This window comes from Biomphalaria glabrata, chromosome 2 (assembly GCF_947242115.1).
Source record: "Biomphalaria glabrata chromosome 2, xgBioGlab47.1, whole genome shotgun sequence".
In the NCBI taxonomy this organism is placed as follows: Eukaryota; Metazoa; Mollusca; class Gastropoda; family Planorbidae; genus Biomphalaria; species Biomphalaria glabrata.
In genome coordinates this window covers 54,196,594-54,334,111 of record NC_074712.1, presented here as the reverse complement: position 1 = coordinate 54,334,111, position 137,518 = coordinate 54,196,594, and the positions used below count along the sequence as shown (strand labels likewise).

Here is a 137,518-nt window from a genome sequence, read left to right as displayed (position 1 = left end):
ACTTTTTTGTTTAGTATCCTTCAATTGATCTAGCCCTCAGCACACAATTTTTTGTTTAGTATCCTTCAATTGATCTAGCCCTCAGCAAACACTTTTTTGTTTAGTATCCTTCAATTGATCTAGCCCCCAGACACACACTTTTTGTTTAGTATCCTTTAATTGATCTAGCCCTCAGCACACACTTTTTTGTTTAGTATCTTTCAATTGATCTAGCCCTCAGCAAACACTTTTTGTTTAGTATCCTTCAATTGATCTAGCCCTCAGCACACACTTTTTGTTTAGTATCCTTCAATTGATCTAGCCCTCAGCAAACACTTTTTGTTTAGTATCCTTCAATTGATCTAGCTCTCAGCACACACTTTTTGTTTAGTATCCTTCAATTGATCTAGCCCTCAGCACACACTTTTTTGTTTAGTATCCTTCAATTGATCTAGCCCTCAGCACACACTTTTTTGTTTAGTATCCTTCAATTGATCTAGCCCCCAGACACACACTTTTTGTTTAGTATCCTCCAATTGATCTAGCCCTCAGCACACACTTTATGTTTAGTATCCTTCAATTGATCTAGCCCTCAGCACACACTTTTTTGTTTAGTATCCTTCAATTGATCTAGCCCTCAGCACACTCTTTTTTGTTTAGTATCCTTCAATTGATCTAGCCCCCAGACACACACTTTTTGTTTAGTATCCTTCAATTGATCTAGCCCTCAGCACACACTTTTTGTTTAGTATCCTTCAATTGATCTAGCCCTCAGCACACACTTTTTTGTTTAGTATCCTTCAATTGATCTAGCCCTCAGCAAACACTTTTTGTTTAGTATCCTTCAATTGATCTAGCCCTCAGCACACACTTTTTGTTTAGTATCCTTCAATTGATCTAGCCCTCAGCAAACACTTTTTGTTTAGTATCCTTCAATTGATCTAGCTCTCAGCACACACTTTTTGTTTAGTATCCTTCAATTGATCTAGCCCTCAGCACACACTTTTTTGTTTAGATCCTTCAATTGATCTAGCCCTCAGCACACACTTTTTTGTTTAGTATCCTCCAATTGATCTAGCCCTCAGCACACACTTTTTGTTTAGTTTCCTTCAATTGATCTAGCCCCCAGACACACACTTTTTGTTTAGTATCCTTCAATTGATCTAGCCCTCAGCATACACTTTTCAGCTTTTGAATTTTAGATTTGACGAAATCTAAAGGCTGTGCTGGCCGCATGACACCCCATGGGCGTAGCCAGGAGGGGTTGGGGTTCACCCCTCCCCGAAATGAAATCCCCCCCGCAGGGGTGATCGGAATTTAGTGACTAATTTTCTTGCTTTGATTCTGTTTATTTTATAAACAAAACCAAAAAAAAAAAAGAATGCAAACGACTATCCCAAAAGCCTAGCTAAAGAAGACTTTTTATTTTAAAACCCCCTCCGAAATTAACGATGAAACCCCCTCTTCAATATAAGATTCTATGAACGTAACCCAAAATGGTTTTGTGTTTAAAACCCCCCTCCAATGGGGTTTAGAGCTAAAAACCACCTCTTCAATATAAAAAAAAAAGCAAATTACACACTCAAATTGCTATGATCGTCGCCCCCCCCCCCTTCATCGGGGTTTGAAGCTAAAAAATATCTCTTCAAAATAAAAAAAAGCAAATTACAAAGTCAAAATGCTAAGTAACCGCGGTCGTTTCTAAGGACTCTATCATGACATTTTCATTTCAAACGTACAGCTCTTGATGTATCCATGATCGATAATGAAGGTGGGGAAAAAGCCGAAAGTCTCGGGAAGGAATCATTACGTCAGCAAATGTTGGTTTTTATTTGATAGTTCTCAGAAAGTTGCTACACCATCACCCCAATGCTCTAAATATCTGAACTAACTGGTCTAAGTTTCTGAACTAACTGGTCTAAGTTTCTAAACTAACTGGTCTAAGTTTCTGAACTAACTGGTCTAAGATTCTGAACTAACTGGTCTAAGTTTCTGAACTAACTGGTCTAAGTTTCTTGTTACGTCTTCATATTGGATGAGACTCTTTAGACATGAAAACGACAAATCACAGTTTATAAATACTTTAATCTTTATTAATACTGAAAACACTTTCTTGTTCATATTCCTCCATTTTGATTCTTCTCCCCTTTCAACACGCAATCGCACCATTTCACATTCACACTAAGATGCGCACGTAACACCCCCCCTGTTTAACAAGTTCGATGCACATCGAACGTCCAAAATACAAATCACTGAATATATTATCAGACTATTCCAAGTTTAAAAAATCGGTAACATATAAAACCATAATGTAATAACTAAACAAAATCAAACACAATGTCATGTTAATACCAATACAATCCAAACATGAAATAACAATTATATTCATCACAATAATAACTGTTATTATGAGCAATTGAAACCACTTCTGTTAACATTTATCTATAAGTAATCATATTTCTATCAATACAACTCCCCACTCATAATTGTATGCCTGTACAAAACACCATCATTCCAGTCGTAATCAAATAGTTAACAAACAAAGTCTATCTTGCTCCATGCATATTGTAACAACAATATTCAATTCATTACACATATATTTATTCATTGTAGAATAGAACAATAAATAATGTCCATCATTCCTACCTTTTCTAATCATATCTATATAATTCTAACATTATTGACATGCCATCCTTTCCGCTTCTCTCCTTTGCAATGATGTCCCATTGTGATTCTACTACCGAATGATCTAGCTGTACTGTTTTCTAGGCTGCTAATATCCCTCTCTTTTCTCGTATACGCCTCTTCACTATTGTACCTTGAATCCTTAATTCTAATTAACTGTTGACACTGTCTTCTAATATGCCCCCTTCTCCCACAATTAAAGCATAAAATGTATGGATTTGTACGTCTGTATGTGGGCTTATATCGCTTTCCCTGTACCAATGATTGCCTTACTTTACTTTGATTTGGACCCATTCCTATTGCATTGCTTTCTACCTTATCTGTTAATTCTTTCTTCTCGTGCTCTCTGCTACCCATGTCATCTGATGTATGAGATCTTATGTCTTCTTCCACATCCCCATTTCTACCTCGCGTAGACTTTATCCCATAATATTTCTTCCAATTCTCAATCTCCCTTACTGAACATATTTTCACCCCATGAATATTCCCAATAATTAAATCTATCTCACCCTGATCTACAACACAAGCTTCCACTGTCCCCTTAACATACGGTGTGTCTATACTAACTTTAGCAATCGGTAATTGTACAATATTCCCATTAAACATAACACACTTCCTAGATTCGCCTGTATATTCATGGTCTTCCACTAAATTCTTATTCACTCCAATAATAGTGCTCCCAGTATCCCTGATGGTCTTGGCTGCCTTGTTCCCTACGAATGTCTGAAAAATCTCCAATGTTCCAGTATCAGATGACAATGATAAACCTTGCTCTATTCTACCTTTCTCCCAGTCCTTTCTTTCCTGTCTGTTTCCTTGATATCTTCCGTTGCGGCTATCATTTTGTCTTTCATATGTACCACTTCTATACTGTCTATCATGTGTCTCCCTTGTTCTGTGAGAGTTATTCTGTGTCTCACATGTTCTGTTAAAGGCAACTATTTCTTCTATATCACTGCCTCTAGATAATTTCTTCTCGGGATGTGCCACTTTATAAGCCCTTATCAGTCTTACTATGTCTTCTATGGATTTCGGTTTCCTCTCCAACAGAAATATTTTTAATTCCTCCTGACACTCGTACATCACTTTGTCCAGCATGAGAAATGTCTTAAGACTGTCAAAAGTTTTTTCTACCTCAGCGGTTTCTATCCAGTTATCGAAATGGCTGCTCATTTTGTCCAAGAAGGTCTGCGGGTCATCCTGTGGTTCTATCTCACAATTAACAAACTGTTGGCGATAGAAAGCTTCTGTTTTCCCGAAAGTTCTAAGTAGTTGTTCTTTCACAATGCTGTAGTTACCCTGGTTCATACATATTTTTGAAGGCACCTCCGCTGTAAATGATCTCGACAATAAGAATGTCCATTTGTCTTCAGGGTACTCCAGTTCTCTCATTTCTATCTCGAACTTCTTCAAAAAAATGTCTATGTCCATTTTGTCTTCGTTGAATATCAAACCTTTATATTTTGCCAGTTTATTCCCTGTAGAGTCACTCTTTCTTTTATCATTCTCTTTTCCTTGGTCTCTTTCCATCGCTAATCTCTCCTTTTCTTTTTCCCTTTCTCTTTTGTCCTCCTTATCTAATCTCTCCTTTTCTTTGTCTCTTTCCATCGCTAATCTCTCCCTCTCCATTAACCTTTCTTGTACGTATTTTCTTAGTTCTGCCCCTTCAAGCTCCAACAACCTTCCCTCTTCCTTCAACGCTGCTACCTCAGCCTTGTCCGCCATAGTTGATTACTAATAATATCGAATCGAATGTTCTCCTGTCTCTAGATCTAGACTATACTATCTCTACTGTCTGCTGACAGGAGATCCCCTGTGAATAGAGGGATACGTGGGTTACCTTTGCGTTGGGCGCCACTTGTTACGTCTTCATATTGGATGAGACTCTTTAGACATGAAAACGACAAATCACAGTTTATAAATACTTTAATCTTTATTAATACTGAAAACACTTTCTTGTTCATATTCCTCCATTTTGATTCTTCATTCCTTTCAACACGCAATCGCACCATTTCACATTCACACTAAGATGCGCACGTAACATTTCTGAACTAACTGGTCTAAGTTTCTGAACTAACTGGTCTAAGTTTCTGAACTAACTGGTCTAAGTTTCTGAACTTATTGGTCTAAGTTTCTAACTAACTGGTCTAAGTTTCTGAACTAACTGGTCTAAGTTTCTGAACTAACTGGTCTAAGTTTCTGAACTAACTGTTCTAAGTTTCTGAACTAACTGACTGGTCTAAGTTTCTGAGCTAACTGACTGGTCTAAGTTTCTGAACTAACTGGTCTAAGTTTCTGAACTAACTGGTCTAAGTTTCTGAACTAACTAACTAGTCTAAGTTTCTGAACTAACTGGTCTAAGTTTCTGAACTAACTGGTCTAAGTTTCTGAACTAACTGGTCTAAGTTTCTGAACTAACTGGTCTAAGTTTCTGAACTAACTGGTCTAAGTTTCTGAACTAACTGACTGGTCTAAGTTTCTGAACTAACTGGTCTAAGTTTCTGAACTAACTAACTGGTCTAAGTTTCTGAACTAACTGACTGGTCTAAGTTTCTGAGCTAACTGGTCTAAGTTTCTGAACTAACTAACTGGTCTAAGTTTCTGAACTAACTGGTCTAAGTTTCTGAACTAACTGGTCTAAGTTTCTGAACTAACTGGTCTAAGTTTCTGAACTTATTGGTCTAAGTTTCTGAACTAACTGGTCTAAGTTTCTGAACTAACTGGTCTAACTTTCTGAACTAACTGGTCTAAGTTTCTGAACTTATTGGTCTAAGTTTCTGAACTAACTGGTCTAAGTTTCTGAACTAACTGGTCTAAGTTTCTGAACTAACTGGTCTAAGTTTCTGAACTAACTGACTGGTCTAAGTTTCTGAACTAACTGGTCTAAGTTTCTGAACTAACTAACTGGTCTAAGTTTCTGAACTAACTGACTGGTCTAAGTTTCTGAACTAACTGGTCTAAGTTTCTGAACTAACTAACTGGTCTAAGTTTCTGAACTAACTGGTCTAAGTTTCTGAACTAACTGGTCTAAGTTTCTGAACTAACTGGTCTAAGTTTCTGAACTTATTGGTCTAAGTTTCTGAACTAACTGGTCTAAGTTTCTGAACTAATTGGTCTAAGTTTCTGAACTAACTGACTGGTCTAAGTTTCTGAACTAACTGGTCTAAGTTTCTGAACTAACTGGTCTAAGTTTCTGAACTAACTGGTCTAAGTTTCTGAACTAACTGGTCAAAGTTTCTGAACTAACTGGTCAAAGTTTCTGAACTAACTGGTCTAAGTTTCTGAACTAACTGGTCTAAGTTTCTGAACTAACTGGTCTAAGTTTCTGAACTAACTGGTCTAAGTTTCTGAACTAACTGGTCTAAGTTTCTGAACTAACTGGTCTAAGTTTCTGAACTAACTGTTCTAAGTTTCTGAACTAACTGGTCTAAGTTTCTGAACTAACTGGTCTAAGTTTCTGAACTAACTGACTGGTCTAAGTTTCTGAACTAACTGGTCTAAGTTTCTGAACTAACTAACTGGTCTAAGTTTCTGAACTAACTGACTGGTCTAAGTTTCTGAACTAACTGGTCTAAGTTTCTGAACTAACTAACTGGTCTAAGTTTCTGAACTAACTGGTCTAAGTTTCTGAACTAACTGGTCTAAGTTTCTGAACTAACTGGTCTAAGTTTCTGAACTTATTGGTCTAAGTTTCTGAACTAACTGGTCTAAGTTTCTGAACTAATTGGTCTAAGTTTCTGAACTAACTGACTGGTCTAAGTTTCTGAACTAACTGGTCTAAGTTTCTGAACTAACTGGTCTAAGTTTCTGAACTAACTGGTCTAAGTTTCTGAACTAACTGGTCAAAGTTTCTGAACTAACTGGTCAAAGTTTCTGAACTAACTGGTCTAAGTTTCTGAACTAACTGGTCTAAGTTTCTGAACTAACTGGTCTAAGTTTCTGAACTAACTGGTCTAAGTTTCTGAACTAACTGGTCTAAGTTTCTGAACTAACTGGTCTAAGTTTCTGAACTAACTGTTCTAAGTTTCTGAACTAACTGGTCTAAGTTTCTGAACTAACTGGTCTAAGTTTCTGAACTAACTGTTCTAAGTTTCTGAACTAACTGGTCTAAGTTTCTGAACTAACTAATTGGTCTGAGTTTCTGAATGAACTGATATAAGCGACTGACTAAACTGTCTAACTGGTATAAATGACTGAACTAACTGGTATAAGTCACTGGTCTAGATTACTGAAGTGACTGCATTGAAACGCGTGCGCCTTTTTCTTATATTAGGGGTCGACAACAAATGATTTACATGCGGCCCGCTAAGCCTCGAAATAAAATAAAGTATCACAGCGCCTTTGTCAAAGAACTTTATCAAAAAGAATAACTTTTTAATTGTTATTAAGTATTCTACCTAATAAAAGAAAACGTCAATAATAATATACGTCTTATATTCTTGATTGAAAACAAATGCACTACTGTCTAAATGACAATGTCCCAATGGGGAAAATTAACCGCAGGCTGTTACGATCATGAAAAGTGTTTCGATGTTCTAAGCACAGGTACAATTTTCGTTGGGTTTGTTTTGTTGTCCAGCCCAGGTGGGAGAACTAGTGTTAAGTATATATTGATTTTATTTATACATATATAATCATATATTACTCTCGGCCCGTGGGTCTTAATTTGTGTATCACAGATATTGTCACTGATATGGTGTATTAGAAACAATTAAAGAAAATAATTGTTATAAATAATAATGTTATGTCCTGCTCATGCGTGACCCTTCGGTAGTGTCAAATAGATTTGTCCTATGACATATCGGTTTTTCTCTCGCTGTGTTCTAAGTACGAAGTATGAGTTTGGCTTATTTAGAGGCATGTTGTGCTGTTTTTTTTTTCCAGATATTCAGTCATATTTTAAAAACAGGCTACAGCATCAATCAGTATTTATTAGACTTATGAATAAGTATTGAACCACACGTCAGAAATGCATTTATAGTTATCTCGAATTATGTTAGTCCAAGTGGGTGGTTCGTCATCTTCAGGTTTCAATGAATAGTCTCAATACTATTTCATTATCAGCCCCTCCTTATTTTACTAAACCTCTTGACGCGCTATCAGAGTTATTAATCAACTTTTAATAGATTAGTTGTTTCGGTTCTTCTTATTTGTAACTTTTAATTATCTTACCCTGACTTATTCCCTCAGTTGATATATCGAACTGAATTGATTAATATGCATGACTGGGTTGACCACAAAACACGCGTAGGACGTAATCATCTTCTTTTTTGTGAATTTCATAAGATAAGATAAGAATAATAAAACACAGCTATTAGAAAGTGCTTTATTCACCGCCATGTCAAATATATAGAGATATAAACAGTCGTATCCGGATAATCGAATTACTATGGGACATGAACGTTTTCAGCCTAATAACCGGGTTGACCAGTGAACAGGATTGGACAGTATTTAAAAGTAATGTAGGACAATTATTGGTGATTAAGTTAACCAGTTCTGGATGAATCATTGATTTTAAAGAAATTGTTACAATGGTACTAACAAATCTGCCCGACTTTGACCACAGCACCTGAATGCCCTGCGCTCTTTAGAAATAGGTTCAACCCACTACAAGAGCAAGCCATAAGTTCTACCCTGCGTGAAATCTTAATTAACAGGCACATTTTTTTTAATCCATAATTATTCATATTTATTGTGTGAACCTCTCACGTTTAGACAAATGACTTTGGGGCGTGCCGGCATGCGTGCAGACGTCCTGAGGTACATCCAGACGGCCGACTATGCTGACACCCACACTGTCAGTTCCTGCTCAGCCACCCTCGCATACAAGTCGCGTGTGGTTGGACAAAATAGGAATGTAGTCATCATAAGCTGCAGGAAACTCACGGCACCATTAGGAACTGAGTCTGTTGATCTAGATATAACAACTTCATTGTTAAAGTTAGTTGTTGTTTTTTTAGCTTTTTTAAAATCTGTATATATTAGTGCTAATAGTACAATCAAGAAGAGTTTCCGAAACTAACTTTAGTGTATAGAACTAGAAAGTTTAACTTATCTTGTTTATAGAAAGTTTAACTTATCTTGTTTATAGAAAGTTTAACTTATCTTGTTTATAGAAAGTTTAACTTATCTTGTTTATAGAAAGTTTAACTTATCTTGTTTATAGAAATTAAAAAAAAGGGAAAAGGCTTTTTGGATTTGTAAACGTTTACAATCGTAAAGTATTTACAAAGTGCCAGGAAAAAAATAGCCTCCTTGCTTTTAATCTCATCTCTATGTACGAACTTTATTTTAATACATTAAGAAAGGAACTTTTAATACATTAAGAAACGAACTTTTAATACAGTAAGAAATGAACTTTTAATACATTAAGAAAGGAACATATTTACTGTTAGTTCAACATTGTTATAATCATTAATTATAAACAGCATTGGCTTTATTTTTCGCCCTGTCATTGTTAATTGTTCTCACATCTCTGTAGATTTACACAGTGACCTTGTCCAGCAGAAGCCACTCAAACACTTGGACTAGGGAACGCTGGGTAAGTGTTGTTTTCATTGACTTTGTTATAGTCAGTAGTTCATCTGTATCCCCAGACTGTGTACACTGTGTCCATCTGTATCCCCAGACTGTGTACACTGTGTCCATCTGTATCCCCAGGCTGTGTACACTGTGTCCATCTGTACACTGTGTCCATCTGTATCCCCAGGCTGTGTACACTGTGTCCATCTGTATCCCCAGGCTGTGTACACTGTGTCCATCTGTATCCCCAGGCTGTGTACACTGTGTCCATCTGTATCCCCAGGCTGTGTACACTGTGTCCATCTGTACCCTGTGTCCATCTGTATCCCCAGGCTGTGTACACTGTGTCCATCTGTATCCCCAGGCTGTGTACACTGTGTCCATCTGTATCCCCAGGCTGTGTACACTGTGTCCATCTGTATCCCCAGGCTGTGTACACTGTGTCCATCTGTACCCTGTGTCCATCTGTATCCCCAGGCTGTGTACGCTGTGTCCATCTGTATCCCCAGGCTGTGTACACTGTGTCCATCTGTATCCCCTGGCTGTGTACACTGTGTCCATCTGTATCCCCAGGCTGTGTGCACTGTGTCCATCTGTATCCCCAGACTGTGTACACTGTGTCTCTCTTGGAACTACGAGATGTACGTGCCGTCTTGACGCGCTCAGCCAATACAAGCTGTTCCTAGTCGAGTTTCAAACTCGACCTTGGTGTGTACACAAGCCACCATAATATAAACAAGCAGAATATAATAAAAATCCTTTTTAAAAAAACACACACACACAGTTTATGTAAGGGAAAGAGCCGCATATTTACAGCTATATTCTCGATACTGTAAGATTTATTTCCCGATTTCTATATCAAACATTAATTAATTACCATTAATGGATAAAATAATTGGTCAATTTTTTTTTGCTCTTATACGCTTGCGAATTTCGGGCGCTGACTGCAGATCCCGAGAATAGGATCCTAGCAATGGAACTAAGATACTACAGAAAGATCCTAGGTGTAGTATTTGTTAGGGGCAATGAATAATTGTGCAAAGTTTCAATTTGATCCGAGAATGGGAAGTGGGAGAAATAACGTGTGCAAAATTTGTACCAGACTTAGAGACAGACCGACATATTGAGTTGATCTAAGCTTCGTAAAGAGAAGTTAATGTCAGATCTATAAAAGTTCATTACAGAGCCGCCTGTTGTTTCGGCGCACCGCTAGGATCCCGACTCTACGAATGCATGGATTAGGTTTTCGGAAATGACACTGTCATGTAGTTATTAATTATTAAAATGATAATGTGAATACTAGAAATTGGCAATCGGGTGTAGTCAAGTGCTGATGTCTAAATCAACGCAAAGGTAATGGCACAACTAGATACACACACACATTGGCACATTTTCAGACAGTGGCATAGCAAGGGTATAGGATGACCAGTGCGGCAGCTTTTCATGATGCCCTACAACCCACTTAAAGGAAATAAAGCAGCGAAAAGAATTTTTTTTGTACAAAATTGCAGGGCCTGTCTTAGGCCACTGCAACCTATGCGGTCGCAGTGGGCCCCGCGCTTTCATAGGCCCCGCGATTATTCTATATGTAACTATTAAATTGCAAATTATATACGAAAAATTCCTGGAAATGTCCTGCATTTATTAAAATCTCCTAAAAACTCATAAAGATCTCATTAAAAATAGACAAAGTTGTCATTTATGAGTGTCATTTATTGCGAAAACGCCAATCCTACTTGCGATAAGAAGAAGGCAATGTCAGCTTTCATGTAATAAAATGTAATAAATCAGGGACTTTAATTTACGCCGAAAGTTCCAACACCTTATTTACTGTTATAGTTACTGGCATATAACTATGCCTTAGGTTTCAAGGTTCGCAATTTTATACATAGTAAAAAATGAATAAAATACAAAGTCGAATTTTTTTTTAATACAAAATCTTAATTTTCACTTGTTATCCTTATTCCGACCAAGACTAGCCCCCGCGCAAACAGTTTCGCATAGGGCTCCGCAATTGTTAGGACCGGCCCTGCAAAATTGTGTCTTCCTTGTTTAAACTATACTAATACTCAAAAATCAATTTGACAAAACATGTCAAATATAAACAAAAACATTTCAAACACCTTTTTAAAAAGACTACTGTATACAACTTATAGAGCGATTGTTGTTCTCTCAATAACTAATGAATGATCGAAGGAAACACTCAAAGAACTAATCAATTAAGACATTAGGACGCTAATGAATTTTTTATATATATATATATATATATATATATATATATATATATATATATATATATATATATATAGATAGATAGATAGATAGATAGATAGATAGACAGAGAGAGAGAGAGAGAGAGAGAGAGAGAGAGAGAGAGAGATAGATAGATAGATAGATAGATAGATAGATAGATAGATAGATAGATAGATAGATAGATAGATAGATAGATAGATAGATAGATAGATAGATAGATAGATAGATAGATAGATAGATAGATAGATAGATAGATAGATAGATAGATAGATAGATAGATAGATAGATAGATAGATAGATAGATAGATAGATAGATAGATAGATAGATAGATAGATAGATAGATAGATAGATAGATAGATAGATAGATAGATAGATAGATAGGTAGATAGATAGATAGATAGATAGATCTAATCTACAGATTGTTGAAATGTATTATTTAAACACGAAAGAAAATCACGAATGCCAGAAAATAAATCCGTGACAACATGATGTCAGTTCGTTGTCACGAGAAGCTCATTTTCTTGCGTAAAGATCAGGAATAAATTAGATTTTTTATCAATATATATTATCAACTCATACATTTGTCATTGTTAGACATTTGAATCATTTATTTCGACAACTTTTCATTATCCTATGCAGCTGACATGTCGCAAATAAACTCATGTTGTATGATTTCAATAAAATTTCAGAAAGATCACTTCATTAATTATAGCATTAAATGAATATCAAAATTATACGTACAAAACACAACTTAAGTAGGCAATTAATGAAAGACGTAACTCTCTCTCAATATATCAATAGGTCGGCTAAACTGGTGAACCCATTTGCACACTGTACGTACATTTTCCTGGTCAAATTTTTTCTTTTAATCTGAAGGAAACATTCGCCATGTTTGACATAGATCTTAATCCAATCCACCAGATCAGTAATACCCAAACTAAAGCCCGCAGGCTTTATGCGGCTAGTATACTATATAGGTCTGGTTCCTCGAGGTTGTCATTGCCGGAAGTGGTAATGTATGTAAGCACTCCACTTCAAATCAAGCCTATAGCTTAGGCAGGCTTAGGGTTACCAGAAGTCTGACATAAGGAGGACATGTCCTACTTTTTGAGGTCACATCCTCCATCCTGCAGGCTTTGGCCTAAAGTGTAAAAATGTCCGGCTTTAACTGTGTTGTTTATTGCAATGGCTATCCAGCAATCGAATTCAAAACTTTATCTGGTTTAAAAAATTCAGAAATGAGGAATTTTCATGCATATAACACTATAGCCTTTACCCACTTCCTTAGAGAAATATGATACTTATTGACTTATTCTAGTAGTCGGGCAGCCTTTGATGTATTGAAGTAAGTTGTAAGACTAGTTTCAGAGTGTATTTTGCCTTTTTTCCCCTCCTTTTTAAGGTTTTATCTTCCCGTGCTCTCTTTTAGTACTAGCAGTTGTCCGGGGACCTTGGTGGGTGACCTTGGTGGGTGACCTTGGTGACCTTACTTTAGGAAATACTTTTTTATTGATTATCATGACAAATTTTATCTTATATCACTTTATTTTCTGAATTTTACACTCAATATCTAAACTAGTTCTAAAATTGGCTGAGTTTCTTTCTTTTAGTTTTAGTATTTGTGATGAAGGTGTAAATATGTCTGAGTGAACAAGTCTCTCTCTCTGGAGACAGTCATGATTGAATCACAGTCCGCAGTCCAGTTCCTCACAGAAGATATTCCCCAGACTCGGCTGCCCGTGGTCCGCACTCAATTCTAAAAGTCCGCAGTATCTGTTCTTGCCAAATCTCATTCATTTTCCTTCTAGATCTGGGTCAACGTGAGTGTGTGTGTGTGTTGAGAAATGTTGACTAAGTGATTTTACTTAGCAGACATGTCAATGGTCATTCGCATAATTTTAGAAAGACCTATGTCCATAATTTACAAATCCATGATGTAATATAAAAACATTCCTCCGTAAGTTATAAATACAAAGTGCTTCATACAAATCTGAAAGAACCATACACCCAAGAGATATGTCTTAGCTTACAAATACAGACAATACTTTATGACATCTCTCAATGACATTGATATAATATCTAAGTAATATATATAAGATAAGATAAGACGAGATATAAAATCAAGTTCTCTGCCATTAAGAGCTAGTTACTAAAACACTGTAAGTTTCGTCAAGCAGTTAAAAGATTGTCAAAACTAAAATAGAGAAATTCCATAACTTTACATAATGTGAATATGTTAATTATCTCTGATTAAAATAACTCAGAGTGACGCATCGATACGTATAAATAGGCTTCCATAATAATTCATACATAATCAAATCAATTGATTAGAAAAATATGTTATTGTTAATTGGCTCCTAGCTGGCTTGTTAAGATAATTTTAGTGGTCCAACAAATGGTAATTCAGTTTGACTACAATTGTCCGACTCAACATTATTACTGTAACAGTAACTATAACAGTAATTATAACAGTAACAGTAACTATAACAGTAACAGTAACTATAACAGTAACAGTAACTATAACAGCAACAGTAACTATAACAGTAACAGTAACTATAACAGTAACTATAACAGTAATTATAACAGTAACAGTAACTATAACAGTGACAGTGACTATAACAGTAACTATAACAGTAACTATAACAGTAACTATAACAGTAACAAACACAAACAACGTAAAGAACAAGCAAAACACAAAATATATTTCTAACAAGCAAAATGTTTTTTAAATCCTTTTTAAAAAAAACAAAGCCTATCTAAATGGGAAGAACTCCACCGTTAAAACTATAGCTATCAATAATGTACAACGTATTTCCCTTATGTGATATCGAACGAAACAATTAATTACCAATAATTAATTGACAAATTGGGTATTTCTTTATTGAGTCATGCTTTGTTAGGTACAATAAATAATTGATGAAAGTATCAACTTGATCGGAGAATGCATGGGTGAGAAATAAAACACTTTGGGGCAACAACAAATACATTTGTGCGATTAGAAATATTTTTACCAATAGTTTTTGTTTATCTCTGTTTCATGCCTTTAGTTTTCTCTGTACGCTATGATCATATCACTTGTTTGGACCAGTGTGGAAAAAAGGGCGGGAAGAGAAAGAAAGGGATATCTGGGTGAAATTTACAGTAATCGGTTTTCAAAAACATTTTTAAAATTAAAAAAAAGACGAAGGACCTGAATTTAATCTCAAGACTCACGCCTCCTCAAGCCGCCATACTTACCACTCAGCTAGTGAGGTGCTTATGACTAATTCAGCTTATACCACAACTTCAGTCAAGTATAATTTCTTTTCCTTCTTCGTGACGCCAAACAGAATAATTAATAGTTAATTAACTAATTTGTAAATTTTTTATTGATTCTTCTGTTGTCAGGTAAAAGAAATATGTGTTCGAAATTTCAGCTTTTGATAAGAGATTGGGTTTCGGAGAAATAACGTGTACAAATCTTTTACCAGACAGACAGAGTGAGTTGTAAGCTTTGTAAAAACATACGATCAAACACAGCCAGAGATTGATGAATTGTGCTCCTTCTCGGTGATAATGAATGGCCTTGACCTTATATAGTAAAATAATTTATTTAATATCAGCAAAACAACATACTATCTGTAACTATCTGGTAACTATCAGACTAAGCTCTACTTGACTTAATAAAGGGTGAACCACACCTAGGCACTCGGGATAGCATATCCTTTGGTAGTATTGCTTCTTCAATTTCAATCACTCAATTTTTGAATATAGATATTCTCTGGAGTTTTGGCTACAATTAAGCCTTATAATTAATTATTATTTCAAAAAAGCTTCTTCAAACATGAATAAAACAGAAATATATTTGCTTTTCAAATACATTCATCTCCCTCACTCTTTTCTCACTTTTCAGATTAGATCTAAAAATAGAACATTACCCTGGACTGAAATAGTTCCAGAATTTACTCTGCAAAGCTGAAAAACTGACCACAAGGAGTTCAGCCATCAGACATGTTACTGAGATTGTTTTTACAATCTTTGATTCTCGTGGCAATCATTGGTTCCATTCATTGTCTGCCCGGCTGGCACAGACGTTCAACAGAATTAATGTATGGTCATTATGGGCCTGGTAAGTAGACAGTTTGACGTCCGCCTTCTTCAAAGCTCTATAGAGATTTTTTTTCCTGATTCGATTATTTCCTGGTAATTTATTTTGATTCTTTTTTTTTCCAATCCATATTTCTTAGTAGCTAATTTTAAATTATTTTGACTTTCGGTGAATCTAACGTTTGGCTTTTTATGTTGGATTGTGACTGTGAAGTCAGGGCCGGCCTTAGGTATTTGCCTAGGTGAAGGTAATTAGGTGTCTCCAAATTAAAAAAAAAATACACTGATAAAAATAAAATTAGGCAGTTTATTTTAAACAAAACCTGCCTGTATCTATATCTAGACCAAAAAATAACTAAAATTCAATTTTCGTAGCGCTCAATCGGAGCATGCCGTAGGCTTCTTAAAACATATTTGTGCAGAGGTCGTACACTTTTATTTTATATCAACTTTTTATGCTTTGAAGGAAAGTTTCGAATAAATTGTTTGATACATAACACAAAGAGACAGTTCAGGAGTTCTTGTGTCGTTCTCTCAAATAGTTTTTGATTGATCTCAACCTCTTCCCCCCCCCCCCCCATAAACAAGTGATTTGATGAAAGACGAACAGCCTTAACGACATTTGAATCAAACTATGATCCTCAATAAAACGTCAAGTCTAAAGACGAAACAGTTCTAACAGAAGCTGGAAAGTTGGTTGAAATTCATTTGCAATTCATTGCATAAATCCTTTTGATCAATATCTCAACACTATTCCAATCCAAGTAATGGTTTATCGTATCGTTGGATTAGACTTCTGCTGCAATGTTTTTGTGTTCAAATTGTGCAGAAATCCAGAGACCAAAGACGAAAGTGACGTCTCAAGTGCACTCAAGATGCAGCCAACGACAAAACTGTTTGATCTCAAATAAAAACATAAAAAAAATTTTCTATTGGATTTTGTCGTCAGTGATTCATTCATCTTTCATCATTGAACTGTTAGCACTGTCTTCTCAAACTTGTTGCAACTGGAAATGTAGTTTCGTTTAGGTCCATTACTAATTTTTGAGCCAATTCTCTGGTTGAAATTGGAGCGTATTCAAATACATTTTCTTTTGTTTATTTCATCTACTTGGTTACACTTTTTATACATTCCAGTGCAATATTCAACTGCAAGTCTTTCCATTGCATCTATTTTCTGACGAAATTCAAGACAATAAAGTGTAACAGTTGGTTAATTAATCAAAAAATGGAAACTTTTGTATCTGTGTAGCCAATGAAGTTGCTTCTTTTCTTGCTTTTGGATCGATGGCATTTCACCCACTTCTACCTAAGCATCATACACTGCTGCTATTTGAAAACGAACAGATTTCACAGTATCTCTTCTTTATTTTTATGTAGTTTTGAAATAAACTTTACTTTCAGGTTTTTTTACACATTTTTTTCAAAATATGTCATCGCTCTGTGTTGAGGCGCATAAAGTGAATTTGATGCAAAACTCTAAAGAGTGCCGTTGCTAGATCCAAAGATTTCGTCATGTCTTTAAGAAATAAATTGCGACCGTGACATTCACAAGTCACAAAAATAATCTTGGACTGAGTTCTAGCAGACTTTGTTGTACATCACGACTATAGCGAGACCTGCTTCCTGTACATATTGAGCAATGCCCAAAGCCCTAACGTCACTTGGGAGAGGACGTAGCCTTTCATAGTCTCTCCGTTACCGTATCCTTGGCAAACATTCAGAACTTCAAGTTTTTTAAAGCATGCTTCCTCGAGACCAAAACCAGCGCTGTCGTAAGGAATCCTAAAAAACACTCTTTCATTGCTATTGGTGTACTCACAATGTTGCATATCTGCAATGTCATTGTCATTTGCTCTTGGTGACCAGCATCAGGTGTGCAGTCCAAATTGATGAAATAACATTTCCAATTTTCAACATTATTGTAAGTTTTTATGACGACATCAGTTTGATAAGATTAATTACCTCATTTTGAATTTTTTTGAACTACTAATGCTCGTGACTTGAATTTCTTCGTTTTTTTTATACTTTGTAAGTAATCTTCTAAGCATGAATCATACTTTCTTAATTAGACCAATCCCCAAAAATGTTTATTATTAGGTTCAAACGATTGATCCACAGTGCCATTCCGCAAGAGACTGCACGTTTTTAAAATTATTGTTCCAGGGCTGAGTCTTTTGGCACAATTTCTTTGTGTTTGATTTTCAATTGTCTTTCTTTCCTTCGGCTAGTTTTTCAGCTCAGTCCAAGCGCCAATTGCATGAAAATGTTTCATTGATGATTGATGATCAACCAGAACACTGGACATGTTTGTAGAACCACGAAAAGTCCTTTTGTCGAGCTTGTAAACAAGTTCTTTATCGCTTGTCGTAAGAGTGGATTTTTCCAATGTGCTAGCTGTCATCTGTTTTGTTTTAAACTGCATCCGTGACCGTGTCTATGCCCAGCCCTCGTGTAATGCTATAAGTAGGCCTTGATTCAGGTGCGCTTGTACAAAAAATACTAGAATAAAAATAATAATAATATGGTAATATGCCTTTTAAGTTATATTTTATTTACAAATTTATGTATTGTGTATTTCTTAGTTTGGTTGTGGATTCCCCCCCCCTTAACCGTGTGACTCTTGTTCGGCCCTTAAATTCGGCCCTGGGTATAGTAAAGGATAATGAAAAATCTGTTCCTATCCTTGCGATTTGTCTTTGTGATTCAATGTGTTTGTTTGGGGGTGGGGGGGGGGGGGGGGTAATATTATACGATATTTTAAAACTTTTATAATTTCATAATATTTGCTTGGATTAATTATAAATTTAAAAAAAAATCATTGCCAAATGGGGAATTGGACGAAATAAAAGGAATATCCCCAAGTTACATTGAGCAACGAATTCTAGATCTATCCGACTCTATGGTGGGCGATGTTAATGAAAAACTCAGCTGGGGGGAGAGAGAAAGTTAATAACTTCATAGAATTCTGTCTCCAGGCTCTCACTGTGAAGTCAACGGAGACCTGATAGCGCACAGCCATACCTTCGTTGACCCGACCATGTCCAAATGTCTGCAGTATCAATGTATTTTTGGGACCAGTTTCATCATCTCTGAAGGTGAGTTATGGACTAAACATAGTGTAGCCAGTGGGAATCCACTGAGAGTTGAGACTACGGTCTATGTGCGTCCTAATACTGCCATTAGCTTAGCCAGACATATTAGAAAAACACATTTTGTTCCCTCTAACACATTCTGAGAAAATGGTGAACTAAAACTGATCATCTCTTCTTTTCAATTACTTCATTGTATTTACAATATTTGTTCTCTGTTGGTTTCCCTTTTTGAGTTTCTTTTTGTTGTTATATTTTGTTGGTATGTTGCTGTTGCCTTCTTCTTGTTCATTAGTTTTTTCTTTATTGTTTTTATTTTGTTTGTAACTTTGCTTGGTTCGTTATTCTTATTGCTCGTCCTCTTATAGTCTTTAAACTCTTCCTGGAAACTGGATGGAACACAAAACACTGGATGGGTATTTCAAAAACGGCTCAAACAATTTGCCTACAAATTTGACAGTTTATGTATATCTATGGAAAAACAAAAACATAGCTAAGTGGGAAAACTCTGGTTCGACCGTTACAACTTTTCAAAATATAATCATCTTCAAATTAACATTGGCTTACTTTCTTTTTTTTTTTTTTTGAACACACATCAGTTGGAATTCCTGCGTGTATATAATAAAGACTTGATTAAATAAATAGAATTTGAGGAATATTTTGTGCATTTTCTTATGTAGAAATCATTAGCAGGACTTCTTGAATTAATTTGTGACAATACACATATGTATATACTAAGACTACATTATACAAGTTATTAATACAAAATGTGAATACTATATCTCCAACCAGATGCAATTTTCTTGTCTAGACCGCTGTCTAGTAATGTTTGCAAATCTGGATCTTTACCACCAAACTAGAATTTTCTATACTCTGAGTAAAATCATGATCTCTACCACCAAACTAGAATTTTCTATACTCTGAGTAAAATCTGGATCTCTACCACCAAACTAGAATTGTCTGTACTCTGAGTAGATTTATACATGGGCGTAGCCGGAATTTCTAGGTGGGGGGAAGGGTTGGGGCGTGGCATCCAAAAATCTTGAAACTGAATTTGGCTATTCTGAACAGGTTTTCAACCGGGTATTCCTTCGCACGACTCAAATGTTTGTTGTCGTTTTTTTTTTTTACATTCATCCAAGAGTTAAATAAATAAATAGACCTAACACTTTTCACACACTGTTAAAGAGTTAAATAAATAAATAGACCTAACACTTTTCACACACTGTTAAAGAGTTAAATAAATAAATAGACCTAACACTTTTCACACACTGTTAAAGAGTTAAATAAATAAATAGACCTAACACTTTTCACACACTGTTAAAGAGTTAAATAAATAAATAGACCTAACACTTTTCACACACTGTTAAAGAGTTAAATAAATAAATAGACCTAACACTTTTCACACACTGTTAAAGAGTTAAATAAATAAATAGACCTAACACTTTTCACACACTGTTAAAGAGTTAAATAAATAAATAGACCTAACACTTTTCACACACTTTTAAAGAGTTAAATAAATAAATAGACCTAACACTTTTCACACACTGTTAAGTGGAAATTCGCTGGACTGGAATAGAAGAAATGGATTGTGCAGGCTGACGTGAAAGATCCATTGCAATATTGAAGAATTAGAAGAAATCAATGGAATAAGAAAGTCCACACCTCCATTAGCGCTGTGGAAAGAGGGGGGGAGGGGGGATATTTTGACAAACTTTTTTATGCTACATGTTTTCTCTCTTCTAGCGTAGGTTTGTAGCACATACTTAGGACATAGATAGGTCAATGGAAGTAGCTCTTGAACTTGTTGTCCTGATTCGGGAACAAAAGTAGAAATGCACTTTTCACTGGAAAGTATCTTCAACTAGCAAGCCATTGTTTCTTTCGGGTTCAATCTCTATGTCTCTCTTTTTTTTTTCTCACTCTCTCTGTCTCTCACACTCACGTAAAAATATAGGCGCCGGTACTCAGTGATGGATTGCCTAACTTTTATCTACTAATAAATTAACAATAAACGTTAAAATACAAGTAATACTTTTTTCCCCACATTGAAAAAGGTTCCGGTACGCCATACAAGTGCGTACCGTCACAAAAAAAAAAAGCACTGTATACATATTTTTTTTTCTAAAAAAAAAGTTATTAATGAAAACCAATAATGAATGAGTCCATCTGATTTGTTTCAAGACTATTTTCTCTATTCTTGTTCTTATATTTGATTCCTTATTACTTCCATCTTATATCTAGTATTATTGTGACATTTATGTTGATATTCTATTTCCTGATCTATTTCATTCCTTGTAACTTTGTCTCGTTTTTTTTTTCCCTACGAATGTCATTGGATCATCTAACTAAGGGGAGAAAATCTGTTTCACTAATTTGATTCTTGACATTTGAAGTGATTCTCTTGACTGCTGTGTGACTAATTGATCCTCTACAGACCACGGTCCCGGAGGAGTTAATGTACCAGTTGAAATCGGACTAAATAGTAGTGGGGCGCCAGAGAGATCAGCATAGATACATAACTCTTTTATTTGAGCCTTAAATTCTTGAACGCGACATTTCAAATGAAATGATAACACCAAAATCAAGAGAATTCGCCCCTTTAAAGTCTTCTAAATGTCAAGAGAACAAAATCTACATTTGAATACAAGAAAAAAAAATTAAAAAAAAAATAATAATTACAAGTAAAAAGAGAAAAATAAGATACAGGATAAGAAACGATAATTGTATTGGTCTAAATGAATGTTTATATTTATGTGCAGTAGTTATAGTATACATTAATAATGTGTTGTTGTTTTTACGAAGCTTATATTAGCTCTGTCTGTCTGTCTGTCTGGTAAAAAGTTTGTACACGTTATTTATCCCACACCCAATCTCGGATCAAGTTGAAACTTTGCACAATTATTTATTAGCGTAGACAAGACATGAATCAATAAAAAAAAAATTACTGGCAATTAGTTTGATACCACCACAAGAAGTTAATCCTTCATTATTCACAGATATGGCTAAATATGTAGGGTTTGGCCCCCTTAAATAACTAACATTGCTGACTCCTCTAAAAGAGGCATGGCTAACTCCACTATAAGTGACATGGCTCACGGCATCAAATGTTTCTCCCCCTAGCTGATGTTCAATGTGACTATGTCAAGTCTTTACTTTCAGCGTGTGAGGATGGTAGCCATCAATGTCATGCTGTGGGAGATGAGTGGGAAGAGAAATGTGTAACTTACACCTGTACTAAAACTACCATCGATGGATACAACTACTTCCAACCAATCGTCAGAAATGCCAGTAAGTGGGAAACTAGCGCCACTTTAGGTTTTAAATCGAATGTGTCTGCATGTGCACTACTCTAATGACAGAACCTTTATAATGAAGAATTATTATTTAGCTAAGACATATAAGTATTACAAGCTGATATGAATTCGGGAACTTTTTCTTTCTCTATCTATCTATCTATCTATCTATCTATCTATCTATCTATCCATCTATCTATCTCTCCATATCTATATCTATCTATTGTTAGACACTTAGTATTATTAATTTATATCACACTATCTATATCTATCTAGCTATCTATATCTATCTATATGTCCATATCTATCTACCTATCCATATTTATATCTGTCTATTGTTAGACACCTAGTTAGTATTATTAATTAGTTTATATCATACTATCTATATCAAACTATATATCTCTATCTATCTATCTATCTATCTATCTATCTATTTCAATCTATCTATTTATCTATTTCATAATATCTATTTATATCTATCTATTTATATCTATATCTATCTATCTATCTATCTATCTATCTATATCTATCTATATCTATCTATCTATCTAACTATCTAGATTGTAGACAATATATATTATTACTGTTACACGTGAAACAAAATTTTGACCTTTAATTCTGGTCCATACTTTGTTTAGGTAAATGTGAAACAAACAAAAAATATAGATCCGTTTTAGGATGTATTTTACCCTTTCTACATAGCAGATTATTAAAAAGCCAATCCGAGAGACTTGAATGTGGACAATACCTTGTAACCCACAATCCATTTTCCTTGAGACTGTAGCTGTAGCTGTAAGAGTTCTTTGTAACTTTTCAAACAATCTAAATATCTCCCATTCCATGTAACCTTTTTTTGTTTGTTCAAAGGGACCTAAATCCCTTTACTTTTTAGCAGAAGTCTGAAGTTTGAACCCTATATAAAGATTTGTTAATAACAAATTGACGATCTTAGAATCTATTACTCTCTCATGTCATCAGAGTCAACTCCCTTTTTGTGAAGACATTAACCAGCAAGTCTGTTGGCAATTTTTTGTTTTCATGCTTAATTTTTTTTTTCTTCCTTACCAGAATGCCAAGGAGCGGAAGGATCATGCCACGAACCAGGTGACCTCTTCAGTTATCGTCTGCACGGTCGACTTCTGCACAACTGCAAGTGTAACATCACAGACAATAGCATTCTTTACCGTTGTATCTGACGTTGATCGTTCAGTCCACAGAGACAACAAACATTGCGTTTCTATCTTCCTTCAGTCTGCTTCTCTACTTTTCACACTGGGGGCTATTGAAACATATTTTCAATTAGTTAACAAAAAAAAGTATTACACAACAGTGGCGTCAATAGGGTGGGTGTCACCCGGTGCGGTCAACTCAGGGTGTCACCCCCCCCGCTCCCCCCCCCCCCCAATCAAAAAAAAATTGGTGTTTTTTTTTTGAGCCATTCTACAAACAATTTATTCTTCACTACATTGATTGATTGTTAAACACAACTATAAAATGTCAATCAAATTTTAAAATTCAGTTGTTACAATTTATCTATAGTTCAATTTTGCAACAATGCAACCTTAAGTAAATTACAATGTTTTTTTCTTTTCTGGATTTCAAACTTGAAAACTTATCAATAATCTACGAATCTCCATTTTAAATAAATTTGCCCGTTGTGAAAGTGTCGTCTGTTCCTTTGTCGAACGTATTATGCTTTTGACAAAGTTGTATTAGCCACCACTTTGTCAATAGTTTAAAGCTAGGACTACTCTTATGTAACTTTGGCTTTCTAGTGCACCTTCAACGCAAAAAAAAATATAAAAAAATAAAGATAGGTAAAATAAAAGACTTCTGGCAGTAGATCTTAAGCTGCGCCTCTAAAGACTATAATTTTAGAACGAAAATATTTTTGCCATTGTACCAAAAATTTTAGGCAAGAAGCATTTTCTGGAAAAGAATGTTGACCACACAGATTAAGTGAATATTATACACATCTATTAAATAGCTTTTCTGTTGGTTCTTAAAATCTTCTGTACTCCTCCATGGCTCCAGACATTGAAACTTTTTCATATTCCTGCGCTCGACATATCACAACTTCAAGCTAACACAAACCTAAACCCCTGTCTAGACATTTTAAGATATTAAGTTGATCTCATCAGCTTTGTTCTCCCTTAAAATCTTATAACTTATGAATCTGATCAGTGTGTACTATGTCAGGTGTGCTGTGAAACAAAATACAAAGATGCTTAGAGTAATTCTGACTCTTATATGTATATCTTTCACGTGGTTTTCTAAAACATTAAAAAACTTTTCAACATTATATATACACTTTCAGTTATGGGTTTTATCCACACATTTCCATCATCTTATGGGAATTCTATGTTCAATAAAGACTTGTCGTTAATATGGTCACGAAATGTCAAATGTTCTGATTTTATAGAAACAGTCCGTGCCATTTATCCTTCCATTGTTTTCTTCTTTACATCAATCATAGCAACGACTTTCTTCCCAATTGTATTTGTAGCCGGATGCCCTTGTTTTTCCATTTTCCAATCCTAATGACTATTCTTCATACGTCTTTTGATATTCCAATTTCAGACTTTATTTCAAACACTTATTTAATTAAGTTATTCATTTGAATTTAATTTCTATAAAATTAGTTGAAAAAAGTTGACAACAAAAACATACAATTTCTTGCTATTAAGTGGCTAATTAAATCATCCCAAATAGCATCAGAACCATTCTCTTAACAACTTGCGTAGTTTTCCTTTTGCTCTGGATAATTTTCTACGTAATTATGTGACATTGGCACACGGCAAGAAGAAACTAACCCTAAAATATTAAAGTCTATATCATTCCACTGATTCATTGTAACATTTCCTACATCTTGGCTAGAGTTTCTATCATATTCAAAATCTACAATTGCATCATCATCTTCAGAAATCTCAATTGACACTTATTAACAATTCTGCAAAATTTACATTAATTACATGTGAGATTTCAATATTTTATGTCTGAAGAATGTCGCCTTTTTTATACTTTGGTTGGCATATTACAATGATATTACAATGCTTGTAATTATTGCAATAAATTCGATAAAAACATTGCTAAAATTCAAGCCTGCAGCTAATATACAGCTGAAAGATATAAAGTATGATGTAACGTTTTGGACAATTTGTAGAGTTTCATTAAAAAATAAAAATATGTTTAGCCGAAATATTTTTTAAAATATTTATAGATTTGTTTATCAATTGTGAATAACATGTATCAATATTTAACCACTGACACTAACTTTTTTTTTAATTGTGTTATTCCAAAAGTGAAATATTTTTTTCACTTGGGTGTCACCCGGTGCGGGCCGCACCCCTCGCACCCCCCCCCCGCGTGACGCCACTGTTATACAATAAAATGTATCAATTGGAAAGTACTCTCGTTAGGCCTATATCGAAATGAAATAATTGTATGGAAATTTACTCCCTCAAATTTATGACACTGAAATCTTCTTTATCCAGTGTGTTTCATGATATATGACTATTCGGGCAGCCATATTAAATGTTAATCGCAGTGATCTCCTCTTTGTTTACATTTATATTTTATTTCCTGCTCCCCCATTCTAACGAAATATAGAAACAGAAGAAATGGAGAAATATGGAAAATCTTTTTAAAAAACAAACATTTACAAATAGAAAAAGTAAAGATGGGTAGAGAAATAAATAGATAAAATATGCAAAATCAATGACGCTAAGTTTAAAGCTGACTGCTGCCACCTAAATATCTCAAAGAGTTAATGTTGATCTTTATATGCACCTTCTTCATTACCGCTAGCTAGTTCATCAATTATTTTAAATACGTTTTGAAGTTTTTAGTTCCGCCATTATGTTCACATAAATTTCTAATAATTCCTCCGTACTGCTACTAACGGAAGAATGTACACAGTTCTTTCTACTGCACTTACAAAAGTGCACCAATAGTATCATCTAAATCTATCTTTTAAAAGACATGGCTTATCCTACCCTATACTATTTACACCGGAGACACTATAAAGTGAGCTATTTATAGTTATCCGCCATCTTTGAAAATAGCTAATGTCCCATACATTCTAGAATGTTTGATAGAGTAAGGGGGATGACACGATCGAAAATAAACACCTGACAGTTTGGGTGTTCAAGGTGCTGTGTTTTATTGACCCTTTTTTTGTTTGTTCGTTTGATTTGTAGATTTCTTTTTGGCAAGAAGATTTATGACAAATGAACTATACGATAACATGGGTAATATTACCAAACAAGTTCAAAATATAATATACCCTGATATTATTAAAACACAACACGATGAACTTCATATAATAGATTGACCTAAACCATAATAATGAGCTGTTCATTTTTTTTTAACTCAACAATGTAAATGTTTTAAAAAATCTAAAATTGATATTGAACTTTATGGATCAGTAAAGAAATAAAATATGAGTTCAATTTTAACTTTTAGCCAATCAGTTATTAAAAAGTACTGTTTACTTAGCTTTGATCAAGAAAAGGTGTTTACATTTTATTTTTCCTTATGGTGGGATGCAAGAACTTTGTCATGTGCCACAGGATCGTTTGAATGGAATGTCAGAACTAGCCAAGTAGACCAGTGGTGCAGAAGAGTTTAATCTCGATATTCCCAAGCCACTAATTAATATAAACACTTGCTTCCACACCTACACCAACACATGAATAACTTGAGTCTGAAACGTCAGTTAGTAGAAAATATAAAAGAATAGAGGGAGAAACAACAGACGTATTTAGAACTAGTTATTAAATGCTAGTAAAGTAAACCTTGCGCGCTCAAGGGCGAATGATGTAACGCTCGTCTGTTTCTCTGGCCGACGGATTTTGAATATTGACTGAGTGGTATAGACCGGAAATAAATGTTCAAAGAATTTCAAATGATTTCAACAAATCAGGTTCAGTGGTACAAACAAGTTTGTAGGACAGCTTCAAAGATGGCGGGCTTATTATTTCTAGCAGACAATTAGTCAAATTTGTGTTATTCTTTGTGCTAAATTTCAATTTTAATTTGTTCTGATTTCTACTGAGAGAAGAGATACATTTAATTTACAGATGATACAACGTTTTAGATGTTTACTTTATTATATTTGTTGAATTAATCACTTCACATGTGTGTGCGTGTTTGTGTTTTTTTCTATTCATTTGTTTATATTATTAAATGTTAATTGACTTCAAATCGAAGCCCCACTTTCCTGAAGATAAAATTATGAGCTAGTTGTTGGACATTATTACAAAAATTAATGATTCAGCATATGTGTGTCTGACAAAAAATAATTAAAATGACATTGCTGTCAATAACGCAATATTTATCTCCCTTATTCTATAAAACAAAATAAATTAATCATAAACCAGCCCTATTAGATCTTTGGGTTCTAACGGCGACCACAGACCAGCACTATTAGATCTTTGGGTTCTAACGGCGACCACAGACCAGCACTATTAGATCTTTGGGTTCTAACGGCGACCACAGACCAGCACTATTAGATCTTTGGGTTCTAACGGCGACCACAGACCAGCACTATTAGATCTTTGGGTTCTAACGGCGACCACAGACCAGCACTATAAGATCTTTGGGTTCTAACGGCGACCATAGACCAGCACTATTAGATCTTTGGGTTCTAACGGCGACCATAGACCAGCACTATTAGATCTTTGGGTTCTAACGGCGACCATAGACCAGCACTATTAGATCTTTGGGTTCTAACGGCGACCATAGACCAGCACTATTAGATCTTTGGGTTCTAACGGCGACCATAGACCAGCACTATTATATCTTTGGGTTCTAACGGCGACCATAGACCAGCACTATTAGATCTTTGGGTTCTAACGGCGACCATAGACCAGCGCTATTAGATCTTTGGGTTCTAACGGCGACCACAGACCAGCGCTATTAGATCTTTGGGTTCTAACGGCGACCACAGACCAGCGCTATTAGATCTTTTGGTTCTAACGGCGACCACAGACCAGCACTATTAGATCTTTGGGTTCTAACCGCGACCATAGACCAGCACTATTAGATCTTTGGGTTCTAACGGCGACAGCTCACAATCAAGGTTAGGATTTTGGGAAACAGAAACACAGAAATACAATCAGAAAAGGGAAAATTTATTTTAGTTCTAAAAGATAAATATTTCATGAATAGAATGTAAAAGGGAAGGGATAACAGTGGTGGTGGTTGGGGGGGGGGGGAATAAGAAAATCTTATGTATTTTAAATATGTATATAGGTAAGTGAGAGAATTTAAATCATCACATTAACTGCTTGGTACTTTGATATGCGTGCCCTATTTAACTTACTTCTAATGTTCCAGTGTCCAGTTGTTGCCTTCTTAGAGGCGGAACTTTCTGCCTCGGGTGCTTAAGGCTATTCAGTCATATTATCGTGAGTCTCAGCGTAGTTAGGTGTCAGCTCCAACTGTAATACATCCTTCAGGTTTGAGGAAGCAACGGTGGCGGGGTAAAATCGACTGTTGAAGAGGCAGACTTTGGATGCCCTATAGAGAAATAGTTATGGGAGCTGAAAATCGATTCCAGGTGTACAAATGGCACTTGTAGAGATTCCTTCCAATCACGGAGTTGAGAAGGGCTACCTCGCAATTAGTGATTGGGCTAGGACTCGAGTCAATAGTCTAGGATCAAGGCTTGATTTTAGTTGGCGTTTTTATCACTGCAACAACTGTCAGCTGAAGAACACCTGAAGATCCAGGGAAATAAGCACCACCAAGATCAGGCTCTTCACCATTGTTAAGGCAATTCTACTTTATGGAGCAAAGACTTGGAGAACCGCCGTCACTGCCATGAAAAAGAATTCGAGTATTTATCAATAGGCCTACCAGCCTCAGGAAGAGTCTTATGCCAGAATGCTGAACTGTGGCAAAGAACAAAGTAGCAGCCCATTGAAGTAGATATCCTTCAGAGATGCTGGAGATGGATAGGCCACACCTTTCACAACCCTGCATCCAACATTACAAGGCAATGCCTCGCCTGGAACTTCCAAAGAAACAGGGAACTTAAGCAGTTTGGAAGCAGAAGTGAAAGACGTGGGGACAGTTAGACTGTTAGAGACTCGCCCAGAACCGAGACGCCTGGAGAAGCTGGTTGGTGGTCTTTGCCACAGAAGGGACCACAGGCAGAGATGAGATGACATTTCAGTTTTAAACAAAATAGAAATGCAAACACAAAAGTGAGAGGAATTAAAATTTTAAACTAATAGATGTTTAGATTTAGGAGTTTTTTGTTTGTTTGTTTTTTATGGCTTTTGTGAGTGTGTGTTTTGTGGGGTTTTTTTTCATATACTTTATATAATAAAAAGTTTCCTATAGTAGCTAAAAACCTCGACGTGCGTGGAACTAGAGGGAGAATCAAACACCGGACTATCGTGAAGACATCGTGACCATCCAGCCGATGGAATCCCCATATTGATGAAACTATCAAAAAATCAAACAAAGTATTAGGATTTATTAAAAGAAAATTCTATAACTCAAATAAGAACATAAAACTAAAATGTTATTTAACATTGATTAGGGCAATAATAGAATATGCAACTTTCGTTTGGGAGCCCTCAACTCAAGAAACTGGAACAGACACAAAATAGAGCAGTGAAATTCATAACAAACGAATATTCACATTTGACTAGAGTAATACCTTTAGTAAAATCACTAAATTTAGAATTCAGGACAGAAGATTCAATAGTAAAGTAGCAATTATACATAAAACACTGAACCATAATCTTCAAATACAAAAACAAAAGCCCGTGGAGTCTGGGAGCGCATGAGGCGCCCTGACCGCACTTTCCCGTGGTGGAGGCTGTCCAGGCCTGAGCAAGCTATTATAGCACAGTGCAGGACAGGCCACTGTCCTGTTGGCTCATATTTCTCGCGGCTATGGCCAAATTTCGATTCACGGTGCCCTCGCTGCGGGGAAGAAGAGGAAACCGTGCCTCATATTCTGTTTGACTGCCCCAGACATGCTGATCTCCGTCTCGACAGGTCTGGTAAACCCAAAATTCTCTAACCCTAACCCCTAACCCTAACATTCATGCACTACGCAAGACAGCAGGATTTCTGTCCAGGGCTTTTGCAAGAGAGGATTTGAGCCTCTCAAGCCCTCACTCTAATGGAGTTTGATGATGATGATGATGAATACAAAAACAAAATCTAATAAAATACTCAGAAAGAAACAAAGATACAGGCACATTTCTAGTTCCATATGCTAGGACAAATTTGTACAAATGCTCTTTCTTCCCTAATGCTATTAAAGCATGGAATGGGTTGCCTGAGCTAGCCAGGAAAACCAGTGACTTGGCAGAATTTAGGTCATTGGTTAATATGCATGACTGAATTCATGACGCTTAGGATGTAATCATCTTCTTATTTGAAGTAACGTCTTTATTATATAAGATAAAAAGATAAGATCTAACCTTAAGAGAGCCTAAAGAGTTAACAAAATACCATATTCTGGTGAAATACAACGAACTTAATTCGCGTCCAGATTGACAGCACAACAAAAAAAGTGCATTGAATATTACATCATTAAATAATGGTATGTTTATATTCAATGCATGCAGACCTGTATAAAAAATGAAGTGTGTGAACTAAGCTTATATGTAGGCCTATTTAAACGGATTTAAATACTTTTTTTTTCAATTCGAAGCAAAAAAAAAACTCCAGGTGACATTAAGTATCTTAAAAATTGATTTGCCCTTTAAGTGAAAGTCTTTGCTAATTAAATCAGAGCGAACAGAAGGATGCCATGCCGTTTAAGAGGATTCTGACGTCACAAGATGGATGAGTCTGAACTGACAACTGTACGGGCATTTCCCTACAAAATGTGTTCTATAAATAGATCTAATTGTATCAGCTTTACTTGTTATAAATATGTTTGTTAATTCAATCTACGCGATTCCAATTAGAGCATAGGTCAACACATTGTTGATGTGTATGTGTAGCTCTACAAAGTTCAATCCAACAAGGAATGCTTTACTTTGGTCATTTAGAACAGGGATCATGAGAATGTATCTGTTAAATGACTGCGGCTTGTTACAGGTGATGTCACGGACTTGACAATGTTGTGGTTCAATGGAGACCGGTCATTCCGAGGGAGAAGAGAAATAAAAATCAAAATTACGAGAGAGGGGATTGGTTGGCGTGGAAGAGAAATGTCAGCCTGACATGCATTTTTGTTTAGCCTGACATGCCTTTTTGTTTTGTCTACGTTGACCTACATGTTTCTTTGACCAGGTCAGGAATGGAAGGTTTAGAAAATATCTCAATCAATCAGACTATGTAAAGGAGGAAATCCCTGACATGAAGTCTTTACTTTTTATTGTTCTGTTAAAAAAAAATTAAACAAAAACACAAGATTACAAAGGGAGTTTGTTAGAAACATAAACTCAGATGCGGCCCCGTAAAGATCCACCCATGGGTCATCTGTTTATTGAGCAATGCAGGTAAAAAAAAAAGCCTGGTCTCAATATTTTCAACAGTTATATCATATCATAAATATTATATTATATAATATAATATAATATAATATAATATAATATAATATAATATAATATAATATAATATAATATAATATAATATAATATAATATAATATAATATAATATAATATAATATAATATAATATAATATAATATAATATAAAATAATATAATATAATATAATACACGCTTAGCGATTTAAAAGCAGCATGTAAAGCCTATATTTCGTATCAAATTAATCAAAATATATAGAGTTCACTGTATGCATGTGTGCAGCCATCGATACATTAAAACTTAACATAATAACTTTGAAGATAGATAGGCATAAAATTGGATGTCCATCATATGATATACAATATATGAGCCGAATTTTATAGAAATTCCCGAACCGATTTTGAGACCCAGACCTCCCCTGACCACAATCTTACATTCTTTGCGGGGTGAAACTACTTCCAACGTGATTGTATTATGTGGCTGACATCCTTTATATTAGTATTACATTGTCAATAATTCTAAGTATTCAATGATCTGATTGTTTTGAACATGTGGTTCATCGCAATCCTGACATAACGGACGTGGCTGAACGATCCTCTGGTTGATGATTGATGTACAGACCAGGAGGTTGCTAAATCGCTAACATCTCACCTCTCAACCTCGTCTTTTTAAAAGGCCCTTCCCTTGAACTAACACGTACACGGGTGTGAGATTATTAGTAATCAACAACACAAAACACTTGTAATTAAATCTTGTTTTTTAATTGCCTAAAATTATGTGCATATAAAATGCTTTCTTTCATTTTTTAAATTGGTAAATTATGAATAAATGGTATAGTTGAAAACACATGAATTACAAATTAATATGTATATTTGGTAAATAACAAAGCCATATGCATCAATGCAATATAAATAACCGAAATAATAAATTCCATTGTATAATAAGATTATATATGTTTTCTTATTTAAGTATTGTAAGATTCACTTCGTGTCCAACAAAACTTCTTGTAGCGAGCCCGTTTTATTCATGCTTTAGATGATAACAGAAAGATACTGTGATATGACCTGCAAATCGTGAGAAAGACGGATAGATTTACATTGGTAGAGACGTATTGGAATTTCTTCTCATGATTCTAATGAATATTTTAAAGTCGATCTTGTTGCTGACGCCTCACGTGAAAACGTTATGAAATGGTGGGAAGCGACAGGCCAAGTGCGCTTGAACTTGGCTTGGCTTGGCTACCTAGAAGGGGGCTCGAGGTTCGACACCCGACTCGGGCTGAGTTGTGTTTACTGAGCGCCTAAAGGCAGCACGGAAAACCAACTCCTAGATACCCCCTCCCCCCACTGGTCCACAAATGAGATTGGACCAAAAGCGCTCTGAGCATGCTATAAGCATGAAAGTAGCGCTATATAAAAGCTATAATAATAAAAAAAAATAATAATAATGGTCTAATAATTAAATTAATTAATTATTTTCTATATTTATTAAATATAATTGATTCGTAATAAATTAGTTTTACATGATCAGTATTCAAGTATTTGACAACGCAGAAACAAAAGATTTGTTTCTCCTTTGTCAACACGTCCCAGGAGGGACGCACCAAAAAGTTTGAGAAACTCTACATTAGGATAAGCTGAACAGATATCTGACTAACGAGTCCTAAAGAGAATTAAGAATCCTAGTTAGATTTTATATAGAAAATAAGGTTGTGTTTTGATTAAGGAATTAAAAAAAAAAATTAAATTGTTTGTTTCGTTATTTTTGTTTTGTTTAGTTTTTGTTGTTGTGTTAGCCATTAATGTTTGAGGACCATTGATTCGTGATGTCACGGGAAATTCAGTACATGTGGAAATTAAGATTAACACAGACAAGACAAAAGTAGTCTTTGTAAGGACCACTGGCTCAAGGCATGCCAATAGTAGTCTTTGTAAGGACCACTGGCCAAGACATGCCAATAGTAGTCTGTCTAAGACCCACTGACACAAGACATGCCAATAGTAGTCTGTCTGAGACCCACTGACACAAGACATGCCAATAGAAGTCTGTCTGAGAACCATTGACACAAGACATGCCAAATGTAGCCTGTGTGAGAACCATTGACACAAGACATGCCAAATGTAGCCTGTGTGAGAACCATTGACACAAGACATGCCAAATGTAGCCTGTGTGAGAACCATTGACACAAGACATGCCAAATGTAGCCTGTGTGAGAACCATTGACACAAGACATGCCAAATGTAGCCTGTGTGAGAACCACTGACACAAGACATGCCAATTGTAGCCTGTGTGAGAACCACTGACACAAGACATGCCAATTGTAGCCTGTGTAAGGATCATTGATACAAGACAGGATGTAAAAAAAAAAAAGAACTAAAGACAGAACAAGACATTGACAACTTGTAGTACGGGATGTCTGAGTTGCTCATGCTTGTTTGTTGCTATAAATAGCACTAGTCAGTCAGTACATGTGAGACAATACGGCGCAGTCATTAAGTCAACACTGATTCTGCTTACTCCAGCTATTGAGAGAACTGGATTCAACGCGTATAGTTCCTTATCTTACAGGTTTTGAACATCTTGTAATGCATTTGTTTATTTTATTATTTATTGCATACAAATTTAAGTAATGATTAGTTATTTATAGGTATCAGAAGACTAAAAAAAACATATAGATCTATTACGTTACAAACTTTGTTGTTGGTATTCACTTTTGTATTTCTTTCTTTTTTTTTTTAATGTTTTAAATTTTGAGAGTTTATGTTTCAGTCATACGTCAGGATTGTGCTTTACAAATTAATTCATATTAGGATGAGCTTATATTATGGGAAGTTTTCGCAGGTCATTTCAACTGTTTTGTTCGCATTAGTGACGAATTGTGATGGTGAAATAGGTGAGATATAGTTATAGCCCATTGTTTTCATTTAATATCAATCGAATGTACCATTAGCTCAATAAAGTAAACAAGTATTAAGGCCATGAATGATGAAGTATTCTCCAAATGTTTAGCGACTTATTTTGTCACGTGACAGGAAGCTGTGCGAAGCATGGAGAACGCTACTACAAAAATGTCCAGACGGCATGTCTTCATGTTCAATGCATTCATGGAAGAGAAACGTTTCTTCAAGATCACAGTAAATATTTCGTTGCTTTAAACTACTTTAAAGGATATGCAGACTAGTTTTATTTGTGTATCTTATTTTATCTGATCATGTCTTGATCTCTGAGGCGAATGTAGACAATCAGGAATTTGCTTCCTTCTGACTTGTACAACTCTACTGTAGTAGGCTTACTGCTGTACTGGTATAGACATACTGCTGTACTGGTATAGACATACTGCTGTACTGGTATAGACATACTGCTCTACTGGTATAGACGTAATGCTCTACTGGTATAGACTTACTGCTCTACTGGCAAAGACTAACAGCTCTACTGGCATAGACATACTACTCTACTGGCATAGACATAGTGCTCTACTGGCATAGACATAATGCTCTACTGGCATAGACATAGTGCTCTACTGGCATAGACATAGTGCTGTACTGGTATAGACATACTGCTGTACTGGTATAGACATACTGCTGTACTGGTATAGACATACTGCTCTACTGGTATAGACTTACTGCTCTACTGGTATAGACGTAATGCTCTACTGGTATAGACTTACTGCTCTACTGGCAAAGACTAACTGCTCTACTGGCATAGACATACTACTCTACTGGCATAGACATAGTGCTCTACTGGCATAGACATAATGCTCTACTGGCATAGACATAGTGCTGTACTGGTATAGACATACTGCTGTACTGGTATAGACATACTGCTCTACTGGTATAGACTTACTGCTCTACTGGTATAGACGTAATGCTCTACTGGTATAGACTTACTGCTCTACTGGCAAAGACTAACTGCTCTACTGGCATAGACATACTACTCTACTGGCATAGACATACTACTCTACTGGCATAGACATAGTGCTCTACTGGCATAGACATAATGCTCTACTGGCATAGACATAGTGTTCTACTGGCATAGACATAGTGCTCTACTGGTATAGACATACTACTCTACTGGCATAGACATAGTGCTCTACTGGTATAGACATACTACTCTACTGGCATAGACATAGTGCTCTACTGGCATAGACATAGTGCTCTACTGGCATAGACATAATGCTCTACTGGCATAGACATAATGCTCTACTGGTATAGACATACTACTCTACTGGCATAGACATAGTGCTCTACTGGCATAGACATAATGCTCTACTGGCAAAGACATAATGCTCTACTGGTATAGACATAATGCTCTACTGGCATAGACATAATGCTCTACTGGTATAGACATACTGCTCTACTGGCATAGACTTACTGCTCTTCTGGTATAGACATACTGCTCTACTGCCGTCTACTGGTATAGAGTATAGACATACTGCTCTACTGGTATAGACATACTGGTATAGACTTCCATTCTCAGTGCGCTACGGTCCAATTGTTATGAAGTATGTGTGTGTGTGTGTTTCTATGGTGACGCTGGGAAGATGATAGCGATTGGTTCTGAATGATGCAAGATATATGGCAGGCATTGTCGTTGTTTGTCTTAGTTAGCCAGTTAGGAGGGACAACTCCAGAACGTGAGACAGAAAGCTTGTGTTATTGTAGGAGTTAGGTTTTGTTTAAAAATGTTATTGCTACAGTCTAGTACATTTATTTGATCTCATATCAACTTGATTTTGTCTATATTATAATAAAAGTTATATTTAGTGTTGTTCACAAGAAGTTACTAAAGTCATTTCAAATTTAGATATAGCCTAATACTCCTACAGCAGTTTAGTTGTCTACCAAAAATTTGGTGCTATAAGTCAACGACCGTCAAAAACACCACTCACCCTAGGCGATGCCTTGAACAAAATGTATATAAGCATCTTCTACTTTTAAACTAAATTACTTGACGGCCACCTACCTTTTGTCAGAGTTCCTAATAAATTATTCTTAGTTACCTCTAAGTTGATAAACCTCTTGGACAAGTTTTTAATTGTAATCAAATGTTCACTTACGTATGACGTCATCGTTTAGTGTGTCGAGATGAGTCTGGAACGTGCCACAAGCAAGGCCAGGTTCTCACACTGTCTCAGTGTATGACCAAGACATGTGTCTTGAAAAACAAGAAACTTTTCTACGAATTCTCTGCACACGGTGAGTATCTTGAGCTTTATCTTTGGCTTGTAATGACCTCTTAGTACGAGACTCCCACCTTACAGCTAAACTCTTGTTATTTTTACTAATGAAACACACTAGATGAACTGGCGAGATCAAATCCTCCATCAAAGGGTTACTTAAAATGGAGCAGATGGGCAGTAGGCCATACTAGTGGCGTTACAGGAGGGTGCAAACCGATCCAGGTGACACCAACCCTAGTAACGCCACTGGGCTCTATTTATGCTTTCAACTCCCAACTCGAGAATGAACATCTCCACATGGCTGACAGTCGATTTCCCAAACATACATAATCTTAAAGTGGAAAAGGTTCTGTTATAAAGTGTGTGTGTGTGTGTTTCTATGGTGACGGTGGGAAGAGTTTAACGATTGGTTGTGAATGATGCAACATTGATGGCATTGTCATTTGATCTTAAGGCAGACGAGTCCAGAACGTGAGACTGAGAGTTAGATTTTGTTAGAAATATTATTACCATGGATGCAAGCAACAGAACCCCGTTTTGCCTGCAAGGGGGGGTCGGCAATCCCAAAAAACCTGCAAGCATGATGCCTCTTATACTTCTCGACATAAAACATTTACTAAAGTCTTCAACATTTATTTCATTTTATCACAATTTGATTTTGTCTGTATTAGCCTATATTAAAAGTTAAAGTTAGTTTGGTTCACAAGGGGAAGTTATTCAAGTTATTTGAAGATTTATTAGTTAAGTTATATTACGCCTACAATGGTTTAGTTGTCTGCCAGCAGTTTAGTGCTACAAGTCAACGATGGTACAACAACAAATAGGTACAAAAAGTGAACTTCCAAAAGAGATAGGCCGACTGAAATAGATTTTCCTTAAAGAAAGTGTCATAAACAATTCAAGTTGTGGACAAAAAAATTACCAAGACCAAAAGCTATAACAATTCATCTTGATCCTTCTGACATGAAGCGGGCTGTTTGTGTTGTTCTGGATTTGAAACAAAGAGAATAGATACATCGCAAAAAAAAAAAAAGAGAATCTGTCTGCCCCGTGCTGTCTTAGACTTATCCATCGCCCAACTGTAATATAAACGACTTCTTAAAGTGTATATTGGAATCGACGGTCATCGAAATAGATTTGTTTCATCTATTCTTTTCGTTTATGCAGTAACCTCTTGAGTTTGTTTTGTCTGCGCGTTCTTTTTACACTTGCAGCTTGTGCAGTCGATGGACAATGCGTTGACCTGAACTCTACTCTAACCATTGGCTGTGTTACATACAAATGCTCACAGGTTGAAAACGGTCATAACAATGTTATCTTGAAGACCGGGGTAGTCGACGTGGGTAAGTATAAATAATGGCATAGAAACAATCTATCTATATATATAATTCTCTTCTTCCCTTAACAGTTTAAACGAGAAGTAAAAGAAAGATCACTCTCTTATTTCTGCGGATAGTCCACGAGAAAACAAGAGGGGGGGGGGAGAATATCATGGCCGGACCGCTGTAACCAAGAAATATAACTCTTTTTTTTTTATTTCTACCTCACGTTAAAAAAAAAAGGGGGGGGGTCAGTAATCTACTCTATAGTAACTATCGTGGCGACAGAGCACGCAAGAGTTTGGACACCATGGAAAGATCACTCTTTTATTTTTGCAACTCGGACGGAGGGAGATATCCTAGGTAATTTAGGAGGCGAAAAAAAAAAGGGGGGGGGGGCAGTGGTATTCATCCGTCACTAAATAGCAGAACCGGACTTAACCATTGTAGAGCCCTATGCGAAACGGATTTCGTGGGTCCAAGTTTGGGTAGGGATACGGACAATAAGTGAAAATTAAGAGTTTGTATTAGAAAATAAATTTGTCTTTGCATTTAGTCATTTTTTACTACGTACAGAATTACTTTACGAGCCTTGCGTGTAGCGAAGTCATACAGTAGGCCTACATCATAAAAATTCTATTTCCTACATTGATCACGCTCAATAGCAAGAATTAAGAAATGTTTCAATCTATCTACGAGAATTGTTGATCTCAAGTAATTCTTCATTAGTTTGAGGCGCGAAAAGCTTCATTCACTAGATTCCACAATTTCGGGTATTGCATAATGCCGTTTTCTTATTATCGCGCGTAGGATTGGCGTTTTCCATATTGAATGACACCCCAAAATGACAATTTCTGTCTATATATTTCAGGAGATTCGTAAGAGTTTTCAAAAGATTTTAATAATTTCCGGATATTTCCTGGACTTTTTCGTATATTTTGCAATTTCAGGAGATTTCCAGGACCTCCTGTTAAATCGGCAGGAGGCCGCGTTAAATCTGTTATAAGTTATAAAACGGTTTAATTTAATATTTATACACCTAAAATTAGCGCGGGGCTTATATTAGTGCGGGGACCACTGCGGTCGCATAGGTTGCAGTGGCCTAAGCTCGGCCCTCCCTGCAAAATAGCGGCGTATGCTACGCCGCCGGTCGACTAGTATAGTTTTAAACAAGAAAGTTGAATTCATATAGGCCTACGATGTGTGACGGTTAAAAACCAAGTATGCAATAGACTCTAGTCTAGACCTATTAAGAAAGTGACTTACCTGAACTCTGGTTTGACCGTGTTAACGATAGTTTGTTTATGTAAAAAATATCGATTTACCGATATATCTGTCAATGTCCCAGAGACCATTGTTTAATTATTAAACCTAATGGGGCTAATTGTTTTGCTGTTTACATTCTTTTAATGCATAAAAAAAGCCATTTGATCTGCTTCTAACACTTTGAACAGAAATTTTCTGTTCGTTAAACTCAACATCTGGGACAGTGACGGATGTTTCGGGATATTGATAGAGGTAACACTAATGAAAAATAATTCTTTTATTTCTACATCTACAAAAAAAGGTGTTTATTTCTCCTGTTAACTTTCATGTGTGCAGTGTATATATATTTTTTAATATTTCAATAATGTACATAATTTTACTTGACCTTGGCCTCTACACTATAACTAAACTCTATACTAAAATGTCACTTCGGAGTTTGAAATAATGGGCTTGCTAATGATGTTGGCTTTCTCAGCATTAGTCTAAAAGTTTTTAGCCATTTGAATGTAATGTATAAATGCCGCTTAATGATTAGGAACACTTGAACAGATGAAATATTTATTGTAGCCTTCATAAGGAGAGAGTGCAAGACAGCAGTCTCGGTAGTTTCAGTGTACGGCCTAGAACTAGAGAGACAAGCTCACAGATAGTGTTTCCTAGAAGTGTGCATTATTTATTGTAATCTATACGACCTGGGGTTCACATAATCCATGGTTCTCTATCTAAAGTATGCGTGGGTTTTTTTTTATTTAAAAAAAAAAAAGAATGCTTGTAAATGATTGATTGTAAATTACTTGTGAAAATGGGGGGAGGGTCGATGACGATGTTATGCAGTGATAAAATTTAGTTTGATTGTTTGTTGTTTTTTTTTTGGAAAGGAAAACTTTAGAAACTAGATGAAAAAAGAAACGTGTCTATACGTGTAATCTATTTTCAAGATCTAGTTTGTTGTGTATGTTGCAGTTCTTTATTGTTAATGGAAACGTCACGTCACTATTAAGAATACTAAGGGGAAAAAATGTCTCTGTATTTGCATGCAGTTCATTAAAAATTGCAATAGTTAGCCTAAATCGTATGGAAACTTGTCATACACATGGATAGCTAATTGTTTCAAAAATGGCGGAAAAACTAAAAATTGCTCGATTTTTTTTATCCGCTGTACAGAATATAGATCCAGTAAGTGTTGATACGCTCTGTTTTTTTTTTTTTTTTTTGGTTATTGGTTTGTTTCTTTTGTTGTTTTTTGATAACTTTTGTGCACTTTTTAGCTCTGCAGATTTTTTTTTTAATTTAGATCTACTTAGCAACATTGACTTTGTTTAGTTTATCGTGAAAATCTCCAATTCAAAAGTTTGGTTTCAGTAACAATCTCCAAGTCAGGTCTTCTCAAACTTTACAACTTTCTATTGTTATTGTTTCTTTCATTGATGTATTTGTTTTTTCTGTTCCATGAACCAGCATGCCAAGATTCCAATGGTGCATGTCATCCTGTTGGCGCCAAAATAAGTTTGGAGCAATGTGTGGAACACACGTGTAAGCTTTCGAAAAAAGGTGTTGGCTTTGAGCTCACTAAAGCTGGTAACACGATTATATCATTTGCTATCAACACAACTATTGTGAATGTATAATACGTGTTTTTAAATGTTTTATCATAGTCGAATTCTACTTAGCTGGAGTTTAAAGCTTTAGTGTGCTAAAATAAATGTATAACATATAACCATTGTGGCAGCACTTGAGTACCGGTACAATAGTTCTAGAGAAAAAAAAATCAAGAAAAGATAAACATAGACAAGCTCCGACGGGGACTCCTACCACGAACGACGACTTAGCAATATAGCCTATAGTAGCAAATAGAAAAAAAAACGCTTTTGAGGGTACCGTATTCACGCACTGAGGATTTAAAATCAAAGTATACATGTAATAAAAGGTGTGAAAAACTTAACGCTAAGGCTTGGGATTCATATTAATACATGTAACAAAATGTGTTAGTCACATTCCATAATGTTCAATTATACAGAATTTTACCTTGGCTACATTTCAACTTGTACCTTCTGGGGATATTTGACTTTTTCAGAGTGCTATGACCCTGATATGAACACGTGCAGGTCTGTAGGTGAGCAGTGGACAGCCTCCAACTGTCAAAGACTTGTTTGTGAAAAGTCTATGTCAGATCATGGCAGTGTGAATCTAAAATTAAAAACTAAGTCTTTAGGTGAGTTTTTAAACGTCTACATTTCTGGCTGCCAGTCTGCTTAAGTCATTAGTTTCTCTAGTTAGAGTTTTAAAGTGATTTCCTAAAAGAACATTTCTGTATCAGTTTAAATAAGTCAACTCTGTAGAGATCTCATTGTGGAGATACAATTCATCAATATTGACAATAGGTTTAGTTGTAATATTGTTCATAGATGATGGGGGACAGAATGTATCCAACTAAAGTCACATTTGGTATTCCATACGACAGGACAAATTCAAAAAAGTTCTTTTCCCCTAGTGCAGGTAGAACATGGAAAGGTTTGCTGAATCAGCAAGACAAATAAGTCAATGATTAACATGCATGGCTAGATTGACACATGAAATGCTGACGTAATATTTTCTTTAGTAACGTCTGTAATTTATAAGATAAGGAATATAATAGTTCTCATTTTCTGTTGACTTAACACTATCTGATACGGAGTGACTTTGGCCACTGTAGTTTCTCATAGTTAAAGTACACTTTCACTACTGTTATTATATAAACAGAATGGATACCTGTACTTTGATCAAAATCATTCCATCAAGTCAGTAAGGGAAAATACTTTCAAAAATGGACAAATGGGGTGTCTTATTGTTGTTTTTTCTTACTAAACATAATTGACAAATAAATAGAACAGAAACTCTTTCTTCTAAGATTAAGAAGGGGAAATACAAAGTATCACTAAATTGTAGCTGTTTAATGCATCCTTTCTTCCTTAAGTAAACAGTGGAGGTCACAAATATTGATCAACATAGTCTTTGTTCATTGCCTCGCATCTGTATTACAATTACTGCTGGAATATGACAGCTTCCATGTTAGTAGCATTATTTTCATCCACTTGGACTATAGCTAATGTTGGTTGGCTGTGAAGGATATTGCCTTCCTGCTCCAATTTTACCATTAAGTTAACCTAACCCCTTAAAGCATCCTACTTTGCTTAATAAATATGTCTCATTTTCTTTCCTCATCAAGGTTGCCCAAATGAAGCAGGAGAATGCTTTTCTCCTAATGATGGAAAAACATTTACGAAACGTATTAATAGTAGTTTACTACAATGCCAGTGCATCAGCAGTAATGATAGCCAGAATAGACCACAGTATAAATGTTACAGTTAAATCATGCCTACGTGACCTCATTAGATAAAAAGGTGGTTTGGTTTTGAAGTTAAATTATTATTTTAAAAAGATTGCTTAAGTCTACCTATCTAGTATGCATTAATTTTAAGTGATTTGTAAATTGATAGAAAAAAGTTTTATTGAATTGGTAATTCAAAACTCAATGGAAAGTATATTCGATGATTTCTTAACTACAGTCCGCAGGTTATATCCAGACCATGATACACTTGGAAATTTTAGTCCCATGCTGAAAATTACTAGTCTAAATTATTTTCAGATTTAAATTAAATTTATAAATGTAACCAAATAATTTTAACACAATACCATTTTTCATAAATGTACATGTTAAAATTAGGGTGTATATTATTTTGTGCAACATAAAATTTTAGTATCTCACAGAAAAAATGCACTGATCCAGATTTCAAACTACTTAGTTACTGGTGCCGGGTACATCATTATGTTTTGTATTTACATCTAAATTTATTTTTTCTTGTTAATAAATTCAATTGTTTAATACTCGATTTAACCAAAAACGGCCTTATTACTTTAAATGGATTTCTTGTCTATTACTTTGTTGTTATACAAATGTAACTACAGAACGTAAAGAAAAAACATGCACACACATTGCTATGCATAATGTTTTTATACACATGAAGTTTGACATACTAAATAATTGCAACAAGAGTGGGGGAAAAAAAAAGCAACATAAATATTCTGACATTTGGAACCTATAAAATGATATCAAATGAAATGAACATGACCTAGTGTCACAAAATATACTCATGGAAATACAATAATCAGGAACATTCAATTAGAGGTAATCACTGCTACACATTTCAATGTCCACAGGGTTTTTCAAGTTTAAAAAAAAAAAAAAAAAGCTCTTAAATTCTTCGGAAAAGAAGATTTTTTAAAATCCCATTAAGTTTTGTTAGTTTTAATGGTCATACTTTGACAGATATTTTTTGAATTCTTGAACTTAAAACTACTGTATTCATTCATTATTTGTTCCCAATACAGCAGAATCCTTAAAAACATTATGCAAATACAATTAAAATTCCCTCCTATGATATCGATCTGGATCATAATAAGATGTTACAACTACACGATTTGAGAATTTACGTCCTGTTAGGGCAGCTTGAGCCTTTTGACATTCTATAATTGAGTTGAACTCCACAAATATCTGCAATAAGACAAATCAAATCATCAAATATAGTTTACATACGTTTGTATTTTCTGCTCTTGTATTTTGTTGTTTTGTAATAACCTAATATAAAAAAAATTTTAAAAAATCAAGTTTCATTGGGAAGATAAAAGATTCCTCTAACCAAAACACCTATTGCATCCTACTATCTATATAATTTAACCCTTAAGCAGTCCTCAGGCACTCTCACCACCATCCCTAATATAAGGGATATAACTCGGTATCAATCAATATAAAAAATCAACTTTTTGACCAATTAACATAAAAAAAATTAAGATCACCATGTTTCAAGACTAGATCTATGGAGCTCCATAATGTTTATTTGCATTCCACTCTCCAGTTTGACTAGATCTAGCATTATCAATATTTAATCTAGCATCCATTTCTTCTTCACTATCCTGCTATAGGTCTCAAATGACAATTTTACAGCAGGGAATTAAGTATTCAGCATTCTTCCTATCAATTTTTATAAACCTTGAAACTCAACTATAAAAATTTAACAGTTAGTGCAGTAATTATCTGCTTCATTAGGCAATCCAAAACCAAGCCTTGCTTGCAGTGGAGGTATGAGAACTACTCCCACAGCAGCCTGTGGAATAGACTTCAATATTGAACCTCTTTAGTTAAGGTGCAACAGAGCATCATCAAAGCTATTGAGAGATACAGAAGGTTGGAGGACGATCATCCGAATAAACTACTAACACAGAGAAATAGGAAAAACAATAAAAAAAAAGTAAAGAACTCTGATCCAACTAGCCCTAAAATACCACCTACCCAATAACAGAGAAAAAATTACAAGATTTTCAAACATAACACCCAAACTCAACTACAAACAACCAACCATTAAAACACATTTGCTAAATAATACCCTAACAAAAGAATCAAATCCACTAGAGCTCAAAGTAGGCACGCTCGAAACAATTGAAAGCTATCCAAAAACACCCATCCATATATATATATCTACGGATCAACCTTCAAAGCCACCACTAATGCTGGTCTTGGTACCTTCCTGGTCTTCCCTAAAAATAAACACTTTGAAATAAGTGCACCCTGTGGCGATTACTGCTCAAACTTAAAAGCTAAAATTGAGGCAATTACCATAGCATTACAGACAGTGGAAAACAAATTATATGAAGGAGTACAATCACCATCAGATATTGTTGTTTCTACAGACTCCCAAACCTCTCTGTAAGCACTTAACAACAGCATCTCAAACAGCCCAAGAGAGTTGGCAACACTAATTGTGATAATCCATCAGATGATGACAAAATTAAATATCAATATCAAACTACAGTGGATCCCTGGATACATTAGCATCATGGGAAATGAAAAGGCAGATAAACTATCAAAGGCAAGAACATCTATGGAACAACCAGATAGACCTGTTAACTACCTCACTCTAAGATCAATGTTAGTCAAAAATCACAGAGTAGTGGCTCAACCAATGGGCATCAGGAAACACAGGCAGAGCCATGTACAAAGAAATGACTATGCCTAACAAATTGGACAGTATTAACTTCCTCCCCCGCAAAGAACAATCTACAATTTTCCAACTAAGAACAGGACACACACCTCTGTTAAACTACCATCTGAACAAAATAAATTCCACACAACTCCCCCTTTGTAGACACTGCACCCACCCTTATGAAACTGTAAACCATATCCTCTTTGAATGCCCCTTCCTAATCCACCTTAGGCAGACCCTACTTCCATAACAGTCCAACATAACCAACACCCTGTACGGCAGTGCTGAACAACTGAAGAAAACAGCACACTATTTTTCCTAGGCACAGTCTGCAAAAGAGCTCACAGCTTAGCAGCAATAAAGCTGGCTAAAAGAAGAAGAATCTGCTTCTTAACACTGAAATCTTTGTTATTTGCAACTTTACAAATATTTGGAGTCTAATTGTTCAACATTAAAGAATAGAAATACATGCAAATCAAGCTTGAAAACTATGCAGAATGCAAGTTGTGACAAATTTCTACAATTTTGTAAAAAAAATTGTAACAAAAATGTACCAAAAATAAAAATCAAAGCCTTCAAACTCAATTGAAAAAAAAAAAAAAAAAGACTTTCAAAACTCCTAATTGCAGGTTAAGCAACTTGGTCATTTCTTTTTTATGGTAGAAAAAGAGGAGAAAAAAATTAACTTTCTACAAAAATATAGACACTCTGGTAAATAAATGGGTTAGAACAATGGATGTCAACTTTGATGTCAATAAAATAGAATCTAGTTTTAAAAATTAATGAAAGAAATTGTTTTACCTTTCCAACCCCTGGTACTTCTACTCCTTTAATAGGTCTTGGAATTTCCAAACTCATAACAATGCCATATTTGCCACATTCTTCCTTCACATCTTCAACAATGTCTACATCCGAATGAAAACAATAGGTTAGACTTTGTCTCTTTTAAAATCATTAAAGGCTTCTAACAAATTTGAAAAAAGATATTCCTGATTATCTATTTGTTTGAAAAGTCTCTATTGATAAAATATTGAGAACTAAATAAAAAACCTGAAGTCGGTAGAAATAAGGAAATACCTTCATATTCCTCTTCATCAACTAACTCCTCTGGTGTAATCATATTCATCAAGCACAAAACTTCTGTGGCAGGACCAGCCCCTTGGTTCAAATTCAAACCAGGAACTTGAAGCTGTACTGGTGCTTGCTAATTAGGTTATAAACAAAAAATTCATTTAAAAATCAAGGATACATATGTTTGAGATTAAAATAAAAAATAATATTTTTAAGCCAAGTATCCGGGCTAAGTTTTGTTATTATCAAAATAAATATTTCGTGTCTCTAAATGAAACTTATTACCTGTTGTGCATTCTTAGCACCTACACTAGCCCTCTGTACAATAAGTTTTTTGTCACCTAACTGCATTCCATTAAGCCCTGCGCATGCCTGGAATAGAACAAGAATTGTATGTAGTTACTTTATGTTTACATGGGTACACACACACAAATAATGGCCTTCTTTCAGAGGCACAGCAACTATAGATCATCTCACAGAAATGAGACAAATGCCTGGTCATTAGCTATGTAATGAACAATGTCGCCCACACATCTTTTTCTTCCCTCTCCATGAAGCTGATGTTATGTATCCAAAGTAACAGCAAGTACCAATACAGTTTGAGATCAGAGTCATCACAGGCTCTGCCAGGTTTGTTGCACTGTGTGCTGCAAGCTGCCTAATGGTCAGATGATCCTGATTTTTCCTCAGGGTTGAGTCCTGAAGCTTTTCTCATGGTTGGGTATTTTGTAAATTATCTCATGTCATGATGTCTGATGTCAAAAGGCATGGGCCCATAAAGAGGTTAAGCCCCCCAACCCCTTAATCCCTAGCTATGCCACTGCCAATAATGGGAATAAAAAAACATCTTAATTACACAATTTTAAATAATATCATTAATACCACAAATCATAACTGAAGAATTAATCTATAATTCAAAAGTTTAGAAGGGAAAAAAAAAAAAAAGATTTTTTAAAGTGAAAAAATGTGTGCATTACATACAGCCGTGTTTTTTAAATTGTGGAGCCCCCTTCCTATATGTGCTTAGGGGGGAAGGGAGAGAGATCTTTATCTTATTTCTTCATGGGAGAAAAAATAATGAATTTAAATTGTAGTTATAAATTCATATTTGAATATAAAGCAAGTATTACTAATGTTTTAAAAATTTAAATTAATAAAGCAATATTTATGTACTACAAATGTACCAACCTTCAAATAATGGATGGTCTTACAATAAAGATATTAAATGGCACTAATGTCATGAATGTCTCACATTTAGTATGGGCCTATCCCCCCCTTTCTTTCATTTGACCTACGCTTTTCTTACTAAGTGCTGTGTTCAATGTCAAGAGAATGAATTTCTAAGGGTCCAAATGCAGGGAGATTCTTGGCTTTGCCCTAAACAATTGCTGAGCAGAATAAATAGGGGAAGGGGCACACAAATAATATTAAGTCTAGTAAAAGTTTGATAAACACATGATTTTCCACTTCACTTACCTGGTCTGTAACTGACACATCAGCATACTCGCAAAAAGCAAAGCCTTTAGTAAGACCTGTTGCACTATCTTTGACAAGATTAAATGCACTCAAAGGTCCAAAGGAAACAAGCAGTTCTTTGACCTAAACAAAAATATGAATCAACAAAATAAATTAATTAATATGCCCATTAACTCCAACAATTGTATTCATTTAAAAATGATAGTAGCTCATATACATGTTTATAACATTAGCTTTAAAGTACTTGCTACATAAAGACATTTGTAAAATTAACTGTTCATTTCCCACCCCAATCCTCTAAAAAAAAATTCAAATAAGATTTTTGTTGCTGAGCCATTCCTTTTCTTAGTCCTTTGACAACTTGCAAACGTGTAATAAAACTATAATGAAAGAAAATAAGCTCTCAATCAGGCTATAAATAAATATTATTTTTTTAGCTTTTAAGTTGCATTAAAGCTGATAAATGTTACAATTCTAATTAGGAATCAAAGAATGAATTGAGTAATTAATTTTTTTCTTTTCTTAAATTGAAAAAGACTGAACAAAACAGCCTAAATGTACTTACCCATGTGAACAAAGACTTTTGTACTAAACAATATGTGAAAACTGATCACATCCTTACCTTGGATGTTAGGGATTTTTCTTATCAAACCAGACTTAATTAACACTTTATTGAGAGACAAAATTCATTCTGAAAAGACTGCCCATATTATTTATATCCTATTCTTGTCAAGAAATTTATGAACTTCAGAAAGATGACTGAAGTATCTTTTATCCACGTCTTATGCGGATTTAGATAGGAGATAGCACTTGCCTGTGTCCTGGTTGGCCACACACAAAAGTAAGATTGTAGTGGTAATACAATGTAGTGGGTAAGTAAACGCACTTTCAACCTCTTCCCTAAGCTAGGGAATGAAAGGGGGAAGAAACAAGAAGAAAAACGTTTAGAGCCTGCATTGAAAAAAACATGTCACAATATGTGGCTTACTTGTTCGTTTTCAACACTGATGATCTACTAATGCCAAAAATAAATTATTTTAATTTTAATCTAAATTTTATAGCATTTATGTTTAATTTGTTTATGTAAGTTTTTTAATTACATTTTCAAGAGTTACCTTAATGTTTATGATGGACTAAAAAAAAAATATGAACAGTACACCTGTAACCTGCAAAATAAAAATACTTGTGACCTTGACAGAACTAAAACCTGAAACTTGAATTTCCGGAACAGGCAAAGCTGAAAACAAGTATCTGAAAATCTTTTCTGGACCTATTACACTACTGCTGAAAATAATTTGTTTATTTTTTTTAAAGTTCTTGCTGGCTATTTTTTCTGTACATTTGTTTACTTTTAATTGAAGAAAAAAAATGTTACCATTTAGTTTCTGAAATAATGACCTGAAACAAATTGAAACAAAATAGTTTTCTAGAATTTAGATTTATAAAACAAAATATGAGTTCCCCCCTTGGCCACTTTTGAGGGTACATTCTGTTTGAAATGCTGTTCTAAAAGGAGACCAAGAAAATGAAGTACACTGAATGTAGACTGCTGAAACAACAACTATCTCAGCTTTCACCAAAAGCTAATCATTCCCCATGACAGCTAAAGAGAACATTTTCTGAGATCAACACAACTCCACATTGGTACCAAAAGGTTGAAAAAGTCTAGAACTTGAACGGCAGCCTGATCCTGGAAAGTGTTGGCAAAACAAGCTTACCTGATCTTCATTTAAGTAACTGGGCAGGCCTCCAATAAAAATTTTGTGAGCTGAATCTTGAACAACAGTTGACACTACACCTGAAAAATATAAATAATAATAATGATGATGATGATGAAATAAAAATAAAAGATACAATAAATGGATAGTTGCAAAGAGAAGCCAATTGAAGGTTGTTTCATTTACACCATATTGAACATTTTAATTACTTGTTTTATCCATTTTACTATGACTTTATAGAGTGATATAAAGAGGTCTAATGGTGATGAAGATAAAATAAATGATAGAACTAATGGAACTAGAGAATTCAAAAACATCTGATTCAGTTTAAAACAATAAACTTCCTACAGCTATTCATGACCTGAAAATTGATGCTAATCAAGAAATGCATACATACTGTAATGGATGTGTATTCACTGAACTGGAAATTTGTATTTTGTGGGGCTAATGTGTATTATTTAAATATTTTAAAAAAATAGGAATGCAAGAAATCCATAGAATTCAAAGCATTTAAATCCCTTTTTTTTTGTACCCTACCCTAACATTAACATTATCTTGCTCTAAAATTACTCTTCAGAACTACATTCTTTTGAAAGATTAACCTAATGGCGTCTATTGTGATACAATGTGTTGGGAAGCTATAATTATTTTTTTTATAAAATTCCTTTAAAAAGAGATCTACATTATTATATATATTATAAGTATATAATATTTGAAACTATACATATATTTCTATATTTTAAAGTTGTTTATTGATTATTGATCAATATTATATTTTGCATTTTTTCAAATACAATTTTTTCCTTTTTTTCCCTCTCTCTTTTAAATTAAGAGTTACTTCCCTCTAGATAAGCAAATTCCAGATATTATTCTTTCAAAATGGACAAAGGCACCTTCAGGCTAAAGATATTTTCAAATGTAACAATGGATCTAGCACTGACTAGTGGTGTATCAGGATTCACTATCCTTATTACAAGAGGGAACAATTTTTCCATGCTGTTATTTGAAGAATGAGCCTGATTTCAATCTTGAATTAAGGTTTGATGAGTAATGTAATAACAAGACATGCTCAATGACAAGACATTGTGTTGAGTTCAACCAACATTTCAGCCAATACAACTTCTGCCTTGTCACTTTCAGTTTGAAGAAATTCTATAAACTCAATGCAGAATTTGGTTTTATACAAAAATTTGTGATAGTTTTACTAACAAAAGATTGGTTTTGAATGTGCCTAACACAGTGATGGGAACAGACTTTAAAAAAATTTTAGGAAATTTTGTACACCCCCGTTTTTTAACTGGCCTTTTTAATTATGTAGAATCATTTTATTTAATATTTTCTTTAATTAATGTTGTGTATTACATAATAATTACACTGCATAAGCTTTACTGCACACATGCACACAAAATGCATGCAAGGCACTATTGTTTGTACATATAGATGACAGGAGAAAGCTTTTTGCAGATGCTTTATATCTGGGTCCAGGCAGTATGAGCATTCTATAATAGATAACTGCTTTACTGGTATTGTAACAACTTCTCTCTCAAACAACTATTAAGAGTTAATGTGTTTAAAAATCAAAACATGCTTGAGTTTTGGAAATACTTGAAAAAGTATGAGCTACACGTCTGATAATTTGACTGATTATTAAATTTTGTACAGGAGAAACTGTTTATTAAACTTTGTACATGAAGTCCACCAAAAAAGCTAAGAAAAGCAATTGAGAGAAAGCTGCTGAATCTCTGCAAGACAAACAAGAACAACCAGATGAGGAGCAATACTTAGAGGAAGAGAATGTTAAGCAATAAAACTGCATATCGCAGCATATTGACGCTTCCTTATGCTGGGCTTTTAAAGCATAAGTAATGATTAGTTATTAGTTAGTTATAGAAAAAACTTCAATATATATTTCTCACTATAGATCTAGATCTATCTATAATCTAGATCTACTTAAATCTAATAACTATATAGTATTATTAGATCTATATTCTGTCAGACTCAGTAACTCATGTAAAGTAGCCTACATCTATATTAATTTAAGTATATATTGACTCTATATAAAGATGGTTGGTAGGTCTACTTAAGTCTACTAGATCTAGAAATAATCTAGATCTTATAATTCTTATAATAGATCTAGATGTGTAAATCTAATCCCATTTGAACTCATGGAAGTCAGCAGGCAGGGTTCAAATTAGAAAAAATCTAAGGGCCATCGTATCAACAGAGTAAAAATTACTACAGCATAATGCCTGGCATTATGATACTCTCAACTCTGATACTTTTCTGAGCTTTTCAAAAGCTGACAAGCAGCCATTGATGTCTAGGCGCTATAGATCTAGATAATCTAGATCAATTGTATTCAAATTAAAGAAACTAGATATATATCTTATCTAGAATATATCTATCTAGACTGATGACTGATTCAAACCACTCTAGTCTAGACCTAGACTTATATGACAATACGATAACACAAGATTTTTTTATAAATAAAACTTTAACCATGTCAAAAGAACGGATGTGCATGTTCAAAACAAATCAAATCTTATTTTGCATTCTTACGAAAATGGAAAAATAATAAAATTTGATTTTTTTATTTTTTTTTAAATGTCTGAGAAAATTTCAGAAAAATTCTCACCACTGCTAAGAGGCTAAGACCCTTTACGTGTCATTTACAATCATACTGTCCTAAATGTGAAATACTTCACCTAGACCTAGCTAAAGATGGACAATAAATTTTGAATAAAGCGAAATCTGCATTTTTAAAAATTCTATAAGGCATTATTATACTCTTTAAAAGTTGATAGAAACTTCTGCTTCTAAGTGGTAGTAGTACTAGACGTAGATCTAGAATATAGATTTAGTACTAGAACTAGATATCTAGATTGAGATAAATCCAGTTCTCAGGGGTGCCACCCATGAGACCAAGTAAACCCTGAAACCCGAATTTCCAAATTTTACAAACCCTGAAATCATAAACCCCAAACTTTACCAACCCTGAAACGTACCGGATATGCAATTTAAGCACCAAAATTTTTGATTTAGTACAATTTTATATTAACAATGTTTGTACCCCCCCCCCCCCCCACCAAACACACAGTTATTTTAAATGATGTTTCTCTCTTAACATTTTTTCCCTCATTATTCATTTGAAGCAGCCTACTTTAATCAACATTGATAAAACTGATTCCATCAATGTACATGCATGGACCTGTAAATCTATTGCAACAAGATAAAATTGATTTAGTCCAGATCTACTCCAAAATGAACATTTAGATTTAGTTTCTAATATTTAAATGTAGACCTAGATGGCTAGAATGTGCTGGACTGCTTATACATAATTATAATTTATTTGTATAAATCTATTGACCAATCGATCTATTTTTTCTAGCCTCTAAGTCTTCAGGCGAACACAAACTTACTCATTTAATTCTTCAATCATTGATTCTAGTTCTGATCTAAAAATGATGTAAATATCCTAAATCTAGATCCTACTTCTATAATACTCTAGACATAAGCTAAGGCTCTATGTCTATATGGAACCTATACAAATATTAAAATATAAAACACGGAAAGAAAAAAAATATATATATAATTTCTCACTCATGAATTTTTTTCTTTCTATTTCAAGATCTAGGACTAGCCGCTAGGTACGCGAGTAGATCTAAATCTAGACTATTCTAGACTATATCTATACTAAATTATAGTAAATACAAGACTTTACAGTCTAGATTGTTTCTAGATCAGATCTAGAAATTCTCTATAGATCTAGAATGTTTACACTTTTTTGACACTTAAAAAAAAAATACTGTACCGGTAAATAAGCTTAGTGCGCATGCAAAGTGAAAGTCTTGCGAGATATGAGACTGGTCGATTTTGTTTATAAAATAGCGGCTCGCGCGATCGGAACTAACAAACTAAAATTAACGGGGGGAAATGACCAGAAATTTCGAAAAAATCTAAATCAACTAAAACCCTGGATTTTAACAAAATTGTAGAAGGCAAACCCGGAGGGGGGAAAATCGGACCCCTCAAAACCCGGATTTCCGGGTTATTCCGGAAAAGTGGCACCCCTGCCAGTTCTTTTGTTTCAATTATTCCTGGTCAAGCTGATAACACAACAATTGAAACATTGTGACACAATGGAATTGAATGGAAGTTACTCTGTTTTATTTGGATCCAAGTGTAGAACTAAATCTATATCTAGATTTAAATTATGCTCTTAGCCAAAAAAGGAGACTATTTTGACTATTAAGTATGAATGTTCACTGCCGGTTACACAGTGATCTATAAATGTGACCAGCAAAAACTTGTGGGGTTTTAATGGGTGAGGGGGGATATCATATTTACACGTTTTAGTGTTCATTTTAAGACTAAATACCCAAGATGCATCTCTGCTAATCCCTAAAACAATTTTCTATTTACTAAACCCTGATGATTTGAAGTAATATTTTTGTAAAATGTAGGTTGCATATGTAAAAAATAGAGTTACCCCCCTTTTCTTGCAGATTTCAGCTAAGCGCTGTTAGTAAGAAAGGATTATATACCTGGAACGGCTAAAGTTGGATTTTCTGCCATGCCTGGTAGTGGTTTATAGTCACTTGGCCTTCGAATTTTCAATGGTTGCCCTTGAAAACTAATGCCATCAAATGCCAGAGCTTGTGTAGTTTCATCTACAGACCGGAACTTAAAACAACGAAGAACAAAAAATAATAAACAACAAATTTTTTAACTATTGCTTTTAAGAAGAAAAAAAAACTCTGATAGTTTCAATAATAACTAATACTTACTTCTAAAAAGGCAAAATTTTTATCCAAATTTATCTGTACAGCAATAACAGGATTGCCTTCTGCTTGAGCAAGCCCTGTTATACGCATTTGATGATTAAAGAAATCCATCATAGCTTCCTGAAAAAATACAGCATTTCAATAATAATATTAATAACATCATCTACAATAATGTGAAGAGACCAAAAAGCCTAAATGTGTCTTTATGTCATTATTTAACTAATTTTCAAAGATTTTTAATTAGCTTTTATTTGACATTTATTTCTGAAATAAACAAGTAATCTAAAATCGCTAAATAATTTTTTAAAAATGAACAGTGACTGTTTATCTATTGTTTCCCAAAGCAGCTGGACTATACTCACATCAGTCATCCCAAATGGAATACCGCCCACATATAATCTACGTGCTTGACGGCTGAGGGAGCTGCCAGCATAATTGAGACTGGCATCGGCACTAGTAGGCCCTACAGCAGGGGCAGTCAAAGGTTCTGCTGGGATCTGGCCAGAAGCTAGAGGGACACAAGAGAGATTTATAAAGAAACAACAAAATTTGCCCTAGATCTGAAAAATTATACATTATAATTTGTGCCATGTTTAAAGTGAAGCAAAATTACTTTAATATAGAGGGTATAAAATTATACCCAAACTATTATACTACACTTCAAACAAGCCACAATAATCATCAATCAATACAATACCTAACAAACTCACGTCAGTAACCCCAAAGGGAATATTTCCCACATAAAGACGCCGGGCTTGTCGGCTTAGCGAGCTCATACCGGGAACTTGTTATGTCTATTGTGGCCACAGAGGTGGGCATCTGAGCAACAGGTTCCTGTGGTATCTGGCCAACCGCAACAACAAGTAATAACAGCATTTGGCTATTCAAGCACACCAATACTTTACTTTTTCTTATAACAAAATAGTCCACATGGTTTCAATGATTTGTAATGAACTACAGTAAGTGATTAGTGATACTCATACAAAATATATTCTGTATAAGAGTATAAAAGTGTTACAAAACAAGTTTTAAGGCACATTTAAAAATGCAATACTGAAATAGACTGAATTAATTTTTTAAACTTTTAAGTATTTAAAAATCTAAAACTTATCTTCATAGTTTTCTTCAAATTTTCTTCTTAAACTACATACCTTGCATTGCTTTATACTGAGCTGGAGAAATGTGTTCATATCCAGGAGGAGGAATGTCCCAATATTTATAAGGTCTCTTCTTTCTTGTTTTCTTTGGTGAGCGACTGTAAAGATCAAATTAAAAGCTATTATAATTAATATAATGATAAATTATTTTAAAATACACCAGTTAACTTAAATATTTAGAATATTAAAACTTTATTCAAAGAAAATAATTTTAGAAACAAAAAAACTTAAACAATTAATTGTGGTGAAAACAAAAAAAAAACAACCTGCGAGATTTCTTAACTTTACGATCTCTTGAACGAGAACGTTTTCGGTCTCGTTCCCGGCTCCTTGATTTCCTACGCGGAGAACGAGATCTTTTTCTATCTTTGTCACGTTTTCTGTCAGAATGTGAACTCTCTTCTGAAAGTATTAAAAGCCTTTAGTTAACACAGAATAACAGGGTTAAAAAATGAAAGTAGAAACCAAGCAGATGGGCCAGATGTGGAGACAGTTGGAGAGACTTAGCCAGGATAGAGACACCTCAAATAGTGATTATAGTGTGTCCAGTTAAATGTGCGAGATCCCAGGATTTTTACACTATTAGTATTAGGGATAGAGAAAGGTATGGAGAAAAAGAAGATGAACAGGACAATGACTTTTGTTAGAGATGAGGCCCTTCAGAGGGTGAGAGCAAAGGCAATGAGTGATTTCAAGAGAGTTGTCTTGTAGATCAAATAACTTTTCAAATGGTTATGACTGAATTTGAAACATGCATGTGTTTTGTAATCATCAGCTTGTCTTCTGAGTTTGAACTTAGGCAAGTAACTAGATCTAGCCCTGGCACGTTGAAATGTTTAAAGGATAAGCTGAATTATTAGTCACTATTAATTAAAAATATATTAAAAATCAGTGTGTGAAACTGTGACTGTGTCACAGTCACATCAAAAAAACAGTCACTACACTACTACAGAGTACAGAACAGTGAGTGTGCTTAAAAATCTAAATTGCGTGTCCGCAAAACGAACAACACAAAAATAGAGAATCTACCTAATTTGACATCGCTCTGATCGTCACTCATTCTGAATTAGTTCATGTAGATAAAACCTAGTATAGAACGGAATATCTAGGCCCCTAAAACTAAACAATCTCCTAAAATCTAGATCCAATCTCCTATTTTTTATTCAAGACGATAAAGAAATGTCGTTAAATTCACAAAATGGCGTCCGGGTTTTTCTTGCCAGTTTGGCAAAATTGTCGAAATAGATATAGGTTTTAGTTTAGTTGTATTTGGTCCATTTCATACCTTTTGTTTATTTTTTTAACAATTTAATTTGTGTAGTAAAAAAAATATTTACTAGATCTAGAGTATTAGGTTTTTAAAAATACTTTTCTTTAGCATTTAAAAAAAAACAAACTTTGCAATGAACAAACTTTTACAAAGGCAAAGGGGAAGAATAAAAAAAAGCTTGTGATAATTATTAAGAAAATAATACATGGGTTTCTGTTTTGAAAATAGTTATAGATTCAAATCTAGATTTATGCCTTTATTTTTATTTGTATATAAGAGGCAGAAATAATAAAATAATGCAAAAAGTTGCTGCTGTTGTTGTTTTATTTCATGTAGACTAGATCTAGTACAACGTTTACTGCGATGGATGACCAAACGGACCACATCCGGCTTTACTATTTGGTCTGTCGAAAATCGGCATGTTAAATAACATAACATAACAGAGAGTATGGGGAATTATCTTTCCCTACGCTGGGAAGTATTTCAGTTTTCTTTAGAGGATTTCATTCTGTCGCATTCATAGAGTTATAGGCTAGCTTAGATCTATTTATGTCAATGATCTTATTGAAAAGAAACCCTATGTTTATGTTCCATGCGATAACTATTTTTGATAATAGTAGGCCGTAGGCCCTATTGGAAATTTCCTCTCCCTTTATTTTTATTTTTTGAGACGTAAGATGACAGTATTGACAGATCCTTGTGCGACGCAGACCACAACCTAGTGGGGAGCGAAAGCAGACGTCTTGCATTGGTTCAGTGAGAGCGAATTGGGTACAGACTTGAGTCAGACCCTCAGAATTGACTAGTCGCAAACGTCCATGGCAAGCTTATGCACTGTCCTGAACCAATCCATTGGGTTAATGTGCATTTCGGTCAACACCAATCACCGCGGGTGAAATCATAACAGACCTTCCGCCTCTGGAATGTAAACGGCTGGAGGTTGGCTGCCCGTCCAGGAGTCGGACCGTGCAGAAGTTGTCGGAAGAGATCAACCTTCCTCAGAACAGGGCTGTTCTTGTCTTTACTGGGGGCGCCTGAAAATTTGGAAGTAAACAACAAATGCACAAAATCTATTCTTAAGAGCACGGCTAAGAGAAACATTATTCTGTATGGCCTACAGGAGGAATGTATAACGGTTTACATGGACCGTTTATCTATGAAAACTTGACGACCTCCAGTTATGGCGTGGTGGTGCGATTCCCCAGCTCTGTAGAAAACGATGAAATCATAGGACCGTGTGTGGGAGCGAGCAAATACGTGACTGAAACGGTGGCCATTCAAAATGCAGTACATTGAGGAAAGAATCGAAGAAAGTCGGCGCAACCAGGACCAGTTGTGCTATTCACGGATTCCTTATCGCGCTTACAAGCCATAGAAAGCCTCGCCAACACATGGCTAGAACCACTGACAAAAACACTATCATGCGGGGACGCTTCAAAATCGCGACATCAGGTACGGACCGTATGGACGACACTGCAGAACATACCATCGCATGTATGAATTGGTGGAAACGAAAGGGCTGACATATTGGCGAAGCTCCGTTCAAAGATTGATGCCCTAGAAGAGCCACAAACGATGAGATGGCTCGAGCAATGATTTGCTAATGGACAAGAGCTGTGAAAGTTCTAACACAAGAAGGAAACTATGGGGAAAATATGAAAATCCCAAACAGATCGAATGACTGGCGGCAGTTAGATAGAAAAGAACAGGTCACAAATGCCTGATATCAGAATAGGCCATTGGCCGGTTGTGCCTATCTTGCCAGAATAAAGACAAACTTTGACTTCCGCTGTCGACACTGCCATCTGGACAAGGAAATCATAGAACCTCTGATGTATAAATGCACGGTAGGCTGCTACAAAGCAAAAGATTAGGAAATACTCGGGAACATTCGAGTTCGAATGGGGAGTTCTCTTTGTACATTGACAGGAGAACTCAGTTATCACAACCGCCTTCCTTGGCAGTGTAACAAGGGAAACGTTATCAATACGGTGCCTTTAAGTGAAGAGACTAGTCTCCATTTTGGATGTCTGCTTTTTTTTGGTATCAACGCAAGTGGATCACGTGCCGTGATGTTAAAGATTTGTGTGACAATTAACCTAAATGGGAGTGCCAAAGAAAACGAAACTTTCAACTAAAGTGGACAGATAGATAGTTTAGCAACATGAGATATGACATCAAGAAATTGCAGTATTGACGAAAATATTTATCAAGAAAAGACAAGAAAACATAGCGTCAGTAACGGCTTAAATTTTGAGCAAACAAAACAATTATTTTCCGACGACGAATGCGTAAAAATGTGCTTCCACTGACGGAGTAAAGGAGTCCTGAAAAGGAAAAGGCAGTTGAAGCCGTTAGCTTTTCTCGCTTGACAATAATAAAGCAAGTAGAAACTAAGGGACAAAGCAGCATCTTTAGAAATGCTTTTTTGGCACCGAGTCCGCCGACGTATCGATACCGCTAAAGTCTAAATCATATGTTAGTCTATGGTCTAAATATTATTTCGCAGTAAAGTTTCGAAATAATACTACCAATGGCAAGGAGCCAGAAGTTTAGACATAAAAAAAAGCAAAATAAAAAAAAAATACTTTAAAAACAAAGCTTATATTATTATAATTAGTTTGGTTCAGTCATGAAATTAAATTTGTAATAGATCTAGAATCTAGACTAACAATGGACTTAATAAATAAATATGTGTGATACGCTATGATCTAATCACATGTCTGGAAAGGGGTAGGGGGAGAAAAAAAAAGGAGTATCTGGGTGATCGCTTTTTAAATGTATTATTATAGAGCGACCTAGCTGACTTCGAACTCAAGGGCTAATGACTCCTCAGCTTCCTCAAGCCAATACGGTAACCACTGTGATTCTCTGCCACTACTTACGAAAATAGGTTTTGATAGTTATTTACTAACTTATCTTTCCGCAAACAATAAAGGGAACTAATTCAACATATACCACCTTATCAGTGAAGTACAATTTCTTTCCCGTGTTCGAGATTCAAAACAAAATAATTAATTACCAATAGTTAATTAACTAATTGTTTGTTTTTAAATTGATTCTTGTGTTGGGAAGCGTGGTCGAGAAACTAAGTAGGCCTACGCTTGAACTTGGCTACCTATGAAGAGGGCTCGAGATTCGACACCACTGGCGGATCCAGAACTTTGGAGTGGGGGGGGGTGATTTTTTTCCAAACCCTAACCCTAACGCCCAGTAAACCCTAACCCTATGCATAAACGTGCATACAGCATATATATATATATATATATATATATATATATATATATATATATATATTATATATATATATATATATATATATATATATATATATATATATATATATATATATATATATATATATATATATATATATATATATATATATATATATATATATATATATATATATATATATATTCGATACGTGAGAATAAAATAAGACTGTTTCTCAATCTTCAACGAAAAAAAAAACAGAAAAAAAAACCAGTCATGTTGAGGCCTTTCTCTTGCAAGCTTGGGAGCGCTGTAAGCTTCCTCAGTGGGTGTCGGGGCGAAGCCCCGACACCCAAAAGCGTCTTCTTGCATTTTTCACTGCAGAAACGCATTCTCCTGACATCTACAGCTCATTTATTTATCAGTGGGGTTCGGGCGAATCCCCGACGCCAAAAGCGTTTTCTTGCAATTTTCACGGCTGAAAAGCATTCTCCTGACATCTACAGCTCAATTCTTATTAGTGGGGTTCGTGGCGAAGCCCCGACTCCAAAAGCGTCTTCTTGCATTTTTCACTGCAGAAACGCATTCTCCTGACATCTACAGCTCATTTATTTATCAGTGGGGTTCGGGCGAATCCCCGACGCCAAAAGCGTTTTCTTGCAATTTTCACGGCTGAAAAGCATTCTCCTGACATCTACAGCTCAATTCTTATTAGTGGGGTTCGTGGCGAAGCCCCGACTCCAAAAGCGTCTTCTTGCATTTTTCACTGCAGAAACGCATTCTCCTGACATCTACAGCTCATTTATTTATCAGTGGGGTTCGGGCGAATCCCCGACGCCAAAAGCGTTTTCTTGCAATTTTCACGGCTGAAAAGCATTCTCCTGACATCTACAGCTCAATTCTTATTAGTGGGGTTCGTGGCGAAGCCCCGACTCCAAAAGCGTTTTCTTGCATTTTTCACGGCTGAAACGCATTCTCCTGACATCTATAGCTCATTATTTATCATTGGGGTTCTGGGCGAAGCCCCGACGCCAAAAGCGTTTTCTTGCATTTTTCACTGCAGAAACGCATTCTCCTGACATCTACAGCTTATTATTCATCAGTGAGGTTAGGGGCGTAGCCTCGACGCTAAAAGCGTTTTCTGGCATTCTTTACTGCAGTAACGCATTCTCCTGACCTACAGCTCATTATTCATTCTATTATAAAGGACCTTTTGAATAATGTGCAAACATATTCTAATACATTGCAAATACAACCGATTTGTTCTTTGAAAAGATAAGATACCCCACATATTTAAATAAAGGCTTTGAGGATCGCCGCCGAAAAAAAAATTCGATTAACTTAATAATATTCAATAAAATTTAAACATAAATTGTAAGTTATAGTCCTAAATTTATTTAACTAGAAAAATATGAGATAGAGTAAAGGTTGGAAAAAGTCGACAAGGAAAAGATTATCTGGCTTTTGAACTCATCTTAACCGTGACTGTTATATTGAAAAATTTCGTTTGAATTATAACTTTTCCAAAGCAAAGTCTTTCTTAAAATAGTTATGATAAATTCATGTGAAATTACACAAACTCTGTCTGGAAATGGGAAGGGCGGTAAAATGAAAACGATTAATACTCGCTCCTTTTTATAATTCCTGCTAATGATTGCATTTTGCATTAAAGAATAGGGGTTGGGCGACTCGATGTAAGAATTTACTTTATAGCATATATAAATTATATTAGTGACAGATTTTTTTAATTTTGTAATTTCTTACTATAATACAAAAAGAAAAAGTATTGGTTTGTCCGATAAGGGGAAGGTGATTGCATGTATCACACTTCCACCTGTTTATATTATATAGATATTCGACTAATTTTGTTCACATACTATGATTTCTCCATAAAAGTAGGACCGCCCCCCCCCCACACACAAAGGGTTTAGATGGGAAGGGCGGTAGAGGTATTCGCTCCTCCCCTTCCAATCGGCCAACAGGTGAACGACATAATATAAAGACCGGTTAAAATACCAATAACAAGTTTTAATCATATAGATATTTAATTGATTCTGTTAGTAAGCTGTGATTTCTACAAATAAATTGGACCGCCCCCCACACTCGAAAGTTTATGGTGGGGGGGGGGGGGGCGGATTGATGCCATCGCCCCTCCCAACCCTACCAAATCGGCCAAAATACTAGAAGGGGGGGGGGCGAAATAATCTAAAAATAGGTTGAAATATAAATAATTAGTATATATTATTAACATAAGTAATAAATTCGTATACAAATTGTGTGAATTCAATACTAAAATTCGTCCGCCCCCCCCCCTTCGGGGGGGGGGTCGGCCGAGTGGGGGGGGGGCGATCGCCCCTACCGCCGCCCCCCCCCTGGATCCGCCAGTGTAAATCGACACCCGACTCGAGCAGATTTGTTTACTGAGCGCTTAAAGGCAGCACGGAAAACCTTCTCCCAGATACCCCCCCCCTCCCCCACTGGTCCACAAATGAGATTGGACCATAGCGCTCTGAGCATGCTATAAGCATTAAAGTAGTGCTACATAAAAGCTAGATATATAATTTTTTGGGGGGGCATGTAAAAGAAATAAGTGTGAAAAATTTCATCTTCATCCGGTAATGGGCGTGGGAGAAATATCGTGTGCAAACTTTTTACCAGACAGACAGACATAGTGAGTCGATAAATGCCTTGTAAAAAGGTACCGCACAATAACATTTAATATTTTCTAATTATTGGACCCTTGCAGACCAGAACTACATACTGAATGTCAGATTGGTAAAGTGGGGTGGAATAGAGTAAATACAAATCTGAATACATATTTAGATAAACACTTCAACTAACAGCTTTACTATTTTGTTATAAATTGTGTAGGCCAGTGATGCTCAACCTTATTCGACCTGCGGGCCATTTTAACTTTCGAAACGCGTGTCGCGGGCCACATCAACAAAAAGGTACGAAAAATGAAATCAAAATTCACCTGAAACTATTGGATCTAGTACTTACATTAATTAATAGGATACTAAAAGTCTATCATCTTTTACGCGTCTTAAAATGGTTTCATTTCTCTACTGAAAATGTGAGCAACATTTTAGCTACCTTTACCACCATCTTATTTTCTTGTCTCTTTTCAGAAAATATTCTCATCGGTCCTCCAATCTCCAGGGCGTAGTTTAACCAATTCTTTAGACGCGGCTCAAACCAAGAAGGCCGCCATATTTGTTTTATAATGCCGCTGTATATGTTTTTTGTTTTGTTTGAAACATCCAGACTTTCTTATCTTATCTTTACAAAACAAACTATGTTGGCTTATTATCATGTCCCACAAAAAAAGATCTATTCACTTTTCCTGGTAGACTCTGCATTCAGAGTTCCATTTCATAAACTCGCAAACGCTCACTCGTTAAAGATCATGGTATCAATCCATCAAAGAAAAAGTGAGGGCCCTAACGAAGGTAAAGATACATTTACAACTTCTTTTAAGAGGGGAGGATTTTCTACTTTTTGTGCCGACGTTTCGGCGGGCCGGATGGAACCATATCGCGGGCCGTACTTTGGGCATCACTGGTGTAGGCCTATTGTGTTTCACACTGAAGGCAAATATCAGGAGGCTGTATTTTTGGGCTTACATTAGGAAACATTTGTTTCTTTCATGAGGTAAATGTTTGGCACCTTATCTCGCTGTTATGGCTTATCTAAGACTGTCTAAATTAATTTTTTAAAAATTATGTTGCATTTTGATGCAGCTGTAAAACTGCATGATCCTACGTTATTTAAGAAAGACGTATATTTGGAATAAGTCTTTAACCAAGATTTATACAGATCTAAGTATGTAGTTTAGTTTTTGTGATTACTCTATATGTACTTATCAACCTATTTCTTTGAATATTTGATCATGAAGTCAGTTATCATGAATGTCACAATGATGTCCTAAAAATAATTCACCTGCTTATGTAGTGAACAAATACACGAGGGTGTAATGCAGTCTGTAAGACCACCAACTGCTTTTCTAGACAAATAGAAATTACCATTGACTGTAGGTGGGCTTGGATAGTCATAAACATTGTGAATTAAAACAAGTTTTCACATGTATTTGAATTCCAAACCCCAGTCCAGAATGAAGCTCTATACCACAAATTTTTGTATCTAAAAAAAATCAGGGCACTTTTTTGGAGGGGCTGATTTGACAGCTCAGTGGACTTAGTTGCCTCAACTCAATGAACATTTTGTGTAATGCAAATGACTTCTGGCTAGTAAAAATATCTTAGGGTTAGCAGCTTCTTTAATTACTAAACTGGCTAACTAATATCAAAATATCCCAAGAAAATGCCCCCAAATAGCATGTAAATAAAATCAGTGCAAAAGCATGTTCAATAGAAAGACATTGTACCATTGATTAAGATATATTTTATTTCCTGTCCTGTACAACAGGTATTTGCAACTCATTCAATCAATGAACACTTCTAATCTCCACTCAGTACACAATACAATGCAACAAATTCAATCAATAGTTAAGGGTGAGGTATGATTCCATGCTGTAAGCAAGTTCATGAAGAATAAATACAGATTTCATAGCAAATTGCAGCATTACACTACTAAAATCAGTCTTCTATCTCAAGAAACAAAAAAACACACGCTTCCCTCAACATGAAACCTTTTAGTCAACACTACATCACAGATTGTATTTCTTAAAAGTGTAAACAGCGTCTCGTCTTATCAATAGGCATTAAAAAAAACTTCTGTGTCCAAAGAAAAATAAAAGATTCCGCAAACCACAAAATAATTTTTTTTTAAATATCTTATTAAAAATCTTAACAGAATCTGTTGTTTTTTTTATATCCCAACTGAAGATAATTATTCAAAGTTTAAATAGTTAAAGAAAAAACATTTTCATTCATTAAATGATTAAATGTTTTGCCATAAAGATTTTCTAGAAATCTTGAAATAACCTTATTTCATTAATAAAAAACCCACAATAATTGTACTCGACTACTGTAATAGGTAAATCAGATGGTGTAATAAAAAGTATGATAGTATTACAAAAAGATAAGTGCTTGTGGCTAGTAAAAATGTTACCAAACTTATTAAAAAAAAAACAGCAGAAGACACATGAGAATGGAAATGTATCATTTTGGAGTGTCCAAAAAAAAAAAAATGTTTCTTAATTCCATTTCCCACTCCATTCAAAAAAAAAAAATTTTTTATATTGGTGTCAACATAAGTGCTCCTAAAAATTTACTAATATTTAGCCTTTAAAAAATAATCTTTATGAAAGTTCTTAAGAGGCTACAATCTTGACAAGCTTGTTGTGCAGGCTGGAATTACGACAGTGTTAAACAAAATGCTACTGCTAAGTCATACAAGTCATAAATAACAAGTTCATTAATTCAATGAATAAATCATAGTACATATATTCAATGGTAACTGGAAGATTTGTGTAACTTAAACATACATATAATAATAACCTTTGTTAACAAATGTCTTTCTTAGAATTCAAAAGCAAACAACATATAAGCACAGAAAGAAATATACAAGATTCAACTTTTGAGCAACTATACAAAAGAACAATGTTGCATACAATTTGTTGTTTCAAAATGTTCATGAATTTAGTATTGATAAATATTTTCAGAAATGTAGCCTTTTATGTTGGACTGTGCAAAGAGAAATTGCTTTGAAACTATAGAGTCAAAATGAGAATTAGTACATACTCTATTTTCTCAGTAATGAAACGCCTATGAGCAATAAGCAATATGATGATTGAATTTTTGTTGATGAAACAGGAAAGCTCAGAATAAATAATAATAAATACTTTATTTTGTAAACAATAAATAAACATTACAGAAATAGTCATGATTCAGTACCTTCCCATTAAAAAAAAATTACACATGTGTTAGAATTAGTGGTTTGGAATCATATTTACTTGTCCTGAAATGGATTGGCTTAAATTAAGTCATGAAATAATTTGGCTTGTAACTAAATCTTTAAATTGTGAACAAGGTTTTACATTTTTATTTTACATGAGTTCATTAAAGACTTGGAGAAAAATAAGTATTTTGAAAATTAGCAAAACAATGTAAACATTTCATTTCATTCAAAACTTTGAAATAAAAACAAAATTAAGTTTGTGTATATTCTAACAATGTGTGTTATTTCATAGTGTTCACCCATAAGATATCTACTCACTTGCATAGCTCAAATTATAGGCAATCATAAATACAAATTCATGTTAAGATCTTATAAATAGCATATACAAATTTTATCTAAGCATTATCTACAAGATGCATTCAATAAATACTTTATGATATAAGCATACAAGATAATTAAAAATTCTTGTATTGCTAATAAAAGATATAAAAAATGGAAATACATTTTATGGGAACTTACTACTGGTAAATCTAATTGTTTAATAAGAATCTTTAAAACTATTACATATTAAAAGATTATAATAACCCCATGGCATGAACTCAAAGCATGATAGTGTAAAAAAAAAATTGCTTTTCTGTAAAGATGTAAAATGATCAGACTGTTAGTTTAAAAAGTACATGACAAAGCATTTCTTTTTTTAACATTTTAAAGAAATATTTTGTACAAAAACTATAATTTTAAATTGAAAATAAAAGAAACTAAAAACCAAGTTATGACTCCAGTTCTTTAAAAAAATGGGAAGGTAATCTTATGCTCTCAGAGATAAATATAACTTTTCTTATATATGTACAATTGAGAGTTGTTTTTATTTTCTTTTAACAGTTACAAATAGATCAAAATTTTATACAATATATATATATATATATATTTATATATAACTCTGATTAAAATCTCAACCTTCAGCTTTGAAGCAGTTATACCACTTTTATACAAGCAATTCAAATCAGGAGCAAGAGGGGAAGATTAATCAGAGAAATAACTATAAATCCCAATTAAAAAAATAAAAGGATTTACACAATGTCTCCTTCCATTTGCTATTCTTTAGCCTAAGTCTACCAAGCACACGTTTTCAATAGATTTTAGGTTCCTATGTTCCTACAGGTCTCAAGTATTACTTTCATTGAGGTTGCCATATTTGGCTATGACTTGATTGACATATCCAGCCATGTCCACTTCTTGCTCTTCAGCCTTTATTATAAATGGATGTTGCAATAATTGGTTGTAGTTGTACCTAGCCCTGTAATCTTTATTCAAGCTGAAATAAACATACAAGTCAAGATGACACAACTTGATATACCATTTCTACAAATTTTCATTTAAGAATGCTTAAAAGTTAATTTATAGAACACAAAAAATCAGGCATAAAATAGATTTAAGATGGATTCTCTGTAAAATGAGCAAATTAAAATAAAAATATTGTAGAAATATTTTTTGTGTGCATCATTTAACTGAGCTTGTACTAAATATGTAGTCAGTTTGGAAATAGTAGCCATCATGAGAAAATATGTTCCAAATTATTAATTTAAATTAGTGATTTAATACCGTTAAACAAAATATTATAGAAAAATAATACTAACTTTAAAAGATAAATGAATATTTTTTTAAATTTAGGAAATGTTTTGAGTGAGTTTTATGATACATTACTTTTTTACATTTGTTTTTTTTTTAAAATTATAAATAAATAATTGATTAAAACATTTATTGTGCAAGACCTGATTTATAAGAAAAATGAAAGGAATACATAATGAACACATTTTTGTGTAACAAAGAATTACATACTTTTTATAGCCTTGGAATTTCAGATCTAATCTATAGTCTCTAAAATGGAGGGTAAAAATAGACAAAAGTAGATTGTTGAAGATAACATACTTACCATTTGTCAATGAAATCACAAAATTCAGGAGAAAACTGATCAGCTGGTAATTTTGGTGAAGCTTCCATGACAACTTGTTTGATTTGTTGAAATGGTGAATCCCATTTAGAGTAAGGAAACTCACCAGTTGCCAACTCCATCTAGAATGAAGCAGAAATTACATCATTTCAGCAGCAATAGAAAATAGGTATTTAATAGGCAATTCCTATTAATTTTAAAAATTTACACAGCTTATCAGCTTGAGCGATAATTTTTCAAAGTATATATTGACTAATCAATACTCAACAACCAATGCAAATATTTTACTTTCTTTGCCCTATCTGTAACACACACAAACAAATGTTCATACAGCAATTTATATTTAGCTTTAAAAAAAGGCAAAAATTTGTTTTTAAAAAGTGTTCTTATTTTGTTTGTTTTTTTCTAAAGTGTGCTTACTCTGCATTTAAAGTTTAAAAATAAAGGAAATAGAATTAGTCCCATAATTTTGTATATAAACAAACAATCTAAAATTGCAGTAGAATTCAAATTCTATGTTTTCTAAGAGAAATTGAAAAGGTTTCATTTTGAGCTATTAAAAATACTATTATTAATATAATGAATAAATGAAGAGAGGTCATTTTGAACATGAAAAGTGTTTGTTCCAACGGTATGATAAAATTACATATTTTTTCATCACGTCAAATCAAAGTGGAAGAATTATATATATATATATATATGAATTATATATACCGGTATATATATATTATTGTTAACATCAGTGCTATGCTTACTGAAAGAGTAAGTACAGCAATTTTATCACAAGTGGTAGAAATTGTAGATGTACAACAGCTTGGGGTTAGAGCATGGAGACGAAATGCCCAGGAGAGACCTGAATGGAAGGATGTGTTGAAGCAGGCACTCGTGTGGAGTTTTTGATCTCCCATCGAGCGCCTCCCCAGGTGGCGGATAGGGGAAAGCCCTCCAGATATGGTGGGTACCGGGGAAATAAAATACCCGGGGTGGACCAAAATCAAACCTGCTGCCTTGCAGGAAGTGGAGGGATCCACAAAGGCTAGGGCACCTTACCCGAAAATAAAGGCAGCTATCCAGAGAGCTGAAAGGGGCAGCCCCCCAGATGGTTATGCACAGGGCTAACAACACTGTCATATAAAAAATACTGTTACGAAAGCTAATACACACAAGAAAACCCGGACAGATCTCAACGGAAAACGACCTAGGCCTGGAAAATGACATGATTTTTGTTTTGCGCAGGCAAAAACCAAAAGGCAGGCGACCCAAAGGCAGACCCCGAATGCGATGGATAGAAGCAGATCTGAAGCAGCTTGGGGTTAGGGCGTGGAGACGAAAGGCCCAGGAGAGATCTGAATGGAAGGATGTGTTAAAGCAGGCCAGAGCACTCCATGGGCTGTAGTGTCATTGGGATGGATGGATGGATGTTAGAAAGTGTAGTGGCTTAAAGGTGTATTATTTAATTTATTTTTATCCTAAATTAAATAAATACACAATTTGTTCTCAATTTTTAGATTGTAATATGATGATAACAATTATAAACAATGTAAATAACAAATATCTCTTAATCCATTATATGTTGGGATGTAAAAATGTCATTATTATATTTAATACTCAGTGCTTTTTTTTGTGACGATACGCACCAGTACGGCGTACCGGCACCTTTTTCAATGTGGGGAAAAAATATTACTTTTCTTGCATTTTAACGTTTATTATTAGTAGTTAAAAGTTAGAGTACCGGCACCTAATTTTTGCAAAAATACTGATTCATGAACTATGCTACATCATACTCAATGTCATTTAATGTTATCCTTACCAATGTTATTCCAAGAGACCAAACATCTGATTTAATGTCATATCCATTTCCATTGCTGTCTGGATTTATTCTTTCAGGCTATTGATAACAATAAAAAAAATTTAGGATGAAGTTTATTTTGCCAACCAAAAGGCAACAAAATTAATGCTAAATATGTTGAAGAAAGAAAAGCAAACTAATCTACTAGCATTGTTCCCTAACAATTTGTTATATCAAGAGAAAAAGATACCCAGCTATATCAAAATTAAAACAAAGGACATTTAAGTCCACTAGGTTTTAGTCAGTTACAAACATAGTAGACTAACATAGCAGGGCATAAACCGCTTGGCTAACAATCAAGGGGGCTTGAGTTCAAAACCTGACGAGTTGAGTTGTGTTTGCTGAGCATATAAAGGCATTACAGAAACCTTCTCCTAGATATCCCCCACTGGTCCACAAAAGAGATTGGAACATAGCACATTGAGCATGCTAAAGGCATGAAAGATGTGCTAGACAAAAACAAATTAAAAAAAAAAAAAACTTTTAAATTTATTTAAATTTGTCTAATTTCTGCTGACAACTAAATCAGAAACATTTTCATGTCACCTAATGCAGAAAGTCAAGAGAGAAGTCAGGACTAACATAATTCAGATGAAATTAATTTTTTTTTCTCAGCAAGAAACTCAAAGAATTCTATCATTCTACTATTGTCTTTAGAAACAACAACAAACAGACAATGGTGTATCTTATATTAAATGACTTGTCTTGAATGCACAGTTGTTTTTTTTTTTAATTGACAAAATTTACAAATCATTTGGACTAACTATATAATTTATGAATTAATAAAAAATAATATGAGACACAATCTTACAGCCATATATGGTCTGCACCCAGCATCTTTAGTTCTGGCTATAGAGTCTACCAAGTAGCCACTGATGCCAAAGTCACATATTTTGACAGCTCCTGCTTTATTGATGAGTATGTTGGAAGGTTTGACGTCTCTGTGAATCACACTCAGCTCTGAATGTAGGTAGTGTAGTGCATGGACAACCTGTTGGCAAAAGGAAGAAAATGATGTATGAACACTTTGATTATGTTTTAAAAAAATAATATAAGACATCAATGGCCAGACTGAAAAGTGAAGGTTTTTAATTTTACATGAACAATAAAATTCTTAGTTAACAGCCTATGTATATGTAAAACATACTGCCGTTATTTTTTTTGTAAAACAAAAATGTTTGTTTTTGGAAAACCTAAGTTGCTGATGTAGCTATAAACAAATACCAAAACTATAAACATAAGTCTAAAAGAAAAGAAGTTTGCTTATTTAAACATAATAACATAAGATTCACTTTTCAAAGATCAAAAGTAATGTTTCACCTATTTAGTGCACCCTGTTTTAATAGGAGACCAAATCTATTTTTAATAACATGAATGTTTCTTACAGAAAACTTTAAAAATGTTTTTTTTGGGGGGGGCATTACAGAAAAGGTAATTTGGAATAAAGAACAAAACAAAAAACTTTTTTTTATTCCCCTTCGATGTTTTTTTCTCTCTCTCTCTCTCTCTCTGGACATGGGTAATTTGTTAGCATTGGGTCACAAATATTTCCTCTTCAAAAATTAAATTTAAAAAATCCTAACAGTTTAAAAATTGCAGCTATTAGTAGACACATTTATTTTATTTGAAAGGTGATCATCGTAAGCAGGAAATTATTTTCAAATGTTCAAGAAGATACATACTGATTTAGCTATTTTGCCAATGACATTCTCAGGAATTTTTTCATTATGAGCTTTCAATTTCTTGTAGAACTGATCAAGTGATGCTTCCATAACTTCCATACAAATCCAGACATCACCCTGTAAAATAAATCATTGGAATGTCATGTAAAAAAAATAATTGTTTTTCAAATCTGATATACCATAATTACTTTTTTTTAATAATAAATAAGTGTGCACAATTAAGATTAACAAGATACCTCTCTAAAAAGTGCTCCATAAAATTCAACTGTATATTCACACGAACCACTTCTCATATTGATATCCAAATCCATAAGCAACCGCTTCTGTTCCAAGTTGTTCACGGTAGCATTTATTCTCTATATAAAATTTTTAAAAACAAAAATGATAAAAATCACCTATAACAATACAAGATTTTCCTACTACAATTACTATATTTTTCTATAAACTATATATTATACACAAAGCTAACAGTTTAAATGGTTAACATATTTTAAATTTATGGGAGAACACTGTTACAACAGTACATTTTAAAAATTCATTTTCTATTTGTTATGTCTCCATCACATACATTGAACATTGTATAACAGCAGTTGGTCATAGTGCTATGTACACAAATGTATTTGATATTTCATATAATTTGTCTTAAAAATATACTGAATATACAAAATTCATATCTAAAAAACACTGGAACAATTTTTTTTTATTACTTCAGTATAAGATTAAAATAAAGAAATGTAATGACTATCAGGCTCTCTGAAAACAGGGCACAACAGGACTCAACCAACTGAAAGAGCTGAACAACTTAGGTTTTAAATAATGTAAATCTTTAATGCTTTATAAATCCACAGCAAATACTGTACAAGTGGCAACACTTAAACACTGACTGCATAAACGCTTCACTGTGGATAACCTAACTGCTTAACCTATTGGCCTCACCACCTTGACCTGGACTCAAAATGGATTCAACTGTTAACAGAATCTGAATCTCTGGGTTGTGAGTCATTTTGACTCTGACATCTTCACTCTTTATATATTTTCTTCTTTGAAATGGTCTAACATTGCCAGTTTTTCTGATGATCAAATGCCCATATCACACATGAATAAACATGTCACCCATTGTTACTCATCACGGTTGATGGCTCACATAGCACTGGCCTGTGTTTGTGTCATCTGATTACACAAACCTTTACCCCTACCTGCATTGCTCACATAGCACTGGCCTGTGTTTCTGTCATCTGATTACACAAACAATTACACCTACCTGTGTCGCCATCAGTTATAACAATATGATAGAACAAGTGCAGTCAGGAATAAAAAGCATTATGAAACATGCTAGCTTAATTTTTTTATATTTGTAGCCTGCTAGTTCTTAAGGTTAGCCTTGTTGTTTACAACTCAATTTAGAAAGTACCGGTAAAATGTTTTTTAATTAAAAAAAATTACCTTGACAGCTAAAACTGTATTGCTATGTGTGTGCACCATTTCTTCCACCACTCCATATGCACCTCTCCCTAGAAATCGTATATGCTGGAGATCACTAGAATCGCATTCAAACTTTTTTCCTTTTATTGTTAAAGTTGTTTTGGAGTCCAAATCAGGCCGGGGTGGTCTTAAAAAATTAAACCAAGTAAAATAAAATTATAATATGGTATTTTTAGAATGACAATATATGTCAACCAACAAGGCCTTTTAGAAATATATGAATAAGTAATTTTAAACAAATGTTTATAACAAACATACATACATTCTCTAAGGAAATGTTCAATTTTTTAAAGAGTGGAACTCAACAATCACATAAAAATGTAAAACATTCACTGGACTCCACAAGGAATGAGGAAAATAAAATAGAGCACAGCTATATCTGTACCACAAGAAACTTTAGGCCTATAGCTTTTTCTCACTTAAAAAAAATGAAGTAATCATTTTCATAAGCAATTTTTCTAAGGTACCTTAAGAAATACTGACTAAAAGAAAAGCTAAAAAAAAACTGGTAACTCTGTATCAGAACCTAAATTAAATGAACAAATATCTCATCTATATTGCTGTTATAAAAAGACAGCTAATTGCAATTTGAAATCAATTTTAATGCCATGAAAATAGTTTGTAAATGGATTGAAAGCATTTTATGTGTTATTTAAGTTGAGCACTTTAATGTTTAATGGCATGTCAAAATTGAATAATTAGAATAACAACCAAATAAGAAGACTAGAATGCAATAAAAGGTTATAACGCACTTTTGTTGCAATTTTTGTGAGATACCCATATCTATCAAAACCTATAGAGAACTGCCTGTTCTGTTTACTGGTGCATGGCTTAATTATATTTTTTTTTTAGTAAATATAGGAATTACCACTGGCCCCTATAATGTTTCAAATATGAAAGAAGAACCTAATACAATACAACTTTATATCTATCTTTCCTTGTGTGTTTTAGTGACATGTAATAAATAGGTCTAGACAAGTATTCCATGCATGACAGACACATGAAACATTGCAACAATAGTTGATAAGGTTTTCCACTTCTTCAAATAGACTCATTAATTGCATGAGAGATAGGATGACAACTATGAAATGTTCCACTGTATAATCATCTAAGCACGCACACATGCTAAAACTAAGCTAATCAATCATTTGCTTACTTGGGCTGCTGAGAACTGTCTTCTACAACAACTATTTGTGGTCCCTTGAATTTTCCTACAAGATAAACAAAAAAATATTTTAAAATGCTGTTATTAAAAAAAAGGTGAATTGACCTAGTTAAACAGGTGACATTGACCTAGTTTTATAGTGAGTGGGACAAATAAATTCTGGGTAAAGTGTCTTTTTCCAGAAAAAAACTTTATACTCTATTGCTTTTCACCCCCACCAAAAAAGGAAAGAATGAATGTTTATGATTAGTCACTACTTACTTAACTTGTTCAAACTTTTAATAATAATAATTTTAAAATTAAATAAAATTGGTCATGATCAAATGTATAAACTAAAGGGATATCTCAAAATGTAGGGTAAAATATGTTAGCAACTCATGGGGAAAAAAGAGGAAAGAAAATAACATTCTATATTAATATATAACAATTTTATTCTTCCAGGCTAATGAAACAAGAAAAAAATGTGTTATGATTTTAACAAATTATAACTTCTTAGAGTAGCCTAATAAATGTTTTGAAAAACAACAAAAGCCTGTATACAAAAAAATGTCTTTCTGTGAAAAGAATATTTAATTTTTTTATGATTATGCTATAAAAAAAAATCAATCAATCAAAAGAGTCTCTCAAGCTAAGCTATGTCTTTTGTAAGGAGTGGAATAAAGTGATTCAACTCAATTCAGACAGCCACAGAGCTGAAAGAGGAGCAGCTACCATGCTAATAAACTAAAGCACACCAAAGTCATATTGTCTTCCTGAGTGACTTCCTGCAAGACATGAAAAACTCTATGATTCCTATATTAAATAACTCAGGAGAGCTCATGTAAATCTCATCAACAGCAGAAAGGAAACTGTTCTTCAATGTATCCCAGGCCACATTGAAATAGAAGGCAATGAAAAAGTAGACACATTGGTCAAAGATGGGAGATTGACTAAACAAAAACAAAATCCCTAGCTGTCTTATAAAGTGTATACAATCTTGCCTTGTTTTTGGTAGTAAAACACCACCTAGCTTCCAACTGTCTATTATTATTATAGCTTTTATATAGCGCTACTTTCATGCTTATAGCATGCTCAGAGCGCTTTGGTCCAATCTCATTTGTGGACCAGTAGGGGGGAGGGGGTATCTAGGAGTTGGTTTTCTGTGCTGCCTTTAGGCGCTCAGTAAACGCAACTCTGCCCGAGTCGGGTGTCGAACGTCGAGCCCCCTTCTAGGTAGCCAAGACAAGCCAAGTTCAAGCGCACTTAGCCTCTCGACCACGCTTCCCATGTCCAGTGTCCAGAGACTATTGCCCAGTGTTCAGACCCAGCTTGTCCACTGCACAGAGCATATCCTCCCAACCTTCACTTCAGCTGGTTACCTTGTAGCACCAAACTGCTGGTAGACAACGAAACCACTGTAGGCGTATTATATTTTAACTTGTAAAACTAGAAATAACTTCTTTTGTGAACAAAACCAAATATAACTTTTATTAAAATAGAGACAAAATCAACTTGTGATGAAATGCAATAAATATAGTAGAAAATTTAAATAATATTAAATGGTGTTTTAAACAAAATCTAATTCACTACAATAACACTTCTTTTCAAGTCTCACGTTCTGCAGTTGTCTCTCCTCAATAATACAGCTGATAACAATGACAGCTATCTTGCATCATTCAGAATCAATCGCTAACTTCTTCCCACTGTGACCATAGAAACTCACAAACAGATACTCCATAACATAGTCCCATTCCTCTTAAGAGCTAGAGACAACCTACGCATACAAAACAATTGCCGACCAACCAGAAACAATAAGATAATAGAAACACTTTTTCCACTCATCAGTAAGTAATAGATGATGAAAATATTTTTATTAAAATATATACCTTTAACGTTTATTTATATATCCTTTTGTTAACCCCGTACCCCTTCTATTTTTTAAAATTAAATTGTTTATTAACTAATAAAACTGTTTTTGTTTTGTTTTACATGTTTCGGATGTTTCTTCAAAGTTGAAGATAATTTACTTCCTAGTCCAAACCTCCCGCAAGACGATGGGGGATGGCAATGGGCAGGGTATGAACCCAGAAAGATCATTTAATTACTGTAGTTTGTATATTTATTATAAGATAAAGAAACATATCAAGAACTTCGGAAATGGGGAATGACACACGCACACTCATCTAGGATGTGTGTTACCAGAGACCTGCACACCCAGAAAATGGAGGACAAAGCCTTGAGGAGGACACCCAAACAAGACAACGTATAGGATAAAATGATGTCAACGTTTATATTAAGAAGCTTTGAAATCGGACAGTACGAAGGGTGGATGTCTAGAGATGTATGCACAAGCAGTCAACAGAGGGAAAGTCGGACATTTTTTCACGCTCTGGGCCAAAGTCTGTCGGACGGAGGACCCTGGCCTAAAAGGAGGACACATCCTCCTTTTGCCGGACGTCTGATAACCCTAATTGGGATGGCTTTGTCCAGTGACAGGTTAAACCTTTAACAAGACCGCCCCGCTGTGGACAGGAGTGACAGCACACGCTGTATGCTCTATGTCTACAACTTCCGACGATTCATTCATAACTAGTGCTTTCAATGAGCGCTCACTCCTGCTCCTAACCTTCAGTCCACACGTCAAGACGCCTAGGTCACACGTCTGCGGCTGTCGACTCGTGACACTCGCGCAGACGTCAACACACACGCACAGATATATAAAGTTTATATGGATTAACTTAAAGTCCGGGGTCATGGGGTGTTAAAAAAAAAAACAACAAAAAAACATAAGAAACATTTATTTAACGAAAAAAACAGAACATAAACCTTTATTTAACGATAGGCTAGATATGCATTTAAAAAAAATGAAAAGATCGTGTGTGATTTTTTTTCATTCAAAATCCATTATTTAAAAGTTACAACTATTTGATAAAATCCTTGACGGCATAAGTTCCGTCACATGGGGAAAAAAAAACAGGAAGGTGGAAACAGGCTTTTCAACGGTATGATGTGTAGCTAGTAGCTAGCGTATCAACAGCCTTCGTGTTACACGTGGGTGTTAAACACGCTGAAACAAGGTCACAGCTGACGACAATACCACCACAATGGGAAATTAACTCTGTCGACACTTCCCTTTTAAAGTCAGCAACAGAATATCCAGACGAGAGAGAGAGAGAGAGAGCAATAATATAGGATAGCCAAATCTTGTGCAAAAAGTAATCTTAATTAAGGATGAAGTTTAGACATTTCAATTTTTAACTAGTCACATTAAAGGTTGAAATGTCCATATGTTCGTTGCTTTCTGTTACTAAAATATAATAACGCCCTAAACTATAAATAGACCATTGTGAAAGCATTACCTAGGATTAGTGCTTCAAAACATTTTTTTAAAATTAGTATTTGAAATGTACGTGTTTTTATCTAAACGCCATAATGTTTTATAAACACATGATTTCTTCAAACAATAGTAATATGTTCAAATTAGCAATTAATTATTATTTAGACTAAAAGATTATCACACTAACTTTAATTATGAAACAAACGACCGGGGTGATTACTCTTCTTTTTTTTTTTCAGAAAGAATTCCAACTATCTCCAATGTGGCCTAATAGTGGTGTATCTGTTTAAAAAAAAAGGGTGGTGGTGGTCATTTATACCTCTATATCTAGATATCTACTTCTCGTGAAGATAAAGCCTCCACAGAGGTTAGAATCCTTCAGAATTATTTTTTTTTTATCAGCAAGAAATGTTTTACTTGACCTAAACTCTTCTAGAACAAAGGAAACCCAACAACGTTAGTAGGTCAACTCTAACCGACACGTACGACTGAATGAAGCAGAAACATTCTAAACATTATTTATAAAGATAAAATCAGGTCACAGCATGTTTATTTCTTAGAAGAGAACTGAAGCTGGATAGTTCAAATATTTTGTACAAATTTAGGCTACTCTTTCGCTGCATGCTAAGGTTTTGTTATTTAAAGCCAGTTTTGACTGAGATTGTGTAAGGGACATCAATGACTACTTTATACTAGACTACGGTGACTGAATGTCATTAAAACACAGCCGATGATGACTCAGACCGGTTTTCTTATTACCTCCCATATTGTAGTAGATCTAGATCTAGTACTCGAAAAGAGATTTCAACACTGGGAAAATTGTTTCGTTAAGTGATGTCGTGAGCACAGTGCCACCCAAATAGCCCATCCTACTTTTTAATTGTCACAAAGTTTCAATTCTGGTCTGTCAACGAAATTCTAGATCTAGATTTTTAGTGTGCGTCTTGAAGTGGTGTTAGCTTTGGTTTTCACAAAGCAGTGGTAACTGGATCTGCTCATTTGTGGGTGTATGCTTTTATCCCAGTTAAAAGAGTAGCCGCGATGCCTAAAAACACAAATACACAGATTTGATGACAATATTTGAAAGAAAACAGAACGGCACGGAAAACTAACAAGATGCTCTCAGCGTAGAGTTAGTAATCTCTCATGTCTATGTGCAGGGATAGAATTGAATTCGTAACTGCATTAGTGCAGTTGATCAATGCGTGTTCTGAATGCGGTGGTCTATTCCGGGTTTTAAATATGTACCGTCTGACAAAACTAGGTCATACATAACATGGTTGACACCCAACAAGAGACTATACCTAATTATTACAATTTGTTGTTCTCAGAAATGCCTATTCATCTATCTCTCTCTTTCTCTCTATATATATTATGTGTGTGTGCATGTAGGTTACTAAAAATGTCCAAGAAACGACCCTCCCTAAATGCACACACAATTCTTAATTACAAATAATGTATAAACCTTTTCCACAACTACACATTTAGTTTTCCGTTATATTCTACGTGCCCAAGCATCCACTCTTTTTTTTTTTCAGTTAGGGCAACTTGGAGTTGAGAAACTGGACCATTAGACTTTCAGTATAGAGGATCATCAGTTCTCAACTTTTTTTTTAACCTCAAATACCATTAGTCAACACCAATGTTTGCCCCCCCCCCCCCCAAACCAATAAAACAAACAAAAACAAAACAGTTTAATATCTATAACTCATTTAATCGCCCTCTATTGTTTTTTTTTTCTAGAAGGTTTTAAACAATTTTCTTTGAGACCATGCTTACAATCTGTAATAAAGGAGAGTACCCATAAGAGATGAGACTGTAGAGTAGACCAACACAACAGAGATGTGGGAGAAAGTAGACCAGCACAACAGAGATGTGGGAGAAAGTAGACCAGCACAACAGAGATGTGGGAGAAAGTAGACCAGCACAACAGAGATGTGGGAGAAAGTAGACCAGCACAACAGAGATGTGGGAGAAAGTAGACCAGCACAACAGAGATGTGGGAGAAAGTAGACCAGCACAACAGATGTGGGAGAAAGTAGACCAGCACAACAGATGTGGGAGAAAGTAGACCAGCACAACAGATGTGGGAGAAAGTAGACCAGCACAACAGATGTGGGAGAAAGTAGACCTACACAACACAGAGATGTGAGAGAAAGTAGACCAACCCATCAGAGATGTGAGAGCAAGTAGACCAACCCATCAGAGATGTGAGAGCAAGTAGACCAACCCATCAGAGATGTGGGAGAAAGTAGACCAACCCATCAGAGATGTGAGAGCAAGTAGACCAACCCATCAGAGATGTGAGAACAAGTAGACCAACCCATCAGAGATGTGAGAGCAAGTAGACCAACCCATCAGAGATGTGAGAGCAAGTAGACCAACCCATCAGAGATGTGAGAGAAAGTAGACCAACCCATCAGAGATGTGGGAGAAAGTAGACCAACCCATCAGAGATGTGGGAGAAAGTAGACCAACCCATCAGAGATGTGGGAGAAAGTAGACCAACCCATCAGAGATGTGGGAGAAAGTAGACCAACCCATCAGAGATGTGAGAGAAAGTAGACCAACCCATCAGAGATGTGGGAGAAAGTAGACCAACCTATCAGAGATGTGGGAGAAAGTAGACCAACCAATCAGAGATGTGGGAGAAAGTAGACCAAGCCATCAGAGATGTGGGAGAAAGTAGACCAACCCATCAGAGATGTGAGAGAAAGTAGACCAACCCATCAGAGATGTGAGAGCAAGTAGACCAACCCATCAGAGATGTTGGAGAAAGTAGACCAACCCATCAGAGATGTGAGAGCAAGTAGACCAACCCATCAGAGATGTGGGAGAAAGTAGACCAACCCATCAGAGATGTGAGAGCAAGTAGACCAACCCATCAGAGATGTGGGAGAAAGTAGACCAACCCATCAGAGATGTGGGAGAAAGTAGACCAACCCTTCAGAGATGTGGGAGAAAGTAGACCAACCCATCAGAGATGTGGGAGAAAGTAGACCAACCCATCAGAGATGTGGGAGAAAGTAGACCAACCCATCAGAGATGTGGGAGAAAGTAGACCAACCCATCAGAGATGTGAGAGAAAGTAGACCAACCCATCAGAGATGTGGGAGAAAGTAGACCAACCCATCAGAGATGTGAGAGCAAGTAGACCAACCCATCAGAGATGTGAGACAAACATACAGAACTGCTCGGTCAATTATAAAAATAACGTTGACAAGGATCACCCAGCTCTCCCCCCCCCCCAAACCAAGAGGAACATATTTATACAAATAAAATCTGCCCCACTTCTAAACAGAAACGTGTCTCTCTCTCTCTCGGGCTTTTCCAATTAACTCATTTGGTCCACGGGGAAACATAAGAGTTAAATACTGGAAAGAAATTCAGAAGACGTGATTTTTATTTTTTTTTCAAATGGAAATTTCGGCGAGTGGGTGTCGTTAGGAACATTATTGAACAATGAAAACTGATACGTTATCAATGTCAAACATTTTTCTTGTCCAATCTACTTACCAAGTGGTTCTCGTGACAAATCATTCAATAAAAAACATATGAATAATTATTTGTGAATGTAGTGCACTAGATCACACATATACAATTGTTGATAATCATGTCAGAATGTTTCGATTTCTCACAGGAAACAAATGTCTTAGATTCTTAATTATTCTAATGTCGGTGTAATCAAATGCTAACACGTATACACATACTACTTCATTCGGGTACCATTTACATAGCACTACAAAGGAGAAGGTTGCAGGAAAACTTTACACATTTACATATCACTACAAAGGAGAATGTTGCAGGAAAACTTTACACATTTACATATCACTACAAAGGAGGAGGTTGCAGGAAAACTATACACATTTACACAGCACTTAAAAGGAGAAGGTTGCAGGAAAACTATACACATTTACATTGCACTAAAAAGGAGAAGGTTGCAGGAAAACTATACACATTTACATAGCACTACAAAGGAGAAGGTTGCGGGAAAACTATACACATTTACATAGCACTACAAAGGAGGAGGTTGCAGGAAAACTATAAACATTTACATAGCACTACTAATAAATTCACAGAAAAACCATACCACACAAAATACATTCCCCCTTTTAATGCCCCCCCTCCCTTAATTGTAAGTTATGAATTCAAAGGAACTTTAAGGAACGGGAGAAGAGAGGACTGTGTGATGTTCCATGTGTACAAATAGATCTAGTATTTAGTATTGAAACCACAGGCATATAATGTCTACAACTGCTTCGTACACATCTTGCAAATGCAACATTTGTAATACATGTCTATGAGGGAAAGATCAAGGAGTGGTTGTGTACTAATCACCCAATATAACGCCCACTCGGCACTAGGCAGCGTTTCCTTTCGGTTGCCAAGTGCAGTTACGAAAGTATGTCAACTATTTCTCTGGACTGTCCTACGTGCCTAACAACAGCATTGCATTCGCGGCATCAACAAAACAAACACATGTCGGGGAGGGGAGGGGGGACTGTTTATGTGATGAGGTTACTTTTCATGCATCGGCTATTATAAGAAGTAAGCACACGGTAGCAGAACTATGCTCGGCCCTTGTCTTCGCTATGTCAGCTACCATGTGCTACATAAAGTAGGGAACTAGGTCGATGACATAAATTCCCGACATCGCCACCTGTCACAGTTTTGATACCTTTATTCGTCCAGTCGATTTACATGCACTAAGGGTGTGGTCCTAATTCGTCGACACCCTCCCCTCCTAAAAGCAAACGGCATTCAATCCCTACTGTATCGATGAAGGCAAAAAATTGTTACACGTACCTTTTTTCGGTCCACTCATTTTCACCCCTCGGGGTGGACTCGTTAAAAGAATTTGATGCACGCCGTTAGCGGTCTCTTGCATTGATCAGCGGTTGTCAACAAAGATAGCAATCCTTCAGATCTGCCGACCTCGGCGGAAACTAATTGCGCAACTGGGTTATCCACATAAACAAAAGCTAAGTAATCCTTGGATGCCAAAACAATAGCTGTGCACATTAATTAAGTTTAAGATAAAATGTATTTAAAAATAAAACACACAAAAAATGTTTACAGACAGACCGAAACACCTGACTGCGTGAGCAGTGGCCTCGTGAAAAGTCTTCGCATTTCATTGGTTGATTCCCGCCAATACAAAAACAGCTCATTCATGCCTGGGTGACTAAGCGATAAAGCGCTACCGTGATTGGACAACTCGGGGCTATGACTCAGAGGGGATTCCCTCATACCAAGACTTCGGACGAACTTGAGTCAACTTTACCAAAGTCATACAGAGGCATAGATAAAAATAAACGCACTTTTGTGCATGTTACATGTAGGCCCTACAATCTTACTTCTAGATTTTGAAGACTTATATAATAACAAGCTATCCCATAATTTGCTGTCTGTTAATCGTGCCTATCTCATGGACATGTATACATTACAGATCAAGATTACAAGAAACTAGATCTATAAACAAAAGATCTAATTAAAAAGCAATAAAGATTAAATGGCATTTTCTACACACAAAAAAAAAATAAGAATGTAGATCTAGAAACCAGGTTACGTGTAAAATGTAAAGGAAAACGAAGAGGACCTTAGCCTATTGGTCAAAAAATATCGAGTAATTGCACACTAGATTGCATAATCTAATTATTAGATCTAGGTAGGGAGCCCGGAAAGAAAGTAGGAAAACAAAAACAAAGATCATTGGACATAGATTATAGATCTAGATCTAAATAGTTGGGTTTTTATGGGGCAATTTTGTCAGAATTATTTCTAAATTATAATATTATATAGGCCTAAAAAGAATTAGATTTAAACAAAAAGTATGCTTGCTTATCATATTAATATATATATATATGTGTGTGTGTGTAAAAAAAAAAAAAAAGAAACTACATTGTGTTTTGCCAACTAAATTTTTTTTTCTATGCCTTAGGAGGCTTGATTTAAAAAACAGCTCATTCAATGTCAAAACCAGATACACACATAATAAGCAAACAAACATGTGAAGTATTATATTAATAAAAAAATTTTTTTTTAAACCGAATCATTTTAATGTTCGCCCAGTATGAAATAAAAAAAAAAATAGTAGAGAACATGCAAAAGAAAAAGTAGGATGTGTAACTTAAGGTCATAATTTGCTTTACTTGGCTACACAAGAGGGCTCAAGTTCAGATCCCAAAGAACACTAGAGATATTAATGGAGATTCGACTTGAGCTGAGTTATGTTTGCTAAATGCCTAAAGACAGCAAGGAAACCTTTTCTTAGATATATCTTCCTTCTATGTCCTGAAATGAGTGCACTGAGCAGGGAAGACAAGCTTAACACAAAGTGAATCATGAAAGCACTTAGCCTAAGGTTTATAAAAGATACCTAAAAAAATAATTACATACAAAAAATTTTTTTATCCTGTGCAGCAAGAAGGACTTAGGCCTGACTTGCAAAGGCCAAGAGAACTTTCAAGATCCTATAAAAAGCAAATAAGGCTTTCTGCACCATGTCACTGCTTTTTATGTTACTGTCATGGTACTTAATACTGAGGGCAAAATTATTCTCTAAAAACATTTTAAAAGAATAAGGTATCTATATTATTGTTATGGAGTGTATGTTTCTATGGTGATGGTGAGAAGAAGTTTGTGATTGTTAGTGGCTATGTAGTATGAATGATGCATGATACGCAGCATTGTCGTCAGCTGTTCTGGGTAGGCCAGACGACTGCAGAATGAAAAGACTTGTCTTTTTTAGTGAGTTAGATTTTGTTCAAAATAACATTTTTATATTATTACTAAAGTCTACTACAGTTATTTCATTTCATCTCAAGTTTAATTTGTCTTTTTTGTAATAAAAGTTATATTTAGTTTTGTTCACAAAGAATTAATTAAATTTATTTCAAGTTATAATATGATAAGCCTACAGCGGTCTACCAGCAGTTTGGTGCTACAGGTCAATGACCGTCTACAACATATAATATCAGAAGTGAAGGAAAACAACAAAATTATCATTAGTTGTTTTTTTTTAGGCTTGGTTTGTAAGTTTCAGAGGTTCCTTCAGAAATGAAGATTATTACATCTTCTGGAGGATGGAAAGAAATAACAGCAGGCAAGGTTTGAACCCAACCATTGAGAACACAGTCAATAACATGTTAGGTAAATTTACTTTATAAAAACAATATACATAACACAAAATTATACAGATATAAAATATATAACAACTAAGCTTCAAAATTAAAAAATCTATTTAAAAAAATACAACTTTAAAAAGAAAATTCATTTGCATATATATTTATATATATATATTTATATGTATATTAATATATATATTTAATTTTACTAAAATATCTTGGTCAATGATAATAAATTCAATGCAGAAAAATATTATTTGGGAAATGATATTATTTAGTTACATTCTACTTCTTTTAGTTAGAATATGAATATATTTAATTTTTTAAGGTTGAAAAAAAAATTATTTAAACTGGAGACAATTCCTAATTGACAACATCAATAGATATTACAAAAATGTATTAGTATTAGCATCATATATATCCTCTACATTATTTCAATAAAGTTCATTCTATAAAGACCTGAGACAAATATTAAAATGAAATTTAATATTTGATAATAAAAAATAAAATATATATATATATAATGAATAATGCCTAAAGCTGAAATACTCAACTAAAATTACTAACTACTGAATATTTAGAATTAGAATTTATTAGATCTAGCATGTATCTGGTCTTTGTTTTTTTTTTTTTTTTTTTTTAAATGTTCTAGATGTATCTATTTAAACGAAATCAGAAAATAATTACAAAATAAACCATGTCAACATGGTTTTGTAGTCTTTTGACATGGATCTAATAACTGGAGTGGTAACTGTAGTAGACCCATATAGTCTATATTATATATTGTATACCTAGTGCAAGGGAAATAACCAAAATATTTAATTGTGCTGAGACACGGTCTGACCTCGTTTCATCATAAAAAAAATAGTTTGCAGCGTATGCACAAAGAGGAAGGCATTTAATACAAATGCATCTTTTGCATAATGCAGATCGTTTGGCCATCATTATTCATCTATAGATTTATGCACAACGTCTAAACATGCAGACAATTAAGATACTCACGTCTCTCCATTCTTTAAGCTTCCACTGTTTGACTAAGCCTATAATAGTATGGCCACCTGTGGCTGCAGAGAGAACTGTCCGATAAAGATTTTAAAGAACGTCTCACAGATAATCCAGAGCTGTAACTATCACAGAATGTCCTTTAGTGGAATTAGGTCTACCTGCTTTATATGCCGCAAATATATGATGTATTAAATCGAATGCATTAACGAGAAATTTCGAATCAAAAGTGACAAATCGGTATGGCCAACATTAATAGTGGAAGTCGTTGACCTAGACTGTTGGGGAAGGCTTTTGTGACGTCAGTGGGCATAGTGCACACGAGAAAGAGAGGTGCTGATTTTCTCGCAGTCGTCTCGATTGATAGTTCAACAATGCAATGACATGCTCGTCATATGTAGCTCTAGAATTATGTTAAAGATTACGTGGATCTGTATTAAACATATTAACTGCAGTTAGTTGTGTGTACATAAACACATAATTCAGAAGATTCTCTGTTTTCTTTTTTTTTTTAATAAATATTTAAACATTAAAAATGACACTTAAATAAAATAAAAATATTCGCACGGATGTCTTGCTACCTCTGAACCCCTCGCTACAAATACGAGAATCTTCTCACGGGATTTTTTTGTACTTTAGCGATTTTAAATGTCTTTACATCTATATACTAATCTATTAATTTGACCCCCCCCCCCCCCAAAATCAAACTCATTTGGCAATTTTGCTTAATATTTGCTTTTTTTTTAAAAAATGTTATGTGTGTTTTTTAATTCTTACAAGAGCAAATTTAATATTATAACATAAATGAAATCACCTTATTTGATTAAAAAAAAGTGAGTCTAAAAATATATGGAATATAAGTGTTATAGAAAGGTTATCAGTTTTTTATAAGAAAAGACCTAGTGTTAGAAAACTTTTTTTCCCCGTCTTAATACACAACATAGGCTATTCATTATATTTGTCGATCTATAGATGTATATACCTTATTCAAAACTATTTCATTTTGGATCTATGCCGATAGAATACAGATCTAGAGAAATTATATAAATCTAGATCTAGATATGAATCTATCTAGATAGTTAGTTATAGTTTGCCTGTCTATTATTAATTATTTACAGTCATTATCATTGGAAAAGAAAATAATACGTTTTATTTCTTTGAAGAAAACCCAACCAGTGGGCTTTATGGTATCATTTCGTCTAAAGAGTACATTTAAAAAAAAGGTCTTATAATGCTTTTCATCTAGACTCTATTTTTTGTTTTTAAAGCTTATGTAAGGCGTTCATTTAGATCCAGAGCTGCGTTATTTCACAGCATGTCGACCTACATTAGTAAGCATGGAGAATAAACTGGGTTATTAGGGAGAATCTTTCTAGGTTTTAATTTCAGTCGTCTTAAACGATCATCAATTAATGACGTCAAGTTTTTTTTCTTTTTCTGAATTTATTCATTTTTATGATTATTCGATTTGTTAACATTTGTGTTTTGTTGTTAACTATTCCATTATGTCACATTAAAAATAAAAATAAACTCCATAAACTGCTGGTAAGATCATTGGCAAAAAAAAAAAAAAAAAAAAAACCATTTGGGAAGCTGTTTGAGAAAAGTATTCATAAGACAGCCAATAGATTTTAGGGATAAAAATCACCATTTGGGTCAGGATTATGTGATTTTACCATCAAAAGAAGTTTTTAAAGTTACCCCCCCCCCTTTTTTTTTTCAATTAAAGAAAATGAGATGGGTGCTTTAGCGTTGCTTTATTTTTTAGGTAAGTTTTGGAGTTTTAAACCTAGCCCTCCTTTTCGCCCAGCTTAGCAAAAAAAAAAAAAAAGGGGGGGGGGTTTGAGCTTAAAATCCACCTCTAAAAAAAATAAAAAATAAAGTAGAACTAAGATGACCTAATTTCTTTTTTTCTATCTAAAGGGGTTTGAAGCTACCCTCCCCCAATAAAAAAAAACACCTATACACTCATCAAATTCCATGATCGTAGCCTTTGGGGGGGGGTGAAGTTAAAACCACTTCCAATAAAAAAAGATAAGAGTGTTTTTGTAACTTTATTTTTTTTTTTTACACAGCTTTTATCAACTTACTCTGTCTGTCTGATAAAAAGTGTGAACATGTTTTTTCCCCCCATTTCCCATTATCAGAAACATATATAACGTTACTTTGCGCAATCACTCATTGAGCCGGACAAGACATGAATCAATAAAAAAGAATTAGCTTATTGTTGGTGATTAATTATTCTGTTTGATATCGAAATTAGCGGAGTATAATAAATGCTACTTAATGAGAGACGTTTTTTCCCACTTCCCATTCTCGGATCAAGTTGAAATTTTGCATAATTGTTCATAGTCAATGACAATACTCGAATCAAACCAAAAATTAACCAATAATTAATCATTTATTACTAATTAATTAATTTTGTTTTATATATCAGAAAGGCAGCTAAACCCTGTAATTTTCATATACATGGCAGTAATTAGCGGTTCTTCTCTTAAATAAGCTTTGTTTTTTTTTAAAGTATTCTTTTACTATTGTTTGTTTAGGATTTTGAGATTAAACCACTCTTTCCCTGAGCGAAGATCGGTTCTGAGCTTAAATCCCCATCTAATAAAAAAAAAACTGAAACAGAACTAAGGTAATCGATAATCCATTTGTATTTCCTCGGTTGGAGGTGAGGTTAAGCCCCCCACCTACAATAAAAATCTATCTATCATTTATCAATTTCCATGATCATAACCAAGCGGGGTTTTGGGTTTAAACTATTTAGACTATATATATAGTTACCACATGAGTATAGCAATGGAAGATTATGATTCAACCCCATCAAAAAAAAATTAAAATTCACCGTGATCAGCCTTCATTCCAGTTGTTAGAATATTCATTAATAGAGTAAATATACAATAGTTTAAATCAAAACAAACCACAGGCCTATCCCAAATAAAACATTGCACACACTGATCCAGTCGCTGCAGCCCATGGGCTTCATTAAAAAGTGCAGTGATTAGCAGATTCGATATTTGACCTTTAATTTTTGTTTGAAGAATAGTAGATATTGCACTTTTGACACCTCAGAAAATGCATTTTAAGACTTCCGAAAAAGGAAATAATGCTAAGCTCACAGGTCAACGCTCCCCCTGCTACTGCAGATGGAGAAGGGTTTCTTTTTTATTATTATTATTTTATTTTACTTAATGACGCAAGCATCGCAGTAACTTTTATATATAGATTCTACCATAAAGTAGAGACGTAAAATCTCAATAATAAAATGTATTTAGATCAATATTTTAGTATTATTACCCCCACCGGCCCTACTTTTTTCCCGGTATTTTATTTTACACAGACTGCCTTTCTCATTGTTTTCCGGCTGGGTTTTTACCATTTTATTTTTGCTCTAATTTCGGTTTGAATTTTATAGTGTCGTTTTGGAAACTGATGTAGACTATGTAAATAATCTTTTGATGTTATCAACATCAGACATTATCTTGTCATTTGACCGAGAAAAAAAGTCTCAGTCAGTCAGTGTGTTTAAAGTAAACATTTAAATAAAAATATCCACATCTTTATGATCTTAGTAATCTAGATCTAGATTAGTAGATACAATCATACATCTTTTTCTTTTAACTAGATTTACTATCTATATCTATAGTATAGATTATAATAGATCTAGATCTATTTGATTGTCTTAGTCGTCTTAGACTCTTGATTACTAATTTTTACTTGGACTTGATCATTGAATTTTTGAATGATAAATCTAGCAGTAAAAAAAGCAGTCAGTACTGACAGTGTAGCCGTAGGCCGTAGGTCACTGTAGACTGTAAGACTAGTCTAGTAGATCTATTATTCTAGACCTAGTAAATACACATGTATATATAGAGTATAGATTATATAATATATATATAGAAGTCTACAGTGTCAGTGACTGAGTCAGTGAGTGTGACAGAAATGGCCACTGATATTCCATCATCATATTCAGATGAATGGTTGTCAACTTTTTTTCATGGATTTCCCCATGTTGACTTCAGTTTTAACAAATTTAATAATGCTGCATTTCAACCAGATAATAAGGTTTATAGACAGGTTTGTATTTTTCTATTTCTCCCTATCAATACCTTCACCATAATGACCATATGTTAATCAATGCGTCTTTATTTTGATTGATATTGCAGAAATACTGTGGTAGTACTAGATTTAGATCTACATTCAGTACAGTGCCTGATCCATTTAAAATTTTTTTTTTAAACATTTAATTTTGTATTCATAAGCATCAAAGTGTACTGGTATGAAAGCATCCTTTTTTACAATACCTTCTTCAAGTCAGAACTTCATGGAAACTGGAACCTAAAACCAGGACATGGATCTCAGAAACGGCTCTAACGATTTTCCTAGGAATTTAAGAGTTGAGAAAAGATTTACTAGCTTGTTGGCCACAGAGGGAAAACTCTATAGCTTGACCATTATAACTTTTTAGGAAAAAAAAGAAATAAATTTAAATCTGGATCAAGAACTATGCCTAGGTGCAGATCCAACATTGGTTTTGAAAGAACTATTGCTTTTGGGAATTTCTGAATGTAAGGCATTATTGATTCAAGATTTTAAGAAATTAATGTTCATATTTCCACATAACTTTATATATAACCCATTTAAAAACACGTAAAATGATTCTTTTGAGCTCATTATTCAATATCACTATCATCCAGAACATCAATCTAAAAAAAAAATATAGCCTTTTTAAGACCCCACTTTCTCTGTAAAATAGATGGAAATCTGGATGTTTAGCAATGGGAAATTGGGATGTTTAGCAATGGGAAACTATTCAAGATAATGTTTTAAGCAATTAAAAACATATATAACAGAAAAAAATAAATTTTCAATTTGTCAGCTTTGATCTGAGCACTAGAGCCATATAAATCAACGATGGGTGTGTCGTTATGTAGTCAAAGAGTTAAATATTTAATGCTTCTAAACATCAAAGTAAAAAATGGTATAAATTCGATATTTACTATTTAATTTTTTTTTGCAAAGAATTTTATATGTCAATAACTCATATCAGAGTTATCATTTCATTAAACATTAGAATATAATACAAGAGCAAGCATTAGACTACCTGGCTTGATTAAACTAATCGACATCTTTAAAACACAGTCAATTACTTTTTTCAAAGGGGAAAAAATCAGGAAGCTTAGCTTTAGGCCTATAGTAACATCCATTAATCATGTCATTAAACATCAACAGTTGGTATCATTGGCAAGTTTTAAGCCTAGTTGGATCAACTTACTCTTCATAGACTATTTTTAATTATTATTATTGGCTACTAATTTGATCCACTCATATTGGAGACATACTTACTTCTTATTTCACGTCCTTATTTCTACATTTGTAAAGCTGGTTTTCTTGCAGTCTTTTCCATAACCTATGTAATGTCAAATCATTACCAAGCAAATAAGAGGTTAATTTTCAACATGCCTTTCTGAGGAACATCTGCACAATGCAATGATATAAATTTCACATATTTATGTAGCCAGTACTGTTATGATGCAATCTTCCCTTTTTACTTTTCTCAACATATGATAATATCATTAGAAAATCTTAAAGCCAAAATATGTAGATATAAACTTGAAACTCCTAAGTTCAAGTTAATCTGCTAAATAAAAGTATTTTAGATGAACATTAATTAACATTTGTATTACTTTAACTTGTGCAGATGATACTGTTTTGGGCTCTGGTTCCAGTTGCTGCATGCTGTTTTCTATGTCTGCTTTTCCTCTTTTACTTCATCATTCGCTGCTGCTGTTGTAGAAGTGAAAGACAGAAAAGGAGACCTTCTATCTGTGCAAGGGTCACATCCGGATTGCTCATATTTTTAGGGGCGTAAGTAAATAGTCAAAATATTTTTAAAAGTTAATATAAGAAGATATATTTCATTTTTCTATCATTTCCTTAACTTCTGTTTATTTTTTCCCTCACATTTAACCCTCACATTTAACCTAGCTCTAAATAAAAAACAAGAAGTCATATCTTAAGTTGACATTTGTGTGTTCAGTTGTAATCTGTAGAAAAATAATTTTTTACTAAAGATTGGGTTATGGTTGCTAAAAATTTTTATTAAACAATTCTTTTGTTTGTATTTTTAGTGGTCTTATAGGCTTTGGGCTTTATGAAAATGAGAATATTCAACATGGTATAGACACTGCAAGAAACGCTGCCATTGATGCATCAAATATTGTGACAAGTGCTTTGTTCAGGGTATGTATGCATCATAAAATATGTGGCTACATGGTTAATGACATGTGTTTGTTCTGACTTTGTCTTAATCTGGTTGCTTGCATTCTCATTCTAGATCACAGTTTTAGGACAAATAGCCAATGATGTTCAGAATGTGTCCACTGAATTGGAAAATGCTGTAAAAAAAATAAGTGATCAGAATGTTACTGAAGTTGGTATTGAGCTCATTGACCAGATTCGTTATGATAGCATTGTTGCTCAAAACATTTGCAATGCTATCATTGTTGATGACCATCAGAAGGAAATCAAATATGCCACAGATCTGACCAATGAAATAGAATACTACAGGTAAAATAAGGTCATAATAGTTTCCCCTAGTTTGTCATTAATCGTAGATAATTGTAGTTATCTGGAGATCTTCATGCTAGTTACAGCATTTTTGTGCTAGTAAATGGCCTATTTGTACTTGGAAGTTACTTACAGATATTTCAGACCATACTAAGTTTTAGTAGAGGATGGAGAATCCTGTCTGGCATGTTTCATTTTTTATGCTGCAGCAAGTTTCTTTCAGTAAATCAAGAATAACCAAGAAGTGTTGTTTTTTGTATAGCCACTTAAGTGTTGTATTATTATTATAGCTTTTATATAGCGCTACTTTCATGCTAATAGCATGCTCAGAGCGCTTTTGGTCCAATCTCATTTGTGGACCAGTGGGGGGGGGGGGGGTATCTAAGAGTTGGTTTTCCATGCTGCCTTTAGGCGCTCAGTAAACACAACTCTGCCCGAGTCGGGTGTCGAACCTCGAGCCCTCTCCTAGGTAGCCAAGCCAAGTTCAAGCGCACTTGGCCTCTCGACCACGCTTCCCACGAATTATCTTAAAGATTATCTTTTTGGAATTGTGACATTTATTCTTACTAGTGACTTAGCTTTCATAGTCTTTGGTCATACAGAAATATTCCATGGTTAGTACTATGTTCTTGTCCATTTTTTATCATGCTTTCATAAGAGTTGGGCAAGTCCATTAAATGGGATTTCTCCCAGCAAATCTATGACTTAATCTCACTCATGCCTGGGTTTGGCATCAAAGTATTCCATTAGAGGACTGCTAATATTGGTCTTGGTGCTTTCCTGTCTTGTGGAATGATTTGGCAGTTTTTTAAGACTGGGCCTGTGGCTCTGTCCAATACCCCCACCCCATGTCTCAGATACAGGTGCATGAATGCCACATTGAAGCTACATGAGCTGGAATCGCTCAAAATCTTTCAAACTAGTGTAATATTTTCTGGTAAACATAAATATTGGTAAAAGAAACAAAATAGTGTTGTATATAAAAAAGTTTTTTTTAAAGGACTACACCTGCCTCGCAATTGACTCTCACTTTATTTTATTTTATTTTTTTAAATAAGCACTTTTGAATTTCTGTTATTTAATTTGTATGATTTAGAGAATTAAAAAAAGTAAATAATGTAATAGCAATGAAACTCCCAAAAATCTTATTTGACATTTTTTTAGCCACTTACTTTGACAGATAGGTTTTTTTTGTTGTTGTTGACGTGTTTAGTCTCTCAAAAAATAAATATTAAATAAATATTATTATTCGGAAATCCTTGATTATATACAAATTAATCAGATTGTTAATACAACACAGCTTTTAAGCTTATTGTCACTGTTATTATTCTTTACTGTACAAATCTTTTTTTAAGTTAAGACATTGATCAGACACTGGTAAAAAAAAAAAGAGCTTGTTATTCAAAAAGAATTTTTTTTAGCAGAATCTTTTTTCCTTTAATCATTTGTTTTCAGTTAGATTTTTAATAAAGAAATGATTTTTTTGTTTCACCAGATGGGTAATAACTATAGTGATTTACTCTGTTTATTTATTCATCTGCTTTTTGACAACTGTTGGTTTGTTGTTAAAATCAAGGGCAACACTTATTGTGTAAGTATCAGTTGAAATTGACCATTAGCATAATCTACAAATTATCAGTTTCTGTACAATGAAAAACCGATTTGTGTTTTCCCCTTATACAGTTCTGCAGTTGTGTCAGTAATATGTTCAATACTTCTTTGGGTATCAGCAGGAGCATATTTAGGTTCATCTGTGGTGAGTACCTACAAAAATTGCTACAATAGCTATATCTACATACATAAATTGTAATTACAGAGGCTATCAATGATTAAAATTAACACTTACTTTCCCTTTTAATATTTCTGGTTGATTTCTTATAAGTTAAACCATATTTCAGGCCTTAGGAGATTTATGTGTAGACCCTGATTCTTATGCTCTCAGTCTAGTGGACCCTCCAAATAAATGTAAGTTATACAACACATTTTCACATTCATTACTCTACTAGCCGTTTTTTTGATTTTCATTGACTACACACTGCAGTACTGTAAAAGAAAATTGTGAAAGTCCATAGTCATCATCTGTTCACGAAGTCAAGAAGTGTAATTGGTGAGACACCAATTATAATTAGCCCCAAGCACACAACCACTCATCCTCTTGCCCATGCACACTGCCACTCTTCCTCTAGCCCAGGCAAACCAACAGTTTGTGCCACCATCTCCTATTAACCTAATATTCCCTAGCCTAGATACATTCTGATTCAACTACATTACGATCCACATTGAAACACATCATCTTTGTAGCCCTAGTCCTAGAAACATCACCAGTTGCTTCGCTGCTAAACTTTAGGGACAATAAGGTTCAAGGAGCCTAGGTTAGACTTTCCAAGAAATACTGTAGCCAACACATCACCACTCTGTGGCCTAAATCACCCACATAACTAATTATTATCTACATGCTTTTAAACCTTAAAAAATGATGGCATGTGTATTCTCCTAAATATTTCAATCATGTAAAATTTCTATTAATTTAATGCTTTTTTGTTGACAGGGATTGCTACAGCATATCTCAAATGTTCTGATTCTTCTCAACCTTACCAAAAGGTTGGTTACATAAAACATTTGTAAAAGTTTTTTAAATAGACTACTAAATCTCATTACAGTTTTTAATAAGGATTGTCTAGAAATCAGATTAACTTATTGAGTTGACCTATTCATTTAAACTAAGTGAGAACTATGTTATTCTTTTTCTGTAATGCTGTACTGTATTAGTAAAAGTAATTAGACTTACAATTTTGATGTAACTACTGTTATTTTTTTCATTGCTTCATCATTTTTTAATTTTTATTGGTATCTTTTGTAGCAAATTGTAGAAGCACAAACAACCCTGATTAAAGCTAGCAGTATTGTTGACGATGTGCAAAAATTGGCTGAACCATTTCACATTGAAGATGTAAATATATTCTTTGTCTTTAATTGAAACTGAAAGAATGCTGCTTGATGTCAATTATTTTTTAATTTGTAATGTAATATTTGTAGACATTTTTTTTTGGCAAATCAGCACATTTTAGGCCATGTCATACCCTTTAATTTCTCAAGGATTCCCTTCCTCTACTCAGGAAATACAAATGGAACTATATAAGTTTAAGTATAAATTTAAGTATTAAAATCAGCTTCTTTAAATTTTAATTCAAATAATAATAAAAATCTAATTGTATATATATATACATATCAAATATACTAATATATATATATATATATATATATATATATATATATATATATATATATATATATATATATATATATATATATATATATATATATATATATATATATATATATATATATATATATATATATATATATATATATATATATATATATATATATATTACTTAACTCACTTAGATTCTAGCAGTCCCAATAGAAGATTCTGTGATGATTTTTTGTGTCAATTCAATTTGTATAGATTGATGCACCCCTGGCCAGAATGAAGGATGACCTGAATTATGCAACTGGTAATCTGTCCACTTTGTTGAATACTGTGGGGATGTGTACAAATCTTCATCAGTTGTATATTACAGGATTGGAGGCTGTCTGTAATGATACTATGTATGTATTGATTGATTTTACTTCTTTATAAATCATGTACTTGCAAACAAAAAATAAATGAGGAACCAATTGTTACATTAAATTATAAACATATTCACTTTTTTAACGCTTTTCTTTTTTTTTTTTTTTTGTTAAATAATTTCTAGTTCTTGTTCTCTCTATCAGAAATTCAACAGCTCTTTTGGCATTAGTTTGCTGTGTGCTTGGAGTAATATTTACTATTATAATTTTCGCAATCTCCTGCATTTGGAGAGGTTATATTCATAAAAGGTAAATAATGTTTTTATATAGAAATGGTGATACTATATTAAGTAGTTCTTTATAAATCTTTTTTTTAATTATCTTGTTTGCACTTTTCATATGATTCATATCTCTCATCATAATGTAAAGTTTCACAAATCCCAGTTAACAGACACCTTAGCCTTTGAGAAACTTCATTGAAATAATCACTGTCTGTATAACATAAAGAAAATTCTAGGCCTATAAAATCGTAGGAAGTTTTGTGTTACTAGAATTTGTTTTGTTTATCTTTCCTTGGCAGTTCTACTTTCATTAGTTCTTTAGAAGCAAAAACTTTATAAGAAAAATTTTTTGTTAAAGAAAAAATGTTTCTCACTTTGAAGTGGATTTAAGTGGTGTTTCCTTGTTATTTATATATAGGTCATACCTCTTATTCTACGTTATGTATATATGTATATTTATGATAGCACATGATTGAAATCTTGATTTTGCATTTTAAATTCAGAAGTAGTGACATAATTAAAGTATCAAATTAATGAACAGTTTTATTCATGTTTTATTACTTGCTAACAGAAGAACAGATTACACGCATGCAGATGATACTGACCCATTTCTGCCTAGACCACCACCTTATGAGTCTGACTATGGTGCAATTAGTCAGTCTAGTCCTAGGCCCTGGTCAGAGAGAGGCTCATTGCAGCATTCAGCTAGGTTAGTCTTTATTGCATTTCTCACCAGTTCTCCCTTTGCACCTCTACATAGAGAAGTTACTAAAGTAAAAAAAAAAGTATCTTTGTTGTAGGTGTTTTATTTGAAAGTTTCATTATCAAGTGCATGATTCTCTAGATTTTACAAGTTACATATAGACTTAATACTTGCAGCAATTGTCTACATAATTCCTAACAAGAAAAATTCTGATACTTATTTTGGTGCTTAGTTTTAAATTAATTTTTATATTTAGGTTTTTACACTTTATAGTATAATTCAAGTGCTCTAAACTTTGTACATTAATTCCTCTCCACTTTGTGCTTCAGATTTTACTAATTCACTCTTAAATAATGGGAAAAATAGATTTCTGATCTTTTTGCAGATTTTCTGTGAGATTCTATCTTTGGAAAATATATTTTATGAATTTTTAAAATGAAAGAATCCCAAAATGTACAAAAGTGTATAGAAATATATTAGTAATATTAATTCTAACAATAAAGAAATGTTAAAAATAATAAAATTGATATGAATTATTTGAATAGTACATGTGTACTTTCTGCCTGAGACACTACGCACCTACTCTTAGTTGTAAATAACACATGGTGAGTTTCTTGCCAGCATTGTAACATATTGCCTGGTTGGCTCAGTATAGTGTGTTAGTGTTTATGTTTGTTGGTTAATTATGCCCCACAGGCATGAAAAGGTTTAATCCGGCCGCCACGTGTTTTGCAATTATTGAAAAAGATGCAGATATTTTCAGTAGACCTTTAAATGTGGAGCAATTTGTGAGCAATAATGAAATTTAGAAAAAAGTTATGCCAGAATTAGATTGACTGATGAATACCAAATTATGATGTACCATTATCTAAACACTCAAGGCTTAATATGCATTAGCTAGGTACTTACACCATTAAATTTATTACTACATTTTTTTTTAAATTATGGTCCACCAAATTTTTTCTTAAAGTTTTCAGTTCACTCCTGCTTTACAGTATTCTGTGTTTCTGCTTTTATTTACTGTTCAGTGTTATTATTAGATATGTTATTATCATTTACTAACCAGACCACTGAGGGGATATTTTGTGTACTGTAAGTATGTAGTGTACAGACCTAGATTCATGTAGCCTAAAAGTGAGGTTTATAACCCCTTAAAACAGTGATAGTGTATAAATTCTTTAATAAATATACTGTTTCTGTTTTGTAAATTTCCTTAATGGGGAGGGGCTCTGGAATTCTTAAATAAATATACTCTTTCTGTTTTATAAATTTTGGTTATTGCGAGTGGTTGTGGAACACATATCCTGCAATAAATGAGGGAACTAACTCTTTTATTTGTTAAACTATTTAGTGTTGTGAAATAATGGATTTTAGTTAGCGCCATTCAGTTTCAAATAAACTTGAGAATGATTTTGTTGGTCTATTTGTCTCAGTGCCTCTGGATTTGATGATCAGTACTTAATGACTACAAACCCACACACATTCCCTGATGAATCTCCACCACCTGCTGTAAGTAGAACACAATATTCTGATTTTAACTTTCAGAGTTAGATAGATATTAAAATAAGATATCTGACTTGAGTTGACAGATGCTCTTACACACACACACACATTATGTTTTTCTGACAAATTGGTTCACAGACAATTAGTTTACACAAAATAATTTCTATTACAAAATGTGTCACTGAAAGTTTGGACACTGGAGGCGGAGGGTATTTAATTATATTACAGAGTAACTAGAATTAGACAATTTCTCTTCAAATACCTGCACTTATTTTGTTTGTTTTCTCTTTTTAAAAATGTGCATTTACTTACAATAGTTGATCACAATTGTGTCATAAGAATGATTTTCACTTACAATCTAATAATAGATTGGCCAGAATTATTAAAATACTTTATGAAATGAGAGTGAAATAGAGCACTCTTCTGGCCAATCATGAATTCTACTAAATAAAAAGGAGGCCCACTACAGAAACTCCATTTAAAGATAACAAAATAAAAGAGAAAAATAGTTCATAGAACTACTCAACCCTTATTAAGCTAGGAAAAGTGGAGGAAACATAAGTCAAAAGTTTGAAAAGCACCCAGAGGAGTTAGGGTTAGGTAAAAATAAAGAAATCCCTAATGAAACAATTGAATGATAAACATTAGAGAACATAAAACAACAAGATTAACATTGAACTAAAGGTCAAACTCCATGCACACATTCTAACTGGTTTCTGAAGAAAATTTAAAATTGTTTGAGAGATAATCAAATGAGATGGCTAATAGTATTAGTCACTTAAGGAAAATGTTGGTGACAAATGAACAAATAATAATCTTGTTCTGTCACTGAGGAAGAATCTGATCATTGTTGTGTAACCAGCACTACAAGAAGAAGCTGTGTCATTTCACACCTGGCTGCTACATCTCTCTATGCCTACTGGTAGAAGCAGCAGGATTAAGTAACTGACATCAGGGCCTCAAACCTCAGCCTCTTGGCTCTAAGCGGAAACACGTTTTAAAAACAAACCATTTGTAGGTGAAAATGTATACTTGTTGAATGAATGTTTTTTTAAATTTATTTTGTTGAAACAAGTCAATATTAAATTTTGAAATAAAATGGTTCTAATAGTTTTCTGTCAAAAAAATCTTTTGTCTAAGTGAGCTACAGATAAAACTCACTAAAATAAAAGTTAAGTATAATTATTTAAAATATAAACTCACAAAACATACTTTACACCAACAAAACACAATCAAACATCATATTCCAAAATTTGTTGCAAATAGAACAAAACTTTCTGCTATTGCCCACAGGAAATACATAAATGTTGGTGTAGTTTTATACTTAAAAATGTGATAGACAAGTTTTATGAAAACATTGAGTTACAATTACTTTTTATCTTTGTCACAGTACTATCCAGGTGGCTATGGAAGGAGGATCACAGGAAGGGCCACAACAAATTATTAGTCTGTTTGGATGATGTCTGCTTGATGCTGGTAGATGACAGACCAAATAGTGGAGTCATTATTTAGCAACAAAACAGCTTTAAAAAATACATTGTCTGTTATGCCAAACATTTAAAAAAAAACAACTTATTTATTTGTAATATGCTGAAAACCTGTGATCTTTCAAAATGTCAGGCTTATGCCTTTGTTTCCTCTTCCTTGAGTTCATTATATAGAAAGAGACATTTGTAAATAGATAGCAGGTGCCTATAATTATCCTGCTGACATTGAAATAAGTCAGTCTTCCAATGTTTTCCAGGACTTCCAGTCTGACTGTTGTATCTGCTTGAAAATATTTCCCAATCGTCATATCAAAGCAGTTAGAAAGGCTCAATCATTATTTGTAATTACTTCTTCAGCTCATACAAATTACTGGTACAATTTTGAAAAAGTTTATGAGTAATGAAGTAATTGATTTGCTTTAAATTTTATACCTTTTCATGTAGTCAATGTGTTGTTTTGTTTTTTTTTATATTTTTGTACGCACAAAAAATGGAATATAACTATGACATTTTATATTCTTTAATGTTAAAACAGTTTTTGATTTTAAATCTATTCCTGTATATTATAAGCTTCTACATTTAACCTTTTGTGCCAATATATGAATACCTTTATATAGACTTGACAGATTATAATACCCATTCTACTTTTATGTATTTCAATATTCATGCTGACAATAACTTACTAAAGAACTTAGAAATTCTAAACAATTTCTTGAATTATGAAAAGCACTTTCTTTTATTCCTCTTTTAAACCTGTAAATGTTTCACTAATGCCATTGATGTACAAGTAATACTGTATAACAAGTCTTTTGGGTCTGCCTTGCTACAACAAAATTGGCCTGGTAACTGGTTGCGGCTCTGCTGTGAGATGACTGTAATAGTTTTGTTGGGGGCTTTTAACATTTTGTTGTTTAGTTTGACTAGAAAAAAATTTGAAAAGAAAAAAAAAATAGATTGTTAAAGAGGATTAGGTTAACATTTGCTTAAGCGACACTAGACTTTGAATTGCATCTGTTAAGGAACACTCCTAACAATCCATTATAATTTAACAAAGGGCTGCAGTTGGCTTATTATTTTCATCACTTTTGTTTGTTATAGCTCTCCTAAGAGTCATCTGTTTTAGTTTGAGCACTGTGATGAAATAAAACAACTTTAGGTTTCACTTGTATCCGATTTTCTCTTCTCCCTACACTCTCCTGGAAATAGGAGAACATTAGACATTTGATTGGAAAAATACAGTGGCTTTTTAATAACCAGTTAAAACCATTTAAATGAGTGACCACACATCCTGTAGTAACTGTTCATTGATCACTTAACTTGCAGTAGCTGTTTGTTGACCTCTCATTTTGCAGCAGCTGTTCATTGACCAACCATTTTGTTGTAGTTGTTCATTGACCAACCATTTTGTTGTAGCTTTTCTTAAAAGGAAACAAAAGAAAAACCTAGAACTATGTTTCATCTGACTTGCAGAGAAGCTTGCATTGTAAAGTTTCTTTTATTGATTGCAATAGACTAGTTAGTGCCATGCATTGTACTAGTTACGACCATGCAATGTACTAGTTAGTACCAAGCAGTGTACTAGTTTTAGTGTTTTTTTTATTTTAAAATGTATGTGTTCAAAATGAAAATGAATGTATTTTTTTTTCTTGTTTACTAAATTTAACTGAATTGTATTTTCTAATCAAAGTTCATGTACATTAATTTTTATATATTTGATTTGGGCTTGTGATTTAGATGGATGGCCTTGTTAAAAAAAAAAAAAAAAGGTTTAGCCATCCTAGGATGTGACTAAATAAAGTGTGATGACAAAGCTTGTATAAATGAACATAGAAAATACGGACAAACTAGATGTGTTCTCAACTTTATAAGAATTTTGGGGGCAATAATTGGTTTTGCTAGCAAGAATATGTAAATAAATAACATTTCCAAGTAGTTACTACCATACCTTAGTAATGTTGCTGTAGAGGTGTTTTCAAAACATTTCATGTCTTAATAGGTAGGGATGTTAGAAAATATCAAAAATGAGTTGCCTGGTTGAGTGCTCTGCATATGGACTGCTGTCGTGATGCTCCAGGCTCATTAGGGCTAGAAATCTTCCATTTTGAAGGAACATCTCAAACTTACAGGACAATCTACAGACCTTAACTCTATTACCTTTATTCTCTTTTTAAATTGTATGTTTTATCTTATTACTAATGTTTCTCTACATTGTTGATGGCACATTGCATCAGTGTATTGTTTTAGGCTTAGTTAGCACTATTACAGGGTAACGAAATTATCAATATTTGTATTTTATATTCAACTACAACATTAGTTTAGAGCAGGGGATGGCAACCTTTTTGTATCGAGGGACGCATTTTAAGAAATTTGGAAATGGCGGGAATGTCTTTTTAATTCATATTTACACTGTATTATATTTTTTCCCCACATTCCACTTTAAGGAATTACAACAAGAGTTAGCAATTTTTTAAACCAATTTTAGAATTTGTTTTTTAAATTGCTGTTGTCTTTTTATCTTACAATATCCCCACAAATATACAGTTGTACTTAATGTGCAATAGTTTACTTTTACACTTGTACATAATGTTCCGGAACTGTAGAACTTGCTTATTAGTTGCTACCCTTGAGATTGCTGTCAAATTAAAGTCAGTCGAAATCAACCAGTAATTATACTTCTTTAGTTTCCACACAAAAAAATGCTTGTTCGCTGAATGAGACAATATATGTTCCAGAAGTTAAATGTCGGGACGAGCGAAACTTGCCCTTGTGGAGCATTATCAGAGATTGCCAACCATGTCCTTCAATGGTGCATATTAAATCAAGAGACCCAAACAAGACTCTGGCCCCAAAACCCTGCTATAGAACCAAAGCTTTTAGAACTGCCTGATCTGGAAACCACTGCGCAGTTCATCTCAGGTATAGGATTACTGATCTGAACCCTCCAACATGTAAAATGAGAACAAAGAAGAAGAACAGATGGATGTGAACAGCAGCAAAGTTTTTTTAAGTGTGGAAATACAGCTTCTGGCACCCATAAGACTCCTGTGGTTGTAGTGACTGGAACTTCTCTTTGTTTGGAGTTATGTCCTCTGGAGCTAAATCAGCTTCTGCGCTAAATGGTGAGCTGATGGTATTGAAAACTGGTTCTTGACGTCTTAAAATTTGCTTTTATAAATTGCACAATTAAGTAATCTTAATAACCTGTTTTTCTTTTGCTTGCTTGTAGAAATAGGACAGCTTAGTTTGAAAGGATTTAACACGCATTTACATTTCATATGCAAAAGAGCCATTGCAACATCAATTATGAAACACATGAACTCTGTCTTCCACTCTTCATTAGAAATATTAGTAACAAAGTCACAGTCAATGTTCCTTGAAGAAACATAGCTAAGCTAGCTGATGCATTGAATTATATTGTTCCTAAATCAGAACTACATGTGGTTTACACCTCTAGACTATTAAGTATGATTACTGTTTCAATTTGATCATTAATATGTTGAAATTTTATGTAGCTTTGTGCAAACTTTCCTGTTTAGAGTTTATGGTTGGGATATTTTATATATATAAACAAAAGAAACTATTTTTCTCAGTCAAAGATCAAGCTCCATCAGTTGTTACACTGCCATCTTATTCGAAGCCTACCCAACATTTAATACAGTTTTTCATAGCATTGAATAAATACTGATAAGAGATTGTGTCTTGAATTGAGTATATTGATGTATAGCCAATAAGCATAATCTGAGTGTATTGATGTATAGCCAATAAGCATAATCTTCGTTTACTTGGAGCTTTTTATAATGCGACAATTTCAATATTTTGTATAGATATATGTAATATATTTGCATTTTTATATGAATATAGTGTGGGCACACCTGATTTATGTAGGTATTGTCGGGCCGCATAAAACATTTTGGCGAGCCACATGTGGCCTGCGGGTCGTAATTTGCCCACCCCTGGTTTAGAGTAATGCAAATTTGTTAATTAGCAGATAATTTTCTTCTATCAATATTTCTAGAAAATAAAAGGTTTGTTTGTATGCGTTATAGAAAAATTGGTTTAATATTTTTTACCTGTGATGAAAACCTTAACAAGTTTGACCAAAAGCAATAACTTGGCAACAAAACCAACAGCTAAAAGAATATTTTTTGTATGAATTTATACAACAATCTTTTTTTTTAATGCGATGTCTGAAACTTGTTATAAAAAATCTTAATTCCTATTCAATTATTGGCAAGGAATTTCATTTTGAATGCTCTATCTCTAATGTGTTCTTGAGTAAATAAAATTTTAGTTAGTTACTAAATAGAAAACACAGAAGTCAAATACAGTGCCAGAAAAGTTTGTAACATGAATTGATGTCACAAATTCAACACATTGAAAGTACATCTATGCAAAATGCTATTGGGTCTACATGTGCACAGATCATAGACTGGCTAGGTTTCCTAAAGATGCAATTCAAATACTTGTGTAATCTGTTTTGATTAGTGGCCTTTCTCTTTCAAATGCATTGAATCAATGTATGTTGTTTTTTTTTTTGAAATTGTGTTATTCTTTTTCTCATCTATTTTTGTAGTGGTTGTTCTCATCTTTAATGACAGTGTTTTCTGCTTTTGTAGTTTTTCCCTATCAGAAAGTAGAGAGTTTGCTTGAAGAAGTCTTGTATGCTAAAGTCCATTTGTTCTGACACTGCTCACAATGTGACTTTGTTTTGTGTCCTAACAACTGCAGGAGGCAGAGAGCTGGATGTTGTGAAGCTAACTGTTTGGAAACTTTTCAAGTCAATTGTAGACTTTTCAACCCATGACACCGTAGTTTATGATATTATTATTGTTGTATGTATGAGATTAATGTAGACCAGTATTTCTTGAAACTTTTACTTGTGACACACCCCCAGACCAAAATATGGATGTCAGTGCTCCTTCCCCTTCAGCCAGCTGGAGGGAGAACTCTAAGCTTACCCTGTATTGCCTGGGCCTTGCCCTGCATTCTGAGCTTCAAAAATGAATTCCTCTGATGGCTACAACTCCCATTGCTTCTAGTAAGAAAGAGTGCAGGTAAAAATAGAAGGTGTGGGACAGTTCATTCCTGAAGGTTGAGATGTGGTACATTGGAAGCAGTAAAGCACATGTATGTTTGTAATAGGCTTTTATTTGGGCTTGGTGGTACAATCATTTTAGTATTCAACAGGGCACCTTGTAGGGACACATTCGAAACTTCTGTCAGATAAACTCTAGAATTGCATTGGCCTAGATATATTCAGAAGAATTGAATCCATTTTGTTTCAGATGCCCTTAAAAAACAGGATGAAAGATCCTCCTTAGAAGATGATAGTTACATTTTTTTTGTAAAGATTCATAGTAATGATGTAGTTACGTGATTAATACAACTACAATTTAAATGCCACAGACTTGCTTCCCTTCTGAACAGTTTGAGAACTGCTAATGTAGACAGTGTACAGGACTACACAAAAAGTCACTTTGTGTACTTAGTAAATATTCTTGTACAAAATCCATTCTGTGATTTTCTTAACAATCAAAACTTTGATATTGTTCATTTATATTTTTGTAGTTCCAGCACTAACTTGTAATTGAATGCTGAAATGTTGATGGAAATGATGATTAAAAAGTCACGTTTATACTTAACACAGAAGATGTTGTTTTTTTTGTTTTTTAGACCCAACATCCACTTGTAGTAACTCTAAACAAACTTGAACATGGCCATATATTCTAGACAATAGAAAAGACAGAGAATAGTTTTGTTTTTCAATAGTAAGTATTTCATGTTTTATTGAAAATTACCGGTATATGCTATCAGAAAAACACCTCTCAGCACCACTAACACCTATATTCATAAAATGCTTTGAATAATATTTGCTGAAATAACTTGTAGCAAAAGTCAATAAGGTCTACATCTTTACCACCAGTTTGCCTACAATGCATCAGGGGAACTGAGGGTGCAATTCTATTGCTTTTGGACCAGCTCTATTAGTATCTCTATACACCCAAATGCTTGAGTGCTCTTTGTAGATTTCTCATCGGATTTCAACATCATAGACACATCGAATGACAAACAAAATAAATAATTTAAATGTCAGCTCCTACGTACAGAAAGGGTTCTAAATTTCCTAATCCAACGTCTTCAGTTTGTTAAAAGTTAACATCAAATTATCAACTCTCTATGTATGGGGGCTTCACAAGTTTGTGTAGGCCTACCAGTACTTATTCCGGTATTGTACATACTTTTCAACATGACATTAGAATACTCCTTGACTCCGTTAAATTTTTTCCACTCAGTTCCCTTTTAAGACACTGCGATCTATAGGACTAATGTTGTAACGGTCATCTGTTTATGTAGCTAGGGTATCATGTGGCCAACACAACGACCATCCGCCTTTACTTTCCTTAACTAATGTCAGGTACCCATTAGATCTGGGTGGACTTAGAGGCGTCCTAAGAATCCCGAATTTAAAAATCCGAACCTTCACCTGGTTTCAAACCCGGGATCCCGGGTTGGGAAGCCAAGCCACTCTCCCACTCAGCCACAGCGCCTCCCACAGCAGCCTACTGAAGAGGATATTCTTCAAAGACGCTGGCGACAATACTGCCATTTCAGTACTCTTTAGTTCGGGAGAAGAAACTCAATATCGAATTTACAAACGGAAGCATTGACAACTTCTTATAGCTAAGTGTCACACACACACACAAAATAATAATGCTCATAATAGACTTCAGAAGGGAAAAAAAATGCTACATGAAATGGGATGTGAGGCCGAGAGGATGAGTACGCTTGAGCTTGGCTCGTCTACCTATTAAGGAGGCTCGAGGTTCGAAACCCGACTTAAGCAGAGTTGTTAGTCCTTGATATTAGCCAAGTAGAGCGTTGAAAATTTACTTTGAACTCTGAAGACTTCCCCTTCCTTTTTCAAATGACATTTTCTGAAATGCTCCTGTCTACCCCCCGCCCCTAAATCATTTGGCGTCTAAAGTCGTGAGGAAGGAGGGTTGTACCACTTAACCTTGCATCAATGTGAATTCCATCACCATCCATTGAGATCGGTCGCTAAGATCATTCCTGCATTTTACGCCCTGGAAACCGAATTTATTTATTTTTAAAGTGTGACATGTTTTGGGTCTCTGGAGGTGTATTGCTGATGCTTATTAAGGGAGTCAAGAAACGACTCATGCAATAGACTTCCCAGGTAACAAACAGAAACTGGGTTGTGCCAACAATCTGCTCTTACATTTTGCTAAATACTTTCAGTTTATCAATTTATTTATCAGCAAACTAGCTTTGTAAAATGGCAACTAACAGAAGATGCTTTTAAATATATAGTTCGTCCATCGTGGTTCGATGATGACCTCATTCGTCATTCAGGGGGGGCTTAGGGCTTTGCACTGGGGTTTTGTGCCTCCTCGTGTGGCTGGTGAGACCTATGTGAGCCCGGAATGCTCGACAGTACAGTGGGCAGGTTTATTTTAGCTGGAGTTTGTGTCAGTTACAATCACTAGCGGATCCAGAACTTTGGAGTGGGGGGGGGGCGATTTTTTTCAAAACCCTAACCCTAACGCCCAGTAAACCCTAACCCTACGCATAAACGTGCATACAGCGCGCGCGCGCGCACACACACGCACACACACACGCACACACACATATATATATATATATATATATATATATATATATATATATATATATATATATATATATATATATATATATATATATATATAAATATGAGAATAAAAAAAGCAGCATTTCTCAACCTTCGGCGAAAACCAAAACAACTGGGGCAGCGCTATAAGGTTCTCTGGTGAAGTTCGACGCCATAAGCGTTTTCTTGCTTTTTTCACTGCAGAAACGCATTCTCCTGACAAGTACAGCTCATTCTTCACAATGTAGTTCGGGGCGAAGCCCCGACGCCAAAAGCGTTTTCTTGCATTCTTCATTGCAGAAACGCATTCTCCTGACATCTACAACTCATTACCCATAAATGAAGTTCGGGGCGAAGCCCCGACGCCAAAAGCGTTTTCTTGCATTCTTCTCTGCAGAAACGTATTCTCCTGACATCTACAACTCATTACTCATAAATGGAGTTCCAGAAAGGGAGCGACATAATATAAAATTTATATATTGATTCAACTAATTTTGTTCACAAACTATGATTTCTCAATAAAAACGGACCGCCCCCCCCCCACTCAAAGGGTTTAGGTGGGAAGGGCAGAAGAGGTATTCATCCCCTTTCACCACCAATCGGCAAACAGGGAACGACATAATATAAAGATCGGTTAAAATATACAAGGATCTATATATTTAATTGATTTTGTTAGCAGGCTGTGATTTCTACTAATAAATTGGACCGCCCCCCCCACTCGAAAGTTAAGGGGGGGGGGGGGCGGGATTGATACCATCGCCCCCTCCCGACCCCACCAAATCGGCCAACATACTAGAGGGGGGGGCGAAATAATCTAAAAATAGGTTGAAATATAAATAATTAGTATATATTTTTAACATAAGTAATAAATTCGTATACAAATTGTGTGAATCCTATACTAAAGTTCGTCCGCCCCCCCCCGGGGGGGGGTCGGCCGAGTGGGGGGGGGGGCGATCGCCCCTACCGCCCCCCCCTGGATCCGCCAGTGGTTACAATATGGCAATACCTTTATGTTGACATTGCATGGCGGCTAACCTTTCGAAGGGTTAATTAATAGGCAGAAAAATGTTTGTCTCTTTTAAACCCTCCCCCAAGAGTTACTTGTTGCAAACGTTTTTTTAAAAACTAGGTCACCTTTGTATGGTTAGTGAGCCGGAAATCCGATAAAGTTTACAGACAGAAGCTACAAATGACAGCACGGAGCCACTTGAGCCACTAACGAAGAGCAAGCTTACTAAGTCAGGCGAAACACAACATAAAAATTTGAGACCCTACATGCAGGGCACGCCTGATCAAGTAGGTCAACCAGATGAAATGGTGGCAGTGTGACACTCGAATCAAAAGTCTAATAAAACAATGTATCAACGTGCGCGCAAAATCACCAGCAATGACCGACTGAGATGCAATTCTTGGTATGGATTTGTCGAGGATATCAGCTTAGAGTTCCAACTTCCAACCGACAAATAAAATGAGATTTAAAAAAATAAATCGAGATATTTACATTGTAGGCCTAATAATTGTCCGATTTCTTTAATTGGAACGACATTCGTCTCATGGGATATAACTGATAGAATTTAAAATCTTATTTAGCTTATTCTACCATAGGAAAAAAAAAATCTCCAAATATTTTTTATAGTAACATTGTCCATTTACGGGTTAGTCAGTAAGGACAAGTTCTCCTATTTTTACTATTAAACATCTTAAAATCCACTTATGGCAGCAATTGTTAATGTTATCACAACAGTTAAGCGAATCAGCGTTCTCTTTTCTTCCTTATTAGCAACCCACTTGTATTACAGTCAGTGGTTCTCAAACTTTTTCGACACGGAGACCTCCTTTATATAGTCAAAACTTGTCCACGATTCCCTGAGTGAAAAAGCTAAATAAATGTAGCCTATAGTATACATGTTACAAATGTAAAGAAAAAAAAACATTTTATTGTAGGTGTGTTTATTGAGATTATTAAATTTTGTTTAAAATAAAATTGTAAAAAGTTAATGACTTTGGATTAGGGTGATGTAAGAAGCAACCGCAAAGTTTCTAGTTAGTTTCTTTTCTTTGAGATGAAATGCAGTAGGCGTCGAATCCAAGTTGTACCAAATATGAAGATGAGAAAGTAGTCGACAACTTCTGTACAATAATCCATACTATACAATTGGGATGTTTTTGAAATCAAAACTTGCCTTTCCTTGTTTGGTAACTTTGGTTCAAGTGCGTCACTATTTCAATAAGCTACTACTCTATTATTATGGACTAGGTTTGGGATCGGAGTTGGTCCACGGTGCAAAAAAGGTTTAATACCCAGTAGATAAGGTCGCCATAGACAAACAGTCAAGAGGTCGAGTTGATTCATATTAACATTATCAGATCGGATAAACTGGCTTTTAGCAAAGAAATTTTAATGATAGATAATGGTATTTTCATGTTTCTGCTGACCCCTGGGAATCCGCCGATATCAGTTTGAGATCACCGTTTTCACGCAAGTGAAAGTATGGGTTTTTGGTGTTTCAAGTGGACCACTCAGAGTCATGCACAACGTATAGGCAGAATTTAGTATCCAATATAACTGTGGACCAAAGTCTGATGGTTTTGTTGATCAGTAAATTGAAAGCCTTAATATGTTGCTAATTAGTTACTTGATCAGTAAATGTAAGCCTTGAGATATAATAATTCACCAAACGTATGTCAGAATCAGATCAACATACTTCTTGAAATACTGGGTACATAGGTTAGTGTCACAGATCGTGTGTCCTAGGAATTTACTAAGCCAAGCAACATCCCAGTAAGAAAAAGACAACCCAGAAGCTCAGAAACAGCTTTTTATTACAAACATACATTTGATGGTTTTTTTTAATAGTAACAAAAGTCATGACAGTGATTTCATTTCCATCAGTGTGTCTAACCAGGACAAAGATGAAGTCTACTCCAGGTAGATATAATGCAGTGTTATAATACATAGCCTTCAGAAGAGACTTGACCATGTACATTGTTTGGGGAGCCCTAGTTCTAGGAGTCATTAGATTGCAATGTGTACATGAAGGGTTCACATGCTCGCATATGTACAATATACAAAAGAGACAATGGATCTCAACAGACTTACTCTATTCATCACATTTATGAACACAGTACAATTTGCACTGAGTAATGGGGCATAAATGTTATCTTGACAGCATTTCCATTATTTTTTTTGTCTCTAAGTACTGAGCATAACACTAGTGTGCAAACAAGAACATAAAATCATTGGAAGCTGTGGAAACAAAACAACATTTTTTGTTTAGCTCATTGACAAATGACATCATTACATATGGCCCATAAAACTACATAGTTGATACTTTTGAAAATATAAAATGATCCAGTCATTAAACTTGTTTCCTTCAATTCACAAAATATGGAACAAGCATATTAAGATAATAAAGAGATATTAGGTGGACAAGAAAACCAAAGTGCTTCAATATCAAAAGATCTTGAAAACCAAAATAAAAAATGAAATTTAATATTTTAAACACAACTATGGCATGTTTTTTTTTACATAGCCTACTAAAAGCTACAAATAATGATTTCATTCAAGAAAGCTTCCCAAAGAACAGGATTGATCTTTATTTGAACAGCCCATTCTGCAAGTCAATAAATATGACACTTAAAATATACCACTTTGGTCCCATCATTTATACCTTTTTTTTTTTGCCAATAAAGCATTTTGATTTCTATAAAAATATTATGCAACTTAAAACACAGATTTCACTATTAGAATGTATACTTAGTTTATCCTTTTCATATTTGATACTATAAATCTGACCAACCTAATAAATATTGCTTATCTTATAATCCAACAAGAAATATAAAAAAACAAAAAGCCAGAAAATGTACTTCCATAAAAAAAAGTCTATGCACTTTGCAGTGATTAATTTGTACAACCAATTTACAAACACTAATAAAAACAAAACATAATATGTTAGATCTTCACAACAATCTGCTGTTGAAAAGCAATGTATAGTTTTTAATGAAAACTAGTCACTTGTAAAGTGAACAAGAAACATCAGATTTTAGTGGTCTGCTGTGTTGGCTTGTTAAAAGAATAATTCTTGTCACAAACGCATTTAAAGTGGGGCTGGACCTAATGGAAGACTGAACCAGAACATTGGTTTCTAGCAACAAGTCCAACATAGTGACAAGGACTCTGTTTCTTCTGTTTGTGTTTGCAATAACAATACACACAATAAGTACTGTCAATAAATATATGTTAAACCTAAACAACAACAACAACAAAAATTACTTCATTTTGGATCTAACGCAGAATTTGACACGCTCAAATAGTATTAATTATTCTTAGTAAAAAAAAAAAAGTTAAACAAATTTGTTTGTCCGTAAGTAAAGCTTTTCTTTTCTATAAAAAAATATGTGAAACTGGATGTGGTTTCATTTTCTATTTAACTAGATATGAGATTTGTATCTTAAAAAAAAATAATTTGGGTTTAAAACAAGAGCAATGCACATCCCATTCTAGGCCAACTTCATGGAGTAAAAAAACCCAACACAAAATCACATAAGCGGATGCACAAAAATGAATTTATGTTGAACAATAAAGATGAATTAGAGCCTGCAGTTTATACAAGTGGACAAGCTATCCAAATAGCCAGGTTCCATTAAGTGGATGTGGATTGTGCTAGACAAAGTAGTAAATATTCAAAAGAAAACAAAGCTATTTACAATCAATTTAAGCTTAACATCAAATATATACAAATAACAAAAACCCTCTTGCATATTTACAAACATAACCACAAATCTTCCATACATGGTAGCAAAGTATTTTTTAAGTTTCTTGGCACTGGTAATAAAATAGGTATTTTTTTTTTTTTGCAAATCTATCTTATGTCTAGTTGCTGAGGTACACAAAAACAGTAAATTTAGAAACAACAAATTGTGTTAACAGAGACTATTTCTCTTCATCTCTTGGAATTGTTTGAAGGCCAATACATCATCTAGGCAATTCAAAGCAGATTAGCATGAAATCAAACCATACATAAGACATGTATAGAAATCACAGCAATGTTTCAAGTACACAAACCTAACATCAACAAAAAAAATCAACACTATTAATACTAAGTTGTGTTGTTGCAGTAGATACAAACAATTCATAGAAGTAACATGTGTCAACAACCAAGACAAATCTTGCATCCATTAGAAAGCAAGGGGGCCAGATTTAACAAAAAGCCATCACATGATTGTATCCGACCACCAGTCAAAACACAAGAAGTTATAATTTCCAACAAACAACACATTACTTTTCAAATATGCCATCAACATTAGATGCTGCTATAAAAACAATAACACTTTTATGAAAAAAAAACAAATAAAACAATTTAATCTGTAAATAATAAAAAACAACAACAAAAAAAACACTATTATTTGAGACAAATAGAGTTTTTTCTTCTTTTCTTGTTGATATCCTCCAAATACTAGCATACTAGATCAAAGTTATAAATTATGTACATATTCATCAAGGAGTTATTTAGTCAAATATTTCACCAGTAGAGGGCACTCTGTTATAGTAATACTCCTAACACCTCCATAACACCTTTTACTTGTATTCCTTTACATAATTTTTTGGGAAGAACCCCATCCTGCCATTCACCTCCCCTTCCCACCAGTTGGGGTCACTTTTGGCCAGTAGCCTGATAACATCTCCCTTCTTCAAGGCCAACTCTTCCTGGTTGGTTGGAGTGAAGTCATACATGGCTTCGTACAACTGAAACGACAAATGTTTTCAAATTTTATTTTAGAAAAATATAATCTTTATTTTACTGACTTAATATTAAAAAAACTTTAAACTGACAAAAGTATTCATGTCCAGTAGGTCTGAAACTAAAACATTTTAATCTACTAATATAGAATGGGTATCTGAAATTAGTTGGGTAAAAGTAAAGGCAGTTGGTCGTTGTACTGGTCACATCTCAACCTCGTTAACCGTAGGCCACAGAAACAGATGACCTCTACATCATCTGCTCTATAGACAACAAGGTCTGAAAGGGGAACTTTACTTTTTTTTTTACTACTAATATGGAATGTTAATACAGTCAATCTGGTGACTATGTAAGTTAACTTGACTCCATTCAGCTCCATCAGATAACTGCCATTTGTTGCATCCATCAAGTAAAGGTAAAGTGCTGGCTACTAAAAAATCAACCACAAGAAACCACTTACTTAACAATTCATTATTCCCAATAGAAACAATGCCAAAACTACATTTCAAAAGAAAATTGTCATTTACCTCCTGCTTAACATCCCTCAAATAAATTAATTTCCTAGCATCACCAGAAACATTTTCAGAGCGGTAACGTTCAACTAGCTGATTAATTGATGGAAAGACAGAATTAGGCCAGATATAAAATTTGTTGTTTGAGTCTGTTAATATTTTAAAGTGTTGTACTGTGTCCTCGTGTCTGGAAAATAAAAAAAATAGATGTAATATTTTAATATTTTATTTTGATGAGATTAAAACTGAAAAGGAGCTAAAAGATTAATTATAATAAGTCACTTAAAAAAAAAATCAATTCCCACTTTATGTTAAATTAAAGTGGATCTGATTTGATCAAATCAAATTAGATAAAATCTGATCATCATTGAAAAGAAATGGCCAGTATGAGGATTGAGCCAATATCACTAGTCTCATTAACAACGAGGTTACCTTTGCTGTTTCTGGGAATTTCCAGACTTTTGACCAGCTTTTTCCTTCCACTCACCAATAATGTGAGCTAATAGAAGGAATTGAAAAATATAAAAATGCTGCCAATTTACCAAGTACAAACTGAGCTGACTTATTATTTTTTATGGCTTCAGGATTGCTCTGAAATAGCTTACAAAATATTGTCCCAAGCACTAAGGTTTAAAGTTCAGGACAAGCCTAGAAACTATTTTTGCTCTCAGGGGGATGTTTGTGGGTTGGCATGACTGACTTTCAACATCTAGCCATGGAAGCTATTTTCAGATAACTCATGACCCTCTAGTGAAACATACATGAATTATATGCCGCTGCATATTTTTTAATATTCAGGACTTATAATGTCACACCTTTTATATGTTAGGCAACCAAAAGTTTTGCGGCACTCGAGCAAAGAAATTTTCTCTAGATCTGTCAACTACATAAGTACTGACTAAGCTCTTTGTATCAATATTTTTGACTGCAAATTTAAGTCTGATTTCATATGTTTATATATTGCCATTGTATAAATTACAATAATAATATTTAAAACTAAGACTTCCTAAAAGCTAAATGTCTTACTTGACGGAAAGTGCAAAACCATTTCTGTCTGATTCACTTTTTCTGATAATAAAGGCACCATCAGTAAGTAAAAATGAGCCATTGACTGCCTTCTGTAAAAGGAATCTTTCTGCTTCATTTCTAGTCATAGGCTCTCTGTACCAGCTGACAGGCAATACACAGAATGCAAAAATGTTTCATAAGATTATCTTCCACAAATAAATAGAATGACACAAGCAAAATAAAACAAAACAAAAATAAAGTGCAATGAGGCCCACATGATGTGCTTTCGACACTAAATATTGATGATAAACTGATGGCTTCATTTATTAGGAAGTCACAACTGTAGAGGTTCAACAATGAACATGCCACAGAAAATGCTAACTTTTTAAACAAATGTGTATACTTTTTAAGAATAATAGCCTAAAGTTTGTTAGTTTGAGACTACAGACTACTTTAATGCAACAGTCTTCAATGAGTCCAAAGTCTGAAGTGTTGATAGTTGTACCTTTATCAATTCTTTGTAATAGGAGGAGGACTTTGCCAAAGAGAATTTTTTTTTAGAGCTTAAAAGAAGATGGAATAACAGAGGTTTCCCTAGAAACACATTTATAGCTCTAACACCAGCTTGCCTCATAGAGTTATATATAAAGTTTCTTGTAAAAAAAAAAAAATAAAAAAATAAATAAATAAAAAAGCCAGCTAGAGATCTCTTACAGAGGTAGCAAAATAAACTTCTGCAGAGATACTGAAAAGTGAACTTAAAATAAGACATTTATGGTTTTGCCTGCCACATTTATGACAAGATATTTAGGTCACTGCAAGATTTGCATTTATATTTAATTTTTCAAGTATATTTTTTAAAAATTACCTTCTCTTGATTTAAAATAAACTCTAGACACCTATTTCAAAACATTTTTATCATGAAGAGAAGTATAAAACTTTTTCTATTGTTTACATAAAAAAAAAACTCAACCGCTATGACAAAAAATAATAATTTTTAAATGCAGTTTAAAATTCTTTTAAATGATCAATTATGAAGTTTTGTATAAATTCACATAACTAAAAAAAATTTTAACAAATATTTGAAGGACAGATAAAATTATGTTTATGAAATAACTTACTCTTTTGGTTCCATCTTGATATAGGATGCTGGGATATAACCAGAATGCATTCCCATTATAGCTCTGTACCAACCTGAATCCTCATTATTCATAACCTAAAGATTACACAAATTAAGTTTTATAGGTAAAAAAAGGTGAAAATGGTGGAATTTAACAAGTTTTGAAGAGAATAATTAGTTTCAACTCAGTTTTTTTATTATTAATTAATTATAATTTTTAAGGTTGTATTTTCAAGTTGTATAAATGATTTCCTCCAGAACTTTCTTATCAAAACCAGAGTGTCACTTCCCAGTAGAACCAAAACAAAAAGGGAATTGAAATGAAATAACAGTCTTGAAATTCAGAGCTGATATAAATTTTGTAACAAAGACTCCCTTTGAGTCTCTTGGTCTAGTTGGGAAAGTTAAGTATGCCAGTGAGTCTCAACTTTTTGTACAAACTATGGTCCCATAGCCTAATGACACTAATTCCTATTCAGCTGTTAACAAACTACTTAAATTTTTACAATTTAAAATGGGCCAATACACAATTCTTATATGTGGTATTTATCCAGAAAAAGATTTAAAAAAATTGACCCCCAAATCTCAAAATTGAAAACCACTGGTCTGTGTTGACTATTGTGCAAGTAGAGAGAGAGAGAGCTCATATTTCTGCAATATATATTAGTTAATTCAACAGTTACAACTGGCCTGAACACAAAATGATTTCAAGTAAGAATGTAAATCAGATTTCTGGACCCTATTACTAGTATTGTTATAGTGTGTTACTTTAAAAGCTAAATCATAACATCCAAAGACATTGATAAGATGAACATTACAGTGAAAGGGATGTAACAAAGTGTTCTAAATTGTACAGAAGTAGAATTTAATCCTTGCCACCATACACTATTGTATTTCAATATAATTAGTAAACCTTTTCATCTTCTTAACAGCTGTCTTTTTTTAAATATATATTTTTTACTAAGTTCCATTCCAAACTCTATTGCTGTTTCTTATACCACTATACAAAAAAAAAACAACTTTAATACATGCTGGCAGCAATCTTAAAATAAAATCAAATGATGTTTTGTTGTATTTAACCTGTAGTGACATTTAGAGTGATCGCAGTAAATCATATTCGTGCTAGAAGCAGAGAAAAACCTGAGTTTTAGAGAGAGAAAGTAAAATATTATATAGTGAGATACTTTTGGTGCTTGGGAGAGAGTAGACAGTGTACAGAACAGATTGTTTATTTTAAGTTATTCTGGTAATATTTACCTAGTCCTGCCAGAGGGTGGACTTACGAGATATTGTATGCATCTGGGACTTAACATATAGTGATACTGTTCAAACTTGGATTACAATTTATTGTGATTACTTGTATAGCCAGCGACACATGGCTGGATCTTTATATGCCATTTAAATGCTATTTATACATGTATTATGTTTGATTAAACTTCATATATCTGCTATTTCAAGTTTTGCTCAGTGCATTCTGATTGTAGTTTAAGTAGTCTGAACCTTACTGAGGATCCAGATATATCACTACACACACTTTAGGACCCACGAATCACGATCAAAACTTATCTATGTGACATTTTATCCCATACTTGCCACCATAAAATGTCACATAGATGTTTTGATTGTGATATTTCTTTTTATTTATACAGAAAAAAAACTCCAAAATAAATTAATAAAAAGGGGAACGGGAATGTGTACAAAGGACTAACTTTTTGTTATTAACCCGAGTGTTCCAGAGAGCAGGCTGTGAAATTTCATTGTATCAGATACACTAATCCAGAACACCCCCTTCTTTTCTTTTTTAAACTTTATTAGCCTGTGAATTAGTGTATCAGATACAATGAAATTTCACAGGCTAAAAAAGTATGTTAGGTTTATCATTAAAATGTGGCCCATTTATGAACATTTAAAAAAAGAAAACAAGGGGATGTTTCGGCAATAATTAACAATTTAAAGCATGGAAACAAATCAACTGGCATAGCTGGTGTGTACCGCTGTAAAATGTTTTTCCAAGTTTCAGATGTTTCTTCATGACTTGAAGATAATTTACTTCCTAGTCCAAACCTCCCGCGGGACGACAGGGGATTGGAGCGGCCAGGGTTTGAACCCAACACCATCGATAAGTCCTGGACGACAGTCCAGCGCGCAAGCCATCTGCTAGTATATTATATATATATATACTAGACATATTTTACTCGCGACCCGCAGGTCTTTATTTGCGTATTATTGTCGATATAGTCACTGAGAGTGTTTTTAAAACATTGAAATGAAATAATAATGTAATAAATAAAGCGAATGTGTAAATGTAAAAATATTATGAATGAAGCCATCAAATCAAAATAGCTAATCTACTTGAATCCATTTTTTCAAATTAAAACATTTGCTTGTAGGCCTTCATATATTTGATTAAAATTTGAAATGAATAGACTTAATATTGTATGTTCATGTGTTAAAGTATAAAGTAGATCTTGAGGTAGACATAGATCTAGATCTAGACTAATAATAATAATAATAATCTTTGTTGTCCGTATGGAAATTTGTCTTACAATTTGTGCATTACACCAAACAAAAAACATTATAACTATAAGAAACCAAAGTGTACATTCACACCAGACTCACTCATAATTTACATGTGACAAAGTTTATACCAGATTGTTCTTATTTAATGATTTGATTGCCAGGGGAACAAAAGAGTGTTTGTGTCTGTTTGTCTTTGCTATCGGTGTCTTGTATCTCTTTTGTGATGGTAAAATCACAAAATCCTGACACAAAGGGTGATTCTTTATTTCGAGGATCTTATTAGCTTTTTTTTTTTATAGATGTTTGTCTCAAACAACTGCCCAAATGGGGTTTGTTTTTTGCCAATGATTTTACCAGCAGCATTTAGGATTCTATAAAATTTATTTTTATTTTTAATGCTCAGATTGCCATACCAGGCAGTGATATTGAAACTTAAAATATTGCAGATATGAGCGTGATAAAACATAGCCAAGGCCTTTTCGCTAACATTAAACGAGGACAGTTTTCTTAGTAATCGTAATCTTTGCTGTCCTTTTTTGCTGATATAATCAGTATTTGCAGTAAAATTTAGTTTATTGTCTAGGATAGTACCAAGGTATTAAAGGTTTTCACAATTTCAATAGTCAATAGCAGACCTGCCTACCAAAAAAAGTCCAAATGTGTAACGCTGATGGTCAAAATGCGTATTTTGGCACCTGAATGCGTAACACTTACCGTGACTTGCGCGATCCACTATTTTGTCATATATATATATATAGGCCTATATATATATATGTGAGTGTGTGTGTGTATATATAATATTGGATCTAGATGTCATGATTAGATCTATATCTACAATCTAAATCAATACGACAATAGAGATGATATCTAGACTAGCTCTGGATCTATGTCTATAATCTTTATAATGAATATAATCTACTCTAGATCTGGGCTCAAGAGTGTTACCGATGCCGTGGATCAGCTACAAACGTAGGTCTACTCCAAACTTTCGTAGGCCTACCTTCATCCTTGATCTATTCTATACTAAGACTAAGAATCTAATCTAGATCTAGACTAGATGGTAGTAGATGTTATCGATCTAGATCTAGTTAATCTAAATCATACTACAACTAAATTGGACCTAGATTGACGAGTAATGTAGAGAATCATGACATAACGTAATGACTAGCTAGACTCTAGATCTACTCCTGTATAACAAGTTATCTAAATTCTAGATCTAGAATCCAGATCTAGACTAGATATCTACAATGTCACTCAATGTGTTTTGAATCGATAGCACTTCGATATTTTTTTTCTATACAAATGAATACGGGAATCAGGGATTCCTCATAATTAATTTCTACTATAATGAACTTACAAAAAAAAAAAAAAAAAAAGTCACGTTGGTGTATCAGCTAACTGACGGTACCAACCTGCCACTCCCTCACTCTCGCGTTCTTCATTTCTAGACTAAATCTAATTGCTTTTAAGAACCAATCAACGTAAGAACGTATAGATCTGGACACAGTGTTCCCCCACCTTTTCTGTCCCCCCAACAGGACGGCTTAGCGTGACCTCCGTGACCGCTCGTAAGCTAGCCAAGAGAGAAAAAAAAACCAAAGGATACGAAATGCGTAACGCGACGGGTTCAATGCGTATTTGCGTACTAATGGTCATTTTTGGGAGATTTTGCGTAACGAATACGCATTTTGCGTAACGGTAGGCAGGTCTGCAATAGGCAATCAGAGTTAAAAATTGGCTTTTATAGAGTTCATTCTGTGCTGCGTGAAGGCTTTGCTCTGCACATGTGTGACCTTTTTTCATGAATGAATATAGGCCTATCTCAACACGGCTATGCAGCTTTAGCAAACAGCGAAAGAATGTATTAAAAATGCTTTAGAAAAACAAATTTGAATATTAATTTGATTAAAATATGAAATGAATGGACTATAACTAGTATGTTCATGTGTTAAAGCATAAAACTATCTTTGCAAAAAGAAGTTTTATCATCTTAGAGTTCAATAAGAGTTTTAGACCTAGGTCAAGGAATAGACTCAGTAGAGAGATGTGTTAATGTGTAACCATTTGGTAATGTCTAATGAAAGAATGTGCATCGGGATATCTAAATTCGCAGATATAAATAACGAATTTATGTAATAATGCTTTTGAAACACAAATTTGAAGGTTAATTTTATTAAATAATGAAATCAATAAACTATATTTTCTATTTTCATATGTGTAAAAAAAAACCCTATAAGTGCAAAGTTTAGTTCTTAAAATTAGATCTAGGTCTAAATCCTTTCGATCTTTTTTCATGTCAACATTGTAAACATGGCCTAGATCCATAAAATACTATAGATAGCTGTAATAGAGTTGGTCTTTTTTTTTTTTTTTTTTTTTTTTTTGGGGGGTCTTAAGTTTGTTTTAGGGCTACAATACATACACTACGGCCTAAGTTGGTACCCAAGGAACATTTCTGCCAAGTTTTATCAAGATTGGTCAAGCGATTTTTATTTCTATACGGGGACATACATACGCCAAACATTCTGCTTTATATAATAGGGTCATAGGGATCTAATAATATGGAATAAGATACTGATAAATCTTGTCTTTCATCTTTATGAATATTTTATGGAAATTGTGTTGTATTTTTTTGTTGTAATTAGTAAGTATAGTTTTATAGTTTAGAATTTAGATGTAGACTCTAGCGTGATTTAGATTTTAGATTCTAGACTCTGGTCACAGTCACACTCACAGTGATCTAGATTCTAGACTCTATAGTGAGTCTATAGTCTATAGTAGTACTATAGTCTATACGACTATAGTGTTTAAAATAGTTTTAAATTAAATAAAGATTATTATAATCATAATGTACTCCACATTGGCCATTGTATTGGTTTTAAATTCTTTTCTAATGAATTTTTTACTACTTTACATTAGTTTACAATTAAAAAATTTACATTTAGTTTACAATTAAAAAATTACGTTTAATTAACAAATAAACAATGTTTTACAATGACTTGAATGACTCAATGTGAATAATTTTTTTTTAAAGTCAATTTACTCTTTGGTCCTGAAGACAAGTGTAATGATTTTACTAATGGTGTTTATGTAGTAAAATAAGAACATTCATTTGTTATAAAGCTCACAGCTTTATAAATCATATTCTTAATTCTTTAAGAATTTATAAAAGTCACCTGTTAATAGTGTTAATGTTAGACAACCAGGAAGTTGTAAAATGATAAAAAAAATGTTAATAAAAGAAATGAAATGTTGATGAGTCTAATGCGAACTATTTTTCTATCTAAAAACTGAATAAAATAGCCAATATAGATTATTTAAATGAGTTGTAAGATCTACATCTACATAAATAAAAACTTACACATAATTTATTGCCTTTTCGGAAACTCATTTCATCTGGCTGAGTTGCTTCGAAATCCCAAAGCGCAACGGCTTCCATCTTGAATTTCTAAATTTTTAACTTCGTTGTAACCTGATTTTTTTCTAGATTTATTTTTTTTTGTGTGTTGGATTTACAAATAAAAAAGCAATTATGACAATCACAACAAAAAAAAACAACAATATTTAGAGTCTTGATCTAGATTTTAGAAAAATAGTTGCAAATCAGCATTAGCGTAGAAAAAAATCTGTTTTAAATGTTGCTACAATAAATCCTTGAAGCTGATAGATCTAGCTTTATTATTAGTGTCAAGGAAGATCCTGATCTAGAGTCTATGTTTTTTTTTAGACTTCATGTAGAGGTCTATCTAGATCTACATGCAAATCCAAGAGCACAAAAATAGCCCTTACGGTGTTATGGTTATAAAGTCTGGTATTTTGATTTTTTTCAAAGCAATTTTTTCATCGATCACATTAAACACTAATTTAGATCTAGATATATAGATTATTTACTTTATTGACATAAACGTATGTACGTAGCAGCTCTAGTTACTTATGTGTTTATTTTGTTTCAGTAGAGTTTATCTAATGACTTTTAGCAATAAATGTTGAATTTAGAGGTGTAGCTTTAAAGTTTACACCGTAAATTAAAAAAAAACAAAAAAACGAATCTAAATTATTCCGATGTAAACACAGCTGATCACCTTCGCGACTTTGTCTAGGTCTATCTAGGTCTATAATCTAGATATATACTAATATAGATCTAGTCTTCAGTCTAGATCTAGAGTAATTCTAGTTAGTCAGTTCTAGATGATAATCTAGTAGATGACTAGATCTAGATGTTAAAAGTAAAAGTCAATTAATAGTGCAACAGTGGCATTTAATGATATAAATAAATTTAATGATTTTTTTTCATGTCTCGAGAGACGATGTTTCCCTGGGCCTGACCCTGGCTTTTAAACTTTGACTCGAGTTATTAGACTAGACTAGAATACTAGATAGATCTAGATTCTAGATTATCATTAGATCTAGATCTATCATCTAGATCTAGTATTAAAAGTAATAAGTATGGTTTCACTGACACGTCAAGAATCATTTATTTTTAAATATACTCTTTCAGCCACATCTGCTGTAGTTGCTGAGTCTGGTAATTATTATTATAATATTGATTATCATATGTAAATTACAGTAAATAATACAATTATTGGTAATACTATATTCCTATATTAATAATAAAATATAGGTTTAGAATGGCCTAATGGAGAAAAATTAGAAAAAAAATCCATTGCAACTGGCAGTTGAACTGGAGAACTCTCTGACAGCCACAAAGAGCAGAAAGCAAAAGGGAAGCACTAGAACTAGCTGCTACGCTACTGCTACCATGCTAGCAAATCATCCAAGTACCCCACACAGTCAGATTGTCTTTCTAGCCAATGCGAAAACAATCCTCCAAAGCATGGAAAACTCTGATTTCTCCTATATAAAACTACTCAACACTTAAGAAGCTCAACAACAGCAAAAAAAAAAACTGTTATTCAATGGTTTCCAGTGTCAAGAGCAGGGGTGTGTTACTGTGTAACATGTGAGATTGTGTGTGTGTTTGTTTATTTTATTAGTTGCATTGTGAGCTGTTGTAGCACAGGGTTTTCAAGGGGGTTAAAAAGGTTTCCTGTGGTCAGTCTAGTCAGTTGTAGAGCTGACCTTGTCTGAGTAGATTGTTTTCGGTTATTATGTTTAGAGTAAGGAGATATTATTCTTTCTAGGTGTGTGTACTGGATATTTGGGTAATGCTATGATACCCATAAGTAATCTATTATTGAATCTAGTCTAAGCGCCCTTGAATATTTAATTTGGGCACATTTAATACTTTTTAGTATTGATGATTGTGTATTCTATATTATATTTGTTACCCATTGTATGCTGTAAATAAATACTAAGTTCTACTCCTTTGTTGAGTGTAACCAATGATTATATATCGGAGAATTGACCACTGTAGCATCTCCTTCATGTTGAATAGGAATAGAGAATCATACCCTTAGCCATGGGTGTTAAACCCAAATCCACCTGCGCTCGCTATAGTTTAAAATGACCAGCACCTATTCAATGTCGCTCCATACATTGGGTATCATATCTATAATACTTCCAAGCTTTAAATGATCTACATTTGGGGCATTAAATGACACCCCTCAAAGAACTACCCTAAGTTCTTTTTATCAAGCACATGTAGAAATAAAGGAAATGAGAAGGCTGACACATTCGCCAAGAGTGGGAGAACAAACTCACAATTAAACATTGCACTCTATCCAGGAGAATGAAGAAACTAATAGTAAATAAAATAAATGAGAAATGGACAAACTCTCATCCAAATCACAAGAAAGATGATGCCCAATTATAAGCTATCCTGACAAGATCGTCTAATCTTTCGACTCAGGGCCGGACGCAACAGAATGAGACAGCATATGTACCGGAAGCTCAAAATTGGAACCTGTGAAATCTGCCCATGTGGAGTGTCACCAGAGAATGCTGACCATGTCCTTCAAAACTGTTCTCTTTACCATGTGGCCCGTACAAGACACTGGCCCCAAAACACCACAATAGAAAGAAAACTATATGGAGAGCTCCCTGATTTGGAAACCACTGTGCAGTTCATCTCATATATTAGTCTAGTCATCTGAACACTCCAACATAAAAATGAGAACGAGGAAGAAGAAGAAGTAGGGTCTAGACTTAATAAATATGTATCTTAAAATCCTAAATTGGCCTAAATTTTATATTATTATTAAAATGTCAGTGCTCCTAGTAAACCTCTTTTTTTATCACCGAATGAAGTAGTAGGAAGCTATGGCATTGTGAATGTCTAATGTTATAAAATGCAGACTTAACTTCATAAAAGAAGAATATGATTTCTTCCATCCTGTGTCAATATAGTTATAAATGCATATTAATCAATGACTTAAACTCTGCCAAATCATTGGTTTTCCTGGCTGACTAAGGCAATCCATTTCATGCTCTAATAGTACTAGGAAAAGGAGTATTTGTACAAATTTATCCTAGCATACAGTGGCGTAGCTAGGGTGGGGGGAGGAGGGGGATAATTTTAAAATCCTCTCGGCCCCCAACTGAGTTTTTGACATTAAAAATTAAATATTACGCAAAATGTAGAGGCCACTAAAGAGGTCAAGCCCCCTGGGCCCCCTGCTAGCATATGGAACAATGAATGTGCGTTTATCTTTGTGTATTTCTGAGTATTTTATTAGGTTTTGTTTTTGTATTTGAAGATTATGGTTCAGTGTTTTATGTATAATTGCTACTTTACTTTTAAAACCTCTATTCTATAGGGTCTCTAGATTTAATTATTTTACTTAAGGTGTTACTCTAATCAGATATGAATATTCCTTTGTTATGAATCTCACTGTTCTATTTTGTGTCTTCTGTTTTCTTGAGTTCAGGGGTCCCAGACAAAGATTGGGTTGACTATTTGACCTAGACTGGCTTTTATTTTGGTGAAACCACCCAGCCAGCTTTAGCTATGGGGAGAAAGAGGAAACCATGACTTGTATTCTTTATAGCACTCTTTTCAGACCTTGCAATCAATTGGTAATCTGTTTTTATGGCCCACAGCAAGGGTGTCATGTTGTCAGCACAATGACCAACTGCCTTTACTTTTCTCCAACTAATGTCAGGTACCCATTAGAGATGGGTGGACTCAGATTTGGCTTAAAGATCCTTAAATAAAAATTCTCTCAGTTTGGAACCCAAGTGCTTTACCACTTAGTCACTGCTCCTGTCATATTTGTTATGCCTGTTCCTATTTGTCAGGTCTGGGAAGCCCCTCAAACTTTCACTGTATTGAAACATACAGCATACATTTAATATCAGCTATAATATTTTTTTTCCAGGGCTGTAATAAGCCCTCTGTCACGAGTCGAGTCTGTGACCTATTTCGACCAGTTTCTAGAAGCTCGAGTTCAAACCAGTGCAAGTGTCCAGCGTAAACAAGTTAATTTTAGGTATCCAATCAAAGAAAGGGGTTAAAGAAAAAAATAGCACACGTCAGCTTCTAGAAGGTCAAAGTTATTAAAATAATTAGGGGAGAAGTTTCCATGATTCTGGAATGTACGATTAAGGAAGGTATAAATTGAGGGAAAGTCAGTTAGACGGGGTCCTCGCTCAGTCCTCGATTAGTAACAAGTTTTGTGATATTAGCGGGTCCATTAAGTAAAGTTTTAGTAGTTGAAGTTGAAGTTATACTAAGTGAAGTTTTATGTATCTTTAAGTTTTATTTATGAAGTGTCAAGTTGTTATTGAATTAAGAAGTTAATTTGATGTGAAAGTTGAAGAAGTTATTAAAGAAGTTTGAAGAAAATACAGAGAGATGTTTCTTTCTTCATTTCATTGAATTGTCAAGTTTGATCATATAATCCCCAGCAAGTGTGATCATCACACCCTCAAGTAAGTAGAGTTTAATGATTGACCCATTTGAGCATCAGGTTGAAAAAGGAAGTTATTGCCCACTTCAAGAATCAATTCACACTTTTAATTATATCACAAATATTGTTAATTTGTAACAAGGTTAAAACAATGATTCACCAATTAGCCATTAGCCTAATTTTAAAAAAGATCAACAACAACAACAAAAAAGCAAGACTTCATTTAAATTCAGAAAGGGTTCATGTTTATTTATTTGAACATAAATTTGTGAAAATATTGTAATATGATTACTCAGTTTTAAACAGTACATTTTTTAAACTTTGGTTTTCAGTCACTTATCCACTTGACTTGACAAAAACAAGACTTCAGATTCAAGGTGAAAAAGGTCATCATTCAATGGGTCATTCACTAAGTCATTCAGCCCAACACAGAGGAATGATTGCCACAGCTGTGGGTATAGGTAACAGTTTATTTACTTGTTTATTTTAAAATAACTTAGTTTCTATATATGCTTCTAGTGAATAGGGTTTGTTAGAAAGTTTCCTCTCTGGGGCACGTTCCTGGGCCTTAGCTAAAGGGATCATGGGTTTCTCCTGTGTCATAAGCTGCCATGGTCCAAAGAAAACAATCGAGTTATATCTCCAACCAACTAGATAACCTTTAAATCTTTTTCACAAAGCCACACAATCATGCTAAATGTTGGGCTTGATCATCTGAAGTGATTGGGACGCGTGACACTTTGGAGTTTTCATAAGCAGCTTGAGATTATCCTTACTGACATTAGATTAAATACAGATTTCCAAAACTATAAAAAAAAAATTTTGTTAACAAAAGAGCAGAAACTATTTTTTTTTTCTTTTGTAAAGAACTGAGAAGTCCATCCAAGCAACTTAAAATTCCACTAAGCTAGTATAATTTACAAGAGCATTGGTCCTCATAAAATTAAATCTTCAGGATAAAAATTTTGAGTAAATTGTTAATTTTTTAAAAAGTATTAGCCCAGCGGTTGTAAAATAATATCTACTTTTAAAACCGCTTTGATTTTGAAGAATAGCCCAGTTACCAATCTATTTAATTTACTTTCTGGGGATGAATATAGCTAAGAACAATGTATTCCCTTTTATTGATACAAGTTTCCTTCCATTGATTCAAACATTGACATTTATTTTTGTATTAATTTGATTGAATCTCTAGCCAAAGAAGAAGGTGTAAGAAAATTATGGCAGGGTGTAACACCAGCACTATATCGACATATTGGTAGGAGTTCTTTTTTCTTTTTTAACTTGTAACATTTTTAAAATAATAGTTTATATGGAATTGTTGAAAAGTTTCTTGTAAACACAAAATAAACATATGAATATGTTTAATATTACCAATTTAAGGCCCATGCCAAAAACTTGTGGAAAAACTACATAAATAGTGAAAGAAAATTTAAATAACCACCGGCAGACAACAGTTTTGTCTGCTTTGGATATTTCAAAATATGTATGTCACATCTAGAACTGCTCTACTGCTGCTTAATCTTTGGAACAAAACCATAATTATTTTATAAATATATGTGTTCTTTTACAGTATATTCAGGCAGCAGAATGAGTTTTTATGAAATCCTACGAGAAAATGTTTTCAAGAAAAACTCTGACGGAACTTTTTCTGTTTGGTAAATGTGAACACTTTTGTTTTTACTATGCTCATAGTGTTTGCACAAACCTATCAAGCATTTTAAAAAAGATCATTTCAGTTTGTGTTTTAAATAGCTGTATGTGTTTGAGATTGTCTACGAAAAAAAAAAAATTACGTAAGTTAATAGTAAAAAAATTAAATAAAGTGGGAAAATAATGATAAAAAAATATTTTTAGGTCCTGTGCTGTTAGCTTTCATAGCTCATTTTTCTTACAAAATTTCTGTTAGTGATATTAATGGACTATGATAGGTTAATTTGTGGTTACTCAATGGGAATGTGATTAAGCTATAAGACATGTAAGTGACTAATCTGCAGAGCTGCTTTTGAGTTTGTGAAACTTCCGTTGTTACCATGTTATTTCTTTTTTTGTCATCTCTCCTTTTTTTTAAATTTTAACCTGCTGTTACTGATAGTCTAAAGGTCTTATTGTAGATTCATAATTTGAGTTTTTCTATAGAAATTTTTTTTTAATAAATAAATAATTCATCCTAATAATAATAACTCTCAGGAAAGCAACTTTATCAGGATTATTAGCAGGAGCAGCTGGACAGTTTCTTTCAAGTCCAGCAGATCTGGTCAAAGTTCAGATGCAAATGGAGGGCAGGCGAAGACTAGAAGGAAAACCTCGTCGGTGCGTTCATTTTAAATTTATTCAATTTATTTTGAACACTTATGCTTTCAGAATCTTTAACTTAATTTGTTACCAACAATATTAAAAAAAAACAACAGAGATATGTTTTTATCATAAAACAAAGACTTGAAACAAAACTGAAAATCCAGGTCATAGGCCATTAGTTAAACACATTGATTAAAAAAAGCTTATGTCTTTCTATAATCATCTTTAAAGAAAGAGTTTGCCCATAAATTTTGTGATCTTTTGTGTCCACATTAAATCTTGTATGCATAGGTATTAATAAAAATGAAATACTAATGAGTATCTATCAATATTATCTTAAAATATTTAATTATAGAACTAAATGTAATAAAGGTTCTCATTCTCATCTTCTAAGGAAACTTCAGATATTACGTAACAGGTAGTTTTGCTTATGTAACAACACTTATGTTTTATTGAAGTACACAGGTGGATAAAAATATACAGGATTTTAAAGTTTTGATTTTAATATTCAATTACTAGGATAATGAAATTGCAGGTCTATTCCAAACTAAGTTGATGTCTACTTTATTGAAGTCCATAAATAAACTTTTGTAAATAAATTAAAAAGTCCCAACAACTTTATAATAATAATAGTTTTTTTTATTTTGCTGTTTTGTTTTCACTTATTCATTGACTATATATTAATCTTTTGCTTTTTTTTTAAATATTAATTTCAGTGTTAAAAATACAGCCCATGCTTTCAGAAAAATATTGTCCGAAAGTGGAGTAAGAGGTCTGTGGACTGGTTGGGTGCCAAATGTTCAGAGGGCTGCTTTAGTTAATTTAGGAGGTTAGATGATATTAGTTATAGATACATTAGAAAATTTAAATTGACACTATGACAAATATAACCTTGTATAAAACTCAAATAGTCTCTTCACCTTTGCCTTTCACTAAATCTGTTGGACCATTAGGGCAGCACACATTGTCTTGTCTACCGTCGTTATATATTGTAGTGTTTTAATATTGGAATTATCATTGTTTTTGGTTAGTGTAATGTTTATGTGTCAGCATGTTTAGTGTTAACCCAATTGCTTCTTCTGTAGCAAGAATAATGCCATTGTTTTGAAAACTTTTCTTTAAAAAAAAAAGAACTCCTCTGGTCTCATATTGTAGAAGTAAAGATAAATTAAAGGTACACTTTGCTATTTTTTGAGGGTGGGGTGACATGGGGTTATTTATTTCCTTTTTGAGCATCTCTAATTATCTCCCTTCAAACAGACCCTACCAACTCAATAACCAAAACCTGGATGTCTGTTTTTAACTATTGAGAAGCAAGTATGCTATTTTGTCATGGTGAATTTTTTTAAAGTTATTAATATTTCATTTTTTTTTTTCTATTATTGTTTTCCTTTTATAAATCTTCAAAATTAATTATTGAATATTTAAAAAGAAATCTCCCACTTTGATTAGAATTTCTAAATCCTGGTGCTATAGTTAGTGTGTTCAACAGATGTAGGACATTTGTATGCAATAACTATTTGACTGGGATTTCCTATAAATTGAATGAAAAAGTGCTTGAATGCATACAGAAAGAGTATTGTCTGTGGGCCTGAGTGTACTGGTATTTCGAAAAATAATGAGACACTTGTTTAAGCCTAGAAATATATTTTTTTGTCCATTATGAACCATTGTCTGAAAATAATTTTTTACTGAAGAGTGTTTTATTGTTTCTTTCTAATTCCACTACAAGAAACATGATTTTAAAATTTATTCAGACATTTTCTTCAGTCATTCTGATTTTTGTTATTTCAAGTTTTAACATTTCAAACACATTTTTGAAGATCTATACTGAATTTTGGAGGCGTGGTGGCTGAAGGGTAAAGCGCTTGGCTTCGATCCTGGTGAAGACTGGGATTTTTAATTTCGCAAGCTTCGGGCGCCTCTGAGTTCACGCATCTCTAATGGGTACCTGATATTGGTTGGGGAAAGTAAAGGCGGTTGGTCGTTGTGCTGGCCACTAAACATCCTTTGTTAACCATAGGCCACAGAAACAGATGGCCTTTACATCATCTGCCCTATAGAGCACAAGGTCTGAAAGGGGAACTTTTTTTTTTATACCCGGTACTGAATTATAAATAGATGTTAGCTTAATGCTACTCAAAAAGTTTATTCTAAATCTAAGATTGCATTTGAGAATGTCTGTATTTTTTTTTTTACTTGAGTATTAAAGTTGTGAATTTAATCTCTATTTTTTTCTAAATATTGTTGAGAAGTTTCTTTACTGAAATGGAGCATTCTTGTGTTAAGTTCACCTACAGTCACTGCACTAAGCTTGATTTTATAATTGTAAATTGTTAGTGTTGATATAGTGCTCAGACTTACCTAACAAGTTGTGGTGATACTTAGTGCTCAAACTTACCTAACAAGTTTTGGTGATACTTAGTGCTCAGACTTACCTAACAAGTTTTGGTGATACTTAGTGCTTAGACTTACCTAACAAGTTGTGGTGATACTTAGTGCTTAGAATTACCTAACAAGTTGTGGTGGTACTTAGTGCTTAGACTTACCTAACAAGTTGTGGTGGTACAATCTGAAAAAGTTGAACTCTATATAATTATCTGTACAAATAGTTTCTATAGTTCATGACTGATGAAATGTGAAACCTTCTTGTGTTGCTTTCCTTCGATTGATTTATCTTTTTCTTAGTGTTCTCCATCCCATGTATCTAGTGCGGATAGCTGCATTCTTACTAGTGGCCTAAGTTTATTTTTTGTTAAGCCAAAAATTATTAATCAGCATTGTTTCAACCATCTACAAATTGTCATTCTTCAGTGCATCATTTAAATATTGATCTTACCATTTGATTTAGCACATTTTTTTCTCCATTTTATTGTTTATTATTATGCATAAAAAATTTGCATTATGCTTTACTAAGTTGTTTCTAGAAAGAAGTATATATAACAAAACCTTTCAGTTGCCAGTTGAATATTATTCTTGACAAAATCTTAAAAATGTTTCTTAATTTTGTTTAGCTCACACATTTTGTAACATTGTTTCCTTGATTCTATTTCAGATCTTGCTACTTATGACACAGTCAAACATACAATTTTGTCTAAAACAAATCTGCAAGATAATTATATCACACATACCTTATCTAGGTAAGTTTTTTCTGAGATCAAAATAAAATCTTAAAAACTATTAGAAAAGTCCATGAAGTTGGAAAAATCATGGATATAAAAAAAAAAGAAAAAAAAAGCTATATCTTGTAAATTTTCTTACAGCTTAAAAATAATCAAGGTAGTCATATCTTAACCTCAAAAGTTCTTTTATCTGGATTAAAAAGTTCAAAGTTAAGTATACATATGCAGTGTTTAAATCCAATCTATTGTCAGATACAATCTAAGTGCTTAACTCAAAAAATATTGTCAAATTTTGTCAATGTTAGTGTTAAAAATCCAAAGTTTTTGTCTCTTTTGTGTGAGTATGCAGGCCGGGATTCTAGGTTCACTCTTCACTTACCAAAAGTTCCTGCATCAAAATGTATATTTTATGAAGAGTAAATTTGTTTTTCAACTTAAGTCACCGTCCCCTCTAAATTGTGCCGATGTGCCAAAAACTCAAACTCAACATATATGGATACATGAATTATAAAAAGTTTCTTTCATAAAATATCTCAAATTCCCTTTTGGGGCCTAAGTTCCACATAGTTGGATACATACAGTCCACATATTGTGTGTGTTACACAATGTAATGTTTCATACAATCACTTACTTTTCTTATTCCTACTCTCAAAACAACTAAAGTCTCGGCTAGACCAAAAAAATGTCAATTAGACTACAGCTATTGAAAGTGTTCCTAATTGTTTTTAGTGCTTGCTCAGGAGTGATTGCAGCTCTGATGGGTACTCCAGCTGATGTTGTGAAAACAAGAATCATGAATCAACCAACCAAAGATGGCAAGTAGGTCAATTTGTGTCTATTATTGTCATTATGAAATAGGAAGTCAGTTTAAACCTATAACTACTAATGTGATTTACTTTAGACTACTAAAACAGTATGATGCAATAGAACGTTTATAAACAAGAAGAGAAACTTAGCAACTATTATTTACCAAAAATCAGATATGTATTTTTTTGTTTTTGTTTTTTTATTATTGTTTTTTTTTTTTAACATAAATGCTGATTCTTCAGTGGATTTTTTTTTTGTACTAATAACTATATAAATAAAAAAAACTTTCTAAATTCTTTTTCATTTGTTTTACTATTCTTTCCGAACGAGTTAAAACACCACTTTTTAAAACTGGAAATAGTAGTTACTGAGTTAAAGCAGATGAATAATATGGATGCTATGTCAAGGTCTGAAAGTGGAACTTAACTTTAATTTTTTTACTTTTAAAACAGATAAAATGGAAGTTTTGAGCTAATTATCCTTTTCAGACCTTACGATCTATATGTTACTACCAGTAGAAAAACTGACCAACAATGGAGAACTCAACAGCTCTAGCTCTAGACAAAATCTGGAAATATATTATAATCCAAATTAATAAATTATTTATATTTTTTACAACATTTATTCATATTTTTACAAAACCATATATAACAAATTTAAAAACACATAAAATATGGCTTAAGAAATCACTAATATCTGGTACATCCAGCTCCCGTCGCCTCAGCGTGGCACCTCCGTGGAAACATCCATCCAGGGAAGTGGATAGGCTAAGTATGGGAGTGAACATGGCTCCCAGCGAATTACTATATGTACGCTCTAGTGAGTGTACATTGCACATGGTGGGATGTGAAAAAGGCTTGCTAACCAGTCCAAACTCCCACCGCGTCGTTCCCCAATGGGGGCCATATGGGTGGTGATGGTCCCCTCATTGGTGCGATGGCACATTATAGACATATGGAAGGCCCCGTGTGGGCTTGGCCTCTGGCCTCGCTCGGTGTGATTACATGATACCTATGATAAGGCGGGACTCCAGACAGAGGGGTTGGTGAAGAGCCAATTTCTCATCCTGGCCACGGGATAAAGGCCTTTTCCCGGGTCACATGGTTCATAAAAGGGATTCGGGAAATCTCGAACCATAAGGACATCTGATTCAGGTACATCAATGTAAAGAAACTAAAGCCTTTTTAAGCCCCCACTCTTTAAAAACATCTTTCTGGGTCAATCCTTGGAGCATCTTTACAAAGTCAAAAAGTTGAATCAAATAAAGTAAGGGGCACAACCTAATATTGAAAAAAAGCATGAGGAACAATAAGGCTGTAACTGTATTTTTTTTAATTTTGATTTGTCTCCAGAGCTACCAGGTTGTTCTTTAGATCTATTGTTGACTTAGTTTTTTTAACTAACAGTGAAATCACTTCCCAACAAGAAAAGGCCTAGATGTTATACTTACTATTGGAGATTTTAACCTCATTTGTTGAGTTTACAAAAACAATTACTTGAGGTTCTTAGAAAATCTTCTATGATCTTACTGCTATGTTTAAGTTATTTAACCTAAAGATTTATTTTTTTAATCAGAGGCCTTCTGTACTCAGGATCTGTAGACTGTTTAGTAAAAACAGTTCGACAAGAAGGATTCTTGGCTCTATATAAAGGCCTATTACCAATCTGGGCAAGAATGGTAAAAATATAATTTTATTACTGAGCATACTTTGTTTTGTTTTCTAATCTCAAGTTTTTTATGTTTATTTCTGTCTAACCTGAAGGCATTGTGGCTATGTGGTAGAGCGCTTAGGTTCAAAACATGTGGTCCTGGGTTCAAATCCTGATGAAGAGTGAAATTTTTAATTTTAATGTTAGGGCTCCTCTGAGTCCACTCAACTCTAATGGGTACCTGACATTAGTTAGAGAAAAGTAAAGGTGACTGTTCGTTGTGATGGCCACATGACACCTTGTTAACCATGGGCCATAGAAAGAGCTGACCTTTACATTATCTGCCCTATAGATTGCTAGGTCTGAAAGGGGAAACAAACTGTCTAATCTAAATTTTCTAATAGATTTTCTCATCTCCTAGCTGTTTACTAATCAAAAGGTTTTGTCTATAACAATGCAATAATTGTTTAAAGTTCAGCATAGTGTTGATTAAACACATTGATAAAAATGTAAAAAAAAATTCAAACAAATCATTGCTGCAGTATTGTGAGTAAACATACCAGAAATTATTAGTTCAAGTTCATACAAGTTTTAGTATTGTTCTAGCTCTAGTGCTAATTCTTGTAGACTTGGCAACTAGCATCCCTAGCATCAGTAAGATTAAATTATAAAGAAAGAAATTTATTGATACCATGTAAAACAAAATACTTATTCTAAATTTATATACAGTTTTTCTCAAAACCCTTATATCTACCTTTTGATGAAGCAATTTTTGCATCATCATTTTGGATTGAGAAGTTCTGATGACAATTTATAAAACACCAAACTTTTTATAATAAATTTTTAAGTAAATTTAAATACATTTTAAGTCACCTTTTGTTTTTTAAAACCATTCTTGCATTGTTAAATTATCTTGAGGTTAAAATAGAAAAATGATCCTTTAACTGACAGATTTGTAAGTTGAAAGCCTTTTTTAATTTTATTTTTCAGGCTCCTTGGTCTCTAGTATTTTGGTTGACTTATGAAGAAATCAGAAAATTGTCAGGAACATCATCATTTTGATGTTTGGTTCTTTTAGATACAAATTACTTGATAACATTTGATAAGATAAATGAAATATATTATTGTTAATAAACATACCGGTATGTTCTCTATGAATTCCAAAATTGTTTTCATGTGTAAACATTGATTTGTTGAGATGAAAGCATTTAGCTGTATTTGGAAATATTTTTTAAGTCTGTGTTTCTCAATCTTTTTAGTTGTGTCACTCTCTCAGATCTTATCTTATAAATTATAGACATATTCATGTGTCAATCTAGTCATGCATGTTGAAATCTGCCAAGTTTTTGGTTTTCCTTGATGATTCAGGCAACCCATTCCATGCTCTAAAAGCATTAGTGAATAAGAATGTGCCTTTATCTTTGTGTCTTTCTGAGTATTTTATTAGGTTTTTTTTTTGAATTTGTAAATTATGGTTTAGTGTTTTATGTATAATTGCTACTTTACTTTGTAGTGTTCTGTCCTGAAGGGTTTCTTAATTGAGTGATTTTATAAATGGCGTAACTCTAATCAAGTGTGTTATAAATCTCATAGTTCTAGTTTGCATATGTTCTAGTTTCTTTATGGTCTGCGTGTATAAAATATTATCAAATAAAGAAGAGAGTCGAAAGGGCCAATATTGCAGTATGAGATTCTCTCAAGGCACACGTAGAGCATATTTGAGTAAGGGCTAACTTGTCATAAAATGATTTGTAGCAAGCTTGTTTGGTTCTCAAAACTACAGCATCAGAATGATTGTGTCACTTAGAAAAAAAAATATACCTATCAAAATGTCTTTTGCAAGTGAACTTTTTGAGTAGATCTTGTAGCAGTTACTTGTTGTGCAGGCTATAAAAGGCCATACATGTAAGTTGAAAAGACCTCTCTTTATTTATTGTTTTTAAACATTTGTAACAATATGTTGTTTCACTTGATCAATATTTAAATATTGATCTATTTCAGTAATGTAAATACAACAGAATCCCTTTCATCCTTTTAAAAAAATCTCCACCTGGGCACCCCTTTGTCAACAAGTCCTGGTGCCGATGAGGTTGAGAAATGCTGTTTTTAAGCAAACATGTGTTCATGATAATAGTGTTCATGATAATATAATTGTTTTGTAAAATACTTACAGAAGTTGATGATTTTTTAATGTTTACATTGCCATGATTGTTATTGTAAAAAGGACTATTTTTGTTTTAAAAAAACTAGTACAACACTATATTTACATACAGGATACTGTTGATTTTTTTTTATAAACAAAAATTGTGTATCCCAAAGGTTTAGTTTTTTTTAACTGTAAACATTTCTTGTTACAATGAATTACTTACTACTGTACATCTTTAGATCCTTTTTAGAATGTGTTTTTATTTTTCAAGAGTCTTATAATTTTTTAAGAACCTACTTAAAACCAAAAACCTGACTTTTCTCACTCAACTATAAAGACTGTTGACCTCAACGTATAACTAGCTATGTAGCTATACAGCAATCAATGTAGCTATTTTATCTCAGTATTTTTTATTAAGAACTCTTATTGTGTACAGAAAGTGGCTAGAATAAAATTCTTGTCAAAGATTTATTTCATAAAACTTATAGTTTTTCTTCTTCTTTCTCATTTTGTTGCAGGGTTCAGATCAATAATCCTATATCTGAGATTAACTGCGCAGTGGTTCCCAAATCAGGCAGTTCTCCATTTTGTTTTTCATCTATAGCAGGATTTTTGGGCCAGTTTTGTTTGGGCCTCTTAATATAGTATGCAGCTTTGAAGGACATGGTCAGCATTCTCTTCCACAAAGGCAAGTTTTGCTAGTCCCCACTTTTAACTTCCAGAACATATGTTGTCTCATTCTGTCTCATTTTGTTTTGTCCGGTTCTGAGTCGAAAAATTATGCATTGGTCATGTTGAGATAGCTTATAAAAGTATAATTTCAAATTTTGATGTGGTCCAATTGTGTGTAATAATGAAGGAATGCAACAACAAAAACTTGCTTACCAAGCTAAACTGCTGTTAAGTGAGGAGTTTATATCCTCTAGACTTGCTCTGCTGTTAGGGACACTTACTACACATCAAGCTCGGTAAAAATTGGGGTGGGTGTTAGTCAGTGAAACATTTGGAAGACTTTGAACACATGTCTTGTAAACAAGTCAGCAGGAAATAAATATTCCTAAGAAAGTTTGAAGGAAGGGTTAAAAAATAATGTAATCACCTAGAAAAGTCTTATGGAGTGACTTTAAATGGAAAATAAGGCATGAAATCATAGGTAGTTGGTCAGTAGTCATTGCCCATTTGTTCACAGTTCATTGTTAATGGTTGATAGCTTTTTGTTGGTCTCGCTTAGTACTTGTACCATTTAAATAAGTGATTTTTGTTTGATGTAAATCATTGATTTTTCCATAATTGATTTTGAAGATATTAAATTCTGATTGAATTTCAACACTGCATTTCTCTTGTGTGACACTAAGAATGTGGAAGACAAATATAACTTCAATAATAAATATTGCAACTCCTCAAAAAAAACAATCAAATAAAACATGCAACACTTGCAAGCTTCCTAGGGAGAGACAAATTATTAAAATAATTCATTAAACTAAAATAGTAAAATTTGTCAAAGTTTGAAAAAAGATGAGGGTAATTTATAAAATATGTGCTACAATGAATATTCATTGCAAAGTCTGTTATTATGATGGTGTTTCATTTTGCTGACATAATCTGATGTCCTTCTGAAGCTTGGGTTAATAAATATTCTGTGTCTGATTCTAGATAAAAAAAACAAGGATTCATAGCCTAAAATTGC

The 137,518-nt window shown here is 33.9% G+C and overlaps 7 protein-coding genes across 11 annotated transcripts; 4 read left to right on the top strand and 3 right to left on the bottom strand.

Annotated features, from left to right (window-relative positions):
• The first annotated feature begins 8,446 nt into the window (after window positions 1–8,446).
• Window positions 8,447–23,306, top strand: LOC106055993 (uncharacterized). The gene is made up of 6 exons (XM_013212529.2): window positions 8,447–8,604; window positions 9,146–9,205; window positions 15,333–15,548; window positions 18,505–18,624; window positions 21,781–21,909; window positions 22,983–23,306. The coding sequence occupies exons 3-6, from the start codon at window positions 15,431–15,433 to the stop codon at window positions 23,108–23,110; spliced, it is 495 nt and encodes a 164-aa protein (XP_013067983.2). The 5' UTR covers window positions 8,447–8,604; window positions 9,146–9,205; window positions 15,333–15,430; the 3' UTR covers window positions 23,111–23,306.
• A 10,595-nt stretch (window positions 23,307–33,901) lies between these two features.
• On the top strand, window positions 33,902–43,050 carry LOC106069545 (uncharacterized). 2 transcript variants are annotated; one of them, XM_056021467.1, is made up of 8 exons: window positions 33,902–33,987; window positions 34,189–34,312; window positions 34,452–34,553; window positions 36,495–36,614; window positions 37,813–37,941; window positions 40,642–40,761; window positions 41,258–41,395; window positions 42,389–43,050. In XM_056021467.1, the coding sequence occupies exons 2-8, from the start codon at window positions 34,231–34,233 to the stop codon at window positions 42,529–42,531; spliced, it is 834 nt and encodes a 277-aa protein (XP_055877442.1). In that variant the 5' UTR covers window positions 33,902–33,987; window positions 34,189–34,230; the 3' UTR covers window positions 42,532–43,050. The 2 variants fall into 2 exon arrangements, with proteins under 2 accessions (XP_055877442.1, XP_055877441.1); XM_056021466.1 differs by having other exon boundaries at window positions 33,902–34,001.
• A 105-nt stretch (window positions 43,051–43,155) lies between these two features.
• Window positions 43,156–56,634, bottom strand: LOC106069459 (splicing factor U2AF 50 kDa subunit-like). The gene is made up of 12 exons (XM_013229160.2): window positions 56,436–56,634; window positions 55,673–55,808; window positions 55,401–55,504; window positions 54,612–54,757; window positions 54,253–54,369; window positions 54,010–54,148; window positions 49,466–49,545; window positions 47,748–47,870; window positions 46,557–46,643; window positions 46,278–46,404; window positions 46,002–46,105; window positions 43,156–43,714 (listed from the first exon to the last, which is right to left on the bottom strand). The coding sequence occupies exons 1-12, from the start codon at window positions 56,464–56,466 to the stop codon at window positions 43,583–43,585; spliced, it is 1,326 nt and encodes a 441-aa protein (XP_013084614.1). The 5' UTR covers window positions 56,467–56,634; the 3' UTR covers window positions 43,156–43,582.
• A 7,639-nt stretch (window positions 56,635–64,273) lies between these two features.
• LOC106069640 (dual specificity mitogen-activated protein kinase kinase 3-like) lies at window positions 64,274–85,754 on the bottom strand. Of its 4 annotated transcripts, none has more exons than XM_013229451.2 (9): window positions 85,329–85,754; window positions 73,875–73,929; window positions 72,680–72,845; window positions 71,473–71,592; window positions 71,237–71,353; window positions 70,366–70,545; window positions 69,516–69,593; window positions 67,688–67,827; window positions 64,274–67,069 (listed from the first exon to the last, which is right to left on the bottom strand). In XM_013229451.2, exons 1-9 carry the CDS (start codon window positions 85,336–85,338, stop codon window positions 66,919–66,921), a joined length of 1,017 nt encoding a protein of 338 aa, XP_013084905.1. In that variant the 5' UTR covers window positions 85,339–85,754; the 3' UTR covers window positions 64,274–66,918. The 4 variants fall into 4 exon arrangements, with proteins under 4 accessions (XP_013084905.1, XP_055877439.1, XP_013084830.1 ...); XM_056021464.1 differs by lacking the exon at window positions 85,329–85,754 and adding an exon at window positions 85,014–85,032; XM_013229376.2 differs by lacking the exon at window positions 85,329–85,754 and adding an exon at window positions 82,006–82,331.
• A 3,001-nt stretch (window positions 85,755–88,755) lies between these two features.
• Window positions 88,756–102,108, top strand: LOC106069784 (protein tweety homolog 2-like). Its single transcript, XM_013229556.2, has 15 exons — window positions 88,756–88,861; window positions 89,232–89,408; window positions 91,033–91,199; window positions 91,463–91,574; window positions 91,669–91,901; window positions 93,397–93,492; window positions 93,585–93,657; window positions 93,800–93,866; window positions 94,450–94,502; window positions 94,762–94,851; window positions 95,371–95,513; window positions 95,679–95,783; window positions 96,327–96,464; window positions 97,892–97,967; window positions 99,352–102,108. Exons 1-15 carry the CDS (start codon window positions 88,790–88,792, stop codon window positions 99,406–99,408), a joined length of 1,659 nt encoding a protein of 552 aa, XP_013085010.2. The 5' UTR covers window positions 88,756–88,789; the 3' UTR covers window positions 99,409–102,108.
• A 7,797-nt stretch (window positions 102,109–109,905) lies between these two features.
• LOC106069934 (sex muscle abnormal protein 5-like) lies at window positions 109,906–121,752 on the bottom strand. The gene is made up of 5 exons (XM_013229747.2): window positions 121,362–121,752; window positions 115,482–115,576; window positions 114,379–114,522; window positions 113,368–113,539; window positions 109,906–112,845 (listed from the first exon to the last, which is right to left on the bottom strand). The coding sequence occupies exons 1-5, from the start codon at window positions 121,437–121,439 to the stop codon at window positions 112,678–112,680; spliced, it is 657 nt and encodes a 218-aa protein (XP_013085201.1). The 5' UTR covers window positions 121,440–121,752; the 3' UTR covers window positions 109,906–112,677.
• Window positions 121,753–122,054: 302 nt separating this feature from the next.
• On the top strand, window positions 122,055–137,158 carry LOC106070020 (mitochondrial uncoupling protein 4-like). Its single transcript, XM_013229863.2, has 10 exons — window positions 122,055–122,525; window positions 126,141–126,269; window positions 127,004–127,066; window positions 127,382–127,466; window positions 127,999–128,121; window positions 128,823–128,935; window positions 131,162–131,246; window positions 131,958–132,047; window positions 133,611–133,713; window positions 134,676–137,158. Exons 1-10 carry the CDS (start codon window positions 122,447–122,449, stop codon window positions 134,745–134,747), a joined length of 942 nt encoding a protein of 313 aa, XP_013085317.2. The 5' UTR covers window positions 122,055–122,446; the 3' UTR covers window positions 134,748–137,158.
• The last annotated feature ends 360 nt before the right edge of the window (window positions 137,159–137,518 follow it).

What these genes read in the sequence shown, in the direction of transcription:
- LOC106055993 (XM_013212529.2), top strand. Translation starts at nt 15,431, where the DNA reads ATGTTACTGAGATTGTTTTTACAATCTTTGATTCTCGTGGCAATCATT. An exon ending in CAGTTTCATCATCTCTGAAG is followed by an intron (nt 18,625 to 21,780) that starts GTGAGTTATGGA and finishes CTTTACTTTCAG; the next exon opens with CGTGTGAGGATGGTAGCCAT. An exon ending in ACCAATCGTCAGAAATGCCA is followed by an intron (nt 21,910 to 22,982) that starts GTAAGTGGGAAA and finishes CTTCCTTACCAG; the next exon opens with AATGCCAAGGAGCGGAAGGA.
- LOC106069545 (XM_056021467.1), top strand. Translation starts at nt 34,231, where the DNA reads ATGAGCTTATATTATGGGAAGTTTTCGCAGGTCATTTCAACTGTTTTG. An exon ending in GAATTGTGATGGTGAAATAG is followed by an intron (nt 34,313 to 34,451) that starts GTGAGATATAGT and finishes GTCACGTGACAG; the next exon opens with GAAGCTGTGCGAAGCATGGA. An exon ending in GACCGGGGTAGTCGACGTGG is followed by an intron (nt 37,942 to 40,641) that starts GTAAGTATAAAT and finishes TCCATGAACCAG; the next exon opens with CATGCCAAGATTCCAATGGT.
- LOC106069459 (XM_013229160.2), bottom strand. Translation starts at nt 56,466, where the DNA reads ATGAGTGACGATCAGAGCGATGTCAAATTAG. An exon ending in AAAGTTAAGAAATCTCGCAG is followed by an intron (nt 55,505 to 55,672) that starts GTTGTTTTTTTT and finishes TGATCTTTACAG; the next exon opens with TCGCTCACCAAAGAAAACAA. An exon ending in ATGTGTCAGTTACAGACCAG is followed by an intron (nt 46,644 to 47,747) that starts GTAAGTGAAGTG and finishes GTTCTATTCCAG; the next exon opens with GCATGCGCAGGGCTTAATGG.
- LOC106069640 (XM_013229376.2), bottom strand. Translation starts at nt 82,087, where the DNA reads ATGCAAGAGACCGCTAACGGCGTGCATCAAATTCTTTTAACGAGTCCA. An exon ending in AATGAGTGGACCGAAAAAAG is followed by an intron (nt 73,930 to 82,005) that starts GTACGTGTAACA and finishes TTTATCTTGTAG; the next exon opens with GAAAATTCAAGGGACCACAA. An exon ending in GACAGTTCTCAGCAGCCCAA is followed by an intron (nt 72,846 to 73,874) that starts GTAAGCAAATGA and finishes TAATTTTTTAAG; the next exon opens with ACCACCCCGGCCTGATTTGG.
- LOC106069784 (XM_013229556.2), top strand. Translation starts at nt 88,790, where the DNA reads ATGTTATCAACATCAGACATTATCTTGTCATTTGACCGAGAAAAAAAG. An exon ending in TTGCTCATATTTTTAGGGGC is followed by an intron (nt 91,200 to 91,462) that starts GTAAGTAAATAG and finishes TTGTATTTTTAG; the next exon opens with TGGTCTTATAGGCTTTGGGC. An exon ending in TCATTGCAGCATTCAGCTAG is followed by an intron (nt 96,465 to 97,891) that starts GTTAGTCTTTAT and finishes TATTTGTCTCAG; the next exon opens with TGCCTCTGGATTTGATGATC.
- LOC106069934 (XM_013229747.2), bottom strand. Translation starts at nt 121,439, where the DNA reads ATGGAAGCCGTTGCGCTTTGGGATTTCGAAGCAACTCAGCCAGATGAA. An exon ending in GGTTTTGCACTTTCCGTCAA is followed by an intron (nt 113,540 to 114,378) that starts GTAAGACATTTA and finishes TTTATTTTCCAG; the next exon opens with ACACGAGGACACAGTACAAC. An exon ending in TGAGGGATGTTAAGCAGGAG is followed by an intron (nt 112,846 to 113,367) that starts GTAAATGACAAT and finishes TTGTCGTTTCAG; the next exon opens with TTGTACGAAGCCATGTATGA.
- LOC106070020 (XM_013229863.2), top strand. Translation starts at nt 122,447, where the DNA reads ATGGTTTCACTGACACGTCAAGAATCATTTATTTTTAAATATACTCTT. An exon ending in AGCACTATATCGACATATTG is followed by an intron (nt 127,067 to 127,381) that starts GTAGGAGTTCTT and finishes GTTCTTTTACAG; the next exon opens with TATATTCAGGCAGCAGAATG. An exon ending in TGCTTTAGTTAATTTAGGAG is followed by an intron (nt 128,936 to 131,161) that starts GTTAGATGATAT and finishes ATTCTATTTCAG; the next exon opens with ATCTTGCTACTTATGACACA.